Here is a 144,179-nt window from a genome sequence, read left to right on the forward strand (position 1 = left end):
TGATTCATGTTTTTTATTATCCTTTTTTAAAAAATGACCCATAATTAAATGCATTGTCTCAGTTCAACAAGAAGAAAAATATTCTGAATCAGATCAACAATGTCAAAGCAAATTACTACATTAACATTTTCCCTTTAGAAAAAAAAAAATAGTCTGGAAATGAGTAATTTCTTCTCTAGCAGAAAATTTCAAATGTGTAAAATTATGATTTTCAGTGGCAAAATCTCTTTTGGCAAAATCCATTTTTACTCTTGAATACAACAATCCTCTCAGTAGCTGTATATACTATTATCTCTTTTCCAATAATGATTATTTAGCCTCTCAGGAGTTTTCTGGCAGCATACTGAGATTCTTTAGATCATAGTGCTCCTTCATACTCATAGTCTAGAGATACCAAGTTTGTGATGAAAGTATGTGTGTGTGATAAAGGGAGAGAAAATGTCTTTGAATTGTAGACTTGCCTTTGGGTAACATATTTCTGTCTTATTGGCCTTTCCTGTTTCTTTGTGTACTAGTCTGGGAATTTTATGAAGTCAGTATTTTCCTGTACTTGCTGAAATAGCAAAGTTTCAGAGCTTCATAAAACACAAATTGCTCTGAAAAATGGTAAAAATGGATATAGGAGGGAAGGAATTTGAAGTCCAGATCAAGTACCTGAGTTTTACCAGCTCAAGGGTATGATGCTGTGAGAGATGGAGACAATAAGGGGAAAAGAGAGTTTACAACTCTAGGAAATATTTTGTTTCTTAATGATTCAACTGAGTTTCAGAAATACTACTACAGGCTCAAGAAGATTCAGAACAGAATTTTTGCAGGACTAGTTCCAGCTATCTTTATAAACATTGTCTTTCCCTCTAGAGCACAGTGCAATGTGTGCTAGAGGAAGAGCTAAAGGAAAATTGTGGCTCTTTTCTTATGGATGTTCTTTTTTAAAGGGGCTTTTGCTTGGTTGGGTTTTTTAACCATCACTTGTTTCTTCCTCACTTCAGAAAATAAAGATTATGTGGCCATCCATCTGTCAGTGTGGCAGTCCTCTGATAGTCACTCAAGCCAATATCAGCTAATAAGGGAGAAGAGGCCCTAAGAGATATGAAGAACTTGTAAGCTTTGCAAAACAAAAAAAAAAACAAAACAAAAAAAAAAAAAAACCAAAAAATCAGTGACTTGAGAAGAAAGAGAGAAAAATTTCCTTCCTTGTGGAAGGAAAGACTACCAAATACGAGACACATGGGATTATGAGCTCAAGATAGGTTTTCAAAGAATGCACACATGCAACCAGAGCTAAGCACAGCATGTCTGCCCAGGGGCTGCACAGCAGCTCTGTGGGCAACCAGAGATATTGCAGAAACTGGCGGTGCTGCAGAGCATTGCAAGACAGTGATAAGTGTCATGGAGAAACTATGAAAAAGAAAGTGCAAAAATCTGCAAAAGATCATGTTTCCTTAAGTCTGCTGCTCATGGAACAACTCATTAGCAGTTTTCTTCTTCCCAAGGAAGGTTCAATGGAGGATCCAGCTTCAAGTGTCATTCATACTGTTTTCTTAACTGCATGAGGTTTCTTTTTCCTATTTTCTTTTTAAATTAAATATGTATGAAACCATGTCTTCTGAAGCCTGCAACACAAAACTAGATTCAACAGACACTTTAATTTTCCTTTGTATGGAGCTGTGGATAGGTAGGATCAAATTTCCTTCCCCTAGTAGTGCCAATGAAGTCAAGGGCAGTAGAAAGTCCAAGAAGAACAGCTGCTCTGAAAATAAAAAGAACATAAAAAGAGAACTCTGGAGGTGGGAAGAAGTGGTTTAGGTTGTAACATGGGATATAGAGTGTGCTCTGTTTCCATGACTTTGAACAGGTCATAAGTCTTTGGAAACCTATTTGCTTAAGAATGGCTGCTAGTTACACCCCTGCAGTACCTTTGAGGAGCCATGATTAGGATACTCATCCCTACCATCAGAACAATAGCATTTCTCTCTATCACAGGAATTATGTGCAAAGAAAAAGGCGTGTTGATGATGATGAAGCAATCAGACACTGCTGTAATCAGTACCTTAAATTGTATTTGGATGGCTGATACAGCCGGTGTAGAGGCAAGCAACAAAGACCTGTGAAAGACAGTCTCTGCAGAAACTTACTTCTAAAGCTACTGTTGGTGTCCTCAGGCAGGAGGTTATCTGAGTCTCAGTCTCACACAACACATACTTGCAAAGAGAGCCACCATAGCCCAGTGTTCTGTTGGTGTCTGATTTTCTACGACCCCTTTTTGTTTCAGAAGTCCAAGCAGACTAACTCCAGCTCTGCTGAGCTGTACTGCCACACAAAGCTGTACTGCCACTCCACAAAGCTTCTTTTTGTGCCCCACTGCTGGCTATGCAGCCAGAGGCTGGCTCAGAGCTGAGCACACAAAGAGTGCCTAGCAAGCTCCTGGGGCTGGGGGTCACCTGGCAGGCTTAGGAAGATACAGACTTTCGTGCCTCCCATATGACCTGTTTCTCACTGAATATCATTGATACTCTCTTGCCATGTTTCTGGATTTCTAACTGTCAAGCTGAAATTCCAAAGGTAATAGGGGAAGGTCCCTATAGCTCAGCAGCCCCAAAAATATATCACTGCCACTGCCATTAGCAGGCTACAGGCTTGAGCTGTCTTTTCAAAATCTTGGGATTGAGGCTGGGTAGATTTGGTTTGAACTTGGCCTGCCTGGACTTTTCTACCAGCTTTTGTAGATATAACACCAATTATTCTATGTGGAAGAGTTGCTATGCTTAATTAGTTTTATCTTTACTTATCTTTCAATGGGAAACCATAGCTTTCCTACAGACAGTGAAAAATAATTCCTCGACGTAGAGGGAAATATTTCCCTTTTCAGCATGATACTGCAATGGTAGGGCAGCACAGGGACGGTATGGCAGTGCTGAGAGCACGGGGTGCAATAGAGAGAACAGGAATGCGGGTGGTAAGAAAGGTCACAGGGTAGCACTGGAGGTGTCAGGGCTGCAGGTAATTCTTCAGTAGTTAGTTAACAAATAGACACATGGAGCTGGACAAAATTGGGGTTTTTTACAAAAAAAAATAATATTTGTAAAGCAGTTTACAAACAAAATTTGGATGCAGTATGATGTTGCAGACATTAACTACGAACAAGGCATCAATCTGTGTCAGGAAACATAAAAACAGCTCAAAGTGAAGAAGAAACCATCAATGTGATTCTTGCCTGACAAAGGGGAAGAAACACCATCATCACCATCATTCCTCCCAGGACAGAATGAGGGGGCAATGAACCTTTATGCAACACCCTGCTCCCTGCATTCTTTGTGGGGAAAAAATGGACCCTCTCCTTTTCACTTTCCTCATTAATTAGACATAGCAATTCCTTTGATCATCCTGTTGAGATTGAAATTGTATCAACAATAAATTCTTGGCTTTATTCAAAAGGTGTGTTTCTTTTTTTGCATTATAAAATTTTGAATTTAGCAGACAGACAAACAAGTACAATGATGACATAAACTCTCTTTCTTTGGATGCCAGGCTTAGAATTGAGATCCAATTGCAACAACAGAATAGAATCCACTCTCTTCTCTCCTCCTTTTTTTTCTTTTTTTTTGGTCATGACACAACTCTGCTACAAAAGTCTTTTGTCAAAAACTACAAGAGCTAAGCCTTCCTTTCATAGCATCAGTGTGGATACTTTCACATCAATAATCTAAATAGCAGCACTAATTCAACACCAGACTAAGAGACTGCTGGGTTATTCTAATTTATTTAAAAATGAATTAAGGGAGATTTACTTCAGAACATAAGAGAAACCTTTATACAAAAAGAATAGTTGAGATTGGAACAGATTAGATGTGGAGGTTGTAGAAAAACTTTGTAATTTGAGCTTTTTAATTACCAATTAGCCAGGCTACTGTGAATGAATAGCTCAAATGTAGTCAGGCCTGATCTGGGGCAGCGGGATGGAACGGATGGCCTCTTCAATCCTCTTCCTGCTGTATTTCCTAAGACAGTTCTATACTTACTCCATTAATATTTCCTAGTTCACTCATTTTCCTTTGTTGTTGTGCCTTGGACTTAGGCCAGAAGTTTGTTTTTTTCATTTTGTGGCACAGAATCCAGAAGAACATGCAAAACCACAGTGATGCACAGAGAAACCATCTCACCCAGAGAAAAGCAGCAGCTAATGCTAATGCCTAAATCAGGCAACTACTCCTGGATGTATAATTTCTTCATTTCATTTCATAGGACCTGAAGGACTGTAGAATTTTTATTATTTCTTTGAGACTCTGAGCATCCTTAGAGGAAGGATTTAGAGGAAGAATTTAGTTAAGAAGTTTCTTCTGCAGTGCATGTATGGTTGACATTAACAGGACAAGGTTATCTGGGTTGTAAGGACAGCTTACAACCCAGAAATGTGTTTAGTTAATGACTGTTCAATGCAGGAGACACAGTGAAGGAACAGAAAAGGTTATCAGTTGAAAAGAGGGCACAAACTGTGGCCAGCAGCAGATAACTGAGACAATAGCAGGGGTCAGAATTCCCACTGCCCAATGTGCCATTCAGGACCCACCTGTTCAGCCTGTGAAAGGGTCAGCCAGCACTTAGCAATGCATGGGAGACCAAACACCATGATCAGGGTGTCACAGGAAAGACCAAGTACCTTACACAATATTAGAAGAGGCTTGTGGCACTTCATGAGACTTATTATGGGGTATTTTGAGGGAATTGTAGGGATGTGAAGGCCTTACTTGGGATACTTAGAGGAAAGGACAAAGGTAGTGGCAGGGATCAAGGTGGACTGGGGAAGAGCAGGCACGGAAAATTGAAGACGACAGACTGAAAGAGGGCAAGTCACAGGTAAGCAGGTGGCAGGTCAGGGTAGTTGTCCTGTACTTGGAATCTCCATTAAACTCTATTTCTACCTATTTTCTGTGCAAGCAGGCTCTCCTGCTCCCTGCTCTGTGTGTGTCCAAGTGCATGACTGTGTGTGCAGGGGCACATGCTCTGCTGCTGAACACCAGGGCCACCTCCCAAATATAAGACTAACCAGACAGACCAAGGACTGGGAGTTTGACAGCACGAATGGAAGAATTCTAGAGACAGATCAAGTACACTCAGGATTTAACTCTACTGGTGAAACTGCAAAAAACAGTCACAAGATGTCTGCACATCCAATAGGCTTCACATTAGTCTTTGTCACCACTGAATGTAAGCACCAATGTAGTCAAAATACAGTACACAAAGCAGCTTGTAGAGTATTACGAAAATTACACATAAATCAATAGAAAAATGTTATGTACTTCAGGTTTATGGTAATATCTTCAGTGTCTCCAAAGACTCCATAGTGATCTGATTAAAAAAGATTTGATTCATATAAGAAAATACTTAAAATAAGTTCAATAAAGGCAGCAGATTGTTACCTAGACAACTTGACTCATCTGCAGTGCTAAAACCAAACATTGAGTCTATCACAGCTGGGAGAGGTGTGACCAGCATAAATTCTTAGGTCTTTCTTTTAAAATTGACAGTTAAAATGTAGGTTCTGGGTTTCAAACATGAAAACATGCAAGATAAGACAGGTCTAACCAGCGGATAAATAAGGAAATACTTTTAAAATTTTATTTATAGACTGTTTAATTCATATTTAAGATTTTTTTAATTATATGAATTATATTTCCATACTTCCCTCCCTTATTTCCTATTATTTACAATTTTTTTCCTAGGATAAGGAGAAACCCTAAGCACCTTTTTTACAAGTTACATGCTATTTTGAAATCTAATGTGTTAAAGTTTAGTTTTCACATAGATTAAAAAAGCCAAAAATTTGTGTGAGAACAAAATACTCATGCAGGAACAAAAGACTCTTGCAAGCACAACTTGTGCGTTATTAGGTATGAGGGGTCCCTCTGCTGGGTTTTTATGTTATTCCAGTCCTGAGACACAATGCACACAAAAGCTCACACTGTATAGTTCAAATTAGCTTTGAAGGAAGTGGTAAAGAAATTAACACTCTTGATAGTTCAGTTGTAATAATTCTTAAACTGTGCACTGATAGGCAAGACAATAAACAGTGCCACAGACATTTCTGAGGAAAATGCATCAACCAGAGTAATGTACATCTCCACTGCTGCAGAGGAAAAGTTGTACAAGTTGTAATACTCCTAAGCTACCCTTTTCAAGAAATCCTGGCTAGTTGAGCACTGAGGATACACCAGTCAGAGATTCAGCATTCAGTTCTTCAGAATGTTATAAAAACCTACACAGAAAAACAGGCAGGTTGCAAAGTCTCCTTTCAAACCACTCAATGTCTTAATTCCAGGTGGAATTTTCAGCATTACAATGTAAAAGAATATGGAATTTTGAGAATAAAAGAAATATAAGATAAGCAAAGTAAGATAACATGCATGTAGCAGGCTGCTCTGCCAACATGGATGTAAAATAGCTTCAAAAATACCCTGTTTGCAAAGGTTTCTGGTGATAGGTGGAGAATGGGGGTCACACTGCTGTTGGTGTTAAGAATGCTGAGCCCAGCCTAGCTCATTAATCCCAAAGTTAGATATTCTTAGAAGGAAAAGGTTTCTTGATAGAAGCTGGCACTGAGAAGAATGTGGCAGACAAAGTTCCTGATAAAGGAACAAAGTTGTGATAGCATTGATAACTTTTTTAAAGCCCCTGAGGCAACACATCTGGCCCAGCGATGTATGACAGATAAATAAAACACTTTATCCTATAAAAGCCTAGTCTCACTTTTTCATGGCAGGGTCTTCTAACATACCCTTTCTTGGAGTGTGTGTGGAATTCACTTCCTTGAGTGAGGATGTCCCTCAAGGCTTGTCCTTGAGCCTGAGTGACAGAGATTTGCTCACATTCATTGGTATGGGTTACATGGCTATGAGTGACATCAATCCTTACTTAATAATTTTTTTTTGTAGATTTAACATCACTGCTTCAATACTGCTTCAATACATAGTATATTATAGCTAGTTTTAGCTACCTATATTGTGTAGTAAATTATGCTGATTAAGATCTTTCAGTCTAATCATTATCACCATCCATTTAAATAAATAATTTATGTTATTGATACAAATATATTTGGTTTGTCATTCTTAATTCTGCAGGATTAAACAGTATAAAGGCTCGGTTGCACCTATATAATACTGTAGACCTAAACCTTTGATTAAGAATGTGGCTAAGATTGAATTCAGCAGCACCTAGACTCCTGTTTGTGAAGGAATTCAGAAAGCAAGGAGGTCCTTTCTGCACTCTAAAAAGCAATGGGAGAATTTCTCTAACAAACTATTTCTGAAGATCCTGTTCTGGCCATGCCAATGGGTAAAGGCAATCTTCACCAAAATTATTGTCTAAGTAGATTTGTAAAGGATTCTCCTGGCATGGTGCTACTAACAGGCTTGAAAATAGAAACAGAGATAATAGTCCATAATGATCAAATAGCCCATAATGGTGTCAAACAGAGCCATTCTGCTGGGAATTGCATCATAATGGGAGGCAAAGAAACATAACAGACATCATAAACAAAAGGAGTCAAGTACATAGGATTATTCATAAACAATAATTCAAGGAATTAACCAAACCAAGGACTCCAGAGGTCTGAGGGTGCAGGTGTCTCATTTCAGTTAGTGGTGATGCAGTGTGGTGTGTAAGAGACACAAGTGTAGCACAGAACCATCTGCCTCCCTGCACTGCTGGCACTGGCAGCACCCAAAATCACACTTTGATCAGGAAAATGAAAACCAAAGAACCGCGAAGAATTATCTTCTGTGTATATCTGAGCTCTTCCAGAGAGTGACGCTTGCTGAAGTGCCCCTCCACAAAACCCGCCTGGCCTAGGGCAGGTTGTGTATTCCCAGTGACCTTTCCCTGCAGTAGGAACACCAGACTTCATCTGCACTTTTCAACATACTAGGCTGACGTTTTCCCTTTTTACATCAGCTTGAGTTTAATTTTCCTCATTTTATTGTGTCATTTCAGGGTTAACATGTTCTCTTTTAGAAATAATTGCTGGCTTTCTTTGTGCTGCAACAAACATGGTGAAATATCTTACAAGGTGTCATTTCCTGAGATGGATGTTGAATGCTTTATTCATTTCAGCTTGCAAAATTTTTTGCAAGAGGGAAAAAGTGAAAAGAAGAGATGAACAGAAAACCCAGTGGATGCAAATGAAAAGTCCTCACTTAAGATCTGGACAGCAGACTTTAATGCCTTTTTGTAGGGTTAATATACCATGGTTCATGTGGGGAATAGGGTGATGAAGTCCTTGAAAAAGTGTTATTTAAGCATAGTCTGTTGTTTAAAATGAACATTTTGCCTGGTTCATACTGAGCAAGAAAATGTCTTCTATTCTGTTTTTCCTTTTCAGTCTAGGGCGGCTAGAGAAAAAATTTGTATTTAATTTAGATTCTTTGTACCAAATAGTTTGGAGAATTCTTCAGGCCACTACATGTTACACTTCAGGTGTGCAGTACAGGACTAGTTTAGAGAGCATGACACCCTATTTTCTGAAGCATTTCCCAAAAATGCTAAAGGGAACATCCTGCAGAAACTGTCTTGGTTGTTTGCTGGGCAGTTTCCCCTATTATCAGTGTATCTGCTGAGGTTTACTGTGAGTTACTTCTTTTCCCACATATGTATCATCTGAGTTTTTGCAATATTCAGAAAGACTATTTCATATCTGCTCAAATTGATAAGTCAGAATATATTCTTTATTATACACATTCATAAATATTTCTTTATTTTTTTAAAAATATTTCTTTCTTTATTTAAACAATTAAACAATAGAAAACACCCAAATCAACCCCTATGAGAGAGAAAAATAAGTTTTAAATACTGCTCTAGGAAAAATATATTTGATCATTCTTATAGGTTATTAAATGCATTTGGAATTTACAGCTATGTAGGACAGGGTGTTGGTATATCTTCCTAGACAGAGAAAGAAAATGTTCAAATCTTGCCCTTTTAGGGTTAAAAATGTCAAGTAAGAGCAGGAGACTCTCTCTGCCATAATAAACCATCCCCTGACATGGGGCTTGATTGTTGTTTACTGCACCAACATGGCAAACAAATGCAGCTTTTAGGCAGGCTGGGTCCTCAGCTGGCCTGTAACACCTTTCTGGATCCTCTGAATACATTTTCTTCAAATGGGAACAAGAGCTCAGAAACAAGAAGGGAAATGGTGTTGCCTCATCCCAACACAGTTCCACTTCTTGTCCTGACATGGTCAGGGCATGCACTAAGAGATAATAACAAATAATTACTGTGAGGTGTCTGAACACAGCCTAAGAGAAACAAGAGCACAAGTTCCATGGAAAATGTATTCACTTGAAGAATAAAATAGGCTTTGTAAATATTAAAGTATTAATTCATTTGTGTAAATTCAGTCCTGTAGTCCTAGTTAATCTGAGGATATTTATTGAAATACATGGGACATTATAATCTTTTAAATTAAATATAGGAATACTCCGGCATGGTGAGATTCAAGCCCTAATTCACTAGATCCAAATATAAAAGAAAGTTATTTCCTGACTGAAATTATTGTGCACTCACCTGGAATGCACATTCCACATTTACCATATTCAGAGAAGGGAAAACAGCTGTTACACAAAAGGACATAACACTCAGAGTAAATATTGGGAGCTGCAAGATGAAACAAGTATGAAGATGAATCATCAGGAATGTTTTGCTGAGCCTTTGAAGTTGTATTCCCGTTTATCTAGAGCACTCAAATGGCAAAAAGCACAATGACCATGTGATAGTTTCAGACTGGCAAGTTGCATTCAAAGTCAAAATGTTTGATCTTATATTTTGTAGCGGTCTCTGGTTACACTGTTGGGCTTGTAGATTTCCTTTTTTTTTTTTTTTAACTAAAAATCTCTTTCTCATTGTAACTCATTAATCTATCTTAGAAAGGCTTTTGGCATGCTCTTCCAATGTAGCCTTTAATCAAACTGGTGAAATACAGTTTCAATTAATGAGCTGTGAGTGGAAAATTGGGCAGGGAACAGGCTGCAATCAACAGCATAGAAGGCAGTGAATTCCCAACACTCATCCTCAGGAGTCATGGGATCAAGGGATTGTGGAATCATTTAGTTTGGAAAAGACACACATAGCCAGTCACTGATCCAGAACATTACCTGCTTCCTCAGCCCCAGTCTGGTGGCTGTGGGGCAGCAGCCTTTGCTGGGGTCAGTGCTTCCAGGGTCATTTTTAATGACCCAAACAACGCAAGTGAATATACTCACAGCAGGTTTGTAGAGAATATCAAAGTGGAGGGAAGGGGCCAGTACACTGGAAGATGACAGAATTCCATTCAGAGGAATTTCAAAGGTATAGACTGATATCAAGCTCAGCAAAGGGAAATGGAAAGTCCTCGCACTTGGGATGGAATAACCACACTCAACTGCCCATGCTGAGTGCTAACAGCTAGAAAGAAGCTCTGCAAAACACACCCGTGGTCCTGGGGGGCATGAAAATTAGTCAAAACTGGCCTCTTCCAGTGGAAAACATCCTGGCCTCTGTTAGCAGGGGTTGGCAAGCAGGGCCAATGAAGTAATTATTCCCTTCCATTCGGCACTTGTGAGAACTCACCCGGAGTTCTGTGTCCAGCACAATAAAGGATATTGTCATACCAGAGCAAGTTCAGCACAAGGGTCACCCAGAGGATTAGGGGGCTGGAGCACAAGATGAGTAGAGGCTGAGAGAGCTGGCTTGTAAACCTGAAAAAAGGAAAATCTAAAGGGAAGTCTACAGCAGCCTAAAGAAAGGGTACAGAGAAAAGAGACTCAGACTCCTGCTGGAGGTGCGAGAGATGAAACTGCCAATGAACAGATACAGCAATAAAGGAAACTCTGCCTAGTGTGGGAAAAAACATTCATAATGAGGATAATCAAAATAATGTCCAGAGAGACTCTATCACTTCATACTTGACATATTAAAATCTCAGCTGGACACACCCCTGTGAAACCTGCCCTAAGTCTGGCCCCCCTTTGAGGAGGGAGTTGGGTCAGAAAACCTGCAGAGGTCTTTTCTCATCTATTTTATTAAGAAGACAGATTCCTCAATATGCAAATTTATTTCATCCATTCTAGAATGAAGTGACTTATCCTAAGTCCCTCTTTCTTTGTGGCCTACCATTATAGAAAATATGTAATTATACAACTGCTATCTTGTGGATGGCCAGTATTACATGAAATAAATTCAACCTTTACTATTTTTTATCCAGGAAATTTCTCATTAGAAAAAATACCCTACACAATCAGTCTTTGGTTAATTAACACCCAGAACAATCATTTATTTAAACCAGAAATTTTCGAGAAAAACAAACTAAACCTTATATGAGAAGATTGAGGATTAAGAAAATGAAGTAGAAATAATTCTATAGAAATCTATTTTCTTGTATACAAATTCCATTTCAGATATTCAAATATATAGGCCAATAAAAATCACAAAGCTACACTCCTTAGTTTATATATCAGAAATTACAAATATACTACAGAACCACTCAATGATTTCTTTAAACACCTAAATTTTTTAATAGATCTATTATGAGTTGGCTTTGGCTAAAAACCTCAAAGATTTGTCAGCTGAGATAGATCAAAGAAAATGATGCTGATCTATTTGAGAATAATAGATTTATTTCAAGTGTTCAGGTAATTATTTTTTAGCAACTACATAAGATACTTTAAGTAGACTGATATAATTTATGCATTAGTGAGATTGGATCCTAGCCCAAAGCCACAATTTTAGTTGTTAGGCATCTAAGCCTGAGCTATTCATTGCAGATTCCTTTTATATTGATAAACAACTAGAAATTTCTAGACAATTATTCTGAGACAGCGTCTAAGTGCCATTAAATCACATTCTGGAGTTGCCTATTTACCTTCATTGATTGTTAAAAACCCCAGATGACTAACTCAGGGTAAGGGCATATTGATGCTTTGGGTCAGGAGTGTGTTTTGTTTCCAAGGCAAATCTCAGATTGTGAGGGGGGGCACTGCTTTCATCTGCAACCAGAAGATGCATTCCAGGATCACAACTGAATACTTCTACTGAGACTAGAGTTAATCACAAATAACCATTACAAAACTCGGATAGTTTATCAGAACTCCACTCCTCAGAATCAACTGATTGGGGTCTGCAGATTCATTCTTATTGCTTGCATCATTTTCTAATGATGACATAGTCCATAACCAAAATTTAGACCTGTATGTTTAACAAAGACTAATTTCCTTTTAGATACCCAGTCACTAACAACTGATTCATGTTAAAGACTACTCATTTATGCCACCATGAGGTTACAGCTTATGAGGTTACTTACCATGAGGTTACAGTTTTCAGAATGAGGTGTCCCTGAAGCTATCAATTGATTTTGTGATTTAGAAGTTATCTTCACTTATTGACTTCTTTTATTTATTTAAAAGAAGAATGATGACATTAAAAGTTTGATCTGTAAATATTTAAATCTTCACAGTGGCCTTCTATTGACATTTGGAAGGTCCCCATGAATGCCATGTTAATATGAGGTTTAAGAGACAGTTGCTTCTCTGAGGGCTCTTGGGATAGGAGCATGTTTTGGTCTTTTTGCTCTAAACAATTCTTAGTTGTCCCATCACATGCTCCACAATGAATTTGAAAAGTAACCCTCCTAGACAGTGCAGAAGTCTATGATCTTCTCTAGCTCCCCATGTTCTTCTGTGAGATCATATCTTGTAGGCACGATAATAAATTGAATGAACTATCTGACTGAGGATTAAGCTTCACTTCAGGAAGAACCAGTCAGGTCTACCAGACTTGAAACAGTTTCAAAAGTCACAGATTACTGCTATAAAAGATGAAATTGAATGGTGAATAAAATGATCAAATAAAAAAAATATATATCTACTGGAAATCTCACCGACAGATCACTAGGAACAGATGGGGCATAACTCACTGGTAATGGACTTAATAATTTGTTTCCATATTATTTTTTTGTATGTTTGTATTTAATTAATTCCTATATTTTTGTTGTTTGCTTTATTTTTTCCAAGGTTTGTTTAGTTTGTGGTGTTCCTTTTACCTTTACTGTATCAAATTTGTACAATAAAACAAAATAACTCCACTTAACAAAGACGTATCAAGTTTTGCCAGGCAACATTATCATTTTAACATGGCATGACATAATTTTAAAATGTAATTTTTACTACTTTAAGTATCTAGTGGCAAGTAGAGGCAGCAATGGTACTAGGCATTACCAGAGCTTTTCTATCAAACTACACAGACCAGTGAGATGGCTGTGCAAAATTCTATGCCTTACACTGAAGTAAACCCCAAATGACTTACATTTTCAACTCAGTTATATACCAGAAATATGAACAGTAGCCATCAATTCCAACTTGCCAGATCTCCCAAGATCCACAAGTGACAAACACTTCAGTCCTACATGAAAGACGGCATTTTGGAAGGCAGGCTTGAAATCAGGTTTGAGATGATCAGTAGAAGTTATGAGAACTTTGTAAAGTCACTCCTTGACACTATTCAAAAAAGATTCTCAGGGGTCTTGAATCCCCCACAGACAAATTTAGGCAGCTGGCCTAAGGCTTACATGGCTTTTTCCCAGGATACGAAGCCCAGTGCTACATACTGAACTTAGCATATTGCAAGGAAATTGAAAATTACTAGGAATTTTAGGCATTAGGAGGAATTTCTTCATAGAAAAGGTAACTAGACATTGGAATGAGCTGTCCAGGGAGGTGGTGGATTCGCCATCACTGGAAGTATTTAAAGAAAGACTGGACATGGCAATCAGAGCCATGCTCTGGTTGATGTGGTGGTGTTGGGTCCTAGGTTGGACTCGATGAGCTCAGAGGTCTTCTCCAGCCTAGCTGATTCTGTGAAACAGGCAGGGACACACTAGAAGGAAAGCAAAGTGAATGCGTCAGACTTTTCCCAAATGTAGAGTCATGAAGTGTGGAGAAGCATGAAATTCCCCAAGTCTCACTGTTGCGTCATCATCAGAGATGCTCCATTTATTGCCAGGAAACCCATTAATGAAATTCTGTGAGTTCAAAGAAAAAAACAAGCAAACAAACTCAACCTGGAGCTGGCAGGAAGGAATGTACTCTACAAACAATTGCCCATTTCATCAAATGGAACTATAAAACAAAACAAAAACTGAGCTGTCCATTAAAAAGATTCTGCAGATTATTGTAAAGTGAGGTGTTTAACTTATGGGAAGAAGGAAGGGTGGAGACTATTTTCCAGCTGCTGGTCAGAGGAAAGTGAAACAATTCAATGCTACTCTGACCAGGAAAAGTAAAAGCTAGGAATTGAACATTCTGATTTAGCACAGTAAAAAATTAGGTCTGTTAGGCAACTGGAACAATCTAACCCATAAGAAATTAGATCTTTTTCTGTATAAAATTTCTCAGTTATGTACATATAGAAAGATATATAAGTATCCATGTCACACTACTGGCATTGCTTTCAGAGCCCATGGTAAAGAGAACCAAGTATTTATTACAGACATCCGTTTTTCTAGTCAGAAATAAGTGTTTAAAACATGATAACTTTTCAAGTTCATTTACTGGTTTTCTTTTATCAACAATCAAATTAACAATCTGTAAGGCCTCATTTACCTCTGCAGTTAAAAAAAACCTAGTCATTATAAAAGTTAGGTTTAAAAAATTTCAACAACTGCTGTTTTTAGATCTTGTGGTAAATTACTTACTATTTTCTATATAGTATGGTAAATCAACATTGAAAATAATATTTTTATGTATGGAAAAATATCCAAATATACACACATCAGTTTAGAATATCTGGCAATTATATGTTCACCATTTAAAATATCTTCCTGAGTTCTGATAACAGCAAGAATGAAAATAAACATATCGCATTTTATTTTGGATTATGAGATGGGTAAATCTGTAACTTTATGCCGTGAAATTGTGGTCTTCAGGGCAGCCAGGACAAGGGGTGAGAGGCGGAGAAAACTTGACTCCATTTTTCAGAAGGCTGGTATATATGATATATATTATATTAAAAAAAACCCCACACTAAAACTATACTAAAAGAACAGAGAGAAAGATGCATCAGAAAGCGAGACAGGAATACAAAGGAATGAATAACAAAGGCTTGTGACTGACCAGAGAGTCTGACCCAGCTGCCTCCTTGATTGGTCATTAAGTAGAAACATCCAACATTGACCAATCAAGGAAACACCTGTTGCATTCCACAGTAGCAGATAGTAATTTTTTTACATTTGCTCCTGAGGCCCTCTCAGCTTCTCAGGAGAAGAAAGTCCTGACAAAAGGATTTTCATAAAATATCATAACTACATGAAATACTCTAGGACTTTGGGAAAATTGTATCTTTTGGTAACTATGAGTCACAAAAATTTAAAAATACTTAATAATTAAATGTTATTTCAAATAACTCTTATAAAAAGCATGAAAAAAATGCTAGAATTTTAAATTAATTGAAAGCACTATTCAGAAATACATGTTTCATACTTTCCAGTTTTTAGGTTGTATGAAAAGCCAGATATAGCTTTCTAAGATGAGACTTTATAAAATGCCTATACCATGATGATGATGATGCATTTTCCTATAATTTAATATATAAAATATAAAATATAAAAAAATAAATATAAAATAAATATATAAATATAATTTCCCAGTTTAAAAAAAAAAAAGACAAAATAAGATTGTAATTGTTACTGCAAGTCAGGACTGAGCTTCTTATGACTGACAAATCTAAAAGACTGAGTGGCTTGTACAAATCTTCTAAATGTCCATTTCTCGGAGTTGAAAATAAACTGGCTTCATTCTCTTCACATATATTACTTCCTCTTCCCATTCATTTTAAGTTAAGCTTTCCTAAGCAAATTGCAGAGCGCTTACCGTATGTAGCAATTAAAAATTGTCTTCTATAATTTTGCCACCTAAAAATGACTTAAAACATTAATGTTGAAGAAAATTCTCATTAATTTAATTCAGTCTTTTTATGCTATCAGTGGATGTAGTGCAAAACCCTGTTATCAACAATTCCAAAACTACTGTGATCCTCTTAGCACAGTGTGAAAAATCTGTTTTTCAAATACCTACACAAGTGCCATAAGCCTAAAATATTTTATTAAAAATGAGGCTGGCAGCACCTGGTTTATGAGGTTGCCCTTTATTAAGCAGAGGAGAGATTTGACACTAGGTCTCCTACATCAGGTTGCAGGTTTATTTGCCAGGCTTCACATAATTATGGATGACTTGCTATGATTTTTTAAATAAATGAGTAACCCTACGTTTTTCCAAAAAATAAAATGAAGGTGCTTAGTCTCTGGAGACTTCCAATTACACTGTACAGCAGCATCTGTTTTTTACCACCCACTCAGCTACTTTATCAAAGCTACAGATACAAATGGAAAATTGAAGCCAAAGTCACCGTAGGAGAAACCACCTCAGATTTTTCCACAGTCATCTGTTATGTTTTTATAGATTTAAAAATCCTCATTTCTGGAGTAGTACTTTATAAACAAGGACATTAAATTGTCACTGGAAAAAATATTTTCATTTTGGATTGTATTATACATTCTTCATTGTTTTCCCCCTTTCTTTTTTAATCCTGAAGCTTTTCCATGCAGCAATTAATAATAAAAAAAACAGCTGTTAAAAGGCTGAAAGTGCCCTGTATACATTTCTAATTTAATTGATTTTTTAAATGTCAGAAGTTTTTTTACTGACATTTTCTTGCAGGTAGTTGGTGGAATCTGGTGAATAACAGAGTTTATTCAACATATAGGGTAATGCATACTGGCCAGCTATTATAGTGCACATTACATATATATTTGGAAGGGAAAAGAGAAGTAGCTATAACATTAGGCAGTAATGTCTGCTTTATAAAAAGGATTACTTTGGAACAATTCCAAAAAGGACTGAATTAATATTGGAGTCCTACATAATACACTTTAGTTCAAGACTTCAGTTCTGGAAGCCTTAGAGATGCTTGAATTTATCAGAACTTCAGCTCTTTGAATTCATTTATTCAAGCCATGTAACATTCTTCCCCAGTACACTATTGAGCCTAACCAACATCTATCTCACATTTAAGCACAGCACAGATCCTGTGTCTGAAACTCTCAAGGGAGACCATCTAGTAGTTTAACACAAAATGACACAGCTCTACTTTAGTGGGAAGACAAAATGGATCAGCTCGAGACAGAAGTCAATGAAGTTTAGTTTTAAGGCATATCTGGGGAAGAACAGCCGTGCCTCTTCCTCTTTGTGTAACAAATGAAACACATCTTGCACTGGAAGGCTGTGCAGCTCTCACATTGCCTGTACTGCCTCAGCAGGAAGTCTGGGCAGGCACAAGATTTAACTAAAATGTTAATGCCAATAGGATGGCTATTATGTTCATCCTTAGTCGGTACAGCCTTCCTTAAATCTCCAGGTTATAATTTATCCTCAACTGAAAGATGCCACTTGTGTTTTTGGCTGGCTTTATCCTACATTGTAAAGCAAAATAATTGTGTTTTTCCCAAAAATATTGCCCTTGTATTCGATCACAGACTGATAGAACAGTTGAGATTGGAAGGGAATCTCTGGACATCACCTGGTCCACTACCCATGGCAGGGAACACCACACATGGCAGCAGACACTACCCATGGCAAGGACAACGAGCAAATTCCCTTTTTAGCTCAGTCTCTCACTGTATCTGGTGCTCCAGATCTGTTTCATAGCAGATGACTTTTCCAAGTACATTTTCCAGAATCTTTGTGCCTAGCTCAGGAGCCCAGAGTCCACATTAGGAAATATGTAAAGATAAAGAATATGATGAGGCTTAAGAAGATTCTAGAGAGTTGGAAATTGGTAGAGTTTTGCTATAGTTAGGTTTCCTTTTTGTTGTGCTCATTTCTGTTATTGGTCTTTCTACTTCTCCATTAGTTCTTTCCCAAAAACAGGAATTCCATCTGCCAATCAAAAAGCATATGTTTTTCTGACAAGAATTTAATGAGTTTCTACCATTTTTAGACTCTATTACATCACTACAGGTTTTTGCGCATCTTTTCGTAGATATAATTCTGTGTTAAAAGCTGCTTTTAATTTAATAAATGACTGTTTTTAATTTATGCTTTTAACACAGAAGTACATTTTTTTAAACATTGCATTGATCTTTAAACAAGTGAGAAATCCTATGGAATTTAGCTGTAATGAAACAGTGAATTTTGAGGTTTTTAATTTTAAATTTTGCATGATAAACTGTTACACTTCAGGGAACAGCTGGACTATATATCTAATTAGCAGACTTTCCATAATATTTTTGTATTATTTTCTGACAGAATTGAGTTAATTAATAAAATTAAATGCTAGCAAGGCCTATATTCATGCACACAGAAACAGGGTAAATTTAGAGAAAGTTTTAACAAAAGCTCCCCTTTAAAAGGTTAATGCAAAGTTAAAAGATGCACGGCAATGACTTTGAAAACAATTGATGATTTTTTATGTCATAATTTTTTTGAAGTATTAATTTCAGGGACTGGATGATCAGTGCTTCCAAGAAGCCAGGCCTTTTGACAGTGCCTTGGTCTGGATGCCAAAAAAAATGACATCTATAATGCTTCATATTACAATACAAGTAAAAGAGATTACAATACAAGTAAAAGAGAGATAAACCACAAAGTACTTCCAAACATGAGCTCAGGAATACCTGACACAGAGCTCAGTCGTGGCATGAAAAAATTATACACAGAAAGAAATGAATGAGAATTTTAAAATAGATGCATAAACCTCAGGAATAGAAAGCAGGGATTATTAAATCCTATGGAAGGAAATGATACCAAAAGCAGTAAGGATTAATTGTTTTCAAATGAGTTCAGGCCTTACCACAATGTATAAACAATCTGATCATTTGTACAATTATTTTAATTAGGCAGTGAAGTGGTTGTGAGAACTTCTGAAAAAGAGGCAACTCCTTTTTACTGTAATTTTCTGGCTTTCAAATCAGAATTCATTCAGGGTGAGTTAAAAGTTTCTGAAGAATGTTTACACAAGCTCACAAAAGTGTGGGAAAAAATATGCAGGAACTTCTGAAATCACCAAATCCAGCCTCCAGCTCTGGCATACACTGGATTTCATTATATTTTCATCAATTTATAAAGGTCATATGTTAATGCAAAATATAATTTATCATTACTCCAATTAGAAAACTGTTCCAGAATCCAAGAGGTTGTAAAATTCCAATTAAATATTGGTATGTTTAAAATGGTCCCTGTATAGTAGAGTGTCTCTCAAAACAGCTGTGCTAAGTACTCTGGAAGGCCTGGCCCTAGTGAAATCAGGAAGACACCAAATACAAAGGCACGAGATCTCTGGAGTGATGTGTTGTCATGGCTGTCATTCTCTACAACCTACTCCTGCCACTCAGTTATGCCACATACTCAGAGCTTCAGTATTCAAATATCTTCCTTTTGAAGCAAATTAAACATTGGTATGCAATTACAATTTAATCACATTTGCCTTTTGTTCTAAAATGTAGTGAAATATGCTGAAACAAGATAATACTGACAGTCAAGTAAAATATTCCTAAAACATCATAATCATAAATTCAGGTTATTAAATCACCACTGGTCTTCTACATTCACCCTTTGGATTCTTGTATGCCTCATGTCCTAATAGTCGTAATTGATAACTTCATAATATTTAATCATATAATCAATAGTCATAATTGATAACTTCACTTTCACTGAAGTTAAAAAGTGAAAAAAAAATAATAAAGTTGTTTTGTTTGGTTTTTTTTTAAAGCAACTTGAATTTCTTATCCATGAAGCTCAGGTACCTGTAGCAGTGACAAAATACTAGTATTCTCTCCCCTTCTTGGTAATTATTTTAGTTTTAGGGTTTGTCATTCTAAGTTATGATGGATTTGCAAGACAACTTCCTTGTGAAGACTAAAAATGGAAATGAATGTTGTGAAAACATGGTTTAGATCATGCTGCAGCCTTCTCCACTAGGAATGGTGGGAATGATTACAGGCTGATAAGACAGGAAATATGATTATGGTAGGAAAGATATGATTATCATAGGAAAGAGTCTGTCCATGCTCACATTGCTGAGTCTCCAGAGACTTTGCTGTTCCTGGCTCTGCTACTGACACAAGCTCTCACTTAAGCTTTTCTGTTTTACTCTCTAAAAATATTTAGGTTGCTTTCTGCAGGCAGAAAGACTTCTGTTAGATTTCCCAATAGACACTCTGCTAGAGGTAAGAATTAAAATAATAAAGAAAAAGTGACGGCACAAAGGTCACCAAAATACAAAGTCTGAATGTCCAGGTCTTCCAAGTTCCATTTTGGTGCCTTAAAGACAATTTATAACCTATATCTTTATGAAACTTAACGGAAGTTAATAATTTCCTCACTATCAATCTTCTTGAACTAGTGAAAGCAAATTTTTTTCTTGAGAGCTATGATGCTATCATTTCAGTTACAGGTCTTTACTTTGACATTCCAAGCGGCAAAGTCAGATGCTTAATTCCCAAGCTTGGGTTCCTTTTTCTGAAGTACAGGAAATTGCCTTCTTTCAGACATCACTTTCACTTTCTGCAGTCACGTTTTACACAGCAAGGCGTGCCTTTTCAAAAAAGAGCTAAAAAAAAATAGGTGGGGCAGAGTAGGTACACACCTCCCACACACATTAATCCCAAACAGAATGGGATCTCCTAGCATAAGGAATGTCTGTAGTTCCGTAGTGAAACTGACACTATTCCATTACCTCGTTTTTAGAAAATGTGCCATTGTTTCCTCTGTCAAACTAGCAGAAAAAGGCCAAAACACAATAAAGACTTTGGTTCTTATGATAAATGAATTTACTGTGAAATATTTTTAAAGTTTGTGGGTTTTTTTTTTTGTTTTGTTTTGTTTTTTTTTGTTTGCAAATGCTTTAAAGAGAAACACAGCAGAGCAAAAGTTTTACCACATCAGTGCTGAGAACCTTGTAAAAGGAAAACCACAATACAGGAACAAAATATTAAAGTAAAAAAGCTAAAAGTATTTCAGGTGCCAGCCCTAGCCACTAATGGTGTTCCAGTGCACAAAAGGAAATTATATTATACTGAAATGTGAAACCTAATGTTGAAAGCCAAGCTGGGTCAAAAAGATTAAGTGGCAAATTTTCAAACACAGACATTTGTCAGTCGTCTTTCAGGCCAAAAAAGTCTATCATTCTAATGACACACAAGTACCATTTATGCTGTTAAGATAGTCTAATTTTAAAGGTAAATACATTTCTTTAAACATCTGTTACTGAGAGATTTTTAGGTTCAAATAAGGTTATTTACATCACTACAAAAATTTTATTGTTTCCTCTCTTCATTTTTTCTGATTTTTTCTTCAAGAGAACAGATTTGGATCCTGACATTAACAGATGATTACAGACTCTCTCAGAGGTGAACTGGAGGCTCACAATATGGTTATTTCATCACTCATCTGAGAAAAGATCTCTACTAACACACACAACAAAAAGATAAACCTTTTGAAAACTGATATGTTTTAGCTGCAGCCCCACCACAATCCTTCCCTGAATACACTCTCCAAAGCAGTCAAACCCAATTTTATTGGAGGTACAATAAAATTCTAGAAAGAGCTGTTATGATTTTGTCACAAGATACTACACAATAATCCTGGCTATGAATGAATCCCTAAGATTTAGGTCCACATCTGCAGCATCAAGTTAGGTAGTCAGGGGGCTCATATTGAAAGGTGTGATTACATCAAAAGGGCAACCAAGTCTGAAAATGTTCCAAGCCCAGCACTGATGCCCACTTTGCCGTGTTATTATTGCTCTCTATTCAATCCTAACATGGCACTATGCTGAGACAGCAGAATCCTTAATTTTTCCTTGGTGGCTGCAGGTATCTTATGGTAAATATTCAAGTCCTGTATCCAGAATCTACTGCTGAAAAGATGTTCATGAGTTATCTCCAAGACAAGATAAAATGAGGCCTGTCTTACCACACACATACAGTTATTTTCAGACAAGTGGCAGAAGTTGCCTTAATTCCAGCTGTTAGGTTCATTACAGTTCCTGATGATTTATGAATTTCACATAGAGAATTGACATCCACTAGAATTATTAAAGTAAAGTAAAGTATTGAAGATGGGCAGATATTCTGTAAAGGGGCAAACTGACAAAATACTACAGATGAAAGTTACAAATATAATCCTTATGTATTTCCAGAAGCTGGATGTTCGGTACCTAAGGACTTCTAAAATTACAAGCAAATCCATCCAGAAAGAGCTTCAAAAACCTGGTGCAATCCCCTTTCTGTCAGCAAGTGATGCAGTGCTTAACATTTGGCCAAACTATCACAGGGAAACCTCAGGCAGCAAGATGAAGGAGCTCAGATAGGTGTGAAATAACAAGAACAGTACCATTGGATGTACAGCAGGCCTGCTTTGAGTTTTAATAGGATTTAAAACTCCCAGGGAGAAAATATAATGAAATTTCATTGTTCTTACTATTAATCTTATTACTACTACTACAATTGCCACTACATTTTCTGATTTGTTGGGATTAGTTCTCTCGGAAGTTAATTCTCTTCAGTACCTCAAACCTTCAGTAAAATAAAAATTTCTGCAGATTACTTCACAGTACTTGGTGCAACTTCTGGAATTAACATGTCTATATATACATTCATGTGACATGTAATATGTGTGTGTGTATGAGCTTGTGTTTTATATTCTGAAGCAAATATAATAGTTATAGAACTATAAACTAAGTTCAAACAGAAAGAGTACAGTTAAGCTTTTTTAATGTTCAATTACTACAAGTACACACAAATCACATGGAGCAAGTTATATGAAATTCTACATTCAAACTCTAAATACAGAAGTCAATAATATTCATAGAAAAGAACAGTGTGCCCTGTATTTTAAAACCTGCACGTGAATATTTACAAACTGTTAGCAATAAAGTTATTTTAAAATCAAGCAAGATAAAAATGAACATTTCATTCTATGGACTTTAGGGTTTTTTTTCTGTTTAAATAAAACCTTCAAAACATGACACCCACATACAGCCTCTCTGTTGCCTGGAAATCAACACAGCTGAAAGGATGGAATACTGAAAGAAGATAGTTTCACTCTGCATCATCTAGTGAGAGTAGGTGGTCAGAAATTAACAGAGGTGGAAGACTATTTAAAAGGGACTCAGCTGACAGAATGGTACCCCAGGAGCCCTACAGAAGTGCACAACCAGGAAGTGAGTATTATCCACAAGGTAGGATTCTTTGATTCTGTTACTGCTTTTTCTAGATGAAGTTTATTTACTAATTTCATTTTTTCCTTTTTCCTTTACTACTGTAATGCAAAATGAGTTTATGAAAAAAGTCCAATTAAAATACAACCTAATATTTAGAAGAAACTGCTTTAAATCATGTTATGAATTAGAGGTAGCAAAATTACAGGTTAATATGAATTACAGCAAACCGCTGGAAAACTGGAAAAACTCATTTTTAATTCATTAATGAGTGCAAAATAGTTTATATTGAGTAAAATTTACTACAGTAAATAATGCCAGTTAGTGCCAGTTTTCCAGACACAGTATGTATTTATGAAAATAAGTATTTCAGAAAAACAGAAATGGATTAAAAAAAGCCATATATGCAACCCTTAACATATTATATAAATATACTTATATAGATAATATATATAATTAAAATAAATATATATAATTATATATTTTTTAATATATATAGTCTTAAAAAAAAAGGGTTTCCCCATACAATTTTTTCTATTTATTCATTGGATAAATGTATTTACCTTTCAAATGTCCCACCATAAGATCTGAACTTGTTAGGTCTATCACAGAACATCTGTCAATACAGAGCACAGTGAACTAGCAGGAGCTAACAATCACCTACGCTTGTGTTACTCAAAACTGTAAAACCTTCCTGATTTTATTAAGCCTCCTGTCTTCTTCCCCTAGTTCCAGAACTTGACAATGTATTGCCCTGGGAGCTGCTTCTTCCTCTTAACTGCCTGTCTTATTGCTACATCCCTTGGTAATCCCCAACGCAACAGCCACCAGTGCTTCCAAAGTGTGCCGTGGAGTGAGGTTCTACAGAAGATTGAGCAACTGGTAAGTCAAAGAGTAAAACACTGCCACAATCTATAGATGTCATTTTCCATCTTTCTTCAGTTTAGATGTAAGGAATTCTCAGATGTGTAACTGCCAGATTATGATTTTTTTTCCCCACATAATTAAAAAGTTATGAGTCATGTTCCTTCTCTCCAAAACCAAAAATTTTAAATTTAGATTTTTTAGTTCACACCCATCCTGTTGAATATGTGACATTTGTCTGCCTTCCCAAGAAGTGTGCAGAGTCATCTGGGGGAGTCCTTCTAATTGGCATCAGCTGAAACTCTAACACCATAATGTACTTTACCACTACATAATCTCACTGAAAGAAAAAGACATCCACAGTCACAAAGTTTTTGGTACAATTACTCTATGCAGCTGGTTTTGAAATCAGCTATATGGAAAGTTTCCTTTCCCACTTTGGTTTCTTTTGTGGCCTGCCTTTTCCTCAACTCTGTACATATTGACATTCCTGGAAAATTTGAAAAAAGTTGAAACAAGCAGCTATTCTTCCTGTTTCAGACAGGCTAAGGAAGCAAATGGATCTTCTTCAAACTCATAAGATATAATGTCAGTGTTGTCAGTTTTACATTTCATGGTTAAGAAACCAACTGAGAAGTGACTTTATGAATTTTTTACATAATAAACGTGGTTTAGCACATGCATATAGTTTCTTCGTTATTTTTTCTTTAAGAACAAGAAAGGCTTTTCCTTGGAGTGTGAGGAAGTGAGCAATGAAGATTTGTGTATCCCTGAGCAGATGCTGAAAGCAGTAAGTAGAAAAACACACGTACTTGACATTATCTCACTGTAGGTCTACCTCACACAGCCAATGCATCCTGTCATGAGACTTCTTCACTAGAATTGTGCCACATTTTATTACAGTCTTAAATGATAACTCTGACTGTTGACTTTTCAGTCTAAATTATTTCCTGAAGAGGCCTATTTATGGAAGGCATTGTTTTCTGCCTTCTCCTACTATTTAAGTTACAATGCCACTTTTACAAGAAAAGGGTTAGATTTTTCTTGTTAGCCCTGCTGTTTAAAGGGGAAAAACTAGTTGGGATAAGTCTGGTAGCCTGGAAACCACCAGAACAGCATGCTGGCCTCAGTTTCAGTCAGAAGCAGATCCCATAAAGGCAGTGCAGAGGTAATTCCATGTACTACTCGGCACATACATCACTTCACGTGCACAGCTCACTTTGCATCCAGATCTGCAATGCTACAAGATAAGGTACTGGTTGAGAACGTAGTACTACACCCCAGCAACTCATTCTGCATGTTTCCAGCTCATCTCTTCAATGGACCTTCTAAAGTGCACCCAGGGAACAAAAGGACAAAGGATGGCAATATTGGCCTCTTCTGTATTTCATCTTCTCCGAGGTAGAGGGAGCTGCCCTTTATCAGATAAGGACTGTGCTTGGGAGGAAAGCCCTGCACAGTCTGATGTCTTGGGCCTGAATTCAAAAGATCTGCTTTTGCCTCTTGGCCTTTTATTGACTATAGCTTATGCATTGTAAATATCAAAGTATATAAATGCAGCCCAAAAATGCAAGACAGATTAATTTTACAAAATAGGGGTCCACCTTATGAAAGCAACTTGAATTGAAGCAACTCATGAATTGCAACTGCAAGTTGAACGTACAATTCCCAATTTTCAAATAAATGCCATCTTTGCAATGCATAGTACTAGCTAGAATTTTTGCACTAAAAAATTTAGAAAAGCACAGGAAAGTGGTGAAAATTGTTTAACAACTTACAACAATTGGACTAAGGTAGTTGAAAAATTAACTGATGTTTAAGTGCAGACTTCAGAAAGTGAATTTGTCTACACTTTTTTTTTGCCATCACAGGTTAAATATGATCATGCAGCCATTGTTCATATACTGCATGAAATTGCTGAGTTTTTCAAGAGAGAAGACACTCCTTTTCAAAATAAGGACACTTTTCTAAGAGAAATGTATGAGACTCATGCTCAGCTCAAGAGATGTGTAAGTACAATTTATTCATTTATATGGCATAATATTCAAGTCAGGTATTCACGATCAATAAAACTGACAATATGTATGTTGAAAATGAACACTTGTATGTTGAAAATAGAATGAACAGAATATATGTATGTTGAAAATAGAGTGAACACTTGTATGTTGAAAATAGAAAACTTAAAATACTACATTTTTAAATAAGGATACCTAAATTTTATGTCTGTAAGTAAAGACAGGCGTCTTTCAACTCTTTTACTGACCTGTATGGTACAGGCAATTTTAAATTCACACATTTTATTTATGGGCTCATTTAAAGATGTGATGCCTAAAACCAGTATTTCACTTTCTTCTCCTTAAAGACTGCACTAATTCTAAACAGAAGTACTCACTATTTTAACTAAATATCAGTTTCATGTGTTTTTCTTCAAGTACGCAGGATTTCTGACAAGACAGAACATAAAGAATTACATGCAAGTTGTATGCAAAAAATCTTAGATCTGCATTCAGCCTATTTCAGCTGAGTGAACTACTTAAACATATGTGCAAATAGTTAACTCAGTTGGGGTCAGCTTCAGAACTATTTACAGAGGACAAAACCTCAGATTTACTGTAGCTTCCCTTGCAACTAATGCCTGTGCACCAAATTTGCCAATAAACCAGATTTGCCAACAAACCTGCAGGAGAGCAAAACTGGGCATACAAAGGTACACCCTACCCCTCTGTGCTGCAGGGGAGGGAACCCACTGCTCAGCTCTAGGGGGCAGAGAGCTTTCCATGGCTGGACACTGGCCTGAGCAGGAGCACAGGAGCACTGCCCTCCAAACCCACTCTGCTGCTCCTGACCAGGCCAGGCCCCGGGACTAAGGGTGTACAGCTATGGACAATAACTACTGCCTAATACATGTATATACACACATACACATCAATACTTATTTTGTGCTACTGATCGAACATAATCACCTCTGTACATTTGTAACACTGAATGTCAGTGACCACCAGTTACTCTGAAATCTGCTTCCTTCAGACAGCACACACTGACAAGACCAGTATTGCCACAAAACAAAAAGATCCATAGACCCTTGCCTTGCTCTGAACACTGATATAGTAATTTCCTGATCTCTCTGCAGACACAGTGCATGCTGCACTACCTTTAGCATTAACCCGTTCAGCAGGCTTGCATATGGCAGCAGAATTGCAGTGCTCTCAGTTGGTAACCATGTCCATCAGAGGGCACTGTTTGAACTTTTATATACTAGCTATTGTTAAAAAATAACACTTCTCTTCTCTTCTCTTCTCTTCTCTTCTCTTCTCTTCTCTTCTCTTCTCTTCTCTTCTCTTCTCTTCTCTTCTCTTCTCTTCTCTTCTCTTCTCTTCTCTTCTCTTCTCTTCTCTTCTCTTCTCTCTTTTCCCTTCCCTTCCCTTCCCTTCCCTTCCCTTCCCTTCCCTTCCCTTCCCTTCCCTTCCCTTCCCTTCCCTTCCCTTCCCTTCCCTTCCCTTCCCTTCCCTTCCCTTCCCTTCCCTTCCCTTCCCTTCCCTTCCCTTCCCTTCCCTTCCCTTCCCTTCCCTACAGCTGAAGCCCAGATGTAACATTAGCCATGAATCTCTAGTGAAAGACTGCTTCAAAAAAATGGAGGAATTTGTGGCCAAGGTAAGTAGGCTGTTTCTTTCCAGCCGGTTTTAATTTAAGGAAGTCTAAAGATAAAAAGCAGCTTCTTATGCAAGAAGCCCCACTGCTGACCAAAGCTGCACATACCTGTGAAATCGTGCCCCACTTCCATGCACTATGGATTTTCACTCACTGAAAATCTTTTGGCACACACTCATGTCAAGGCCAATGTATCATCATGGGCTTTTAAAAAACATTTCATTTTAATTGAGCATCAAAACCCATGGCAGTCTGTGCCTATTTAGAAAAGCTTTACTTCACTTTGGTCAGGATTAGCCATGTGTCTGTTGGTGGAAAAGAAATGGTCACCATATATATCAAAGAATATTTATAATTTAGATGAACTTCCTAAAATTAATATTAATTTTTTTCTTACATTTCTTTTAAATAATTATAAGCTTCTTCTCAACTCATATTTTGCTTGCCATAATATTGGATGTAATTTTTACAAACCAGTTAATAGACACTTCTTAATAACCTTTTTTTTCACAGTCAAATGACCACTGCATTTGGCAAGAGATCCATGCACGTTCCAGAGAGATACTCCAAAGAATTGAAAACTACTCTTTCAAGAGAAGAGCAAAACATTAGCAAAGTCAGTTTCCATCACATACTTCAAGGATCTTCTATCAAGTCAAGATGTAAAACTTAAAGGACAAAGCAACCAGACTACTTGCATTTAAGACTATAAACAGATTAACTTATTTTTGTCAAGATATTTTTCTACTTCTATTTTTACTACTATAAAGACTTAAGCCTTAATAAAAAGGATGCAAAACCCCCTATGTGAATTTGTATTTATTTGTTTTATTTGTATTTATATTGTTTTGCAAATATTTGTATTTGTTTTACAAAAACAAAGGTGATATTTTTCATGAAATAGTTATCATAGATAAGGCGCTCCAAAACTGTTTTCAAGCTAAAAAGTCAGCATATCAATTACACTATTTTATTTCACATCCATCAAGCTGTGGAAATACAAACCTCTGACAGCCTAATGCTTTTCCAATGCACATCTCACATTTGCACTCTTGCACTTTGAGCACTGCAGTCACAAGGCTCCCTAACCATTCATGTGTGAAAAGATCAGCCTCTTTCCACAACACTGTGCTGCCAGGCTTCCACAGCCATTCAGGAATTCTGAGATGGCAGTTTGATCATCCAGATGCAAATTTTATATATGTACAGATTTTTAAAAAACAAACAAAACAAAATAAACAAACAAAAAATCTCCTCATTCTGTTGTAAAGACTACAGACTGTTTTGCCCCTCAACAGCAAAACACCTCTAAATGCTCACATGGTATCTAATAGGCACTGGCAGCACTGCATACTGGCACATTTTTCCAAACAGCTCACTGATTATTTCAGAGCCTGTAGAAGAAGATAACATCTATGAAACTGACAGTTTTGAAGGAGAGAAAGGAAGGGTACAGTGAATGAACAGTGTTTCATAACATCTTTTAGCAATGTGATACGCCTTATTCCTGTGGTTCCTGATTTCTAGGCACTGATTTTCAAGCTCTCTCTTCAGGCAAAGATGTTAAAACAAATCAGGAGACTGAAAAAGTTTCTAATATTTACAGTTAACTTAGATTGCACAAAGATGAAAAGAGTAAAAATATTTGTAATACCCTATGTGTGTCATTTTCTTACCATTTTTGGACATTAGTTGGTCGGTCGGTCGGTCGGTCGGTCGGTTGGTTGGTTTTAAATCTGGTTCAAGTCTTTACAGTCAACCTAGCACCTCACATCAGTGTGACTTTCCCAAAGTCTCAAGATCCCTTCATCTTTCCTTTCAACAAATGGCTTTAGAAAAAAACCCCAAACTTTTATCTTCTACAAAGAAATATGAGTAACCAGTTAATCACTATTAACCCTTTTGGATTATCACTTTATCACCAAGTTTAACACAAAACACTGTTGTATTCTTTCATGACATATTCATTATAGTGCCCTGTTCATGCATCATCTGAATTGGAAAGTGTACTCTCAGCTGAGACTTGATCAGTGTGCAGACACCGTCCAAGCTGAAAAAAATAAGCCCCTGAAGTCACACAGAAATCAGTACTAGAATTAAAATTCTTCAATGAATAAATTCCACTAAGCCAAATAATACATTAAAATAATGAACAGACTTTCCACATCTTTCAACTGAGGGAGTGTTTTGTATTCATTACTTTCTAAAGCAGATATTATTACATATTAGTGTTATTTTTATTTGAATCTGGCCTTTCCATCATAAATGGTAAAGTGCCAGTGTAAGCATATTATATATACACTGATAGCATTAAATACTTAAAAATATAGTAATAATAATAATAAAAAAAGTCTTACTGTCACTTTCTAATGTGTTCCCTTGATTATAGTTCAATTTAAAACATACACATATTTATTCTGTAACATGTTGACATTTGTAAATTGAGTTTGGGTACAACTATTATTCTAATGCATTTGTCTGAATACTTATTTTAATAGTGGTCATAACCTATTTTAGTCAGATTGGAAAGTACAAAAAGCATTTAAATTATTTAATGCAGAAAGTATAAGGAGACAAAAACAACTTTGGAAAAATAAAGGAGTGAAGAGATGCACTGGGCTTTCAAGTTTCAGATAATGAATCATTTGATGAATGCATAATTTTTACAATATGTATCCCAATCTTCTACCATAGAGGAAGATTGACCAGTATTAGGAAATTTTTAGGCATCTAGCAGCGACACTGTGCATTTCAAATAGGCAAGGACAGACACTTTAGTTTCTGATGGAAAAGCTGGTAATTTCTAACTTTCTTTGGTCTTCAATGAATAAACCAAGAGCACATAAGAGCACACATAAGAGCACACACATTTTTCTGTGTATTTGCAGATTTTCAGGCAAGTTAGAGCATATATGAAACTAAGATATCTGTTATCTTCTGTCTGGGGACATCAATCACAAGTCATGGCCACAATCCACTCTGTATGCCAGACAGTGACAGAAAGTTTGGACCAGCAGGTATAAATATATAAAAATATTTATATATAAATATAAATTTACATATCTATAATTTTTTTCCTCCATTCTCAGGAAAACTCTCTACAGCACAGAGTAGTCCAAAAATACCTGAGCTAAGTTTAAAACACTGAGCCATAGCATGGTCAAAACACAGGCTAGAGATCAGTACTTCACTTAGGCTCTGAAGAGCAGAATAACAGCAATCTTGGTCTTATACAACAAAAATTTAACATGACTCAAAAAATACCAATGCATAACTCACTATTCATGAGTAGTTTATTCAAATTTTTATTTTTTCCTGACAAACAGCATTAGAATTGCTAAAGGTTTTTATGCTTTAGGGAAAAAAAAAGACAGAAGATATTTAGCATCTTCTAAAACACTAATTTTGCAGTGAGAGAGAAAAGGCTGGAGGAAAAATATTTTTAAAAGGAAGAGAAATAAAAATATGAAAGAATTATCATGTTAAAAAGCCTATACTTTTTCTTGGAAAGCTGTAGATACAGGATTAAATATTTGTTATTTTACTTAGCATATGTTTATGAAGTATTTCAACATGAAAGTATTTCAGAATATAAATAAAGCAAGCAGACTGTACATGCTATTAAACAACAACATCTTTGGAATAGGCTAAATTTATTTTTTTTTTCTTCCATTTGAAGTCACTAGCATGCACAAATTTAAAACTACTCTTTTCTAGTACTCTTCTCAACTACTTATGTCCAGTAAATATGATTTTATCTGCCTACAGGAATTTGTAATATCAAAATTTTAAGCATAGTTTATTTTACAAGTTGAGTATTCACACTCAAAATTTCATCTTAAAAGCATCTTTGTAAAACTTTATTCCTCAGTAGCAGCCTTGATAACTACAAGAAGTGTGTATATCTTTAGATGTAGCAAGCACAATATTTTAAGTAAAGAACACATTTTAAGGTACAATACTGGAAATTGACCAGTAATACTGTATTATATTAAACACCATTTTTACTGAGATTAGATTAATAAGCCTCTAATTCCAACATGTGAAAGAGAAGAGAGTGGTCATTTTTCCAACACATGTGTAGATCCACGATGACTTTGAAGGTTTTCACATCTGCATTCTTATTTCCATAGGCTTTTCCCAATATCATTTGATATAATTTGATTTTAAACTCTTGCCTAATCTGTATTAGATAACCAGCATCATTAAAAGTCTAATGGTCTACCCTCCTTATAGCCTGAACTGATTAATTTAATGAAGCACATAGTACAGTTTGGTTTGTCACTCAGATTCAGCGTGAACATTTTAGTGTACCTGATATAGTAAGAGCTTGTAGCTGTCCTTGACCCAGCTATCACTCAGGAGAAAGGCACCTGGTGGCATACAGAAATGGCAAGAATAGCAGGAACAAGTTTAAATGGACCTATTTATGCTGTTAGCATATGACAACCTAAATATACACTAGTTATTTGGTGTTTGAAGTTTTAATCCACTCCATTTGCACAGAGGCATCTCAAGAGGGACAGGGAAGAGCAGCACGAGGCAAAGGCACAAATGGGAAAATTCTGCTTACTGCTGATTTTACTCAGCTATAGCAACTGAGCTGTTTAGGTGACAACAGTGGTGTCACTTGTTGTTCAGTTTTTAACATGAACTCACAGCTGAAAACAAGAAGAAATGAGTGCCATAAACCAGCTTCTAGACCTTAATGAGAATACATGGCTTTCAGTTTAATCTGAGCTAACCACAACATCGGAAGAAAACAGCCCCACATTGCCTTTTTATATGATCTTCACTCAGACATAGCAGAGGAAAAAACCTTGCTACAGCATGGCCTGTTACAGGCTGGGGGAGCTATCTGTAGCTAATAATAAAAAAAATAGCTGCTCTGAATTATACTCCAGAGAACTCTTCTTCATCCCTGATCATAACAGAGAGCTTCCATTTAGCTTAAGCTCGTATGAGTCAGTCCACACTGCATATCAAAACACTAATAGCTTATGGTGCTTTGATGAAGGGATAATTTTATATTGTTTTATTGGACTTTGTTAACAACACATTCTTAATGTGATAATCTTATTGTTGTAATCATCCTAAATCTAATTTGCTTTAGATAATTTTGAAATACTTAGAGAAAAATGGTAAGGATTTTATAACAACCATGTTGTTCTATCCAAGTTACTTTTAATACTTCATCCACTGTGATGCTACAACATTACTAAATTCCACAACTTGAAACCATTCAAGTCCAGTACAAGTTAATAGTCCCATTGTCTCTAGCTAGCTTGGAATACCAAAATGTTTTTTGTAATGGAAACTGTTCACAGATAATGCTCTTTCTGACAAACGGAACAGCATTTCAGCAATAAAGAAGTAATATTTTATAGCTAAGCTCTTTCCTTTTTATATTCTCACCCCATCCTTTTTCCTTCTTCACTTGCATTTTCCCTGAATATACCACAACTGCACATCAGAAAAACCTAGCAAAATCTAGCTGAGATACCAAGTTGTTTTCCAAGTAAGACTTTTCTTGCAGCATGAGTCCTGAAAATAATTCCGTCATCAATAATCTGAGTTCATAAGACAGTCTCTCCAAAAATACAGAATTTAACTGGAACCCCAGGTTCCCCTCTAGAAGGGCAGATCTAGCACAGAGGAACATGTCTAGCCTTTGTGCAGCTCAGCAGATTCACAATTCTTTCTAGACTCAGCCTTGAAACTTCAATGGACACATGGCTCCAATGTCTCAAGTGCTAAACCTTCATAGGGCTCACTTCAAAAACCATCTAGATGCAAAATCCCGTGCAACATTTTCTAGGATGACCCTGCTTGAGCAGAGAGGTTGGACCAGAAAACCTTCCAGCCTTAGCCATTCTGTGATCTGTGCCTTTCCTCTCTTTTGTCAGAGAACTGTTAATGTTGTTAGAGAGAGTGAACTATTGCTCCCATTGAAAAGAATGAACATTTTGCTCCTGCTATTTAAACACTGTCCATCTTTTTGTTTTGTGGATAACTTCTGCCCCTTAAGAAATATAGATAATTGCTAGCAAATATTAAACATTACAGATAAAATAATGAAAATTATTCTATTGCCATATGGTATTCTCTTACATCTGAATTCTTCATTTCTGGTCAAAGAAATTTTCTTATTAAACTCTCATGTCCTGAAAGACATAACTAGATGCAATGTTCATTTTTAAGAACAATATCTAGCTGGCAAAATTATTTAAAGCTAATTTGGAAACTACTTCAAATTGTTATCTCATGTTCTCTCATAAGGTTTAACTTTAAAGGCCTAACCCAGAGCAGAGGGGAAACTGTGCTGCAAACCTGATGATGTGAACTCATTACAAGGCTGTAAAGGTTGTAAAACTGAATTAGCTCCATGATAAAGGAACAGAGTACAAATCTCCCATTTGCCCTCCTCGTGTGATCCATGTGTTGGATCCATGCTCAGCAGCCTCTCCCTCCAACACCCACACTCCACCTTTCCTCTCAAGGATGGTTATTGCCCTTTTTCCAAGTGTTTGCTGACTGACATTGCTCGAAGCTGCCATGGAAGGGATTGCTACTCCAGACTTGGCTGCGTGCTGCCAGACCTACTCCACAAGTTATGTTCACTTTCATTTTCAGTACTGGCCTAACTCTGTAGCAAAATCCCCTCCTTTAATGACATCATCTACAGCAGCAGGCACTGTGGCCTCTCGTCAGGGTATATGGCTTTTGGGACATAGTGGCCCTAACACCTGCAAAGAAAATGCCTGTAATTTCAATAATTTTGGCCTCTTCATGCTTCTAACAATTCTTTCCCCTGGACAAGAAGCTACCCCTTGGGTCTGAAGCTGCCAGCTATGAAATGTTTCCTCTTTTCTCATTAATCACAATCCTGCACTGACTCATGCTGCTCACTCAGAAACCTGCACAGTAAGAACTTCCTCACAGGAGCCCAAGTTTCTAAAACTACACTGGTTCTTTCTTAAACAAAATTACTTTCAGGCCAGCTGCAACTCGCTTGGCAGTGGAACCATGTGTGTAAGCCCCACCTGATGATTTTAGCCTGAAACTGACATTCTTCCCTTCCATGGAAGATGCTATATCATACTCCAAAGTACATCCTACACTGGGACACAGCGGAGGAGATGAGTCACATGCACCTTCTGATTCCCTGGATGAAAAAAATTGAAGAGAACTACACCAAAACTTGTGAATGCAATGGGAGACCTATGCCAACCTTCTTCCAACACCAATACTCTAAAGGCAAGATGCTTTGTGAGGCATTTGGCCTCAGCAGCAGATGGAGACACTCAAGGTCAAAGAATCATTGCCTTCCTGGAAGGGAAATGAGCAGCCTAAGAAAATTGACTGTAAACATTAAACATTAAAAGTGCTCCATCTATGCTTGATCCAAACAATCACCATTCAATTTACTCACAATATGCCGTCTATTTTCACATAATGATCCTAATGGTATTACTCAAATGTATTTTAAAAGAACTTTTGTCACTTGCAAAAACAATCAAATAAATCAATTTTTCTTCATTAAAATTCTAAGGGGATTCAAGGAACTATTGTGTGAGTAAAGAAAAAAAATACCAAAAAGGCAAGAAACCAGATATTTAATATGTTTGTATATGGATATTTAATATATTTGAGCACTGGCTCAAACTCTTAAATTCTTCAAGGCTACACTAAACAGAAGTTTACAACGTTATTAATTCTGTAAATAAAAGCAAAACCAATCTGGTCTGGGCTTTTCACTCAGCTCTGTTCCATAGTTTAAATATGTCACTTAAATTCTCAGTTATGCCTGTCAAACTATTCCTAAACTGTAGGTTCTGGCATAAGCAATATGTTTGGGCTTTTTCTGTTTTTTCTTTTTGTGCTTGACTTTTTTTTCAGGGGGGAGGGTGGGGGTTGTGCTACAGAATCTGAGATTAGACTTTTTCTGGTGTTGTTCTGTGCAAGGGATGCATACAAATGCATTTTCCAAGGAATTCAATATTAAATACATCTTTGCTAACTTATTAAATTTCAGAGACAAGGAGAAATGAGATGTTATTAATTCTCCTCACAGGAAGAAAACAGATCACATTGCATGAGGCATCCAGGCTGGCTTCTTGCAAATGAAAATGGCTCTGCCAGTTATTACAGGCTATTTCTTTAATTCTGTAAGGGAAACATTACATATTTTTCATCCTCTGTAACGATACTGAATCAATGCCATTAAAATATTTTGAAGCAAGAGTATGAAAATTGTAACAGTTAACTGCTATACTAAAACTAACAATGGGAGTGAAAAAAAACTCCTTATTCTTATCTTCAATTTAAGAAGAAAGGAGGAAAGAGTTGGGAAGAAAGTGGAAAGTAGTGAAAGCAAGGAGAAAAAGAAAACAGATGATATGAAGATACATAAAAAGAAGGAAAGGAAGGCAAAGAATGCTCTTGAAATGCTAATTATTTGGATGGAATACCTTACTTCATTGTGATCTCTAGGTACTTATAATCTCTCTCAGAACCTACTGGCTGCTAACACATGTGTAATGATGATCCCACTCTCAGCTCTAGTACCAAAAGTGTTTTTCTAGTCTCCTCAGTCCTGCAAACACAACTCTGTGGCACTGTACTCCCCAGAGAGTTTTTGAAAGAGACAAAAATGTCCTGTACGCTCTGGAACACATTCCATTTAGAGCAGTTATGCTCTCCCTCCACCTCACTGCCCCACAAATCAATGTCTCCATTAGGCTTAGGCAATTTTTACTCCTCTTTCAATCCGAAGACACCACACTGAACCAGAGCCTTTGAAGGACTAGGGTCACAGCACGTACAATAAAATCTGCAGTCATGTGTCATTCTGTCCATCTGAGCAGTCTATCACTAATGGCTGCCTGAGGTCTCCACAACCACCTAAGTTATTTTAAGCATTTCTGGGGCTGCCATTTTCAGGCAAGGCACAAAACTGCAAAGAAAACATGCACAATCTCTATTGCAAAGAGTGAAATCTATCCTCACAGATAAAGTAAACCAACAAGAAATATATATCAAATCCGTCATTTAACAGTACAAATAAAAGCAATATAAATTCTTAAACTTCAGCAAAAGCATTTGGTAAGTAGGAAGTTGATTATTTACACTGCAATGGATAACAAGGTCATCCATTTAACTCTCATGTATTACAAAACAAAGATTGCAAACTACAAACCACAATCAGTTTAATTTTAAATAAAATTTTCCAGTATCATGAGAACTATTGACTATTTGGGGGAGCTGCTGCACAAATAAGTATTTGGGAGGACTGCATTCTTAATTCATCATATCAGTGACCACATAACTACATTTATATTACTTCAATTATACTGCCATATTAACTCTGTAAAATTCTATTCTTTCTGGAAGGGAACAACCATTGTGATGCTTGTAAGACATCAGAGCTTACATTTAGGAATGAAGTTACCCTAACCAATCAAATTAATGAGATCAGATCATTACTAATGTTAGCATCTTTTGAAATATAGTTATGAGTACATAATTTTAAGTAGAAAAACATTCCTGTGATTTTTGATTGTTTTTCTTTTACATGTAATATTTCATCCCAAATGTCATAAAAAAGGGGAAGAGACTATTGTCTCCTTGAGCAGCCCTAAGTTGCACAAATCATCTACATTCTTTATCTCTCCTAGTTATTTCAGACTTTTCCCCTTGCAGGTATTTCCATCAATCCTGCTAAGGGAAGGAACAGGGAAAGCTTCAAGCCAAATTATCCATTTGGCCCCAGTCCACATAAGCACTTAGTTGATGTGTTCTGGTTTTGTGTCTTTTCAGAAACAAGTGGCTAAACATTTTTGTAACCAAACTCTGTCAAGGAATACGGTATAACAAATCTTCAGAGAACTCCTTAATATAATTCACTCTTTAACAGTGGTGACCTTCATGTAAAATTCCTATGTAGCCTAACAATTCAGCACATGACTAGGAATTGATGCTCAATGAGATAAGTCTTGCCCAAGTACATTGAAGCCTTCCTCCACAATCTGCCCGCCAATCAGGAGGACATTTTCTGGATGGGGACACTCCAACACTCCCGGTGAAGCTGTTGCAAGGATTCACTAATTCAGAAGTACTGTACAAAAGGATAATACCACCTGTAATCAATTAGAACACTCATCTAAAAGAAAGTTCTGCATTTTAGACAATGTTCTAAGGTTACTGTTCACATTTTTACACTGAACATCAAAGTAAACAAACATAATTTGAGAATTATCCCATGAATAGTAAGAATTCTGCTTAGTATCTCAAATTCTTTAGCACTACTTAAGAGAAAGCTGCAGGAAGAGCTTCTGAGAACACATGAGTAGTTCTATATCCTTTTAATGCAGACTATGAACATGCATACATGGCCCTACCCATTTCCCAATGAGACATATACCTTTTGTGGCTCATACTACAGCAAGTTTGCAAATTATCCTGTGGCGCCAAATGACGGCTCACTGTGGAATTTTTCTAGGTGAGAAAGGCTTTCATATTTTCCCCCAAACCTGGAGAAAAAGCTTAGTCAATTGTATGATTGATTAATTGACTAATTAGCATGATGTTTCCTCTTATTGAAGGCAAGTTTTTTTCCTGTTTCTGAGGATTTTTTAAACCTCTGAGCAATTATGATACCCGTATGACTAGCATGGCTCAATATTTCCAAAAAGTGTGTATCTTACACCACGTATCTTTCACAGTAACACAGATCCACTTTGGTCTGCAATAATTTTGGGTGGTATTTTGCTCAGTTGTGAATTTTCCTACCCAATAAAACAAAGAAGAATGCATTTTTCAATAAAGAAGTGGACTCCAGGTCACATTAAACCACAGAAAGATGAGTTTTTAGGGGTTTAGAACTTGATTGGGTTTTTTTTCAGTAATCAAAGTTTGAAAGTTAGATAACCTAGACATATATAGCATGTTGTTTGATGGTAGCACTAAGCAGTAAATTTAGGAGCTGGCAGCAGGAGGAAAGAAAAACAGTGAGACATAATGAACATGTTGGGCACAAATTAAAAATGTGTATGTGTCATTTAAGAAATCATACATGAATTTACCAGAGAACAAATAATATCAAGGCTAAAGACCACATTGACTTAGTTTCCATATAACGACTTACAGAACTTTCCATAAAACCCTGGAGGCTTCAAAACTACTATAAGCTGAACAATAGCTTTTGGTTTTAAAGCTATGTAACAACATTCCCATTCAAAATGTTTTGGCTAGGAATTAATTTGCTACTGATTTATCATGTTTTACATTTAGATTCCAAGATAAAACAGAGTGGAAGAAATTACATCTACAAAATACGGTTCAATCATTGTCTTTTTAAGTTTAATTAAGAACAGTTATAATTAGGTAAACATAGAAATTAAATTTGTGCTTTTCATTTACAGAAGACCAGATTAAAGTATCATTAAAAACTATTGTGCTTTTTTTTTTAGTGGGAATTTACTCAATGCCTTCAATTTGTACCTAATCTTTCAACGGAAGAATCAGCTACAGCAAATTCAAAGCAACAGCATTTGACATTCAAGAAATGGTTGTAGCTCATTTTCAATACATGATTTTCCTTCATGATAAATATATGATGATGTTTTGTCATTCCTCACTGAAAACAATAAAAAGTCCTCTATAGCTGACATGTAGGACCAGAAAATATTGTCATATGGGAAGTAGAGGAGTATTATGAAAGAAAGAAGTCTCTTAAAGAAATCACTGTCACCATCTGCTCAGAAATGATATCTAAATGACTTATTAGTTCCTTCTTTTCATGCTTATCTGTGCATTCCATGACTAGCCTGCATAACTTTAAAATGCCAGAATTTCTCTAAATTCTTCCATCTCATTTTCTGTTCTCCTGGTTTTTAATAATACTAAAATGTTGAATGTGCAGAATTTGTCTTTATGATTCCTAAGTTTCATGAAAAAAAGACAGTCAAACAAAACAACTCCTCCAAGCACCTCAGACAAACTTGGAAGTGTGGGCTCATGTATCATAGATGCCAGAGAATCCACACCCAAGAAAGGTCTAGCTGTAGAAAACTCATTCAGCTGGCTGGAAATCCATTCATTCAGTTCTGGTATCCATGCTGTAATCGCCTTCTCTTTGGGCATAACTTGTCCTTCGCAGTTGAACCTGATTTCAATGGAAAATGCTGTGCTGAATGTGGTACTGGATACACCTGTGGTATCACACTCAGAAGATGAACTGCTGTACAGTTTAAAGCAGCACCTGTAATGATGCTGGTGTAACAAGGGGAGGTGGGTAGCAACCCAAACTATGTTAAAGGGTCAATCAGGATTTGTTAGGTCATGATAAGATTCAAAGATGGGAAGATATGCTTGACCTATATGGCAGAGGGAACAAACAAGCAATGTGAAAAGGATGCACCAGACCACCTGCAATGGTCAGTGTCAGAGAACAGTCAAACTCACCTGTCCTCTCCCTATGCCAGGTAAACTGGTTCCACTTAGGATTACAGTAACAGGACAATTATAGTACCTAATGTAGTGTGCAAATGACCTGCTGAGGTTTTATTCAGATACACAGTTTGCATATCTGAAAAGAGCCTATTCTCTTAGTGTCAGTATGATTTATCCATGTGTACCTAGGTGCATTAACAATATCCCACAAGGCTAACACTATTTTCCCCAACAATTTTCAACACTTAAGCCAGGCAGTCACTCACTCCTTTTAAGATTATAGGCAATTGTATTGCTGGAAGATATTTAAGTACATCAAGACAGCCTCAGGAACAAACAGTTTCAAATCCTTTCCTCTCCTCCCACCTCTAAAAAACCCGAGACAGCCAAAACACAATTCTTCCCTGACAGCTCTGCTGAAGAACAAGGAGTAGCTATAATAAATGATGAAAACATAGGCAGATTCCTTGTTACATGAGGGGGAAAAATTAATCACTTACAAATTTATGCGTACAATAGAGCAATTGAAGAAAAAAACACTTTCAGAAAATAGGAGCTCCTTAGCATCGAGGCTGTATTGGGAAGCAAGAGGGACATGTCTACTTCCAGACAAGAATGCTTTAGCTACAGTGAATTTTTAGAAATGGCAGCACCAAGGAAACACAAGCAGCAAGAAGTTGTTGTCTAAGTGCTCCTGCGATGACAATGGTCCTTGGTCCATGGTGCTAAAATAGTCATAATAATTTCTACCAGCAAAAGACCTTCTTGATTTTACAGGTTTTGGATCAAGCCCTGAATCACTCAAAGACCTTAATTCAGCTTTTGCAGAGCTATTCTCAAATAAAATAATGTGATTTCAAATCAAACCAAAATCAAAGATGGCGTGACTTTGTGGATATTTACATATTTCTATAACTGAAGTTCACCTTCATTATAATGTGTGACTCAAGACTTCAGATTCAGGAAATAATATAGTAAATTCCCTACAGAGATATTAATGTTCATGGTAGGCAATCTATTTGTCAATGGATCGTTTCTGTTGTCAAATCACACTCATTATAGTCTCAGCGTAGATTTGCAAATGTGAGCTGCCCACACGCTAGGTATAAATATCCATTTTCAGGTATGGCTTCAAACACTTATCTATGAGTAATTTTCACTGAACTACTCAAATGACTGTAGTTCCACATGTGTCTGTGTGAAAGCCGGATGAGCATGTGTATTTTTACGATGTGAGTTGTCTGTGATGTGATGAAGACATTGAATAAAACCAGTAATTAACACAGCAATTAAAATATAAAACTCAAGTCAGCATTTTGATGCTGTTCCTGACTCTCTCCCTGACTTGCTTTATTATTTCGAGCAAGTAAGTTGGCCCGATTTCGCAAATACTTTTACTTATGCAAAGTACCACAAACAACTGTACAGAGGGTAATACAGCTTTATTTGCTTAAATTACCAAAACTCGGCGCTTTTAATGTTTCTGTGACTACGCACGCTGCTATGATCAAGAGAATTATTCTACCAGAGTGGTGTTACAATACAGAGAGTTAAAGAGCGCACTTAAGTAGTAGTACTTAGTACTTACTACTACTTAGTACTTACCAACCACTCCCCAAGTAAAAGCATCAGTGCATAACAGGAGAACGAAAAGAAAGGCAGGAAGATTGCGATTCCCACCCAGAGCAATTCCTCCCAACTGCTTTGCCTCTGCTGCTCTCTTAGACTCGAATTCTGTCTCTCAGCCGCCAATACCCTCAGAACAACCTCCTTTTCCTACCGGCGCCCGAACGCCCACTGCGCTGCTGAGAAGCCTCAACGGGACGACACACCTGAGGGTGAGAGGCCAGAAGAGAAAGAGCAGAGCTCGGGGCCTCAGGGCGTCCCTGCCCGCCCCCGTGACACGGACCCTGCCCGACGCGGGCAGGAGCCGTCTGTCCGTCTGCACCGCATTCCCCGCTCCCCGCCGGAGCCTTCCGAGCAGCAGCCGGGCGGGCCAGCGAGCCCGAGCCGCGCCGGAGGCATCGGGCTGCGAGGAACCGGCTCGCAGGAGGCCGATTCCCGCCTCGAGCCCCCGGCAGAGCCGTGAGGGCGACGGGAAACCGCCGGAGAGCCTCCGCTGAAGGGGCTGCCCAGGGGAGCCGCAGGCGCGACGGAGACACGCGGCGTTCCTCAGCCGCTACTGCGGAGAGGATGAGCCGGCTCTAGCCAACACAACTCCCTCCCCCGCGCTGCCGCCGTGCCAAGGCGCCAGCCATGTTCCCGCATCGCCCCCACCTCGGGCGCCGGGAAGGAGAGGGGGAAGGGGAAAGAGGGCGGGGAGGCGGCGCCGGGACTCCCGCCCCGCTGGGGCCGCGCCGCCGCCCCCTCCCACCTGCCCGCGCCCTCCGAGCGCCCCCGCCCCGCCCACCGCGCCAGCTCGGCCGCTGATTGGCCGCGCCGCCCGCCCGTCAGCGCCGCTCCCGCAGGGCTGAGGGGGCGGGGCCGCGCCGCGCTGTCAGCGGCGCGCGGAGAGGCGGGGAGGGCGCGGCGGCGGGGCAGAGCGGGGGGCGGCGGGGCAGAGGAGCTTAAGAGCTGCCGCTCTGCGTGCTGTGGGTTTTTTTTTTTTTTTCCCGGGCTTTTGCACACAGTCTTGCCCCTTGCCTCAGGTCTTCTGCAGAGATTTACCTGTCGGGAACCACACACCCACACCGGGCTGCTCGGGCTCTTTTCCCGCAGAGGCCGAACGCTCGGTCCAGCGGAGCGGGGGCAGACTCCGGCGGCCAGGGGCTCCCTCAGCGACCGCGCTCCGCCTCGCCCGCCGGTGCCGCTCCCGCAGCGCCATGGATCACCAGCCCAAGTTCTTCGAGAACCTCTCGGGCGCCGGGAAGGCCATCGCGGTGCTGACCAGCGGCGGCGATGCCCAAGGTAGCGGCTCACGCCGTTTACTCCGGGAGCACGGGGAGGACGAGGGGAAGGAGCTGAGGGGGGAAGGAGAACGCGGGGGAGCTGCGGGCACGGTGGGGAGCGGGGCAGCAGCAGGAGAGGGCGAGGAGCCCCTCGAGGGCGGTGTGAGGGGCAGAAAGGAAGGGCCTCCCCGGCTGGCAGGGCGCCCATGCGGGAGGCCGGGGAAACAGCGTGGGCTGCTTCAGGGCTGGTGTCGGCAAGCCACGGTGCGGCACATGGAGGGAGTGGAGAGAGGGCTCTGGGAGCGGTTCACACAAGATTGCAGTGGTGCTCGGGTTCCTCTTTCCGTGCTGGCCTTCGACCCGGCTTTCCTACTAAGCGCATTTAAAAGACAATTTTTGCACGGCCTGGGCTCTTGAGATTCAAACATCCCTTCTTCTCTTCTCACCTCTTCTTCCCCTGTCCCTTCCTCTCCACGTTTCCTCTGCCGCAGGCTGGGCAAGGGAGAGGGTAGAAACGCTGCAGTAACTTTTACTACCGAGATGTCTCGTTCCCTCGAGAGATGGTGGGGTGAGGAGGGATGGCTGGTGCGAGCGGGGGAGGAGGAGGTCGTGCCGCCCTGCACGGCGGGTGGGAGGCTTGGCTGCGCTGCTGGGGCTCTGCCAGCCCTCGCCTCATCTGCTTTTCACTTCGTTTTGGCACCAGCAACACGTTTATGTTCCTAGCCGTGGTTTAGAACGCTCAGATGGTGGTTTACTTTCCTCCCGTAGGAGTATGTTAGAAACGTGTCTCGCCTTCTTAAATCTCTTCAGTGTAGAGGAAGTCGTAGCTACTACAGGACAGGGCGAACAAAAGACCTGCAGACATTAAGAGGGATGGGAAAGAAAAGAGGCTTGATCACAATACGCCTAGTCAAGAATCCATTTTTTCTACACTTTAGGCTCCTCTTTCCTACCAAAATGTCGTAACGGGTCCTTTCCAACTCGGCATATTCTGTGATTCCATGGTAATAGTTTGAAGTTTCAGTTAATTAAGATTTCAGACACGCAATGCTCCGTGCTGTTCGAGAGGACTCTTGCTCTGCTTATACGAGGAGAGTTGTTCAATCAATGATAATTGCTTTTAGCACCTTCTTTTAATTTACGGTTGTTTCATTTTTTTTTTTCTTCGCCGGGACTGTCTCGAGAGTACTTTCGCTTCAAGAAGAAGCGGCACTCTTTGGCGTTTGTGAAGAGAATGGGGGTGGGAGCCTCTCCTTTCGTTCTGCGTGAGCTCGGTGCTTTAGGGACCAGTCTCACGCAGATTTTACGGCCAGGACGAGCCCGTGGCCGGGGCAGCCTCCCCTCTCCCCTTACCCGGGTTTCCCGGCGCGTCCATGCGGTGGTAGCTTGCATGGACCAGTGTCTCCGCGCTCCCTCCCTCCCTCCCTCCGCCGGTGTGTACGTGATCCGCTGCGAGTCGCTGCAGATTCCGCCTCTTTGCGTCATCTGGGCTGGGAGAAGCATCCTCCCTCCCCCTGCCCGCAGGAATAACGGGGAGCCCCCGGGTTTACCTAGGATTATCTGAAACTCTAATCGGGATGAAAGGGATTTGTTGCCATCGAGGAGGAAAATGTTGCAGTTCTGGAGAAAAAAAACCAAATTGATGCGTTTAAATGGCTTCCCTTACCCCTCGGTGTGGCTACACTTGTTCAAGTTTTATGCAGTTTGCCCTCAGTGACATCCGTTCTACTGCTAAATGATTCTAGGAGGAACTGAGAATCAGAGCATCCCTGTCTTAATGGTCTAGTGGCCAAATCACCATTTTAATTTAAAAGTGTGGCAGGGCACTGCCTGAAGCAGCAGTAGCACGCTCAGCAAGAGACTGAGCCCTGCAACTTGCTTCCGCGTGGCTGGAGATTATATAATGCAGTAGCAGATGCATCTCCTTTTATAAAGTACTAATCTTCACTGGCCACTGTGTGAATTAAGGCATTTGAAGGACTTGCAGAACCCATGGGTAATATCTAGACTTTACATCTGGCAGATTGCCACAGAAGCATGGAGGGTTCCAAAGTAACAGCCTGTGAAAGTTACTGTCTAAGGAGTGGGGTTGTCACAAAGACCAAAAAAAGTAAACTGGATGCCTTCCAAGCTGTTTCATTTGCAGCATTGTTGTTCTAACTTTGAAGAACAAGGAAATAACCTTCCCAGCATTTTAGAACTTGATCATTTCACCTGATCACACAACACAGTGTGTGACCATAACCCCTTACTATCTTGGTAGCAGCAGAGATGTGTAAAATAAGCAGCCTCAAGTCAGTTTGAAGGTTAGGAGTTGAACAAGGGACAGAATGAGTCATGCCCTCTCAAGGTCATTTGCCCTTTGGAGGACAGAGTGTAAATGTGTGAGAGAAGTGAAGTCCTGAAGTACACAAAGAAGGAAGTATGCTGCTGTTGCTGCTATTTGAAAATAATCTATTCAAGCAAAGTGTAGGTGAGGCAAAGCTACTGACTCAGAAGTAGGCAAAAAAGTTCTAGTATTAGGAATAAAGTTCCAGTCTTCTGTTTTGTTTGTTTTGTTTTTGATTTGTCAGACACTAAAAGTCTTCAAAGTATCTGTAATCCAAACTAAACTCACAAACAATTGAGTAGAAAAAACACCTGTTAAATTCAAAATCTTAATAGGTGCCAGTATTTAGATTGGTCTGTAAGTCTGAGCATAAAATATACGTGAAATTATTTTAAGGTGAAATTAATCCCTTTGCTGTTATTTGTACTTCTAATAATTTAAAAGTAGAGTTATGTAAATTACACAAGGCTTTGTATTTATAGGGCATGTTAAGTTTTCAGTTACTTTCCTGCATTGGTGCTACTTCCTTGAAAGTTTCTTTTTTGTTTTTCTACCTGCAGAATTTTAAAGACTATAGAATGTATATGTGTCATACTGGACTTTTTTCTTTGTGGAGTTTAAGAATTTATCAGTGATCTGTTTCACAGGAAAAAAAGATCTCTATTTAGTACACTTGTAATATGCATAAGTACTAAACATGACAGTCTATCACTTCAGCTAACCAGCTGTTAAATTGTGAACTAAAAATGTGCTTTCCACTGTAATCACAAATACCTTGAGAGGCAAAAGAAGTTCTGACAATCAATTCTCAATATTTATGAGTTGATTCAGTTTCTGGAGTATTTCTAAATTGTACTTGTTGCAGCTCAGGAAGGTGGTTTAATAAATGGAGTTTAATAAGTCACGCTTCTCACTTTGTTGGATTCTCTGGCCATTCTGCTTCAGGTCATGAAGTACACTGGTTGAATTTTCTGTGAGTTGGATTTTCTGTGGGTTGCCTGTGGCTGCCACAGGCAGTTCTGACCACCGTAGGTCACTGATGGTCGCACAGCCGCCTAAGAGCCTATTCCGGGACAGTGGTAGGTTCGGCTCTGTGGCAGGAAGCGTCGTGGGGAAGCTGCTGACAGAAGGTGATTGTGCACTCCTGGGGAAGGATGTGCTTGTGGCTGTGGAGCTGCTGCCCAGCCAACTGACTCAAGGTCACTGTCTTTGAATAGGGCCATCTTGTTTTTTCAAAAAATCGCCAGGATTCCGTGTTGAGGAGGACAGCGTAAGTAAGGCATGTAATGGTCTGGAATATCATAGCCCATCCTGCTGAAATAAAGAGCTTCGTATCTCTACGTACAAGCATTCCAGGCTTCCTAAAAACCAAACTAAAGCCAAGCCAAAGTTCCAAGGCTTCTTTAGGATTGTAGATATACGACTCTTGTCCTGGTGACATAGATTGGAAGAAGAAATCTTGGCACTGAACAAATGAAAAAGCTCAGCTCCTTCAGCAAATACTGGGTTGAAAAGCAGCTTAAAAAGAGCCCTGAAGAAGCCTTTTGAATTCCAGAGCTTTGGAATACCACTGACCATGACTGTAGAAGCAAAGATTTACATATTTCTGCTCTTGAAGCATTACAGGCTGAGGACGTATTTAATATTGTAGTGTAAATGTATTGATCTTGTCCAGGTGGCAAAATTTCTTTTTCCACCATAAGCTTCTCAACTAATACAGTAAGATAAATATTTTATAAATGAAAACAACCTACACTCTTTTTATGTAATCAAAATTAGAATTTATTTGTTAACATGTAGTTTGAACATAGTCACAAGGAATTTTTGAATTCTAGCCTCCCAAAAGGCACCTTTTTCAGCTAAAAATAGTGCATGCAAATTGACATGCATATGAAATACATATGTGTGTCTATAGATACAATATTACAAGTACTGTTAATATGTAAAATTAAGGAATGTAGTTATTAATGGATGAGTGTAACTATTTCAATGCATTTAGTATTTTTGTGAAGCTGCTTCTGTAATTAGTGGATTCACTGCTTGATACTGATCTCTTAAGATCTTTATTTTAATTTTTGAGAGGTACGTTTGCCATGTAGATGTTCTGCAATTGTACATATTTATGCAGTAGAATGTTCTGATCTAATGCAGTTGGTGTTCAGGAAAATTGTGTAATGTTTTCTTCAGGTATCTAGAATAATTACTGTGATTATACACAATAAAATCGGTAATATAATTAAAAGTAAATGGAGCAAATTCAAGTTGTGTTTCTATTGATTTGTTCAGTTCTTGTATTTGACTGCTTCTCTTTTGATTATAGGCTCTTACTGACATGACCATTTACGTATTTGAATAAAGTCTCCCTGTTTGGTAATGTTTAGACATTTTCCTTAGTGATTTTTGCTACATAGTCTTTTAAGTTTGAATCTTTGTTCAGGGTAGCACTGAAACATATGTGCTAAGTCATTAAGCCTGTGTTAAAGCCAATGTTTATCTTTAAAATTGGTGATACTTAAGTATTTCTTGATGCTTGTCCAAGATGCATAGTTTTGATTTTGCTTTTGAATGGTTTATGTTACAGTTATTTATTTAAAGGCATGTCTAGCTGACTAAAGCAAGGCAAACTTGGCTTAAACACAAACTCATGTAGAACCTCCTCTGTTGTAGTGGTGCATAGAGAGGAGTACTCTTTAGGAGGCAGAAAGAGCCTCTGAAATAATTTAAAGATTTCTGCCGTACATTTTGTAACCCTGTTATGAAGACCAAGTGTTCCTTTTAAGGACAATTGAATAAACAAGATCAAGGACAATAAATTATCAACTTTTAAGTTAATTCAGATGTTATGTAAAGCCCTGAAAGTAGTTGCATTTCATTTAATCTTGCTGAGTCCAAAAGAGAAAAATAAATATTTCCCTTTTTCCAAGGCTTTAATGCAAAAGCCAGTAGTAATTCAGAAACATTTTAAATAATTCTTATATTAGTAAAAAAATATACTGGTTTTACTTGTGGCTTTCTTTTGGAGCTACTGTTCTAATCCTGTATCTTTATCAAACTGCATTTATTATTCAGGACTAAATCCACAGTTAACCTGCTTAAATCTGTTATAAAGTAATAAGCATGAGTAATAACATTTCATGGTTATTGCAGTAATTCACAAATACTTTTGTTAGACTCCACAAATAATGAAATTTTATTAGACAGTTCTACAGAGGCTTCATGATTTTTTTTTGGTTTTTTTTTTGTTTTGAATTACTGCAGTAAAGACAGCCAAATTGTACAAGTCTAAAGCTGCAATATGTTAACTGTATTTTGTAGGTATCAAATTCTACCCTTTAGTCTTCAGCCTTTCTGTAATGTAAGCCAGGATCTTGCCAGTAGATGACCAAGTCCATTTTCTCTATAAAAAGATAAAATATACAGCACAAAATAACAACAAAATGTAGGTTACCTAAACTTATAAAACTGCAGTGGTAGTACTGGGAAGATGCTGTCTGTCTGTAACCTGTGGGATTACAGATATTTTTTTTTCCCTGTGTTTTTTCCTTTTCACAGAGCAGGCAAATTGTGAATTTTACCTATTTTTCATGCAAGAAACATGGAAACTGAAAGGTATTCACTAAGAAAGTATATGCCTGTATTAAGAATTTATATAGAAACTTTCCACAAACAAACTAAACAACAACAATCTCCCTCCAAAAAAACCCCAAAAACCAAAACAGAACTGCCAAAAAACCTCAGTACCAAGCAGCAACAACAAAAAAGCCTCCCACACAAAATGTGCTTTAATAGAAGCAAGCTGTGGGCTTTGGTGAAAGGAATACCTTGTGCTGAGTGTTCCTGTTTGTGGAAAATGGCAGTGCTGTGATGAGCTGTCAGTTTGTTAAAATTAAAGGTCTTTGTCTCGGAGGGGTGTTAATTTTGTTATGAAAACTGTTTCACTGAGGAGATAACTTTGCTCTGTTTGATCTGAGATTTATCATGCTAACTTTCTTTTCATTACAAGCTGTCAGATGAGATTCTCTGTTTTTCTTTGGCATCATCCAGTTCTTTGTCTAAAGCTGTGCTTTTAGCTGTCTTGGCATTTGAAAGCTTTTTCCAGCTATGCCACAAGGCCAACTCTGGCTGAAAGAATTCTTGCTACAATTTCCTAAAAGAGAACTTATGTGAAAACACTGTTACTTCTGATTTTTGTCTTAAGTGTGACATCTGCACAAACAGCAAAATCAGCTTTTTGGTTTTGGCGAACTTAATTTTTTTGTTTCACGTTGAGCAACTTCAGGGACTGTCTGGTGTGTTCATAAGTAATGAATCTTTGAGAAAAACTCAGCCTGATTCTTTAGACAGGTTGACTTTTACAGCTCAATATTTTTTGCAGTAAATGTAGATACTGTAGGATTAGATCTTTGTGACTTGCTGTGTTGTTTATACATTTTAGTTACAAGCTCTTTATATCTGCAGAGAGGTGAACACTTAACACCTGTGTCGAGCAGCAGAGCTTACCTGCTACTTGGCTATTTTGATATTAAATGCAGCAGATTTGGAGAATTGGTGACTTGCACTGTGGGTTTTCATCCTTCTTACATCAGTTTTTTACTGATGTGCCAAGACTATCAGTGTAGCCTAACTATTTCTCTCTTCATGCTTTGTGTGATCTCTTATGTCTGTTTTAGTGGTATGGAAGCAATTAGTTGGTTAGTTCTGGAAAGTTCCTGAATAATGGGTAAGATAATGCAATATCTGAAGGAATCAATTATAGGAGAAATTCATTTGGCCTGTGTAGAGGGACCAGTGGAACTTCCACTGTTGCTCAGGAGTTTAAGTGTTTGACCGTGGGACTTAAATGGAAGATTTTCCAGGATAATTGTTTGTCAGATGTCTTGTGAGCAGGGAATTCCAATCAGAGCTTGCATTTTTGGGACCAAAGTGGTGTTCAGACACTTTTCTGTCAAATGAGTCAATGTAGCATTGTTTATGTAAATTTATGGCTACTTTTGTCTTTTTACATGAGCATCTGTCCAGGTCAATTTTGGCTTTGCTCCCTACAAAATGCTGTATATACACCTGTGTTGCTTTGGAAATCCCAGAAAAACTGTTCAAACATAATTTCTCATTCGAAGAAGCTAAATTTTAGCTTGCTGAATGTTTTGCATTTCAGACTGGAAACTAACCAATATTGCAAAATGAATTTACTTCATTGTTCAGTAGCTGTAACTTCTACAGTGCTATTTTGCAGTCAGCAGCAATTTAATCTCTGATTAACACACACACTGGCATTCACATAATTATTGTAACAAAGAATAGTTCTGAACCCTTCATACTCATGGGCTGCTTGCACTGTCATTAAGCAAATTTCTGTTTTAATGGATGCTGGTCATTGTATTTCTTTAGGAATGAATTAATGTTCCCTTTATTTTCAAGACACAATACTTGTGCTATACAGAAAGTGCTGGATGACTATAACAATGTGATTTTGCTTTTTCTTCCCAGGTATGAATGCTGCTGTGCGCGCAGTAGTACGCATGGGAATCTATGTAAATGCCAAAGTCTATTTTATTTATGAGGTTAGTTTTGTTTCATTCATTCTGTATTTTGTGTTCTGACTAAACTTGAGTTTGTGTAAAAATACCATGGAGACTAAATAGTATAAATTAAAAAATGTTGTAGGTGCCATGCCTTTTCACTGTGTGTTTTATTTAGTACTTTCTATTTTTATGGAAATTTACATCTCACAAGGTATATTCTTAAACTACTTTAAAAGTACCTTCTTAAATATATGGAATTCTTTGTGTGCCACCAAAGACTTCTAAGCAGTTGTCACCCTGCAGTGAGCTACATATCTGTGCACTTGTTGGATGTTTGGCCCCACTTATTGTACTTGGTAAATATTTTCCTAAACCTGTTTAAACTACTGATTCTTAATCCTTTGACTCCATTTTCCTAGAGTATAAGAATGTATCCTCACCCTCATTTCATAGATTGCACTGCTTGGTTTTGATCAAGATTACTGTGGCACTGGTGCCATCTTGCCTGGCTTATTGTAGGTTGCAACTGAAGAAACTCAACCAACAAACAAAAGCCACATCAAAAACTTGAGCCTCATTGGTCTGTCCTGACATCAGAATTTTGTGGTTAAAATTTGTAACTATATGTGCAGAAAGATTGTAAATTTCTGTAACAATTATGCAATAAGAAAAAAAGATGGGACAAGTTGAATGTCAGTGCCAAGGTGATGCTCCACGTATGTCTTCCTGGAAGACTTTTGCAGTTAGACTTCCTTGTAAAGGACTCTTCCAGTTTCTATACAATTTTTGTAGATTAAGCAATACAATAAATATATTGATTCTGTTCCCACTGGAATTCCTGTACAGCTCATTAGTAGTTTGAGGTTATTACAAATCATAATAAAACATTTCTATGAGAGAAGGCTTAGGTCCCCTATAGGTCCCCTGTAAAATCTAACTTTGATATAAAAATGTAGAATACTAGAATTCATAGAACTGCTTAGAAAATGCTTTTGGTTTTGTTTTGTTCATGGTAGATACAGAATTTATCTTTACAAAGTAGCTGTTTATCCTTTTTTTTCCCCTGTCTGCTTATTCCTATAGCTCATTTACTAATGAGATGCAAAGTATATTGAAATGCAAATAAGCAGGGGACTGTGCTCCAAAATTCTTTCCTACTACTGTGCTGGAGCAAGTTGCTCTGAATACTTAGTGTGTGCTAATTACATGGCCAATCTCTGGAATTCCTTCTGTGTTCAGCTGTTTTGCAGGCTCACCAAAATGGGTCAGATACTTCTCTGGAAGTAAGGAAGGTGTTTTGGGCATCTTTAAGGACAGAACTTGGATTTGAATTTATTTTTTAATTAAGCTTAAGTAAAGAATTGCCATATTTTTTCACCTTTTAAACATATTTGGTATCAAAGAGTGATAAATTTCAAGAGAACTTTGAATATTTGTTTTTTCTTAACTGGACTTGTCAAAATAGTGCTGTTAAAGTTAGGATGTTCCTGTGTTTGGTAGAGTTGGCCAGTGTGAAGTCACAGATAATTTTGAATGAAAAGTGATTGTAAAAAAATTACTCAATGTTGGGAATTTTCTGTTTCCCATATATATTGGCCTTCTGTCTTCAGTGTAACAGCAGGGTCTGTGAGGAAATGCACATTTCATTGGAAGTATGGGCTCTGAAAAAGATCTTGCTTCTAGATTGGTCCATTCAGTTCTGTGTTTTGTAAAATACCAAACACTAAACTTTGTTCTTCTCTGACTGGTGATAATTGAAATATGAAGTCAGTTTTCCTTTACAATGCCTACAAGTACAGAGAAACAGAGTTGCAAGCAGTGAAATGAAACAGCTGTTTAATTTTACCCCTTTGAAATGGGAAAGAGATGAAGGTGACAAGTGTAATAGAAGGTAAAAATCTTCTTCTGATACTTGTCACTAATGTTCCCTGTTCTAAGCTTTTGCGCGATGTATAAAGAGGAGACGTATTTTTGGGTATAGTTTGAGTTACTTAATGCTTTTAATAAGGTGTTCTCTCTGAGTTACAGCTTATTGAATGTGTCTTAAATGTGTTAAGCAAAAAGAATACTGTATCTTAAGGCTACATTTTGAGCATTTTAACATCACAGGTCTGGATAAAATGATATTTGTATTGAAGCTGCTCTGAATTAATGAAGGAAAAACCTGAAGTGACCATATCCAAAAGAAGAAAAAAAGTATTTTTATTTGGATCCAAAAATTGAGGATCTCAGCCTTTTCAGTCTTACTTTGCTGTAGTCATCATACGCTTTATTTCTCCTGCAGCTGTGTCTGTCAAATGAACTTTTTTTGCACTGCAAAATCATCTGTCTTCTGTGGCCAGCACTAGTTCCATATTCTAAGTAAAAAAGTAACTCAGTTTTCCTAACTCCATTTTTCTTCATCTTGTGATGAGAGATTACTAAGATAAATGAATTGAAATTGGTAATGAATAAGATCGAAGTAATTTTCTAGCCTTTTTAAATTTGGTTTTACGAAAACCCAAAGAAAGAAACAGTTACATACTGGACTTCGTGTCCTATTTGGACTTCAAGTCCCAAAAGGAAAAAAAGAGTAAACTCATGTGAAAATGAAAACTAGAAGATAATTTATATAAAAGCTATTATTTGTTATATATCTTTTTTATAGTTTATGTAAAACCTGGGCATTTTTAGCTATAAAATTTTAAAAATGCTTGTGTTTCTTAATTCACTGAAGTTAGCGCATTTCAAATTTTTGCTCTTAATTGCAAATCTAGACAGTTCTGCTAGCTTGACAGTTTTGTATTTTATACTATTTTATTTTAGCCTGGAGTTATCCTTCTTGACTATCATCTCATTATTCCTCAAATCTACTCCAGTCTGAATTAAAATTTGAATACCCATGGATTAATTTCACTCATGGTATGGAAATCTAGGAGCTGCAAGTATGTGTAGAGTATCAGGCTGTTCTAGGGAGCTAGTTTAATTTTTTTTTTCACTAATCAGAAACTATAAAAGTCAGGTTAATTTTTGTTTTGTCTTATTTTTCCTTTTTAATTGAGAATGGGAAGAAAAAGTGATGCCTCTCATTTATGGCTGCTCAATTTTGGAAACTTGAGGTCTTAAATATGTATATAAATAACCTGCCCTTTTTCCAGGATTGAAGCACATAGTTCCCACTGGATGCGTGCTCTTGCTACTAAGCTATGGAGCTTTTAGATTCTGCATCTTGATTAAGAGTCTTTTTCTCAAGAGGCTAGCATTGGGAGTGCAATGGTACGGCAGTCATGGATTTCTCTGAGGCAAACTTCATGTCTTTTCTGTGGGGTTTGTGCACTCAGTGGCAATATTATTTTATGTTGTTGAGCAATGGCTAAGAATTCTCAGTAAGTAAATTCACATAACTGTTAAAGCCCCAAATGTCTCACATATAACACATCAGAAGATGATTGTTCTTTTTCAAAAACTTTTGTCTTCAGCGTTCAGGCTGGAAGCCATGTTTGCTCCTGCCATGCTCTCCTGGAGTTGCAGTGTGTCTGAATGTACCCTGTGAGCACTGGACCCACAGAGATTGCTTCTTCTTCTTTGAATATTTAGATTTTGGGTACATGAAGGATTAAACTTAAAATGGAGCTGATCTTCACACACTGTGTGCAGTATTTTTGACAGTTCATTTTTTCCATTCTTGCCACACAGTTTTAGTATCTCAGTACCCAAGCTCCTGTATTTTTAGGATCTAAGTAAGAATTTACTTTTTTAATATAAATTGACAGATTCCCACCCTCATATTAAGGTCTGTAGTCACATCTGCCAGTGATTTTTGGTAACCATACAATTGGAGCAGCGATAAACTTTCAAAAATACATTGTCCAGTTCTCATCAGTGTTTATCTAATGAAAACAATAAACGGAAATCATCATCATTTATACTCAGTTGTAATTATTAATTCATTTTTTCCCCAATAGCTTTTTTAGAAAGCTGTTCTAATGCTATAGCTTGTATCTTTTAATGGTATGGAAAACAATGTGACAGTTCTATCTATCTTATTCAGAGGTAGCATGCACATACTTGGCAGACAACTGAATTACGAAAAGTTAATATAGCAGTTCAAACAGATTGTGATTGCAAGGGTTTCCTGCCCTTACCTTGTAGTGGGAGAAATTGTTAGTACATCCCCAGTTCTCACTTGTCTGCACAGATAAGAACTCCTGACCAAAATGCACAAATTCCTTCTATTTCAAAGAAACATGGTGCAGGAATGGGTCATAGCTCATCCTTAGCCTAGCTATGAGGTGTTTCATGTCTTAAGCTACTATTTTTTCTCTTTGCTTCTTTTCTGTGTTTTAGATTTGGCAATCTGAAAATTGGGAATTTTAGTCCATCAGTCTTATTTATGTATATATTTTTTATATGTAATACTTTGGATGCACTTTTGTTTTTCCTCTCAAAATGGAAGGTGAAGTACTTGAGCACACATGTACTGTACATATTTTTGTCAGCTCTCAGTGCAGCTTTCTGTAGTCAGTGTTACAAACTAAATTAAGAACTGAAACATTACACTATTTATTGCCAGTGGATCTCTTGAGTTATTGTAGTTGTCAATAGAAATACTTAGAGGAAAAGCTTTCACTCCATTACTGAATGATATAAGGAACATCGAATTCTGTGTTTAAAAAAAGAGCAAACAGGCAAAGCTGGTGATGAATGAACTTAGTAACTTACTAGCCATCATCAAGCTTAGTTGTATCTACTGTAATGTTTCTTTCTGAGGATCTTTGCACTTTATATGAGGGAGAATTTTTTTTAAGTTGATATGTAGATTAAACATTATTCCTTTTCCACTTTGCTCTAATTTTGAACAAATTGTGTAAATAATGGCTTAGCTCTTCAAATCATTGTGTGTGTACATTAACATACAAATAGTATGTCTTGTATATAGGGGCCCACAAGGGAACTGGGAAGATAGTTCACCAGGAACTGTAGTTCATGGGACAAGGAGTAATGGGGGCAAACTGAAAGAGTGGAAATGTAGGTTAGCTATATGGAGGGAATTTTTTACTGTGAGAGTGGTGGGTCACTGAACAGGTTTCCCAGAGAAGATGTGGATGCCCCAACCCTGGCAGTGCTCCAGGCCAGGTTGGATGGGGCATTGAGCAGCCTGGTCTAGTGGGAGATGTCCCAGCTGATGGCCAGGGAACTGGAAGCTGATGATCTTTTAAGGTCCTGTTCAGCCCACGCCGTTCTGTGTGCATACATTAGATACATGTCAAAGTTATCTGAAGAGTGTACAAGATATTGAAAAGGTCTGTTGGATGGCAGAAATTAGAGACATAAGTAGTTTTCCATGTGGATGTTTTTTGCTATTACTTGATCATTATTAATTACTTGATCATAAATTAATCAGTCAAGTCTCACTGAGCAGAACCTTTCATGCTTTCCCCTTGGAATCTGTACTGGAATCATAAAATGCCTGATTGAGTAACTGGTACTTTTGCTGTGTCCAGATTATCTTTACATTCTTATTTTCTTGTGCTGGTGAGGACTCAAAGTTTGGCATAAAAAATCATATCTATTATATGAATACTAAGCCTCTTGAGGCTTTGTATGTTTCCAAGTTACTGCTTATTGAGTAAATTCTGCATATACTCTGAATTGTGCCAAATTAAATTTTTCCAGTTTATGATGTCAGTTTTGCTGTTTTCTGAACTCCCTCTTTTTCTAGTTCCTGATTTATTGAAAAAAACTGCACAGAGAAAAAATGTTAACTAATCATTCCTTGGTGTGGGGAATATGTACGCATAATCTAAAAATGGAGACATAAACATTGCCATGGTTATTTTTCTTTAGTAGTTTTTTGTTTATTTTCTTTAAAATGTTATGATTTTCCCTGTGGATTTAAATAGAGGTCAAAAAGTTGATTGGTAATTCCAGTGTCTGTCACTTAGGGTTTTCCAAACTTGGACTTGACTGCTTTTTCTTTTCTTTTCTGTTTATTGTTTTATTTATTTTTGATTTTTTTTTTAATCAATGTTCACAATTGCCATCCTGCTAGTATTTTCTTGAGAGGTAGTAAAGCAAAGCCAGGCAAAACCCTTTAGCTGCTTTCTGGGTAGTTTTCCTTCTTTCCAATAAGTGTAGTTCTTCTCATATTACAGCATGCTGTGGTTTCAGAAGACCATTTAAGTTAAGGTATTAGAAATTTCTTAAATGCATCACTAAAATTATATTTTTTTCCTATTAAATGTCTTTTATTTATTGTGTGACTGCCTCAAAAAAAAAAAAAAAGAAAAAAGGTTGTGTCTTCTAATTTCTTGTTCTTTCACCAAAAAAAAAAAAAAAGGGTTATTGCTCTTTATCTTGTTTTGCTTATTACCAGCACTGGGAGGAAAAATGTACAATGTGTTACAAAGATTTCCTAAGTTCATGGCCCCAGGCTGAGGTTATGTTTTTAAGGAATATATTTTATAATGCATTTCAAAGTTCTTTGTAGATTTTTGAAAAAAAAAATTGAATATTTATTCTTAAAGAACAAGCACATTACCATTCTAGTTTTATAGCTGTGTAATCGCTGTAAAGTATTACCTGATCTTGATGTTGTTTTTGGAACAGATCCTTTAGGAACAGGGTTTGTTTTGCTTTTTCCCCCCATTAAGGAAGCACTGATACCTTTTGAATATTGTTTCATTCAAATTGAGTATTTTTTTCAGTGTTTTTAATTAAAGTTGTATTACAGTGCACAAAGTGAGTGTTACTGTAGTGGAAATTTGATGTAGTTTTTAAAATTAGACTTACAAAATACTTTCCCTTTTACAGGGTTACCAGGGAATGGTTGATGGAGGTGATAATATTGTAGAAGTTTCATGGGAAAGTGTTTCGAGTATCCTGCAAGTGGTAAGTGCTAAGGGGTGAGAGTGGGACCCAAAACCTCTTTATTCAAACAGAAGTGCCAAAATTCTAGGTCCAGGCACCCACTGGAGTTATGTATTTGGACTGTGTGATGACTGAGTGACCAGCATGTGCCACTGCCAGCAGAGCCTGATTTCTGCAGTGACACTTGCTAAAGATCTTGGTGTGGTCTTGAATTTGGAGCCCAGAAATAATCTTGGAAACCTTTGTTCTAGATTTGCAACATCACATGTCATTAGCCTCCTAAAGCCGTATTGGCAAGTCTATATTTAATAGAAAAGACATTATAGGGCCAAAACATGAAACAGCTGTGTTTTGTAAGGCAATTAATTTCTTACAAAACCCTGTTGTCTTTCTGAGTAAGTGGATTTGGAATTATAGTAACGGATGTAATTACAATGCAGTTCTGCAGAGCTCAGATACTGCCAGTGACTTGGTACATTTTTGTTACAACATTCTGCAGTGTGGCCATTTGGATCTCCTCAGCTTTTGCTCAGCATGGTAATGTTGTTGCCTCTTCCAGAGCAGGTGCTATGTTTGGCGAAGAGGCTTTACTGCTTGCCAAGCTTTCTGAAAACTACCTCCAGGTGAAGCATGGGTTTCTTTGGAGTTTTTTGTAAAGTTAACGAATATAAAACAATTAGCAGAGACCATTTTTTTTTTAAACCAATGCCCTGAGGTACTATGAGATATTTTGTCCCCTGTGATTGTTTTTCTTTTCTTCTTTTTTTTCCCCATGTCTATCTTGCAGAATCTGTAAGTAGAATCATGGAATATGATTGATGGGGACCCATAAGGATCATTGAATCCTAAAACTAAACAGTATGGCTAAGAGCATCATTCAGATGCATCTTACGGTGACAGGAAAATTGAGTTCTCTGGGCCAAGCCACACAAGAGCATAGGCAGGAGCAGGAAGTAGGCTCCTATAGGTGTATAGTGTAAAAGAAAACCATCTTTCTGAGATTTATTGCTGGTAATTCAACAGACCAACAATAAAACTCAGCATGTATCTTACAGAATGTGTTTAGTTGTTTTGATAAGAAAGGTTTTGCAGCCCACTGTATATTTCTATTTATTCAGAACAAGTATCACTTTATTTCAAGTACAGTTTCTTTTCCTCTTGCAGCTGTTTTCTTTTAAGTATGAAAATACCTAGTTTTAGAGACATTTTTTAGTTTTGATTATTTTTTTTTAGCATCTCTGTGTGTACACATCTACCTTTTCGTCTGGGGACAGCTGAATTCTGTTCCACTTTGTTTTTTGTTTTTTGTCCACTAGCAGCTGTGTAACACAGATGGCAAACTGGCCTGAGAGCTGAAACATCTATTGATAGGGTGAATTGTGTCAGTACAGCCACTGCAGATTTGAAGTTCAAATCTAGACGGATGTGACAGATTTACTACAAGTTAAAGTGAAGGGAATGTTTATGCAAAAGTGATGTAATCATCTCCAGATTTGCTTGCAGGAAAAAAAAATAGTTTTTTCAGTCTTAACTGATACTACTTTTTACTGTGACAATAAATAAGGCAAAAATTAAACTTCTTGAGTGACTGAATAACGTAAACACAGAAGACCTGTAAATGATGTGTGTCCAGCAAGAAACCCAGCAGTTTTCAGTGGCAGGGCAGTTGAGTTATTTTTAAAAACACCATTTCCAAAAGAAGCTTTTTAATTCATATTAATAAATGCAACAGATAATCAATAAAACAGAAAATGGAGCATTCATCTGATCTATAAGGAATTAAAGGCAGTTATTTCCATAATTCTGTGGAATGACAATGGATACTAATTTGGAATTTCAGGGATACATTTTTTCTCTTATTGTCTATGTATCTTGTGATATTAGAGCGAAGAATACCACACTGAGGCAAATTAATGTAAATACTTAACTAGTTAATATATCACTTTTAAATATAAGTAGCAACCTATTTATTTTAATACTGCTAAAATTAATCCAATGTAATTTGACATTTTCCTTCCAGAGTAGCTCTTTATCAGTCTTTTTTAGTGTTTTTTTGTTTTTCCCTTGTGTGTGTGTGTATCTGTTCTTGAACACAAATTCCCACAGGTTTGATAATTTGTTTATCATTACCTTACCTCACTGTAGAATTAAAAGATGGAGGTTATGCTACAAAACTCACCACTAATCCATCTTAGAAATATACAGCAATATACCAGATCATTGACTAAAAATGCTGTTCTTCCCTCTCCTAGGGAGGCACCGTGATCGGCAGCGCGCGCTGCAAATCTTTCCGCACGCGCGAGGGCCGCCTGCAGGCTGCCTTCAACCTGGTGCAGAGAGGGATCACCAACCTCTGCGTGATCGGCGGCGACGGCAGCTTGACCGGCGCCAACCTCTTCCGGGAGGAGTGGAGCGGGCTGCTGGAAGAGCTGGCTCAGAAAGGTGAGTGTGCCCTCAGGTCCCCCTAGACTTCCCCTCTGGTCTGCAGGGAAGCTATGAACCCTAACTGTAGGTGTGCAGACTGTATCCAGAGGGTGCATTTAAAGTTTAAAAATCAAATGTATTCATTCTAGGTGTGTGGTTCTTCATAAAATAATAGTTTCTGGTTTCTGTACATCTGCTTGTGTGTATCATAAAGGTCCAAAAAAGGCCAAATAAGTTAATGGGCAGCAGTCTGTGTGGCTTTTGTCCTTTATTATGAATAATTTTCAGGATCTAAACTTCTTACCTTTTGCTTGAAAAGCCCTATGCTCTCGTATCCAATCTGAGGTGGTAATTCCTTTCCTACAACAAGCTACACATTTGTATGTTACTAAATTATGGTGCTTTCCTTCCTGTGTGTCATTATTGGTTTAAGATGAGAACATTAAGTGGCTGTTGATAGAAGTACAGTCAGCCCAGTAGTTGCCTTTGATAGCATCCAGGAGAATGTATAAGAAAGAATAAAGACTAAAATAATGCTGTGTTCATGCTGTGTGTTACTCATAATACATAAAAACCGGTAGGTTCCATCCATTTCTGTCTTTGGAGCTTCCTGAACCAGATGCTGTTAGCAGTTCTTAATGAATTTCTCTTTCATGAATGTATACAGTCTCCTTGAAAGCATACAGAATTTTGCTGAAAACATTGTGTAGCAAGGAGTTCTGCACCTTCACTGAATAATGAAGATTGTGAAGAATCTTCTTCTGTTTATTTTGATCCTGCTGGCTTCTAGATCATTTGATATCCATAGTTTCTGTATTAGAATAAACCATGAATGATCACTCCTGCTTCCTCTCTGCATGCCACTTGAGATTTTACAGCTGTCTTATTTTCCCTTCATCATCTCTTTTTCTAGATGGAAGAATCCTAGTTTGCTTAGTTGTTCCTTATATGTAAGTTCTATATCTTTGATCATCTTTGTTGCCCTTCTCTGAACCTTTTCCAGTTCTACCCTGTTTTGAGGTGGGGAGGACCACAACTGCACCCAGTATTCAAGATGAGGGCAAACCATGGATCTACACAGTAGTATAATGATCTTTGTTTTGTTCTCTATTCTTTTCTTGGTATTTTCTAATATTTTGATTTTTTTTACTGCTATTGAGCATTGAAGCTGGTTTATTAATGAAAACAGCATTTTTATATTATGCTGGAAATAGTGTTACTTTGTTTGTGATGTTGGGGTACATTTTTTTCATGTGTCTTAGTTTACATTTATCTGCAATGAATTCCATCTGATATTTTACTGCTCACTGTCTTGCTAGTCTTCATTTCTTCTCAAACACTCCATATGTTTAGATCCCAAGTAATTCAGTTTGATCAGTAAACTTTGGCACTTTGCTGCTCGTTCCCTTTTCCAGGTTATTGCTGAGTGTTGAACAGCGCAGATCCCTGTAGAACTCCATTGGTTACCTTCCTAAGATACAAGAAGTTGTGTTTACCACTGCCCTCTGCCTCGTATTTTTTACCCTCTGTTTCACATTATTTACTCTATGAAAAGCCTTCTGTCTTATACAGTGACTGCTTAGTTTCCTCAAAATCCTTTGGCAAAAGACTTTGTCAATGGCTTTTTAGAAATCTAAGTAGAATATGTCAACCAGATACTGAGTCACATTTGGAACTCTAGAAGAGGTTTGTAATGCATGGTATACATTCATAGAAAACATTTTGATTCTTCTTCACAATGTTATATTTATCTTCATGGACATTAGTTATATTTTTTCATTATGGTTTCTGCTGTTTTTCTGTAACGTAGACATTAAACACACTGATACATAATTCTTGAATCTCATGTTAAAAATTTGGCATTATATTTACTACCATCCCATCCACAGATACTAAGGTAGTTTTAAGTGCTTAAGCAGCTAAGGTGTTTCATCCTTGAGATCCTTTAGAACTCTTGGATGATGCAGCATTTTCATTGCTGTCTTGGGAGACGCCGCTAGAATAGGAGCTTTTCTGTTCTGTTTGCTTATTAATCATGAAATCAGAGCCTTTCAGTGTTGCAAAAGAGAAGTCTTCAAAGTTGGATGCTGGTTTCTAACTGTTTACATATGCCCATAATCACATCCAGTTTGCATCCTTTTGCTTCTTCATTGCGCCTTCTACACTGAGACTTCAGTTTGAATGATACTGTTTTAATTTGAAACCATCAATTTTAAGGTTGGTTACAAAATTTGATAATTATTTGACACTTTGAGATGGACTGAAAAGCTCTTATTTCCTTCCTTACTGTAAGGAGTTCTGTGCAGGATTCTTTTGTTTGGATGTTTGATTGGCTTTTGTTTGTAGTTTTGACTAACCTTGTTACCTAAAATATCTAAACATAATTTAATGTTTGGATATGTTTAGTTTATAAAAGTAGAGCACCCAAGCAATACGTCTAATTTTTTTTTTTTTTTAGTGGTTTTACCATTCTTTCTCTGAATACTTCTTTACAGGAAAGATTGATGCAGAAGCTGTTAAGAAATATGCTTACCTTAACATTGTGGGAATGGTTGGATCCATAGACAATGACTTCTGTGGCACTGATATGACCATAGGTACTGACTCAGCTCTGCACAGAATAATTGAAGTTGTGGATGCTATCATGACCACTGCTCAGAGGTAAATTGAGCACATTATAGAGACTGATAACAAATACACACATTTGTGCTTTTGTTTAAGTTCATTTTAAATAGAGGTTAGGTAGGTGGGGAAATAAAATTTCTTTTTGGCTGCATGTTTCAGATGTCTTGTTTTCTTTTTTTCTTAGTAACTGCTTTTTCATCATTCCCGTCATGGCAGTGCTTCAAGTATGCAGTCATAGAGACTGCATCAGCCTTAGGGGCAGATTTGGTTTCAGTGTTTTTTGTCTTTTTCAGACATAGTCTGTTAGAGAAGATCCAGACACACCGTGAATAGTACAAAAACAGCATCTGTCTTATATAAGCTTTATTTCAGTAAGAATTAAGCAATTAAATTTTTTTTCTTAATACAGCTATACCATTACAGTTCTTAACTGTGGGTCTTCATCATTTACATTTCCAGTAAAGGTTCATATCTTCTCTCGTAGTATGTTTTGCAAGAAAGTAGTGAAAATGAATTATGCATTGGAAGATACTTAATTTTATATATGTTATTTAATATGACAATGATTTTATTTTTCTAATGTTTTTCTGTTTTGCTAAGGAATTCTGAGTTCAGTAACCATAGTGAACACGAGCTGTTTCATTTCATACTAGGTTCAGTTGATTTGTTTTCTTATTTTTACAGCCATCAGAGGACATTTGTTCTGGAGGTTATGGGGAGACACTGTGGGTATGTATTGTCTTCAGCATTTTATGAATTGTACAATTATGAAAGAAATCTGAACCATAAAAGTCTAATCATTTGTTCTATTTTTTAGCTATCTAGCTCTGGTTAGTGCCTTAGCCTGTGGTGCAGATTGGGTGTTTATTCCTGAATACCCACCAGAAGAAGGCTGGGAAGATACAATGTGTGTTAAGCTTTCAGAGGTAATTTGTTAATGTGTTTGAGATTCCCTGATGTCTTTGTGGATGTTTATTTGAAAGCAGTGATTAAAAAGTGATCAGGACTTTAAGCAAGTCTTTGGTTTTGGTGTCACATAAAGTTCTCTGTGATCTTGAACATTTATTTTTTTGCACTCTGTGATTGTTTTGAGGAATCATATGACCCACCCTGGGAATTGCATAAAATTATATCTATATAAGCAATATGTGTACATTTCCTAGCGATTTGATGTTAGACATTTTACTTCATCAGTGAAAAGATGTGTATGAAAATAAAAGGTATGAGAATACATCACGTATGAGTCATCAAATACAATAAATGTTTCCTCAAATCCTAGCAGCTTAATGTAGAGCAAATTACTATAAAATTATGTTGTGGATTACTCTTGGTTTTTTTTGAACTACACAAATGTGCTTTATTTTTATTACAGAACCGTGCACGAAAGAAAAGGCTGAATATTATTATTGTAGCTGAAGGAGCTATTGATTGCCACAACAAACCTATAACATCAGAGAAGGTTAAGGACGTAAGTGTCAACATCCTTATGATACAAGATTTCTGTTCATAAGATGGGGCTTATTGTAAACAATAACATTTCTGTAGAGTAAATCTGTTCCTATTAGGTAGCTTATCACACAATTGTATTTTATGCTTGTGCTTTATCATCTAAAATTCCATAGTCAAATTAGAGGGCAATGTTTTCAGTGGCAATTAATTGGAACCTTTTCTCCTTGTAATTCAACAGCAGTTCAAAAGCATCTGCTTCATGCGTGGCTTAATTGGTAGTTTGAAATCAGCTCAAACCTATATTTATAATCCTATTTTACTTTGTATGTCTTGTAAAATTTTTAATATTGGTCTGTCTCACAGTGAACTAATACTGTATTCTTTGGACAAAGTCTTGTCCAAATGGTTGCTTTGCTAAAAATTTCATTGGTGTTTAAGATTAGGAAAACTTTTAAGCTGAATTTTTCTGCTTTTTTTTTTTTTTTTTAAGGGCTCATTATGAAATACTTTGGGAAATAGTCATTGGTGGAAGGGAGCTATGATACTTTGGCTTTACCTGGGGTTTATCTGTCCTGTGACTGTGAAGTTCTGTTTTCCACAGCTGTCAGTTTTAGAGAAACCTTTGACTTCATTCAGAATTGCAGTTTTATGAAGTAACATTTAGCACTAAATGGTGTTAAGTGTACATGATGCTAACATGCATATAAATAATGATAATGATAAACTTACTGTATTTTGAAATTCTATGCAGCTTGTGGTTCAGCGGCTTGGTTTTGACACCCGAGTAACCATCCTGGGCCATGTGCAAAGAGGTGGAACCCCTTCAGCTTTTGACAGAATTCTTGTGAGTATTCCCCAAATAACTGCTCGTGGCACTACATGGGACAATTGCATTGTATAATTTATTTGGGGGTGGGATGGGTCTCTACCTGATGACCTTGACAAATCAAACTGTTAACCTCACAATAAGTCAAATTCAGAGTGGTGAAGCACTTTGTGAAGGAATCTATGCTTAGGATCAAAATGCAAAGCTTAATCGTCTGTACTTATGGGGGTAAACAGCCCACAACTTTTTCACCTTCCCAAGGAGTGATTTGTGTCAGCTTGACTTACGGAGAAATCAGGACCATTGCTATGATTGGAGGCCTTGTGCGTTTCAGTGCTTGCTTGAGCACATTCTCTACTTGCAGGCGAGTCGAATGGGTGTGGAAGCCGTGCTTGCCCTTTTAGAAGCTACTCCAGATACCCCTGCCTGTGTTGTGTCCCTGTCTGGAAACCAGGCTGTCCGTCTGCCTCTGATGGAGTGTGTGCAGATGGTGAGGCTCTGGCAAAAAGCCAGTTTATGTTATTTATTTACTACAGCAGGCTACTATGTTCAATAATTGCCTGTTCTCATTAGGACGTTGATGGAATGTGTACAGCACTTTCCCATTTTTGGGAATGAATAATGAAGTTCATGTATGTTCTCTATTTGTTACTATTCACTATTCATTTGCAAAATATCAAGGAATAAGAAATACATAGCTTCTTAATTTTTTTCTAAAATTTCATCTCAGATCTTCTGTTTTTATTGTTACAACAAATTCTTCGGATGCTTGCATCCATTTACATGTCATGCACAAGTCAGGTTTCTTCACTAAAACTGCACAATTTAAACTGAAAGAAGAAATTGCATAATAGATATGTTGATTTCTTTGTCCCATTAAGGCTTTAGGCGTTTGTTTCTACTTTCTTCTTCTCCACTCTGTAATTTATGCTATGAGAGGAGGTAGCTCATAAATTGAGGAATTGTCAGTATTTCTTTTTTCACTGTGGAAATATATTAACACGTGGAATATATTAAATAATCGAACTCCTGTGTTTTTTAAACACACTGAGTAATCAACTTGTTTTTTCAAGACTCAAGAAGTCCAGAAAGCCATGGATGAGGGAAGATTTCTTGAGGCTGTGAGGCTTCGTGGAAGGTATGGCTGATAGCTTGTATCAGTTTATTTGCTGTAGAAAAACATAGTTGCTTTGCTGTTATGCTGGCACATGCCATTTTATTTTAAATATTTTACTAACTGTATGGTTTTATGGGTTTGAGAATGAGAGGAGGCAGAAGAGTTGCCTAAATAGAATAGTTGAAATTCTTACCTGCACCAAAACATGCAAAATAAAGCAAACTGTAGTTCTCTGCTGTGTCAGACTGGGAGCTGTTCCTAGGCTAACTGGCCACAAAGCAAAAAGCTGCTGTGCTGTATTACTGGTAGCTGCCATAAGTTTGTTTGTTCATGAATTTGAGGCCAGTCCTGTGAGCTTGTTTGTAAGTAGTTGGTAGTTTTCCAGCAGTAATGTTGGAGGAGGTATTCTTCAGTCTTGTCAGGAGAGTGATTTCTGTTTCAAGTCATCTGATAATAAAATGCTTTCTCCCCAGTCTAGAAAACTAATTTGTTAGCTGTATAGTTGTTTTCTATTTTATGACTCTTACCTTAAAGAATTGAATATTTTTCATTGTTCTCTCATTTCCAGTTTTTGCCATATTTTGCATTTGCAATAACAATAGTGTTAATATTTTATACCAGTTATTTAATGTTTCTGAAAAATTCAAATGTTGCTTTAAAATAACTGTGAGTTTAAAATTTTACTATTTTATTTGCTTATCTTATTTGCTCATTTGTTCAGGAGCTTTGAAAACAACCTTAACACGTACAAATTACTGTCGCACAAAAGGCCAGATGCTGAGCTTCCAAAGGTAAGGGGGTTTGTTGAATGTGCAATGTATGTCTGCTTTTGGGATCTATTAATAACTCCCTTCAAATGTCTATTATAGCATAGGTTACAAATTAAATATTATAAAGATGCTTGAAGCACACTAGTTTATTCTAATAATAAGTAAGATTTTTAAAGTGAAATACAATTGTAACTAGAAAATTGCTGTAGACAGTTTCCTTCTGTCTTGGATGTACAGCTGGTCCCAATTGTTATAATGTCTGGTCCTAATAGTTACTGTTTTGCTCTCTGTTTCTTACCATGGAGAGAAGGAGGGGTTTAAGATCATGATTAAGACTCTGAAAATCTTTCAGTAAAGGAGGGTTCTAAATTAAAAGAATTCTAAGCCTTCCTTTTGAAGGGTAAAACCACTCAAGAGCAAGGGCAAATACAGGAATTCATGGGAAGCAATACTGGGGACAGATCCATCACCTTTATGTGAAATAAGTCACTCTGCATAATACAGTAACAGACATTTATTTTCTTTGTAGTTCCTAAGATTTGTATAAGAGGAAATTTGGATTTATTTAGGAAGCAGACACTAAATTTTGTGCGCAAACGTATCTTAAAACGTATTTTTGTTTTTAAGAAGTTTACTGAATAGTTCTGTTTGATCATAGTTGGTGACTGTGTCATCTCACTTGTTAATTCCTCTTATAATTGTGGCTTGTGACCATTTGTTACCTTATTTGCATAACAATGTTGCTGTTACACTTTCTATAAATATTTTTCCCAAATAAATATTTGAGTAATGATTACTGGAGGTAACATCTCAATATTATTAAGGAGCAAAATTTCATTGATAAAACAGTAAGGACCTAAAACTGACCTTCAAGAGATCAGGGAATTCAGGATTTTTAGATGGATATTTAACATTTTCTTTGGCAGGTCAGGTGTTCGGGTGGTGGTTTGTTTTCTGCTTTTTTTTTAAATACAGCAATGCAAATCCAGGGCTGTTAGCACTGGGCTTTTGTATTTTTTTTTTAATACTTTTGTCATACCTTCTGTGATAAATGGCATTAGAAGGAAATGTAGGCCATGTGTAATTACTAACTACTCAGATTTGACCATACTAACGAAATCTGTGAGCCTTCAGTAAAAGAGGTTGAATAGGAATTAAAAAGTAGATGAAATGTGCATGTCACAGGAATTGAGGAAAGAGCTAAGCTGATCGGATCAGAAGAGCCAGCTGAATGCTCTGCTTCAGCGGTGCTTCTGCACACATTATATTTTGCTGTTTGTGGCAACATTGCATTTTTCTACAATCCTTAAACTGTACCAGAACCCAATAAAAAGCCCAAAAAAACCTCTACATATACTCCAGTTTGTGTCTATTTTATTGGGTTTTTTTGGGGGGGAGTTGTTGTTGGTTTGGGGGTTTTTTGTTTGTTTTTGTTTGCTTGTTTTGGTTTTTAATCAGATGAGATTCCATGATAGTTACTCAACAACTGTTCTATTTTTTTTGTTTTGTGTTTTTTTAGTTCTCATCTTCCAGACTAAAGCTAAATAACTTCTTCCTCTTCTGCAGGACCAAATTGTTATAATTGTCATTCAGAAATCTTTTAAAAACTTCCTAAATCTGAAAATGTTTTGTGTTGGGATAGGTGCTGAGTTCTCATGTTCACTAATGTTTTGTCAGCTGCTTGAAAAACCTGGCCAATAGCTTAATTTGAAAACTTGTCTGTTTCTCTCTGCCGTGTACTGATGATACACACATAAATGCGGTGGTGCTAGAGTCAGTTCCTACTTTTTTTTTTTTTCCTTTTGCTATTGTTGGCGTGTTTGCAAAAAATAAAAAATTTCCTGCTTTAGTAACATGAAGCTGATTGAATAACAATGGCCAGGTTAGGTGGAGCTCTGAGCAGCCTGGTCTAGTGAGAGGTGTCCTTGGCCATGTCAGGGGGTTGGAATGAGATGATCTTTATGGTCCTTCCAACTCAAACTATTCTGTGATTCTGTTTTATGTTTCTTGAACCTGGGCTGGAATATAAACACCTGAATAATTTAACTGGTAAACCAAATGGAATTATCATAAAGTCTTATTTAAGAAAAAACATTCTTTTTTTTAAATTGTTTGTCTCTTTGATATTCTGCAAGTGGGGAAATGTGTCTGCACCTTGTAGTTAACTTTAAATGTCCAACATGTTTAGGGGCTTTGAAATTTTGTTTCCTGCATTCCAGTATTTAGCAACTGCATATGATGTACAAATTAACCATGGTGTAGAAATCAAAGTCCTTACTAAATATTATTTTTATCTTGCAGACTAATTTTAATGTGGCAGTTTTAAATGTTGGTGCCCCTGCAGCTGGAATGAATGCCGCCGTGAGGGCTGCAGTGAGAGTTGGCATGACTGAAGGTCACAAAATATTTGCTGTCATTGATGGTTTTGAAGGGTTCGCTAGAGGGAAGGTCAGTGTCACGTGTGTGCATTACCAAGTGCTAGGTACCCCATCCCACACCACCACCTTTGTTCATGTTCTTGGAAGGTATGTTCTGTCATAACTGCTGAGGGAACTGGCTCTCTGAGTGCTTTTATTCATAAAGACCTATAAAACCTAGATTGCAACTGTATTTCTCAACTATTCAAGTCTGTAAGTCATTTATTATATGTTACTAATCACATGCTGCAGAGCTACAAAATCAGTTCAGATGAATCCTGTCTTTGAATTGTGGTCAATGTTTAGCATATTGAAGTTTTTTCACAGAGTAGCAGAATAATCTCTGATTCTGAACAATGAGCTATTGCACATGTATTCCTTTGCTGTAAGAAACTTTGAAATGGTGCTTAATGAGGGAGGAAGCCTTTTTTCCTTAGGTGAGTTAGATTCTTGTATTCGCCTGTTTTTAAGTGTTATGCATTGGTTGGTGTACTAAAGGTAAACTGAATGCAAGACTAATGATTTTGGTGCCTGGCTGGAGCCACAGATCCCAAAACTTACATCAAAGACCTAACTTTAGATTTTTTTTATTTTTTTTTTTGCTTCACATTCAGTAGGAGAGGATGTGAAAATAGGATTGAGATATGAAACACAGAGACAGGGTTCATCTTGGTCTGGAAGAAGAATGGAAAGGACTTGCAGCCTAATGCAAGGCAACAAAGCAATTAGGGTATCCAGGGGTGTCACTGAGATGGACTGTAGTAATTCAAGAGAAATAGAGTTAAACTCTTGATGCTGTTTTCTTCAAATGACCTCATTTAGTTTTAGTGATGTCAGTGCCCAGTAACTTCTTCCAACAGCTTTTCATGAAGTAGTACCTGTTGTTTGCTACAACTCAAGAGAAGTAATTAGATAATCACTTTAAAAAATCTCCTTTTTTACTTTTATTCAAAGATAAAGGAAATTTCCTGGGGAGATGTTGGAGGCTGGACTGGTCAAGGAGGATCAATTCTTGGTACAAAACGGTAACATCAATATTTTTGTCAATTGATATGATGAACTGTAGTGCTTTATATAACCACTGTATGATTCCATGTTCTTTTGTTCCCATAGCGTGTTTTTAAGTCCTCAATTTTTGTACTTTGGGGTTTTTTGAGTTTGTTTTTTGTTCAAATCCTTGTGTTCCAACTTGGTTATATTTATAGTACTGAACCAGCTCTGAAGAGTGGGAGTTGGGACCTCAACTTAAAAATTTCCTGGGGTCTTTACACTTTAAAGGCTTTCAAACCTGCAGTTTCTTTACACTTGACATGAGTCCTTATTGTTTGTCTGGAGGAGCTACTTGTATGGATAAATATGTAAAACAAAAACCATTGTGTTTCCTGCTGACTTTATGGTTTCAGCTTAGTAATGACTTCTTAGTGCTTCAGAGTCTGTAAATTGTTTTTATTTTTCTTTTGGTTTAATGATTTTTAGTACTCTTCCTGCAAAATATTTGGAGAAGATTGCTGACCAGATGCGCACTAACAACATTAACGCCCTTATGGTTATTGGTGGATTTGAGGTACACTGAAATATCTAATTATGTCTAAGTAGACTAGAATTCCTAACAAAATTAATAGTTTGGTTTGATTTTTACCCAATCTTCATGTAAGGTGCATTTGATTCTATGTGTATTTGATACATGACATAGATAGTGTTTAGAACCGTAAGTGTTGTCCATCAGTGGTTCTCTGAAAAGCTGGCATTCAAGACAGTGACTAGAACTGCTAAACAGATGTGCTAAATGGATAAATGAGTTCCAGTTTTTTGTATTAAAATAAATTAAGAACTTCTGTTGTGCAAGTTTCAGTCTATACTGTATCAATACTTAGAACATCTTTAGAGAAGTTTTTGACTCTTAGTAGAAATTGCACTATGGTTCCTTATTTGAGCCACTCCTGTCACATAATAGTGCATGTCAAAATCTGTAATGGATCTAGAGAAGTATTTTTTCCCCTGTATTTCATGTTTCCTTTGTTCTAAAAAAAAACAATTAATTTTTGAAATTTTGATTCAGGAAAGTGGTTTGCCTAATCCTTGCAGAGAAAAATGTGCTCATTGCTTTTTGATAAAGAATGTATCTTCCTTTTTTGTCCTAGGTGTTAGCTATGACCCTAATTCAGGAATATAAAGATTTTTAAATCAGGAGTAACAGTACCTGAAGATTGGGGAACTAGTTTGTTTTGTTGAAAACCAACCTTCTGTGCCTAAATTATTCATTTTCAAGAGAACATATGCTCTATTTACTGTTTTCAAGTATATGCCTGTTTCTAATGCTTTCTTTTTTGTCTGTGTTAGATTTTAGTGGTTCCTTAGTGTTCTGACTTGCTGAAGTGTGCTGTGGTAGAAATGGCTCCCCCTGTGGCCCTTCTCATTTTGTCACTCCCAATTCTGCCCTTCCTTAATTCATCCTAATTTTTCACCTGATGCCTGTGCCCAACAGGCTTACCTTGGACTTCTGGAATTGTCAGCAGCCCGGGAGAAATATGATGAATTCTGTGTTCCAATGGTTATGGTTCCTGCAACTGTATCCAACAATGTACCGGGTTCAGATTTCAGCATTGGTGCAGATACTGCTCTGAACACTATAACTGATGTAAGTCTGCTCTGGTGTGTGCATATACTAACAAAGCAGTTGTTTAAACTTACTCAATTGGCTTCTACTGGATATTTTTGTAGACCAGAACTTCAGAAATGTGATCTGGGAAATTATAATTACTTGGTATAACCACAGTCACAGCACCAATTTAGAAAAGAGAAAGTCTAGGATCCCAAATGCTTCCATTTAGTTTCTGCTGAAACTACGATGACCTCTAAATTTTTTAAATGCAAGATAAGATGGCATCTCTTGTTGTATGAGAAAGAAAGAAACCTAAAGCTGAGACTTGGATGAACATTTACATTGTAGAGGGGAAAAAAATCCCTGTTCATAATATGTAGAGTTGTAGTATACCCAGCTGCAGCAAACACTGAAGGAAAGTTGCTCTGTTGAGAAGGAGGTTCTTAGTTATGTAACATCTTTACTCCTCTAAGAGAATATATAAAATCTGTATTTCTCAATAATAGGCATTACATTTATTCTCCTAATAGGAGATTTAATAAAAGAGTTGAGACATGTTAAGTAATTTTTTAAAAATCAAATCCAGTAATACAACATAAAGTAAAAATTGAATGTTTAATCTCTTATGAGGGAAAAGCTTCTCTACTTCGAGTGCAATAGATCACTGGAGAAAGCTGCCCAGGGAGGTTGTGCAGTCTCCTGTGGAGATAATCCAAACCCTCCTGGATTGTTCCTGTGTCATTTGCTCAGGTGGTCCTGCCTTGGCAGGGGGTTGGACCACATGATCTCCAGAGATCCCTTCCAGCCACAGCCATTCCTCAGTTCTCTAATACTAATTTCAGTTGAACAGAAAACTTAGTCAGTTGGACAAAAAGAGTTTCAAGTTGCTTTTGAAAATTAAATGACAGTTCTCTTATCACTTAAATGTATTTGAAAATTTTAATCACAATAGATTTTTAATTTCAAGATGCCATTTCTTCAGATGCCACCCACTTTGAATGCACTGCCATAATTTTTTTTTCCACCAGTCCAACATAAATAATTTTAACTTCATCAAAAGAAATCCTCCAGTTAGGAAATATCAGTTTCCTGGAGTATTGCCTTGAATAAGACTGTAAGCTAACTAAAATTCACTGAATTAATTCTTCATTGACTACTTGGGTTATAAGTGTTGATGTTGTTTCCAGTTCTGGTAAATAAAAATATCTGTCCAAAATGACTGATCATGAACTAAGGTGAGTAAAATGATTGTGCATAACATCTGCTTTCCCTCTTTTCTTATCTTTATAAACTTTGTTAACCAAACTGACTTCTTTTTATAGGTTATTTCATGCAGAGGGGATATATAGTAGTCAGTCAGTCTGTGTTGCTGGGGTTTGCTTTTCTGTTTAGGTTTCTAGGTGTCGTTTGCCTTCATTAGATAAAACATTTGTATTTTCAGTGAGATAGTTGAAAACTTTTCAAAGCTTTTATTTTTTTTGCAAATGGCTTTCTTCTGGTTGTTTTGCATTTAATTGTGCCTCGATTTTTCTCTGGATTAAATATGAAAAGTAATGGCTTTGCAAGATTTATGTTCAGTTGAGTGGAAAATTAAATTTATGTTGATTTTTTTGTTGTTTGTTTGTTTGGAGGGAGTAGACTTTTGCGTTCAGAAAACATCTTTTCAGTTTTTTGCTCTGATTGTTTGAACAGGGTTCACAAAAACTCCCAGTGAAAAATACATCCTTTCATTCTTGTGCCATGCTGAGATCAGGTGCAGTAGCAACTGTGCCCCTGTTAAATGTGACCAGATAAGCTCAGTACATGTCATACAATTGACTGTGGTAAACAAAAGCAGGAGGTGGACATGAATATCCATTTTATCAAGTTTATATGTAGGTTGTATTCCTATTACCACAGTTAGGTCAATAAATGTATCAGAGTTCACAGTGCTGTCAGAGCACCAAAAGTGCTCAGTTTCTCAGTGCTGTCAGAGCACCAAAGTGTCATCACACTTAGTTTTTCTGTGCTACGGTTCTTACTTGCGTGCTGTTGCCTACCTCTAGTAAGGTAAGTACAATTGTGCTGGTAATCAGGGATTGTTGCTCTTTGGCATCATTTGGCACTTGTCAGTTGTTTTAACTTGTCAAGTGTAAATAGTATGCTGAAACATTTGCTGATAAAATGTGTTAAAATTCTGCATTTAAAAAGAGAAACAAAAACAGACTTAACAGATACATAACTTCTGAATGAGAGATTAGTAAAGAGTGTGCTGCTCACAAAGGCAATAAACAGTGGATACATTTCTCAAAAACTAATTTAGATTCTATAACAGATCATGGGACCCTTTTAAAATGTTCCATTTTTTTCACTTCTGTTTTAAAATCTCGGCTTCAAATTTGATTTATCTTTTGAATAGTGTTTTAAATTTATGATAAACTGTATTTCACTTCACTTTTCAGAATATTAAAAAAACTGCTAATGACAACATAAAGTTCCTGCGAAAAGCTGGATGTTTCTACCTGAGAATATGCTTAAGGCTGATGTATATAGACATAAAAAGTTATCCTTGTAGGATTGCAGGATAGGAACATGAACTTCAAATTTTCTATTAAATAAAGCATCACTAAAATAACTATGATAATAAAAATATCTATATTTTCAAGTATGTTGCTAATTCAATAAAATGAATAGGATGTTATTTTGGATGTCAGACCTCCAACCATTAAATGAAAGGAAACGTATGAGCTAGATGAGAATAATGAAACCTGAAAAAGGGAGAGGCTGAAACTTTCTATTTTGTTTCTTTGACAATCTTACCTTTCTTTTCACCAAGGGAAAAGGAGGTACACACTGATGATTTGGTTTTGTGGGGGGGAAAAAAAATTAAACGTCCCTTGAGGAACAAAGAATGCTACAGTCAGATGCCTTAAGGCAGTCTCCACACATTTCCTGTGGAAAACAGACACCTGTACTCTCCCAGTAGCATGTGTGGCTCCACATTACTCTGAACCAGGAAGCTGAAAAATAGCCAGGCCACTAGCTAACCTGTTAATTTTTCATCTCCTTCAGTCCTGGTAAAAGCTGATGTGGAGTAAGGCCAGTAACTCCATTCCCTTCAGTGGCCATTTGTATTTAGATCATCTTAAAGTCAACAAACAGTAGTCTTTGCTTGACTGCAGCATTTTTATAAAGCATCCTTTGTTATGTTGGTTATGGCAACAACCTTTTTAGTAAGACAAATCCAATAAAAGAGTAGGAAATAATTAAACCATTTTATTAACATAGTGAAGTATCCCTCTATGGCCTTACTGTAGTAATTTTTTAAAAAAATGTCCTAGCGTAGCAGTTGCTAAAACCACTGATCACTTATTTACCCTTTATAATTAAGTGACCATATATTAAAAGCATTTTCATGTTTTGCCACAGTGATGCAAAGATGTTGCATATAATCATCTAATGCTCATGCTTGGTGAAGGTACAATCATTGGATATGTTGGCTGAAATCACTTGCATCAAATAAAATGGCAATATTTAATGCAAGTAAAACATATCATAACTGCATCTTAACATACCATAAATGCAGACTAACCAGTTACGTCAGTTATTGCTCTACATCTCCCTTTGACTTGTTTTTCCAGAAGTCTTAAAATAAAACCTTTTAGAGAAACTCATGTTCTGCAGATCTCCAGGAAGCTGTGTGGTTTTACCAAACCACTGTTACTTTGTATGTCTTTATTCTTTTAATAGAAATGAAAGTTCAGAGCAGCCTGACTGGGCTGAGTTGGGCCAGGCAATTACTGAAATTTCCTAAGTGAAGTCTCAGCCACTCAAAAAACCAAATCCCAAATAAACCCTTCCTATTTGTTGCTCTTGGCTGTGCTACTTCTGAGCTCTTTGGGGCTGAAAGTGCCATCTTTTAGGCTGTGTTTCAACCTCAAACTGAAAGTATAGCACTGAGCCATTTCATTTACAAAACAGTCAGAAGAGAGAGATTTTTTTAGAAAATTGGTTTGCACTTATGCACCTACAGCCATAAATATCCTGTCTTCTCACTGAACAGGATCTGCTCTGTCTAGGACAAAAGCTCAGAAGGAGAAGTCTCACAGGTAGGGGATTTACCCATAATTTTCTTCTAAGTTTTTCCTTAAACCAGTCACTGTGGAGATATGCCTGGAGATACCTCAATAGGTATCTAATTTTGATCTGCAGTAATTGGCTTCTCTGAACTGATTTGAGAAATCAAGAAAATGAGACTTCTGTGAACATCAGTTTCTGGGAGAAAGAGATGAAAATGTCGTGTACTATGTAATCAGGCTTTCTGGTGGAGAGCCATTACACAGGCAGTTTGAAAAATTGCCACACTTCATGAGAGATGCTGATGAGTTTAGATTAAAAATAATTGGAATAATGTAATGTATGTTTACTTAACACAGCTGCAAAATCTTAACATTTATTTTGACATCCACTAGGAGCACCTAGTCCTTTTGACATAATGTATTTTGTAGAGTTTGGAGTCTTTCCAAGGACCTAAAACTGCTTTTCAAAGAATCCTTGAACTATACTTGCAAACTTTATTAACTCATCCATGTGCATATGTTCCCTAGATTTTTCTAGGCTTACATCCAGTCTGTGTTCACAAAGGTAGATGTGTGATGTTGATAGAAACTTTGAAGGCATGGGTGAACTTTTTTTTCCTTTCTCTTGGTGGAAATAGATGCGTGTCTTTACTTTCTAGGATAACATAGTTTTTTTTTTTAAGTGTCTTTCTTTAAGCATTTTCTTCAAGTTGCAAGGGTTTTACTAGTTAACTTTCTAAGCTCCTTAGCATGCATCAAACTCTGTTCTTTAGCTTCTTTCTTGTGGAATGATTTCCAGTCTAGCTTTTTGCCATTCTTTCCTACTCAGCTGCTTCAGACCTCTCTGCTGTGCACACTTCACCTTCAGTCTGTACTAACTTGTACTAATCCTCTGCATTTCTTCAAAGAGCATTGTGCCAATGCAACCCCAGTGCACTGTTGTGGTATGTACAGGATATTTCCACCCCCCACAAATAATCTCACCAGTTGTATTTACTTGGGCCAATGGACAGCCACATTTACCATCACATGCCAGGAGTCATTAGCAGAGCAGTCGAAAGACAAGGAATGTTTCACTCACACTTGTACCACTGCTTCAGGCCTTTGAAAGTTGTCTGCAGCTCTACGAGGCGCGTGCCAGCTTTGAGGAGTTTAGCGTTCCTATGTGTGTTGTGCCTGCTACTATTAGCAACAATGTGCCAGGCACAGACTATTGCCTTGGTACTGACACTGCCTTGAATGCTATTGTGGAGGTAAGACTGCATATCTTTTAAAAGTTAAGATGATAAAATGCATAAGATGAGGATACTTAAAGACTTTGAAATGTCTGGTTTTCTTAAATAACTCAGTTACTTGTGTTTTTAATAGTTAATAGTTAAGTTTTCCCAGACTGATTAAAGATTAACTTTAGAAAAAGTATTATGTTTAATGCTTGATTTTTGGGTCCTCTCTTTTGCTCTTCAAGACTCCTCCTGCATTAGTGCTTAGGGTATTTGCTTTTACTGAGAATCAAATATTTTGCTTTCTTCAATTTCATTTTTATCTTAGGTATTGCTTAAGTAAAAGAAGAAAGCACATATTTTATAAATAAATGCCCCATTTGTTGGATGAACTATTGACTGAGCTCAGTGCAGTAGAGCACTTTAAGTACATGATTAACACTAAACACATGAATAATCCCGTAGACTCCCTTAGGCTTAACATACATTAAGTGCATATAAATGCATGGATAGTATAAGCAGTTTAGTCTGTCACTGATGTTCAACTGAACAGTGCAGGGTCAGAACAATCAGTGTTCTAGTTTTAGTCTACCATAGTTTTTCCCTTGGGTGCCACTGTTTTATGAGCTCTTTCAGTCCTAGTTACTCTGCTTAAGACACAGCAGAGGGAACTGAGCTGAGATGTAATGCAAACAAATGAGTAAATCTTACCAGCCCTGAGTTTTATCAAACCCATCATTAGCAAACTATATAACTAATCATGAAATAATTTGCCAAGGAAGTGAAATCAAGACTACAGATTCAGGGGGTTGGGAAACGCAGGTTTGTTTTCCTGCTTTACACAGTGTTCTTACGCAGTGAGTGAAAAAGCTCAGTAGATAACTGGAAGAGCTGTGGCAGGAGACAGGGTGGCCTGACCTTTGGGAGCTGCAGTGCAGCATCCCTGGGCTGAGATGTCCTAAGGTGTCATGTGGGCTCATCACGTAGCAACGTTCATAGGCAGGACGTGGGTACTTCACCACTCCTTCAGCTTTTTCCCCCCTTGGCCTGACATTTATGGAAGTAGCTAAGACTGCTAACTGTGAATGATGCCCCTTCAAAAGTAGTAACTTTAGAAACACAATGGGGCAACAAATGATTGCATATAGTGCTGCTTCCTCTTATGTAATTGGTTTTGGTACTAATTTAATTACAGTTTGTATAGATATCAGTAATACTATCTGTAAAAAAATAGGGTTGCATCATTTGAATTTTATTGTCATCAGGATGTTTAGTTATTGTTAATAGCAGAACACTTGATTTGATATTTCAAACATTAGGATTTTTCATTAAGCTGGGTCAGTTCTTATGAAAGCTCAACTAGCAATAGAATTCCAAAAAGAGCTCTCATGCCTTGTTTATGATGTCTGAAACCTACCCCAAGCATTTGAGGTTTGGCTTTTCCAGCCTGTAGTGTGGTGTATGAATTAATAATTCATTTAAGTTTATCTGTGCCAATTTCATATTTGGGTATTTCTGTCACAATCATTCTGAGAAAGCAAGAGTAGTAGAAAGTTTGCACTCCATCTCTTGTACGGTCAAGAACAGAAATCTTTCTAAGTAGATTTCAAGTGATTAGTCCCATAGGCCATGACTAATTTACCTCCTTGCTTAGTACTTGGAGATTCTCAAAAGGCAGAAAATTTCATTCTCCTGCCATCAGGTGGAAAATCTTTTTAGAAATCTTGGGGCTTACAAATATTTGAAGTCTCTCAAAATGGTGGAAATCTTCACATGTTATCTTTATTGTCTAAAGACAAGATGGTTTTACAATGTAAGTTAAACACGTAGTAGCTATCCAGTTTCAGGCAGCTCTTTAAGAAATGAGTTAAATTGCCCCAGTGCTACAGTATTCTGCAAAAATTTTCATGAAACAATGTCTGCAAGGAGAAAGTAAAATGCCTGGGGACGCTGTAAAACCCAAGACACATAAAAGTGTCATTTTGAAAAATTGATAGAAAGTCAACATAGACTTTCATGACGTAGTTTGTTATGGAGATACTTCTCTGCTTGGGATATGGATATTTATTCAGAATGTCCATATTCTGAATAAATTCATGTGAATGCTGCACTTTTGTGTGTAAGCACAAAATATGCATATATGCAAATACATAAATAAAATATGTATAAATTAAATTAGCTTTTGCTAGCTTGACCTAAATACATGCATACACTGGTCTTAGTCTTTAAATGCGTTAAACTGTATTATGTTAGAAGTTCTAGAGTTTTTACATTAAGTTTTCTCATGTATCAGGTAATGATTTGTTCTGTGATGTGTTAGGTATGGTTTTAAGGACCATATTGCTCACAATCTGAATTTCAGCCTGAAGTAGTATTTTCAGTTAGCTGAATGAAGTTCTGGTTTTAAAAAACTGTGAACTAGAAATACCTCAAATACTACAGCACCTACAATTACTCATTCTAAAAATCAGAAAGTCATAAGGATTTTTTAATGTTATCATAATTCAGGTTGCAAGATGACAAACTTTCCAGGTACTTTCATTTCCATTTTTATTAAACAGAACTGGTCTTGGGACACTACATCAGTTTCACAAAGTTCTTCCTGTCACGAAGTGTGGTATAACCTATTTATTTATTTGTTTCTAAGACAAAGAAGAAAATAGGGCCTCTTTATTTCTCTGACTTGCTTTCTGAAAGGAAAATACATTAATCAACAACTTTAAAATAACTTCAAATGGAAGAAAAATTCATTCCAGGAGGTGAGTTCATCAGATAGATTCTTGAGTAAAACCTAAAGGTGGATAGTAAACTAGTTCCTAGGTTTCTTCATTTTCCTGAATTACAATGTTTTCCTAAGATTCCTAGGTCTTGCCACACTGGAGATTGCCTCTGTCTTGTTACTTTCTGCTTCTCTTAGGCAGCGTTAATAAATATGGTGTTAACTTGTTTCACGTAAGTAATAGATCTCTGTGTAGAGAACATTCCTTATGCTGGTCAGAGCAAGGTGCAAGTGGAGATTTCAGTCTTCTTACAGTAACTATGTACACATTAGTAAAAAACCAAAAGCATTTTAAAACAGGCACCAGTAGTGCTTGAAAGAATTATATTTATGTGGAAATCATTACTGGAAAGTTATTGGGCAATACATGCTCAGGACTTAAGAAGTTCAGTATAGGTGGGACTGCAGGAAATTTTAATATCAATACTAAGAAGAAGTAACCTTAAAGTAATGAATAAAGAAGAGAAGTTAATTCATCCCACAATTCCTTGAAAAGCTTCAGTATATCTACCTGTATCTGTGTTAGAAAATGCAGATACACAATTGTTAATGCCACTGCAAACCAAAATGAATTCTTGTTTCAGTATTTGCAGGAAGCAAGTAGATGTTAAGAGTTGGTAGTTGAAAAACATTTTATTTCTACCCTGGTGTTCAGTATATGATTTCTAAGAAACCCTTTATTGGATAATTATTATCACTACCTGGGCTGTGCCATTTCGGACTTCTTTAAAGATTCATTCTTTATAAATGCTTTATTTTTAACTTTTTTGTTGCCAGTAGGTGACACAAAGTTGCATGACATACAAAAACTAAGCAGTGAGGGGTTGTAGTGCATACTCAGGCTGTGGTGTCTCTGAGCAGACGTGTGACCGCATCAAGCAGTCGGCCAGCGGCACCAAGCGCCGCGTGTTCATCATCGAGACCATGGGCGGCTACTGCGGCTACCTGGCCAACATGGGGGCCCTGGCAGCAGGAGCTGATGCTGCCTACATCTTCGAAGAGCAGTTTGATATCAGAGAGCTCCAGGTATTCAGCACCTTTTGTTCATTCTTAAGTAGATCTGAAGCTGTTGTACGTGCGTATCATAATGTGTATACTTGAAGTAGATGGCTCATGAAATTAAAAAACAGCTGAGCTTGGGCCTGAAATCTGCGCTTGTCTTGCCAATTCCTGTGCCATAACATTATATAAAGGAGTGTAGACACAATCACTGTTGACACCCAAGTTCAGTAAAATGACAAAAAAATAATAGCATTGGCCATTAGGCACTACTAGATTGATTATTTCATTTTTAGTCTTCTGATTGAAATTCAAATTAAATGAACAGACTTGGGTAGTTTTAAAATAAAGCCAAAAACAAGAGAACAATATTTTTTCATTATGGAAGAATTGTATTTAGAGGCTGTTCAGGACAAGAACTGACCAGTATGTCAGGTTTATTAGATACTGACTCTGTTACCACAGCTATTCAGAGCATGTCTGGAAGTGTTACTAAAATAAAGCCCTCAGGCATTAAGGATTACAGATTACGGTGTAGTACAAACACAGGCTGATATGGAATTTGTCTGCTCTGAGGACTTTACACTTCTGAGATGGTTAGTGCTAGCTGCAGTCGTGGACAAACACAAAGCTAAAAGGATAGAAATTTCCTGAGAAGCACAGAGATGTGAAATGAATCAGAACTTATCTCCACGCAGTTGTTAGCAGGACTGGAAGTAAGGGCAGGCTGTAAACTTCAGTGGCAATTTGTGTATTTTTATGTACATCAAGCTGGATGCTGTACCACTATAGCATATAAAAACCTCATTTGATTTAATAAAATCGGTTACTTCTGATATAGAGAAAGATGTTAGTTTTAACCCAAGATGAATTGCCATACACAGCATGTTATCCTGCATCTCCAAAAATCTTGATAATTTGAATTTGCACATAGTGCTTGCTTTATGTGAAATATTCGACAGAAGTTCTCAGGAAATGTAGGCTCAATAAAGTTGTTTCAGATAGAGTTCTGTATGGATCTTTAAAAATACTTCTGTTTCTAGGCTAATGTGGAACACTTGACTGAAAAAATGAAAACCAGTATCCAGCGTGGTCTAGTGCTGAGGTAAGTAGAAGTAGTTGTCTTGATGGTATCAGTGATACTGAGCATTCCCAGCCAGGTAGGCTGCTTGGCCACTTGGAATGACACTCCAAGTCTATATTCCTTGATTATTCCTTTAACTTGAGATTTTTAGAAAAGCTGTTGCTCCAAAAGGCAATTCTGGGACCTGTCTGGAAGTGCAAGTCTAAAACTTCTTTCTATGTAAATATATTTGCTCTGTAATCTAATACTTCATCCTCTTTTCAGTCTGTTTTCTCATTGGGTTTGTCTGTTATTCCAGATTCCTTCTTACTAAAGGTAGCGTGTCACTCAGTGGCCTTTACTATAAAAACCCTAAAAATCATGAGCCTGTTACATAAAAGTGAGTGGATGTGATCAGATGAAAATGTCCCAGCTAGGATTACTGTTATCAAAAAAAGGGAAGAGACTTGTCATTCAGTAGCTGCAAAGACATCCAGTGCTTTAGAGTAAATTTGCTAACTATCTGGCCTTAATTGTTACAGAAATGAGAATTGCAATGAGAACTACACAACTGATTTCATTTATCAGCTGTATTCTGAAGAAGGAAAAGGAGTGTTTGACTGTCGAAAAAATGTATTGGGCCATATGCAGCAGGTAAATACAACCCTACAGTTACAGACAGCACTAACTTTGTATGCACAAAGTATATACACTACACTATTCAAGCATTTGAAACAAGTCTGACTCAAGATTAAGGAAAAAAATGTGGATTTTTGTTTGTAAGTAACTCAGAAGGATTTCTTAGCATCAGGTTTTATTGCAAACCCTTTTTAAAAATCTAGGAAAAATGCATTAGATTATTTATGAATTTTATTTTTATTCCTCTTCTGTCTATATTAATAAATAATTCCACTTTTTGTCTTACATTTAATTGTAATACCTTCATAATACAATTATCTGCCCATCCATAATGTCTCTGCCTCTTGAACCCTCTTGAAGAGCAGAGATTTCATTAAGAAAGTCTATGCAGATGGGTGTTTTTGTGAAAGAGACAGAAATGAGCTACTCCTTTGGCCTGTGTTGTCTGCATTGCTTTATCTCACTGTGCAGCTGGTTGGTGGGCAAAGGGAGTTCCTGATTTGGCTACACTTATCACTGAGGCTGAGGTGGAGGAAAATGCACAGCCCCCTCCATTCTTCTAAGTGAGAATTAGTATTGATTCTGTGAGAATTCCACAGGTGCTGAACACAAATTTTAAACACCATAGACTGACTAATGGGGTGGGGCTTTTGGTTTGTTTTTCTAAGTAGGGGAAATGGAAATCAGAGGTAGGAGCAGGCCATTAGCAGAGATAACTAATAAAACAAACAAACACCAATCCTGCTTTGATAAGCTAACCCAGAATTCAATTTTCACACAGGGTGGAGCACCTTCACCATTTGATAGAAATTTTGGGACAAAAATTTCAGCAAAAGCTATGCAGTGGATCTCCAAAAAACTGAAGGAAACCTACCGGAAAGGTGCAGAAACTTGGTGCAGTCTCTTGTTACTGTCTTTGATTGTCTGTCAGTATGTAAGACTCCTCCACTTTGCAAACATATGAATATTTGTTAGTCAACATGCTTCTTCCCATCTTGGTGTTTTTATTAGTCAGTAGTGCCTTGCTGTGCTTCTTGCTGTATGAGCATTTCCACTTGAGTGAGGCCAGTAATTCTGATAGCTGTTTCATCATCTTAAACAAAATAGCCAGTGTGATGGAAGCTTTTCATGCATGCAGGAATTGATGTTTGTATAGTTACATTTGTTCTTTTTTGTTTCATGCTGCCTTCATGGGAGACAGAAGGAGGTAATATTTTGTCTTCAAGAATTATTGTAAAGCACTACTTCCTAAAATCTGATCTAAAACTGGATGCTAAAATTCAATCACTTTGTTGTTTAACTGCACTGTTATTTCATTGCTAATCACTGAAGTTAAGCTAAAAAGTGAAGATCTAATCCTATTAAAGCACTAATTTGATGTTATATCAGTCCATTAAATAATCGATAGCTGAAATTAGGCTACTGTAAGTTTTTGTTTAGTTTAATTACAGAAAAGTTGTATTTGCCCTTATACGTGTAAGAAAGATGCTGAATTACTTCATTCTTTTTAGGAAAAGTATTTGCCAATACCGACGACTCGGTTTGTTTGCTGGGAATGCGGAGACGCAACCTTGTTTTCCAGCCCGTGGCTGAGCTGAAGAGTGAAACAGACTTTGTGTACGTATGCACTGCCTGGTGGTAAACACCTCACCACAGCCTGCCTTGCACCACTTCAAACAAACACTTCCCAAGCCTTACTGCTTTTGCCTCAGGCCTGAATTCTGCCAGATCCACTTGGATTGTTTGCTTCTCTCTTGCCTTTGTGCTTTTACTTCATCCTCCTTACACCTGAAAGTCTCATGGTGAAGTCTGGGACTCTGCTGTCCTGTTAAGTTGTGTGATTGGCGTTACCTTAGTGCCTAGAATTACTTTACTTCTGTTTCAGTTCAGCGGGGCAGCATTTTTGTGCCAAATTTAGTATTATGCTTAACATCTTCCAGTAAGACCTGTTCATTTCTTTGGGATTCTCTCCTTGATTCTTCTCGTTTTGTGTCAGTGTTTTACATCCCTGCATGACGGTCATGCCCGATTCCATTCCTAAGGAAGTTGTTTGCCTATACCCCATGTATTTCACCTCCCTGTTTCCCCCCCCAGACACAGGATTCCCAAGGAGCAGTGGTGGCTGAAGCTGCGACCGCTGATGAAGATCCTGGCCAAGTACAAGACCAGCTACGACGTGTCAGACTCAGGCCAGCTGGAACACGTGGCCATGCTCCCAAAGGAAGCTGAGACCGGAGCCATCTAAACACACCACATTTAGATTGTTGTCATAGATGCACATTGTGAGTAACAATGCTTTAGAATCGTTAAAGCTTTGTTTTGTAACATTTAAATTATTGTTCCAGCACTTTATGTGAAACAAGACGTTCAGCTGTCACACAGATTTTGTCCTGTTTGTGTGTTATATTTGAAACCAACCCTTGCATCTAATGGAGAACACCAGTACTGATACTGCCCTTAAACAAGCAAGTGCAACACCGTTCTATGCACTCCGTAAGTTACTCATCTACTGCACTTTGTTTCAGAGTACTTACACCCAAAAATAAGTGTAGATGGCTAGTTCTTGTGTTGAGTTACAGGATGTGCTTAATGTTTCTGAAGTGAAATAAAATACTGTTGCAAACATCACATGTGTGTTCACTTGCTTTTAAACAGCTAGGGGAATAGCACTTTAAGGATTCTCTACAGACGCCAGCAAAGGTAAAAGAAACTCCCCTTTTCCTTCCTCAGTTCTGCAGGAAGTAGTCAGTCACACCAGGGCAAGTGTATTTTCATTGCTGCTTCAGGATCAGGCTAGGAGTTGGAAAAATTTCCCCTTGTACAGGAATGATAAAACTAGTTCTTGGGGTTGGGAGTGGGTAAACAGCTTTAGCAAGGTGAGATTCATAAGGGTGTAACCTGGCCCTTGCTTCGTATTTCCTTATTCTTAGAGCTTCTTTAAGATTAACACCCCCAATACTGGTCAGAAAGGGTAACGAGGCTGAAAAACAGCCAAAAATGTTTTCTCATGCTAGTTTATGTTAACTGGACCTTGAGAACAAGGTAAATGCTAAATCATGGCGTACCAAAATCTGACTGAACATTGCCCAAACTGTCAAGCTAAACTGAACTTTATACAAAATAGACTCCCCTGATTGATGAGGGATTTTCCCACTGCACTGCACACTCAGCTTGATGGAATGTTCTGTCACAGACTGCTCAGGCTGGAGGTGGCTTATGCAAAGGCAGCTGGAATTACCACACCAGAGAATGAAATCTGTCAGTATGAGAGACAGCTCTTTATATACCCAACAGCAGACATGATTTCAAACAAAATACCATTTAAAACTAGAGTTTTACATGTACAAAAATATTTCATTTATATAGTATTCATATGTGATTGGAGGAGTGAGGCTTTAGTAAAAGATTAAGATCTGTCTTTGCCATGCAGAGCATGTAATTCTTGTTCTCAAATACTGTATGGTTAGAAAACTTTTCACATCGTTATTCTGAGAAGGGGAGCTTCTAGCTGGTTTGGTAAAACTGTTAAAAACCAGCAATGAATATTTAGTTGGACCATAGCACTGCTAAAAGTTACTAAAAACCCCTACAGTTGCAGTCACACAGATTGCAGCTGAACACCCAGAGAAAAGCCAAAGTCATCGTTTGACCCATGAGGGATCTTTGGTGATATCTGCATTTTCTGGGCCAAGTACAGCTTGACCACGAGTGCTCTTCCCAGCTGCAAGGTACCTGGAAATAAAAAAACAAAACAAGATAAACAAGTGAGGAACTGCTACATTTAGTTAACCACAGCTCTGCTGTCAAAGTTAAAAATACTCCCCTCTCAGAAGAGTGTCCTTTGCTATGTACAACTTGTGTGGTGCCCACTCATCACAACAGTCTCTCCTTAACCCAGTACTTAGTTCTAGTGGAGTTCTTACATCCACAGTGGAATTCAGAAGCCACACACAAAAGGCTACAAATGGAGTAGAACCAGCTCATATAGTGCACTCATACCTTCTCATATAGTCTACCCAGACAGTTTCTGGGCCTTTCAACAGTAAATCAAATCTCCCACAAACTCAGAATGTAGGAGGGAATTGGATCTGCTAAACATGCAATAAACAGGATATAATTAACATAACCTTTTCTAGGTTACAGAAGAAAATAAGGAAAGTAGTATGAAAGACCAAGGGAAGAAATCCAGTAACTTAAATATGACAACTGAGCACAGGCTTACTTGTTTGATACATCAACCAAGTTATCACTGTTGACAGCAAAAAGTTGTTCTCTGTGCGACTGCTTCATTTCATCTGAAATCCCATATAAGAAATGACCCATTCCTAGGGAAAAGAAAAGAAAACCACACACTGCTCTGGTGCACTGGAATCTGTCACAGCCACGTGCAGGAATGGAACAAACTACAACAGAAATGTGTGCTCAAAAGGAACAGAGACTTCCTTCAAACCATCATGCTGAGAGAATATCCAACTGAATCAAGCACAGCATGTTAAAACCAGGGTGAGGTAGTAACAGTTTCCTATTTCGGCAAAAAGCAATTCTATTTTGGCAAATTATTTAGCTTGTCAAAAATGTGAACGTAACAGTGGTCCAGGAAACTTAGACATAATTCATTCTGAAGAGTGTTGGTTTTTAAACAAACTGCATTTCATGAAGCTCCTGGTTTTGGAACTATTTTATTTCCAATCAGTTGTCATGTATCTGCACCATGAAGGTTTGCTCACAGTTTTGTACTACATGCAGAAATCTGCATACAAATGCTTTAATGTTTTGTTGAAGTACTTGCCCACAGCATTTTAATCACTCCCTGAACAACCAGAGAACTCCAAAATAATCACAGAAAAGCTTTTTGTCAGGCAAATAACCATAGGGAAATAAAGATGGCTGGGAGGATTTGAGTCAACTAGTCCAACCTCCTGCCTAAGGCAGGGCTGACTTCCCAGCCAGGTAAGGTTTTCACATCCATCTGCAGTGCCCAGTGACTCAAAAGCATGAAGCGACAGGCATTCCTCGCACCAGTTCCCAGGCCTCTGAACAGAGCTCTGCTATTCAGTGCTCTGTTAAGATCTGTGTTCAAATGCCAAACAATGTTCATCATCCCTCGCTGGCACCAACACCCAGTGTGCAGGCACTGCACTCATGTGCACCTCGCACCAATTGCTTCTTAACTGCCCAGACCAAATCCAGATTCTGACAGGTAAGAGCTTAATTTGAAGTGTTTAAAAAGTTAGTGCTAATACAAGCACATTTTAAAATAATGCTAATCTTAACCTTGTAATTCCTTTGTGTATGGGAAGGAAATATGTTTTAACTGGACAAGTTTTGGATTGAAATTCAGCTAGAGAACAAGGGAGGGAAGTGAGGACAGCAAAGCTACATGTCAGTAAACTGAAAAGATGCTACCAATGCATCATGAATGTGCAGATCTGTAAAGAAGCTAAAAACACCCTCCCATCCCAGCAGCAAGTGCTTTAACTTCTTCAGAGAACATATGCACAAAGGGCTAGTGACATTCACAGTCAATATGCCTGCTTGAGTCAGGAAAGTAATCCCTCAGCTCTTTTTGAGTTGGAGGACCAGTATTTCTTTTCATTTGTCTGCATATAATGCTCTCCAAACCTAAAATAATTTCCTCAATCTACCTCCATGTGACGCAGAGGAGCAGTAACACAAAACTCAGCAGAACCTGAGTGGATGAGGTGTTTCTGCAAAGGAGCAACAGGAACCAGTAGATTCACCAAAACTGTCATTATTTCTCATCTTCCAAATACAAATTTTATCATCTAACACAGTTTAGCGAACTATTTTCTTCCCTTTAAACTGAATTTAAAAAGCAAATAAACACTGACAGCCCTGGGAGTATGATAAGAATGTACCTTTGTCTGAAGGAGCTATTGGTGCATCCACAGCAGCAAACACTGCTAGTTTAGCTTCATCAATATCTTGCTGTGTGAATTCTCCAGATTTGGCCCATTCAACTGCTTTTTCAAATGTTTTCAAGGTGGCTAATGAATTTGGGTCTCTTAAAAGAAAAAAAAAAACCATAAAAATTATTTAGTTCAGTCTTACAAAATTAAAAAATGAAATTCCTTTATTCTCACTTCATTTATAATTCACTATGCATCACACAGGGGGAAAAACAAATTATAAACTTTCTTTTTTTTACAGAAAGAGGTTCTGGGGTTTGGTTTTGCATTTCTTTTCCAGAAGAAAGTAGTGTTACAAACCAAGCAGATTCAGAATTTTATATACACAGGTACAGAAGTTCAGCTGCCTAAAAGTAGTTCCAAGATGGTGTAGAGAGAAGTGGTGTAATAAAAGCAGGTCAGGTAAGCCAGTGCTGTTCACAGTGGGCTCAAAAAGCACCATTGCCATTACTGCCCACACCAGGAATATTTATGATATGCCCTATCTTCTCTCAGTTGCTTTTCTTGCCACACCTGTTTTCACTCTCTGTAAAACAGGTGCCACAGGTTAACTACTACTGGCAAGTTGAGGACTACTGCCAGGACAAGTCCTACCATGTTGAAACTTCACAGAAAGGCCAGACTGCTCAAACCTCAGTCAGGAACTCTGACCAAGCACTCTGCCAGCCTGCCTTTGGGCTAGGAAAACAACGGAGGCCAGGACTCTATCCACACAACACTGCTAGTGGGGATTACAACTATAATACCTCCAGTTGAAATTTCATCAGAAAGTGCCTTGGTAAGCTAAATACAGGGTAACTGTTCTGGACTGGCAAAAGAGAAGAACAGAAGGAGCAAGCAGTTCCAGCTTATCACCAGCAAGGCTTTCTGCTGAACCTTTGATGATTTCAGACGGTTGCTTTAAGGAAGTTGCATATTTTCAAACTCAGGACCTTAGGGAACAGCACCATTCTACCTCATGGTCTCAAATTAAGAGTAGTCTTGAACTTCCTTTTTTAGGGCCTCCTTAACCCAGAAATAAACAAGTGAAAGCCAGTTATACACAAATCTGAGACTGAGACAGTAAACACCGAAGAGCAGAGGTGCAGCAGTGGTTGCTACCAGCAGAGATAAATTAAGCTTTCCCAAGGATACAAACAAGATAAAGCAAGGATGGTTTTATGAGGCAATCTAACTTCATCAGCACTGAATCACTCAATTTCATCCCTTTTATTTCACTTCTTGAAAGACTGCTACAAGGAAGTCAAAAATAAGACACAGTGAAATGCAGTCAGTGGTCCCCTCAGCCATCAAGAGGAAAGAAATGCACTGTTACCTGTAGGAGTAGAATGTGAATATGCCATTTTGACTAAGTTTAGCACCTCCACCATAAGCCCCTCCTTTCTCTCTGATTTCTGTATGTAGGAATTTAGCTGTCATCAACCGTGCAAGAATTCGAAGGCTGAAATGAGAGTAGAAGCAGTGAAGATGTGAACTGGGCAACAGTGATAATCTCAACTGCCTCTAAAGCTCTCCCAGATCCCCATTTGCAATGCACTGCTGCTTGTCATCTATGACAGTTTCAACAGCAATGCTCGCTGTTTAATAATAGCAGAATAATGTCTCAGCACTGTAAGAGAGGTACTGAGGAACAAAGAGAGGAACTTCGTTACATGCAACAGGAGTGTCAACTCAGGACACATCCAAGCAGGCAGGGCTGTTTATTCCAAGGTAGGGGACAGCAGCCCCTCATTACTTAATCTCAGCATTTACAGGGCTGCTCTGGGCCCAGCCATGCAACAACTGCTTTGTAAAGATTTTGTGACAAATGCACTGCAAACGATTTTCTATCAACACTCCATTTGCTGCAGTCAGCCCAACCCCTTCCATTTTGCTTTGTGCTGTGCAGTGCACAGAGAGCTCCCTGATGTTCTGCATCCCACCTGGCATAGTCTGCAGCCGTGTAGGGAACTGTTCGAATGCATTCCCCGATATAGTTCACTGGGAAGGGAAGTACAAAATGGGTCTTCATCTGGCATGGCTTGAAAGTAGGGTCCTAGGAGAAGAACACATTATTGCCACAGTTAGCAGTGGACACAATTTGCCCATCTGAGAACTTTCACTTTTTTGAGAACTAGGACATTCTGCCAAACATACAAACACACAAATGCTAAAGCTGCCACTTATCCTACCCTGCAACCGGTGACATTCCCCTTGTGCCTGTATCAGCAATCCAGTACAAAGAATTGCCTCGGAAAACTAAAAGAGAGGGACACCGTACTTAAGCTACCCATCCTTGCACCCCCTTCTCAGTTCTGCAGATTTTGAATCACTACCCAGGAGTTTGGATTTAGCCACTTTGATTGAAACCTGTGTTCGTAACTCTCCACTTGTGTCACACATGTACATGTCACCACATCATTTCCCAACCCATCCATTCTAGACATTGAAAACAGAGTCAGCAACTCTGTACTCACAAAAAAAGTAAGCTATTTATGACAGCAGCTGTAGTATAAATTCCTACTCAAACATCCCCTGCAACAGACTCAATTCTCCCTTACAGCCTCACTTCCAAACTTCCAGTCCCCTTCTTGTCTCTGGGCAGAGCTTGCTCCTTTGCCTCTTTCACACATACATCTGCTTGTGTGCTCACTTAAGCACAAGCAGATCCTTACAGACTTCCAGTGCCACTATTTCAGAACTCCTCATCCTTAAATTCAGAAACCCCATTCCCAGACCCTTGTATAACTCTGGCTGGGCCAAGCAGAGCAGTGTATTTGCAGCACTGCTCAGCACTGGGCTGAGCTCTCCCTGCCCCTCTCTTCTAAAAGGAGAGTTCAGGGAATGCTCTTCATTCCTGTAGCCAAAACCAGATCTTCATTTTCACCTAATTTTCACTAATGCTCTTCTGTCTGGTGTCACTCAAATTCAGAATCATTTAGGGAGGAGACCAAGGAAAGGAAGGGACTAAATGGAAGTGATTGAGTTTGATGGTTAGTTGTGGAACTGAAGGGCATGAATCATGTTTCAGTGCTTCTGTAACAGTTTAAGATGGACCATTATCACCAGTAACAGCCCCGTAATACCAATATCCCTCACCAGTAATGTACTTACATTAACTAATTTCCTTGTGATCTGCAAACCACCAACCATTTCACTTCCCACAGGTTTCACTTCTGAAGATTTCTACAGAGAAACAGAGCCAGTTCTCATATTAAAAGATGATTTATCAATTTAGACCAAAACTGCTACAAATGCAACCCCTCCCACTCAAACCTCTCTAAGGCAATCATCAAACCCTGCCTTCACAAACATAAGCAAGGTACTCAATTGCTTCTTTATATTTCCTAAACAAATGCCAAGTTATTTTCTTCAAAGAGTAATCTGGCACTGAGAGACACCAAGACTCAGATTAAATGAGGCCCATAAAGTTACAAACTATCATTTTACTCATGGTCAAGGAACTCGGAGCTTATTCCAGTTCCATCAGAAATTAAGATAGATCTGCATAGTGACAGAGCAGATCCTTTGTCAACTCCACTGAATCAAGCATATTTTGTGCCAAATGTCCTGAACACCCTGATAACAAAACAAACTCACATGCAACTGAGGAACTGCACATCATGCCCTATTTGCTTTTGGCCAACATTTCGAGTAAAGCTCAGCTGAAAAAGAACTACAGTTTTATGCAACAAGGAAAGGAAGAAACTCTTCAGTGTGTCCCACACTGAAGCAGTAACCCCAGGGTAAGGCTTAACAGCTGATCTCCTGCATTTCTATTGTCCACGGTGCTGCAGTGAAGACACCCCGTGGCAAATCACAGAGCAGCTGATCACAGAGATGTCTGGCAGATTTCTTCAGACATCCTTACATGGACACAATATCTGAGTTCAAACTTTTCTGATTGCACAATGGTATTGACATGATCAACTGTATTTGATGCCCTAATCACAAATGACAATTTCTCACTTCAATGACGTGTGGACGAACAGGTTTTCTCTCTTTTTTACTTCTGGCTATGCCCTTTAGAAATTTCTCTACTTCTTTAGATGCTGCTGGTATCTGCTGAGGTGCTGCATTCACAGAACATCTGTCAAAAATACATACAGGTTTTTAAGTATGGTTTTGTGTTTTCACAGAGTCTTTTATAATTTGTACCACTTTGTCTTTCTAAACATTTTCTATTAAATCACCAGAATGTTAGGTCAGTGATCTCAGGTAATCATTAACAGAGAAAAAGGCAAAATACTCAATCTAGCATCTGATGTGGAAAAAAAAATTACAGTCCAATTGCTGTTCTTTTGCTCATCCTAGAACACTTTCAGACCAAAAGCTGAGCAATAGCTGTCAAACCACTTCTGTGCACAAGACAGGAGTAGCTCAGTTTTGCAAACAAAAAGGTCTCTGAAGGAAAATAATGACTGCTGTAGCCTCTCTTTACAGGCAGGCCTAACATGGTTTTAAACACTACAGATATTTACATTTCATTTATCATTTCATGCTTTAAAAAACAAAACCTTGCAACTTATGTCACTTCAAACAGACCCATTTTTGGAACTAATGCATCTGACATTAAACTCCTTAATGTGCTCTCTTTACCTTTTCTAATATATGCACAAAGCAAGTTTTAGAATGTCACTGCTTCCCTTTTAGGAGCGAAACAAAAATCCAAACCAAACTATATTCAACTGTTAAAAAACAATATAAAAGTATTTGTCTAATGGCCACCTTGAAAGGAAAAACAAAAGGCAGATTTTTGGCTATTTCTGTAAAATCACACAGATCACTAACAAGATTTGGGTACAACTGTCACCTATAAAATTTGCTGTAAATTTCTCAAACCATTGAAAATCTGAACAAAATGAGTTACCATAGCACCATAGCTACTGCTCTGTAAGCAAGGAAAATTTAAATTAAACATTTCTGTGGTTTTTCTACAGACGTCCCATTTCATAAAACCCCAGTACACCACAAGGTGCACTGAGAAAAGCATATTCACAGGCCATGACCTTTCTTTAAACAAAATGCCCCTTTCTTTTTAGCTCACCTGATGTTGTCACTGTTTAATAAATACTTCTTAATGCGTGGTAGTTTGCGTAGTACTGGTTTAATATCAGGCATTTCTGCTATTCTCTTCATCAATTTCACCTGTGCAGGAAGGGAAGGCAGAAAGACCACAGATTAAATCAACAGGAAGAATTAACAAAAAACAGTCTGTAACTCCACAGTCAAGGATTTGGGACTTGCTGAAGGGCATTATTAACTTCTCACCTGATCCATCCCACTGAACATTTCCTGCAGCTCTCCAGAAGGTGTAAGGTTTTTGCTGGCTCTGATAGAGGCATATAAATGCCCACAATCTGGAATGCCATTTGACAGCTCCTGGGCAGTCTTCTTAACCAGCACTCTGAAATGTTCTTCCTCCTCAAATCTTGGGCTGAAAAGGAATACAAGCAGGTCTCATGCAAAAGGACACCAATGAAATTTATTTTACTGAATCATTCATCATCCCAAGTTCAACAAAGTGCTTTTAAACTGTTGGTTGTCCATTTAATCCACTATATAGTCATGCTTTTGATGCAATATGTATATTTTAAAAGACAGAGATAGAATTATGAAAATAAATCCCAAAGTAGGACCTCTAAGAAGAGAAGAATGGTTGGAGGAAGAGTGAAAAAGAGAACCCCATAACACATGCAAGCCCACAAACAAACAAAACCCAGTGTACTGTACTTGTTAAATATTTCACTCCATAAATTCATCATGTCTGGCAGATTTCTATCCAAGCACAGAGATGAAAAGAGCACACCCTGAAGGAAAAAAATAAACAAAACACAAAAAAACCCTTCACACAAGACAACCACAGCAATGGCCCAAGAAATGCACAGTAACTTTTCATGGATGTGATACAATGATGCCAACCTAATGCTACACATTACAAAATCACTCTAATGCAGGCTGGGCTACTGAAAAGAGAGAATACATGAAATATGATTGCTCTTCTCACAAAGCAAGCCTGGCAATTCCTCAATTTCTTCTTCTCAACACCAAACAGCAGTTCAGACACAAAATTTTGCATTTTTTTCCCATAAAGTGCAAGTTCTGTTCTGGGGTGCACCTTTCTCCAAGGGAATTCCCTTAATTTAACTCCAGGATCCATACAGAGCAGACCCCCAGCAAATTTGCAAAAATCTCAAGAAATATTGCCAGAACTGTTACGCCCAACACATAGACCTAATGATGCTGCCAAAAGTGACATAACTCATTAACAGCAAACTCTGTGTGTAACACCACACCGTTCTGCCCCCTACCCTCTGCTTCCAAAATATTTTGGAGCACTCAAAAATATGGTGACAGATGCTAGCGAAGCACTGCCTTAGACAGAACACACACGTCAAGCACTCCCCTTAACACAAAACACTAAGTTACTGTAATTATCTAACTTTTATCTTAAAAGGATTTTCAATGCACATTAGCTTGACCCTCTACCTGGAAGCCCTGACTGACCCTTAACTACAGAACTGTTACTGCAAGTATAACATCTGCAAGGTTATGATTAATTTACCTGTTCATAGACATCCAGGTGTGAATCATCTGGAATGATATGTGGGCTGACAGACATACCACCTGTTTTTAGTTCTATTTTCTGGGCTTGCTCCCTGTAATCAAGAGCTCCACATCCCATCCTGTGAAAAACAAGAGAGATTTGTTTCTCTTTTCAGTGTATGCCAAAACCAAAATCCATGTAGCATTAGTAAATTAGTCTGTTTAGGAAAATACTAATTTAGCAACTAAACAATCTGGGGCATTATCAAGCAAACATAATACTTCATGTCTTATAAAAGCTTCCCACCAAGCTTTTCAATTAAAGCATCCTGCTAATTTAAAATGTTGTATTAAAAAGCATGCTTTATGTGCAGGCTTGCTACCAACATCTTTAAGAACTACATTAATAACATAAGTTATTCCCATCTATAAAAACATATTCTTCCCAGCCCAGGTCACTTGTTCTGCTCTGTGCTCCTGTTTCCCCTGTGATAGGGTCACTCTTTCTGTCCTCACATGGCAAAATTGCACCAGAAGTCTATTCAAGCAAAAACTTTAATCTCTGCTAGGCTATTTCTCATTTATAGAAATTTTCCAACCTGCTGAGGGAACACTTGTGTTGACACCGGGCAAAAAGGCAACGCAGAGACTGGTGGAGAAGGGGAAACAATTTAGCAACACTGGGGAATAAAGAAGACTTTTTTCTGCAGGAAACCGACTCACCAGCCTTGCCCTTTATAGTAAGAACAGATGCTGGAATTATTGAAGGCAGCATTAGTATTTTGGCAAGCTGTATTACAGCCTGTTGCTTCAGCTTCTAAGAAAGCAAACCTCTCACCTGGTAATGACATTGCAGAAGAGTGGCACATATGGCTTGAGCTCCTCAGGAAGTGTGTTCAGGCTGGAAACAGCTCGGAAATAAACCACCCCATTGGTTGGCTGAGCACAGTACTGGACAGGAATGTCATCAGCTGGGCATAAAAAACACAAGCAAAGAATAACCAGCAGCTTCCTACTACAAACACACAAAAGTAAAATTATTTCTTACAAGAACATCCCATTAGGAATAATTTTCCGTTGGTGTTTCAGAGTCACTTCTTGTTTAAATTTTGCGGTTTATACTGAACGCTGGACCAAAGGGGTTTTTCTGTTTCTGTCCATAGTAAGGTAATGGACACCTGGACAATTTGAAAAGAGAATTCTTCTAACAGTGAAATAACAAATAAAGTAAGTAGTAACTTGTTCCTGAACAAGTGAAAAAGTTGTTCTTCCTTATTTTTTTGCATTCATCCATTCAAAACTTGAGGAAAGCAGCTTCTTGTACTGTACACTATCCTAAACCAGGCCATTAGAATACAGACATTAGAATTTTTCCAAAACCAGTTCATTTTTTGCAAAAAAATTTAACAGTCTTGGCACTTGCTGACAAATTTTGAAGAAAAATGTCTGTTAGAAATACACTAAAGAACAGTATTTACCTGCAAAATTTTGACAGAACTGTAACAAAATTCAGAACTACCATCTCCTATCAGTCCCTGGGGAAACCACTAGCAAAGCAGGGAAAAACATGCACTGAAGTTATGAGGAATTACAGTAACTTATTTTTTTCCTGTGGCTCCTGAATGTCATATTCTGTAAAAACAGGTAGGGAGGGACTGCAGTAAGGAAGGCTTACTGCCCTAGCTGCCAAGAGCTCTGCAACCTGGGTAAGCTTTGGAAAGTGAGGAGATTGCTCAAGAGCACTGAATGTGCCAGCCAGAGACTCCTCTGACTGCAGGGCTAGGTGAGAGCATGCCTGCAGCAGGGAGCTGCCATCAGCAGCTCCTGCCAGCCCTGGGAAGGCTGGGAGGCTGTTCCATGTCCATGCTGCCTCTCAGAGGCAACAGCTCTGTGGATCCACTGCCACGTCTGCCAGAGGTGCTGGGCTGGAGTGGAGGAAAAAGAGCACAACTATGGGCCACAAAGCCAGTCCATGTGCTGGGCAAGGAGCCACAGCTGGCCAGCAGCCAGGGAACAGCCCAACAGTGCTGCTCTTTGGGACACGAGACAGTGGCGACACCAACCTGTGAGTGCTGTCTCCAGCACAGTGAAGGGGATTTTGGGCTCGATGTCGGACACTTTTAAAGCTGGGAGACAAGAGGTATCCTGAGGTTTGCTTTGAAGAGCAATTAATTCCAAACCTAGTAAGAAGAGAATACCAAATTGTCATTTTCAGCTTGTAGTGAAAGTGCTGTCAAGATCTAAAACCTACTGAGATAATGCAGACCAGAAAAACTCAAGAGTCAAGTTTGGAGGCTTCTATCAGCAATTTTGCAAATATTTTCCTAAAGCAAATTCTGCAGATTATCATGCAACAACAGCGAAGAGAACACTCTTGTTAGATTCTCTTTCCAATCCCCTCTTCACAACCTGTTAACAGTAAAATATAATTTAATCTTTAAGTGACACCTGCCAGTCTGTCCTGTCACTCAGCTCTGCAAGCATCGCCCCAGACCTGGCAGATAAGAAGCTTCTTTCTAAGCCAATCCGTTCCAGTTCTTACTCAAGTGCTCTGTCAGAACACTGATGCAGCTAAATTGTTGTGATTACTTTCACATTTCAGACTTTCAGATCCTAGCTGGTCACCTCTGAGTACTCTCCAATTTATCTCTGTAAGTAGAAAGCCTCCTCTGATTTCGTGCTCCCCTATCTTCTGTCACACACCAAAGCTTCAGAAGATTAACGCCATGTTTTTGGAGGATTTCTGTGACTAGATACTGCTTTAACAAAATTAGATGACTGCCCACAGTTTTCAAGCTTAAGCTATTCTCCAGAATAAATTAAACCCAGCATTACTTTTATAGTTGGCTTTTTAACCACAAATATATGAAATATAATTAAAAAATAAAAGTTTTACAGGAGCATGGAGTAGACCTTATACTCGTAAATAAACGGCTTCAAGGTACATGGTATGTAAATATCTGAACAGAGGGTGCCAAGAGGATGGAGCCAGGCTCTGCTTGGTGGTGCTGAGCAAGAGGACAGGAAGCAACAGGCACAAACTGATGCACAAAGAAGTTCCAACTGAACATGAGGAAGAACTTCTTTGTGCAGTGACCAAGCACGGAACAGATTGCCCACAGAGGGTGTGGGGTCTCCCTTACTGGAGATATTCCAGAACCCCCTGGATGCAATCCTGTGCCATGCACTCTAGGAGACCCTGCCTGAGCAGGGAGGTTGGACCAGATGATCTAGTGTGGTCCCTTCCAAGCTGACCCATTCTGGGACTCTGTGAATTCATCTTCCACTCAGAGCAAGTTAACATGGGAAAGAATAAACAGATTGGTATTTTAAAACAACTTCCTTTCTTCTGCCCTAATGAAGACACTGATCATTCTATTTTTGACTGTTAAAACTAATGAAATATACCAACCATACACTGTAGTGTAAGCACTGCCCTGCATAGCCCTGTAACAGATACACACAAATTTGCAACAAAAAAAAAAAACCCCAAACATTCCATTCAGAGCAAATGCTGGAGAGTGCTTGAGAATTTAAGATATTCTACAGAACAACAGCAAAAAAAGTTATACAAATAAAAATGTGAAAAAGTTAACCTTTTTCAAAGATTTGCGCTTTTTCTTCTTCAGAAAGTGCATTGACCTTTTTTTCCAGCTTTTCTGCTTCCATTTTAGCTTGTTTATCATGGTAGTCTTCCTCTGGACTCATTGACAGAGTCAATTTGTGCGGATTATCCTGCAGAAATATATCCCAAAACAAAGCATTAATTCTGAGGGCAACTTCCTTGCCTCAGCTTATTGCTCCATCAGCAGCAGATAAACAGCCTGCACAACAAATGCGCATCATCTGGCTTGCACGTTATCAAAAGTATCACGACCACACAAACTGAACCCTTGGTTTCATACAGAACAAGCTGCTGTGGGGAAGAGGCTGCTCACCACAAGAACAAGCACCAACAGCCTTCTGTTAAGTTTCACTCTAGAGTCAGAATCCCTCAACAGCACACAGTACTCATTAGTTTAATTAAATCCAGGTTAAACAACTGTACATAACACTACATGCTGTAGGTTTTATCTGGAGGGTGTTCTAAGATGGGGAAATTCTGTTATAATGCAGGAGGGTTTGATTAAACATCTCTTTCAACCTGCCCAAGCTTGAGTACACAGAGATCCCAAATGATGTAGAAAGTGCATGCTTCATCCTGCTCAGAAATGCTTCACACATCAGCCTCGCTGCCACAGAACTCCAGGCATTACAAAAGTGTCATAACTGCTGTTGAATTCTTCTTTGTTTACACCAGACTGGGGAATTTTAATATCAAAATTACTCAAGCAGCTTCCATTTTCCATAACAGGAAAGGGAGGCCAGCCAAAAGACAGTGACCTCAAAAAATGCCCATTTCAATGTAGGAGTCAAACAGCAACATCTGGCACTGACAGACACCAATAATTTGGGACAATGTAATCAGATTCTGTTTTATGAGTTTATCTCCCCCATGCCTGTGTGAAGACTACAGAAACCTGACTACAGAGTTAAAGAGAGAAATGCAAAATGAACCAGCCATAGTAAAATGAACAGGATGAATAGCATTCTCCTCCTTTCTCTCTGCCTGCCTGCTTTAATAATTTCCCAGCACAAGGTACAAGAGTGCATAACCTTATGATGTAAGGACATCCAACTGCGCTCATCATTTCCTACCAAGATGTGCTTTTGCCTCAGCCCCTCAACAGAACTGTACAGTAAAGGACATTCACAAAAATACTGCATCTGTATTTCTTTCCTACAAAAGCCAAAACTTCAACAGCTCCCTACTACCTCCAGACATTAGTAAATGTTCTTAGGAAAACTGATGCCACTGTCTCTTGTTGGTTTTGAGTATATTAGAATCCAGATTTACTCCAGTCAGGGTGACAGTTACTTACAATAAATCTGCCTTTCAAAACAAACAAGCTGACTAAGGAAAAAAAAAAGAAGGCCCAAACAAAAACCTACCAAGAAAAGCAAACAAACAAAACAAAGCCAACAAAACAAACCCAACAAAAAACCCACACAATTTTTGCACTGCTATAATTCGATTTTTCTTTTCTGAAATTAACTAATTCAGGGTTTCAGAACTATTCAGCATTATAATGCCTTTACTGGACATTTTTTATTTCTGCAAAAACTCCAGAAGAACACATGGAGAGAAAAAGAAGAGAAAGAGCAGAAAGTAATTGGCAGTGACAGTAAGATTCACACAGCAGTTCAATGAACATGAGGAACACCAAGACAATCTTACTTGAAATCAAATTCTTAGCAAGGAAAAGGAGATACACCTTGCTATGTCAATACTGAGGAACACATAACTAGATCCAAAATTCTCTGTTCACATCTGAACTTCTCATCAGGAAAAAGATGTGCCCTTCTACAGGAATCACAGTTTGGCAAAACATTAGCATTTTATCAGTGTTCTATTAAATGTGGTTCCAAATGACTAGCCAGATAATTTTTTTCCACTTTGAAAAGTGGAAACTTAAACCCTTAAAACTAACATGTTTCATTTGAATATCTTGTTGTCCAAGCGACACCTAGAAACAAGCAATATGATAATAAAAAAATTTAGCCTTCAGTTTAACTTCAAATAAAAAAATTGTGATTTAAAAATTAATACAAAATAACTTTCTATAGGTCTGCCTACCTTGAAGTATGTTTTAACTTTTTCCTGAAGAAATCTGGGATTTTCTTTAAGACACTGCTTGAACCGAGAGACTTTATCTGCAATCTTCAGAAGCTCCACTGGATCCCCATCTTGATTCCAGCAGGAGGCTATGTACTGAATGGGAAAGAATAATTAGGTAAGCAGGACAATCCATCTGCATTTCTCTAACTGACAGCATCAGTGTTCCAAAACCACCTTAACACTTATACTTGAATAGCAGACACAGAGTGAGCAATCCTAATGTAGCTGTAGGGGGAAAAATACTGTTCAGGTAAAGGTTCTATTCCATCATCACCTATCCCCTCTTCTCTCCATTCTTGCCTCTAATTTCACCATACCAAACCACCATTTTTTAAATTATTACCTTTTTTTTTGCATAGCTGTGCATGTCTAGAAATATACTGTAATATTATTTAGTACCTCATATTAAAATTAATTTTTCAGCTCAAGAAAAAAGGAAAACAGAAACAGGTGGCAGAGACAAAGCAGTACATACATACTACAGTTTTGTATCAGCTAGATGAAATGATTTATAGGAAGGTGACTCAAACATGTTAAGTATACACATTAGATGAGACTTTGGAGAAAGAAAATACTAAATAACCAGAAATATCCCCAAGATATTTCTATTATTTTCTAATTTGAGTTTGCTCAAGTTGCTACTGAAAGTTCTCCAAAACAACACAAGTGCAAGATACTGGAAGTTTCTCCATTTCTACTCTTCAATATATGAAGGGGGCTTATAAAAATACTTTTTACACATCGTGTACAGACAGGACAAGCAGCAAAGGTTTTAAACTGAAAAATGGCAGATTTAGATTGGACATGAAGAAATTCTTTACTATGAGGGTGGTGAGAAAGTGGAACAGGTTGCTGACAGAAGCTGTGGGTGCTCCATTCCCTGGAAGCCTTTGAAGACATGTCAAAAATGCTCTTAGTAACTGGATTTATTGAATGATGGCCCTGGTTATGGCAGGGAGGTTGGACTTGGATGATCTTCAAAGGTCCCTTCCAAAACAAACCATTCTGTGATATCTGTGATCACTTTAGTTATAACTAGGTCCCTGTAACCAGGCCCTCTTCAAAGCCAATTTCTAAAACATGACTTCAGGGAAACAAACAGAAACTTAACTCTCCTCTATGGGAGTATTAACACTAAATGCTGCAAGACTTGTTTTTAAAAGCAAGAAATATTCAAGAGCTTTCTTTTCTACAATGAAGGCGTAGCAGTTGAATCAATTTCAAGACTTAAAAATGTTGAGGGATGAAGTTATCTGCATAAATATTTCATCATATAGAATTACTCACAACATCTGAAGACCTGCCAGAAAGTACTGACTATTAAAGTCAGGCATATTTGGCCAGATTTACCATGAAACATGACAGGCACTTAAATATCCACAATTTGCCTATTTGGCTGTATGGCAATCTGATTTGAAACAGCTTTTGTTTGTGCTCACCCATTTACAAATCTCTTGTTAATCCAGGGCTCTGCTTCTTTGCTTAACTATATATATCTAGGAATGAAACACTGCTCAAAAAAGAATATACAACACCTGAAAGACAGAAAGCAAAAGAGCCACGGAGGAGCTGAAGTTGCAGCAGAGCAGAAAGGAACAGAGGAGAATAAAGAATGAGTGGCTGGAAGAGACCCTGATTTCCACAGTGACTGCAAATACTGCACCTCACTCATTCCAAACATAAGATGACTTGCAGACTCCTTCAAGACACAACATTCTGCTGTGGAATGCATTTTCTGTAACAGTCTGGTATTAAAATTTCAGGCCAAGAATTGCAGTACTGTACATTTTCCCTTGTGAATCTAGAAATTAACTTACAGCAGTACAATCCTGAAGTCCACAGAAAAATACAGTCCTTCTAGCTGGTTTTTAGAAAATACACAGGCATCTAGCCAAAACACACAGTTCCCAGAGCTAGTATATGTCCCTCACAGAATAACCAGTGCTACTGTAATCAAAGCTGCTATTCAGGCAAAGACAACAGGCTCACTGCCTGATTAACTCATACAGTGGGAAGTCCACAGACAGTCTGACAGCTACTGAAAAGAAAGATGTACACAATACGACAAAGGAAGAGCCCTTAAGTGGAAAGTTTTGCATATCAGGAGCTGAAAAAATGACCCTGTATATATATATATATATATATATATATATATATGTGTGTGTGTGTGTGTGTGTGTATGTATTTATATATGTATATAAAAAGATATAGGTGATAGATTTTCTTTTTAAACTATTCTTAAAAGAAACACACACACAGACTTACAGATGTCAGGGCAAGTCCAAAACTTGTAGACTGATGCTTCAACTGTATTTCAATTTTGTGAAGTAGAGCTTCAATCCTATCTTCCTCAAATCCTTTCCTTTGGGGAGGGGTGATGAGAGAAGGAAATCATATCCATTAACACTGACCACTTGAAGTGAAGTTATGAAAATGAATTATTAAATCGCTAAAGGAAGAATTACAATGTAATGTTTTTCACACTGAATTAAAATTGGTATGAAATAATGCAATCATGTTGTATCATTTAGAGAAACTGAACTAACATCATTAAATTCCTGAAGGTTACACTGATGAGAACAAACTACAATAAAGGAAGTAGCAGACACAAGTTGTAAGAGTACTGAACAATATTACTTCTGCTTTGGTGCCTTTATTGCACTATAACTAGATTTTTAAGGCATGTTACTATATACAAGTCTATATTATTACATGCCTACATATTATTATATTAACTAAGAGTATTCTTAAAAATTTAGCATTACTTACGCAATAACTTCATCAACTGTTCTGTCAATTATCTGTTTCACAGTATCAATGTCTCTTTCAGCAATACCCTGTAGACCCACACTGAAATAAGCTTCTCTTGTTGAGCCGTTAAACCTAGAGTAAAACATAACCAACTCAGTGATAAGTACTAGAACTTAAGCATTAAAGCTGCCAACAAAGGCAAGAGAAGGAACAAAACGCCCCTTGTTTCCACATATACAAACACGTAACATTTAAAAGCTAGATAGAAAGTAAAATAATTACCAAAGAGGCAAGAAATGGAACTTAAAAGCACATTTTGTTCAATTTCAGTACTAGCAGTCACTTAAGAAAACCCACAGCATATGGTTTTGGAGAAAGAAAAACAGCTACAGAAGTAAAGCTGGTATTTTCTGCTCATCTTCCCATTCATACGCAATTTCCTTCACGTACAGAAGTCTTTTTAAGGTGGAAATTTTAGCTGTGTGTAACACCAAACACATACATTTTACTTGAGCAGGCGAATGGAACAGTACTTCTAAAGCAGTATTTGTAAAGTAAGTGGTTTAGGTGAAGTTTTCCATATTTACTGCAATTGTTATCAACTATATTAAAATATTTATAACAGTGAAGACAATTCTGTCCAAGCTGTCAGGCAGGGTTAACCACAGAGCTCATCTTTATAAAATGGCACTTGCAGAAATACAGAACACCTAGCAGTTCGAAGTCAACAAACAAAAAGCAATAGGTGCTCATGCACCAGTAAAAACCACTAGTACATGTCTAAAAACCACAGAAGGAATTCAATGGCAGGCTCAGGCATTAGATTCTGCAATACTCATCTCTGGACTCAAACTTATTCTTGTAAATTCACCACCACAGTCACGAAGACAAATTAAAGCCAGCTCACTCAACAGTTCAACTCCACATCAATCCAGCCAACCTGGAAAACGACCAGCTGACAAAAAATACAACATAATCCCCTCTTCAGTGTCTAAAGAAGGATTTCTACTGCCATGCTCTCGAATATTAAGATGTCTACATGGCACTGGCATGCATGACACAGGATTTGCACAAAGCCAACTACTTTATGTAGAAACAGATCTAGCCAGGCAGAGTAAGACACTAAAATTATGGGTGAGCAAAATAAGGTTTTCCACTCAAACACCTGAGAGAGTCACTGGAGAAAAAGACATGATTTTTGTCATCCTCAAGTCCAAAAATCAGGCAGATAAATCATGTCTGGAAAGCACTTCCTTCTTTGTGCTGACAAAAAAGGCAAAATGTGATGAGCAGCTGAGCTCAAGTTCAGTGCAGATAATGCACCCACCCTCAGCCTGCAGCACACTCAGAAGATGGGCTGGGAGCTGCAGCTGCAAGCAAAGACTGGGAGCTCCAGTTGGAGCAAGTGTCAGCTGAAATATCCCTTTGTAATGACCCTGAGATTAGCTCAGTTGGTACCTTCTACTAAACCATACAATTAAAGCAATTAAAGCAACATGGTTACAGAGGTTACAGAGAAGAGCTCACAAACACTTCAGAGTATACTTAAAATGTCCAGGATGAAAAACCCAGGTAAATTTAAGCACTGAAGGTATTCCATATTTTATCCTATCTATCCATTTTTATGGTTCATAAGCTGTAAACAATAGAACTTTGATTAAACCAACTTAGCTTCTATCCTTGATGAGACAAAAGTTACATCTGAGAATGCTTTACAGTCCACCAGGAGAAACCCTTATGATGTTTTAATATTAAAATAAGATTACTCTGCTGTAAATTGCCAGTATAAGAGATGAGTTCTTCCAACTTAGAAGTGCTTTTTGTTTTTCTAACACTGCTTACAGTGATGAAATGTGAATCGCGACACTTACCCAACATCAGGAGAAAAATCTGTACCAACACCAGACTCAATTAAGGCTTTGTAAAAAGGAGAATTCGGCCCATCAACCAACAGTGAAGACAAGAGGCTTAGGGTGAACGTTTCAAAAGTGTCTGTAATACTGAAGAAAAACAATTACTTCTTAAAAACCGTATGTGACACCCAGTATCACTGAGTCCATTTCAAAAGAACTAGAAAACAAAGGGAGAAATAATTGTCAGCTGTGAAGCCCAGATCAGCCCTTAGGGAAACAGGAGGGCTCTGCATCTTTCCCTTGTTATAACTACCCAGAAAGCAATTTAAATTGGGCTGCAAGGAGAGATAAGTTAGTAGCAGGGTCACACAGAAGAGCTTGCACATGGCAGGGAACTGAAATGAAGACAATGTTTTCAAATGTCTCATCCACTGAACAGTTCTGTAAAGTAACACCTGATTTTTCTTGTCTATCCAATGAACCAAATTATTCAGCAATTCAACTTCTATTTTCTGAAGCAGGACTGATCTGTTTTCCCATGGCATTATTTTCTTTAGAGATAACATTTATCAAGAGGGACTGGGGACATGAAACATGCCTGCACCTTGCTTAAGGATCTAAAATGAACCTTTGATTCAGAATTTCATTTTGATATACTTACTCTGTCAACAAGTAGCTGACACTGACAGTGGTCTGCTTGGAAGGATCAGCAGCAAAGGAGTCTAAGCCACATGTAACCCTGTGTTCTCTCTATAAAGTACAATAAATGATACACAATAAACTCGCAGCAGAAGTTACAAACAAAAAATAACTCGCATCTTCATAGCATCATCTTTCCAATCATTTAAAATAATTTTACAGATGTTCATGAATAAATTCAAGATCCATGAACAAATACACAAACACACATTATCTTGAAAAACAAGTGGCATCTCAATGTTTAAAAGTGGACAATATAGCAGAGGTTGAAGAAAGTCTGGCCATAAATAACATTCTGAGCTATTTTTGAAAGAAATGTTTACACTTCTGGACAAACCAGGGAGGAAAAGGAGGAGGAGGGAGGAAGAGAACATGAAAATTATTTTTGACACCAACATTTGGAAGATTAGATACCATTAGAAAGCATATTTTCTGACACTAGGAATCAGTATTTCTTTCATTAGCCCTAAATGTTTTCCATTAATAAGTGCTTCAGTGTTTCAAATGACAAGGGACTTGAAAATTGGAAATAAGAAAAACAAACAACTGCAGGCAATCATTACATTACTGAAACTCAAAAGTAACCATAGTTTGTCCCCCGTGTAACCAAAAATAAAAATACTTCAACTCATTTACACAATTCTAAACAAATGAGTAACTCCAGCAGGTTAGGTTAAAATATTAACCTGGGGGGTTTTTGGGTTTAGTGGTTTTTGTTTGTTTGTTGGTTTTACTTACAGGCTTATCCCAGAGTTTCTGTTTTGGGATGTCAGTGTTTGATTCAATTCTTTCAAATTTTGCCAATGCTTCCTCATGTATTTGCTTCAGATGTTGCTCCAGTGGAAAATTACCGTAAGTGAAAAATCTGCATTTCAAATAAAATACTGGGATTTAAGCACTTGATTTAATATGAAACTTACAGTAGCTACCTGTATTACACACTGAATTTCATGTGCTTTCCAGTAATTCTGTTACATCTGGAGTGGAAAATAGTTTGGTGGGTCTTCAATCTATGCAACATATATAAAACTCACAATCTCTTGATAAAAATCCACATTTCTCAGCTTGTGGGCCACAAAACACCTTACTATTTTCATTACATTCAGGTTTATTATGTGATTACTATTATCCAAATTTGTTCAGCTGCAGGAATATACAATATTCCAGAAAAAAAAAATAGTAATTGAAGCCAGAAACCCAGTGCTCCTAAGTTTCAGAAGACAAAATTCTTACGGTCCTCACACTTCAAGTATAAAATAAAATGATCCATCTCCTAGGTTTTGTCTGTCTATAAAACATGGCTGGGTTCCATGGGTCACTCCACCAAACACACTCCCACACCTAAAAGACTTCCACTGGACCAAATATGAGCACAAGTTTTGGCTCAGGTAAATCTCATCCTCTGACTAAAATCTCAACACCAGTACAGCAGAAAACTTGGGATGATGAGAAAAATCAACAGATTGTAAATTCACTGTCATGACACAAGCCGATGTTCCACAAATGAATTAATCAGAATAACAGATTAGTTACAAAATTAATACAGGAGAAAGAATTATTTCCCTGCATGTAACTTTCAAATTGGCTTCCAGTTAAAACACCTTATTAATACCAACCAAATCAGTACCTGAATCAAATGACTATCCACTGTTTAGAACTCACTACCGTAATATGTGATGCAAGAGGAAATGAAAACATTCAACTGTAACTTCTAACTCAATCTGTGTTACTTCAAAGAGGACAGGAACCCTTAGATTACTCTCTGCTACTTGCATCTTAACCCCCTAACATTATTGCTAAGTACTTATTAGTATGTTCCTTTTCCCCCCAGCTCACATGAGCTCAGGTGAATCAATCCCCAAAACACATCTGCACAATTACGCAAACAGACACACACGAGAAAATTAGCCACCCTTCTTTCCTGCATTCAATTCAATCTTCTCAGCTCTTTCTAGAAAAAAATTCCTTGTTTCCATGCCGCTCTAACTGCTGTAGGGCCCAGGTTATCTTTATTGCTGGCCACGTGGATAAGAACACTGTGCTTCTGGTTTTCTCCTCACAAAAATACAAAGAAAGCACCAACCCAGTAACCTAGGAAGTTGGTCACCAATCTCACATACCTGGAATTGCTTGGATGATAATGTGTGGCATGGAACTGCTTAAGCTGCTCCCATGTAAGGTCGGGAATACACAATGGATCTCCACCAGAAATTACACCATAAGTGTGATCAGGAAGGATTTTGTTCTGCAGGTGCTGTGCAAATATCCTCTCATTATCTGTCTTAATAGGAAAACACCACATTTCAGTGAAAGCCATCAAAACACATTTAAAAGACAAAAGGTGCTCAATAATAAGACCTCAGAGCTCTAACTTACATAACCTCCTCACAGGCAGTCCCATGTACTTTAATAAAATGAGCTATGGTTCCATACTAATGTAAGAGAGTATTTTACAATAAAATCCATCAACAAAGTGTCTTTCTATATGTAAACAAGCTTTTGACAGGCTAACTTCAAAAAATAAAATCTATGCAAGTGTTGACTTCACTGAGGACCTAAATTTTCAAAGGGAGGAATGGAAATCTCTGGTGCAATAATGCCATTGATAACCTACAGCTGAAACTACTTCACCATCTATAAGAACTCAAACCAAACATCCACAAAACTTACAAATGCCCCTTTCATTTCATTAAAAACAACTCCTTTGAAGACTAGAGGTGTCTGAGGGTCAGCTGGGTTCTCATGTTCTAACCTCCAACCTTCTTGCCTGAAAAATTAATAACAGGAAGTGTTGATAGTTAGAAGGTTCCGTTGATGGGGGGGAGGCTTTTATTAATTTTTTTTGGTTTAAGGTTTGCATACATCTCAAACTGTCTTACCAGAAATCTAGCTGACGTAAACATGGAAAGAAAGCTGCATCCAGGTACACTGACAGGAGGTTCTGAAAGTCCTTGGGATTTTGTGTTGAAAATGGATAGAGTGTGTAATCACTAGCTGCATATAAATAGACATAAGAATAATCAGAATTTTAGAAAGACTAAGACATGTTTTGCCCTTGTTGATTTTTAATTTCTCATCCATATAAACAACTGGAAGAGAAGAAATGTACTAAATGAAATGTATTTTTGCTGAGGAATACACATATGTAACACTGCAGCTATTTTACCATGAAAACTTCGCTTTAGACATATAAATAATTAAATGTATTTTTGTATACTATAAAGCTCCAGCTCTACTGGGACTTTGTTACTGACAAATGAACAAGACTTATTTTGTTGTCTTGCCTTGTTAGCTTTTTAATATATCACAACATTCACACCAAATAATAATGGCTCTCCAAAGCCAAATCAAGGAGAGCCAACAGAGCTCTACTGCAATAAAACCTCATGCATTTAAAGTGGCATTATTTCCTTTGGACCTACCTGTGAATGCATTCATAAAAGTGGACAGTGACCTGTTTAACATTTTAAAGAAGGGATCTCTGCAGGGATACTTTTGGGAACCACAGAGCACCGTGTGCTCCAGAATATGTGGGACCCCAGTGCTGTCCATCGGAGTGGTTCGGAACTGGATACTGCAAGAGAGAGCACGGAGAGGAATGCAGTCATTGTGAGGAGAAGTGCACCCACTCCTGCATCTGCGATTTATGGGAGCATCATCACTGCCTAATAGCTAACATGGCACACACCAGATGCAGAGTTTGACTGCTTCAGACTCCTGAGTGCTCAGCCAACCTTTTCAGAGGGAGTACAGCCTCTGTACTTCTATTTCTGGAGTTAGTACAGAAGTTTTCAGCACACGAGTAAACACATTTATTTTTATCCAAAAGGCTCAAATAAAACAACTTCATGGAAGGTTATGGTTGCATAATCTCTCTCTCAGAAAGTTTTCAAGGCAGGAACTGGACCTGAACTAAACACTGATCGTGTTTTGATCAGCAGATAGAACGAAAGACTTCATTATATCTCTTCTAACCTGAAAAATTCTAAGAAGCCCTACAAGGAAATTACTGTCCTTCCTGTTATCACAGAATAATCCAGCCATGATGCCAGATTACAACTGAAAAAAACACAAGGTGATGTGGAGATTGAATGTAATACCTATATTAACGTCTTACCTGAACAGATTATTGGAGTCCTCCCGAGCCACATGTAAATACCTGGCTCCTGTACCATCGTGACTAAGCTTCACTGCAGTCAGGAACAGCTCAGGAACAGCTGTCACCTGCATTGGAAGAAAACATCTGTATTGCAGTGTGACTTCAACTACGCCAAATAAATTGTGCATGACAGGAATTACAGTTTGTTGGTCCTATACATAATACTGGCTTACACAGTATGAAAAAAAATTTTTGCTCCTGTGGTTTGAGGGGAAAAAATAATTACACAAATGGAAAATAAAATTTTTAACCCAATGAAAGTATACTTCCACCGAGGAACCATACTCTTATGGTACAGGTAAAAATTCAAATTGAAATACAAAAAGAAAAGGCATACATTCAAATCTCAGTGGCTAGGACAGATACAGAAAAAGCAAGGACCCTGTTGTACCACTAGATCTGTCACTAGCAATCACTTCTCACAAATAACCTTTATTCTTCACTCTTGCTTTTTTCCTTTGAAAAAGTAGAAAGAAATTCAATCTATTTCCATGGTAGCTTTCCAACACAGGTATTAAAAGCATCTTAGGAAATAACGTATTACTTGAATATGTTTATCAAAACACATTCACACAGTGAAGTCCTGTTATCTGTCAGGACTTTTAGAAGGTCACACCGACTGGTCACATCTGCAACAGACACACCGGCAGCTCGTGGGGTGTGTCATCAACTCTAGAATTAGCTTTCCGTAAGAATATGTATTAATGGCACCTAAAGTATTTGTCTGCAGAGAAGTAAGTACAAGGAACTCCTGAATCATTTTTATGACTGACCACCCAAAGCAAGTATTTAATGCGCAGACGCCTGGCCTCGCCCAGTGCCTTCTAAGCACGGGCAGGTTTATGTATACAAGCAGACCAAACGCCAGCGGCGGCGGCGCTCACCTGCTGCACGGTGAAGCCGTGGATCTGCTCGCCCACCCGGTACTGCAGCGCTCTCTCGTTCGCGGCAATGCTCTTCCACCTCCACGCCCTGCGGCTCAGGGACCTGAAACGACACAATTCGCTCGGAACAAACGCGCTCCTGCCGGCGGCGCCGCAGCCGCGACCCACACCGGCCCCGGCGCTCCAGCGAGGGCTCCCCCGGCCAGCAGGGCCCCATGCCCGGGCAGGGCACCGAGCTCCGCGCCCCTCGGCCGAGCGCCAGGGGCCGGGGCCGCGCAGGGCGAGGGTCCCCGCCCGCTGCCCGCTCGCTCACCGGCCGCGGCCCAGCAGCCCCCGGTAGCGGCTCCACATGGCTGCGCGGGGCCAGGCGGGCCGGGCCGCACGGCGGAGCGCAGCGCAGCGCAGCGCAGCGGGACCGGCGCAGGCGCCGCCGCCCCGCCCGCATTGGCGGCGGCCCCGCAGCTCCGCCCGCCCCCAGCCCGAGCGGCGGGGCCGCGGCGGGGCCTGCCCGGCTGGCCTTGGAGCTGCGTTTGTCCGTGCTCCGTTTGCCACTCTGGCGAGGGGTGGCCTGGGGTGGCAGGGGAATCTCTGGGAAATGCCTTTCCGTTGTTCACGAAGTTCTCAGGAAAATCGAAAGCTCCGTTGGTTGTGAAAGGAACGACCTTTGAGCAGAGCTTATTGCTTGCTTTTCCAAATTAAACAACAAAACACCCGAGATCGGTGTGTTCCGAGGGCTGCCTCGCTTCTCGCCCGTGCCTTGCCGGTGTATCGATGTGTTAATGCAAAGACTTGGTGAGGAAAACGGGCAAGGTCAGCAGCAGCAGGGGGGCCTAAAGCCGCTGCAATGACCTGCGGCTGTGCCTGGGTGTGCCGAGCCCCTGCAGCCGCACGGAGCCTCCGCACGGTCCAGATTCGCTTGGAAACATCCGTGTCGCTGTCGTGGTGGGACCTCACGGGGGCTGCACGGGATGTCGTACCCACCCGGAAAGTGCTTGTACGTGCCTGGGCTTTTATTCCTGCCCTTTTGGAAATGAATAAGATTTTGAGATAGTCACTTGAAATTTGATTTCATTCTGCACGTTCATGAGGTTCCCAGAAGTTGGTTGAGGTTGCCTGTGAAGTATGGCCACAAAATTGTCCATCCCTTGTTCCGCCATATACGAGCCTCGTTACCTGATTTAGACGTAAAATGCCTGCCTGGTGCCAAATGATAGCCCATGGGATCTTATATATGTAGTAAAGGGCAGGTGGCCTCTTGCCCTCAGTTCTTTGGCTGTGATGTTAACAAAAAAAAAAAAAAAAAAAAAAGAAAAAAAAAGGAATTTAAAGTATGTTGGGAATTTTCGTGTCCACCGTCTCTGATCCTCTGATCTCTTCTCTGGCCAGAGTTGCCTGCCTCCAGCTACTGCTGCGGTCAGTCACTGTAGGGATTTTATCACCCTCTCTAGACTGTGAATGCACATTAGCCCTCCTGCCCGCAGGCTGTCCTCCCCAGTGGCCACATGGCTCCTGATTGCTCCAAGACCCTTCATTTTCTCTGGTTGCCTTGTTTATGTTTTCCATGTAATTTTCCCATTTCATCAAATTTTAAATTAAACTGAAAAGCCAATAGCTTGCCGTAGTTAAAGTCTGGGTGTTGTTCATTAACCCATATAACCTATCATCTATCTTAATTCTTACCTTCCTCATTCTTTTTTAAGGTTAGTGAAAAGATCTAGTAGCTCATGTAAAGTTTAGATCCTGGATGCTAGCAAATGCAATTTGTTACCTGTTTTTATTATACCTGATTTCTTCATTACCTTCTACCAATTCACCTCCTCTCTTTGTCCTATTTTTATGTATTTGTTTCTGATTAGGTTCAAATCACACCCTTTTCATAGGACCTGCTTCCAGTATATGTTTCTTTTTCAGTATATGCTTATGTTTCCAGAAGTTCTATCTAACACTGTGAAGAACCAGTCATGGTAAGAACTTCAACATTTTTTCAAATTAAAACCAGACAATGATGTAAACATATAATGAACAATGTTCTGAAAAGACTGAACATATTAAAAAAAGTATTTTTGAGCTTGCATAGAACCATGAGATTATACTTCATTGTTCAGTTTTCAAATATTTCTAAATGTTTTCATATGCTTATGGTTTGTTGTTGGTCTCAACAAAGTTAATTTGTAGTACTTTTTATATTCAAGGATATACTGTTATTTCTGTTGACTGTTCAGTTCCTTCATTTTACTAACAGTTTGCTAATCTGACCATAAGCTACTGTCTCTCTTTACAGATTTCTTGTCATCAATATTTAGTTTTCTTCATGGCTTATAGCATTCATCTTAATGGAACATCAGGCTGGCATTCTGCTGCAGACATTTATTTACTTTTAGTTGATGTGTATGTTGGAAGGATGATTTTCTGGCTGTCTGTTTTCATATCACTGACATAGCGTTTGACAGGCAACCTTTCACAAACTTCACCAGTCTGAGCAAGCAGAGTTTCAAAATACATCAAACATCATTCCTAAACTTAATCACAAGATGGTAGTCTTTTATCCTTTAGACAACTTTAAAATATTTTTTTTTCTTCTGCTATTGTCTCTGATGTTTTGTACATCAAAGCTTTTCTTCTGTGAAACAAAAGAGAAACTGGTGTTACAGTACTATTTTTTTCATTTTCTTACTGTGTAAGATCTCTGGTGATAATGTAAGAGTAGTACTTTATATTCTTTGTAAAATGTAGTCACATATATATGTAACATGATTTTGCATCTCAAGAGTAATTCAGAAAAACCACTGGTATGTGAAAATATAACATATTTAACATTAGTTTTGTTGACTTGTCTTGATAAAACCATTTTGTTTACCATGACCAGATTTTGCTTTCAGTTATTTAGCAACAAATTCTGTGTAACTGTAATTGCGTCAAATGAGCTTTTCCAATGGTGAGAATGAGATGATAATTTAATTCTCAGTGTTTGAGTAGAGAGCTACTTTTGCTTAGTATTATTTTCCTTCAAGAGATTTTGTTTGCAATCTCTTGTTTATCTAAGTTAGATATTTGGCCTAAAAAGTCCCATGCCTACACAAGCTGTTTCTTTCAAAAATTCAACATAATCTGTTCAGAAATGGAAATGCTATTTTGTGTTTAACCAAGAAGTTCCATTCTTTATCCTCTGCAGCAGAGGTTGGTCCCTCCCACTAGACAAATGCATCTTATATTCATAGACAATGAGGCCCAAAGTTTTCCAAGTTAAAATATCTGAAAAAGAGACTCTCTGCCTACCAACCCTTTCCTGAAGGCCATGAGTAAAGGCTCTCTTTATGGGTGAAGGGGGTTCATGACAATTTTGTTAGCTAGTGGGTTGAGAATGACCTTTAACATGCCAGATGCCAGCCCTTCTCTACCCCAGTTCCCTGCAATCACCACCCATCACCTTCCCGAGAGAGGTTCTGCTAATAATAAGTCTTTGAGAGGATAAGAGCATGGTCCAAGCTTCAGCTGTACCATAAGCATCACAGAACCTTACTAGTACCCTTTGCTTTTGTACCAATTTTATTTCTGGAATTTATCACAGAATCATACAACAGTTTGTGTTGGAAGGAACTTTAATGATCATTTAATTCCAAGACCCCCTGCCAAGGGCAGGGACACCTTCCACTATGCCCAAAGCCCCATCCATCCTAGCCTTGAACACTTGCAGGGATGGGGCTTCCACAGCTGCACTGGGCAATCCACATCAGTGCTTCACCACCCTCACCGCAAGGAACTTTTTCCTAAGATCCAATCTCAACTTCCCCTTTTCAGTTTATGGCCATTACCCTTGTCCTACCTCTACATGGCTTTACAAAAAGCCTAGAGTTCTTTACAAAAAGCCTTTACAAAAAGTCTAGATTTCTTGTAGACTCCCTTTAGGAACATTCATTTCTATCTTTAAGGGTATTTTCTTCAATAAGAAAACCTCAGCAAGCCAAGGATTTTGTATCGCAATTGTCAGACAACATTCAGTGGAGCACTGAAATCAGTATTTTACAAAGCCACGCAGAGAGGAACCCCGTGCCTCCGCACACTTTCTCATTTACCCTGTCTGTATTTTTTTCCATATAGGTTTGCAAGAGGCAGAGACAGAAGCTGATGGTTGCACTACTGATGCTTTTCTTCTTCCTTCCTAATTTCACAAGTGTCTCTTTAGCCTGAAACTTTTGATTTGGGGCTTTCCCAGGGATTGTCTGCCCACTAGCAGCCTCCTGTCTGTACCATTTGGAAGATTACGAAACAAACGTGTTAAAGAGAGGGGGACGTTCCCCACAAAGATTTTGCAGTAGAAATTAGAATTAAAACAAAGCCCAATTTTAGGGCAATGATTTTTGTACAATTTATTTCAAGAGATCCCATAAGGTGGAAATAGGCTTTGCGCTGGGCTCGGTGACCACGTGCAGGACTGCAGCTGGCACGTGCAGACTCTGCTTTGCACTGTCCTGTCAGATAACAGGGCACTGCTATTGCTACAGTGCCAGAAGTAGGTTTGTTCCCAAACAATCATTTGAAGGAAGGAAAAAAGGAAACTCATGTGCCTTGCTAAAAGCCTGGATACGATAGTATATCAGAAGTGCATTTGTGTTTTAGGGTTATTGTAAGCAGATCAGAATATCTGGTTAGGGTCAAAACAAAAACCTTACTTAATAGTTTACATTTCAAATAATTTTACTACCCTCTTTAAAAATCTCAAAATATTAACATTTTGATTGTTTCTTCTACTAACACACAGAGTGGCAGTGAGGAATTCAGGGACAGGAAGGTAAAGGGGAAATAAGAGTTTGGGTCAAAGTTGACAAAACGTACATGATCCTGTAATTTTATGCATACGTATAAGTGAGGTCACATATCAATGTTATTTGCACAACATTGCACAATATTCCAGGATATTATGAAGGAATAAATGAAAAACATTGGTACAGAATATCGCAAATGTAGAAGTGGAAAGTTTCTCAACAGCTCAGTTTCTCAGGAGTTAAGCAAAACTTTGTGCACAGCTTGAATGCTGCCTCTAAATTTCAATTTAGTGTTGTATTCAAACTCTGTATGAGTCGCGTGTTAACAATGGCAGCTGAAGGAGTATTGTTCCGTTTGGAAGGACCTTCCTTGGCTGGTTGCTTGCAATACCCAGAAATATTCGGCTGTGTGGCTTACCTATTCTTACAAGACTTTTCATTTATCTTTTTAGAAATGTTTTGGGAATATCTCCACTTAATATTAGTAATGTTACTTGCTGTATGGAAGTAGCCCTAACATAGATTATCATGAGTTACATCAAAGTCCATTTTTCTCAATAGGGAAAAAAAAAAAAAGCCAAAAGCCTTGCCGATGAGAAATTTCACTGTTGTTGTCACAGACCTGTTCATAAACTATAGTCCACAACACCAAGAAAAGGATAAACATATTCTCAATACTGCAGAGTGATCTAGATTTTATGAATTTTCTTTTAACCTTGTTGGCTAACCTTAGTCAGATTATATTTAATTTTAACTTCTTTGTTGAGCCACAGTAAGACAAGCCAGGGTAGAGATTAATGCTGTGCAGATGTGGTCTCTCGCATAACTCTAACAAGGTTCATCAGTCTTGCTTCTGTCACCCTGCTGACAGTGAGCCTTTATTAAGTCCTTAGCAGTGCAGATACACAAATAGCACAGCTACAGGCCAAAGCAAACTCTTTGTGTGTAGTAATAACAATGTGTGCATAAAGGAGTTGTGGAGTTCATGCTAGAATTTTCATTTTCAAAGGGAGCTCACTGCCTATATCTGCAAAATCACATTCTAGATCCTGCAGAGATGTAATAATGGAAAAAAGGTGAAATACTTGCCTGCACTATAAGTGAAACATATATTGAGGACAGGTGAGATCTAGTCCATATCTGATGCTGTCCAGAATAGATGAAAAATTGCTTTGCATCTATTTATGTTTCAGCTACCACACTCTGGAAATATTTTTTTTTCATATTATCTCTTACCTTTCATTTTGGGAGGAAGACTGAAAGGAGAAAAAAAGTACTTAACCCTCCCATTTGTTGCAATTTTTGCATACTTAGCTGTCATAGCATAAGTTGCAGTCAAAATGGCCACAGGACACAGAGTGTCACCATACAATTTCAGAAAGCTTCAGCCCATACACAGTAGCACCTTACCACTTCAGAGGGCTTCAGGTGTCTGCTCATACAGAGTAACACCATACTGCAAGTACAGGCTCTTCTTGTTCTTTATCCCAATCTTTTCTACCCCTCATGTTCATGCATTGCACCTGTGTGCCCTCTGTTCTTTGGTGGTTGGTCAGTGCCCCTGGGCACTCTATGGCTCATTGCTGTCCATGCTGCTCACCTGCTTCTCACAGCTGTACCCATTGGGCATGAGGCTCGGCCACAGCCCTGCTCCCAGTCACCACAAACTGTGTACCTACACTTAGCTATCAAAGTTACAGGGTGTCCCCATTATGGAAAGCATCTTCAACTGCAAAGCCAGAGAGAGAAGATTGTATAAATTAAGATATTGGGCCCATGGTCTCCTCAGGTCACTATGTGGCCCTACAATATAACTGAGGAGAGGGAATTTTAGTTTAAATTACCTGAAGTAGTGAGAGCTGTAATACAGCTTAATGGGGCAGTGTTTTTATAATATGAAACTGTGCTTCATCCCTCTGTGTGTGTAAAAAGGGCCTTGAAGGAATCTAAAGTGCAAAGCCCTGGCATTAAGTGAATAGTTGTATAAGGTGATGGCAGCCTAACCCTGTGAAGTCCTGTTCCAGTTGCCTTTTAGAAAAGGTTTTTGAGCAAATTATCTCCATAATTTTACCAGGTTTCATTTAAAGACTAGGTTATTCACTTCAAAAGCCTGAGAGTGAATTAATGTTTATATGATCTGAACCACCAGGGGATGGTATTGCCAGCGTCTGTACTCCAATAGCCAGAGCAACAATTCCTTACTGATCTTCAGCTTTCCTTATTATGTTTGAACACATAGTGTACTCAGCTGGGTGACTTCAGACCTGCTGACGTAGCAGTGACAGTAAAAATGCCGTATTTTTAACTGTGACTACCTAAGGTATCAGAAGTTTGTTATGTGAAGAGACAGGTGCTTACATAAGTTGTGTACATTACATTGAAGTAATGGCATTTCCCTTTATATGTCCCCATATTGCAGTGTTGTCAAAGCCTCTCATCCCTACTCTGATTTTTCATTTCCTGTCCCAGCAGTGTAAAATCATAGAATCATTTAGTTTGGAAAAGACTTTTAAGATTATCAAGTCCAACCATTACCATCACACTGCCAAGTTCACCACTAAACCATGTCCCAAAGCAGCACATCTACATGCCTTTTAAATTCCTCCAGGACTGGTGACTCAACTGTTTCTCTGTTCCAGTGATTGACAGCCGTTTCCATTAAAATATTTTTCCTAATATCGAATCTAAACTTCTCCTGATGCAGTTTAAGGTGATTTTCTCTCATCTCTTGTCACTAGGAGAAGAGGCTGATCCCCACCTGGCTGCACCCTCTTTTCATGGGGCTGTTGAGAGCAATGAGGTCTCCCCTGAGCCTCCTTTTCTCCAGGCTGAGCCCCCCAGGTTCCTCAGCTGCTCCTCACTGAACTTGTACTGCAGATCCTTCCCCAGCTCCCTTCCCTTCCCTGGACACAACTCAGCACCTCAGTCTCTGCCTTGTCAGGAGACGCCCAAACTGAACACAGGGTTCGAGGTGTGGCCTCGCCCGTGTGCAGTGCAGGGGAACAAAAACTTCCTCAGTCTTGCTGGCTACACAAGTTGTGCTGGGTTTGACTGAGGAAGAAATAATTGTCTTCACAGGGGCGGGTATGGGGTTGTATTTTAGATTTTGCTGAACACAGGGTTGATAATTTAGTGACTTTGAGCAGGGCTTACACTGAGCCAAGGCCTTTTCTGCTTTTCACACGGCCACAGTGGGCAGGAGGCTGGGGATGCCTGGGAGGGTGGGAGGAGACAGAGCCAGGACAGGTGACCCCCAACTGACCAAAGGGACATTCCAGACCATGTGACATCATGCTCAGTGTGTAAAGTGGGGGGAAGAAGGAGAAAAGGGGGATATTTGGAGTGATGGGGTCTTCACAAGTCACTGTCATGTGTGATGGGGCCCTGCTCTCCTCGAGATGGCTGAACACCTGCCTGCCATGGGAACCAGCAAATTTATTCCTTGTTTTTCTTTCTTTTGTGTTTGCTTTCACTGGGTCTTTATCTCAACCCACAAGTTTTACCCTTTTGATTTGCTTCTGCATCCCTCTGGTGGGACAGTGAGGGAGCGGCTGTGTGGGGCTTGGTTGTTGGCTGGGGTAAAACCACAACACAAACCGTGATGCCATTGGCCATCTTGGCTACCTGAGCACCATGTGGGCCACCTGGGGAATCACATGCTGTAGCTGATTTGGGGTGATGCATGGGCTGATTGCTCAGCAAACTGAGCATGTCAGGGATAGGCTCTTCCTGCTTTTCCCTCATCTGAGCACTCGGCTTTTGTGTTGCTCATCTTGTCTCTTTAAACAAAACATAGAATCTAATATCCCTGGGACTTCTGTTCTCATCAGGTTCCATTGCAATTAGTTGGCAGAGGAGAGGGGAACTCGGTGATAGGCAGGAAAAGCATGAGCTGCAAGTCTAATTTTCTTAGCAAACCAAGATGTACAAAGGATATCCAGTTAAAGTAATCAAAACATTCTCCAGTTCACTGACTCTTTCTGAAAAACAAGGCATGTTATACTCTATGTAGTACTTGGTTTTAGATTTTGTACTGGGTCTTAAACAGCTGTTTAAAATGCAGCACAAAATGCAACTTGACTTACACTTTATTATTGTAAACAAATGCTAAGCAGAAACCATCTGTATCTTCTACTGTTAATGTCTACATGGTGCTGCAGTTGGCCAGCTCTTATAAACACGTTGTAGACACGAGACACAATTTCATGTCTTGTTAAATGTCTTTGTCGTGTCATCATTTTGTACCATTGCAATTAAACTTTAAAATGTGGGTTATTTTTCTGAAGATTGGAGTCAAAACACTTCAGAAATGTTCAAGATTGTGCACTATTTTTTTTTAATTTTCTCAAAACCCTTGTTTTCAGTTAATCCTCAAATATCATGGGTCAAACAATTTCTGCTAACTTACATATGGCATGATAAGTCATATACTGAAATAAACAGCATTTCATGAAGTACAAACCAGTGCAATATTGTCCCATGGCTTTTGTTCTTTATGTTCTTTTTCTGCTTTCTCCATAGCTTCAGTTACAGTGGCAGCTGATTGGAAGGAGAGGTGCACAAGTACTGCTACCACAACAAAAGCATCCTTCTGACAGAGCTGCAGCTTCTGCAGTCCCTGAGTTTCATCAGCGTACAGGCAACGCTGTAAATCTCATGGGAGCTACACCTAGGTGAGGTTGCAGAACTGAGGCAGAGTCTTTATCATGCACATTTCACTTCTACTTACAGTTTTCAGGACATGTAAGTCTCTCTCCTTTGAATAATCCATAAAGTCTTCAAATAGGCAACATGACCTAATCTGCTGAATGATCTCATGCTTTGTCAGATGTAAAATGTTATCCAAAGTGAATGAAATGAGATTATTTGAAGTTTTGAAAAGATGTCTCTGAAATGTATGAACATATTTGTTTCATCTTCTGCATGTAACCCAAATAAAGAGCCCATTATGATGTACTCCACACAGTATACAGTTCATTATGTTCAGCAACATGTCTCTCCCTTCATGTATTAAAGCAAAGTATTCTCTTTCATCTTTGTTCCTGATAAAGACCTGCCACCTTTTACTGCTTAATAATTGAAGGCAACCTACTACAGAATTTTAGTGTTGGATGACTGCCTGCAACAATAATATGAAAACTGAGTTAGTATTTTTGATGGCTTTAGTAGTTATTAAAACTGAAGACTGTATGTCATGACTCCAGGAATCTTAGCTTTGCCACTGACTTACAAAAAGAAACTCTGACCTTGCTAAGGTTAATGGTCACTTCTGCATCACTATAATCTCTACTTCAGTCATCAAGTCTCTCTGTCTCACTGTTTTTCAAGGGAATCATGAGATTGCTATTCTTATCTGTTTTATATATAATAGGATTGCATTAATTGATCAGTAGAACTCAGGAGCAATATTAATTTCTTTGTCAGAAACCTATGTGTTGACATATATAGCTGAAACTTCTTCTGGAGTTCCAGGAAAGTTGGCACACTTTTTAGAGAAATGCAAATTTATTTGTATACATTTGAAATTCAAATATATGTGGCTCTTAATCCTTCATTATTACTTTCAAAATGAGGCAATTTTCTGAAATATTTATTTTGCATAAATGGATTTCCTACACAAATGGATCTAGTTTAAACACAGACTAAGTCACCTCTGTGGTGATTTTATACATTTTGAAAACTTTCGGGGTTTTTTTGTGTTAGCTTTCTTGGCAACAAGAAAAGTAATTCAGCAGTGAATCTTTCTTAAGAGCAGCAAATTCTCTAAAGCTTGCTTTTTTGCTCATTTTGATCAAAATCGTAGCAAAAGCAGTATTAAAAGAACTCATGATGTTAGCTTGTAGCTATAGCCTTCTGAATTGTTAAAACAAACAAATGAGGAGCATTTCAGTGTGGATTTCATCCATATGTATGGGGAATGTACATGTCACTCAGCTTTCTATCCCTTTACAATGTCACCTCCCATGTCTTTCACAAACAAATGAAGAATGAAGAGGATGTGAAAAAAATGCTGATCAAATCAAGGACCACTCTGCAAATAGGGTCAGCACAGCAAGGTTTCAGTTACGGGTTTGTCCTTTCATTTTATCAGGAGAAACTGGACTGAACTATGACTAATGGGGTATGAAGTCACAAACAGAAAAATTCCAGCCTGAAGTTGTGAGGCTATGACAAAAGGGAACTAAAAAGAGACTGGAAGACTCTCATTAAAAAATGTGCAGCTGGAAATGTGGAATCCTTGGAGCCTCCAAATCTTACTGAAAATAAAATATATATCATATTTTTCACTTTACCCATTCTAAATACTTCACATTTCTGTACTTAGCAAGTCAGAAAAAGGCGCTCTGTTTCTGGAGCATCAAATATTGTTTTTTAATTTTCCCTATAAGATGAATACCCAGTAAAAACACCAAGGCCAGGCAGCATGTGTCAGTACGCTATGTCTCTAGAGTGACAGCTGAGCACAAAAGTGAACATGATAATAACTTTGACTTATTCAACTCTTAAACATAACTTAGGGTGCAATTGCATCCAGATGAGGCAATGTCTCATACAGGGCTGCTCTGGGCCAAAGCTTTTGCCCTCTTGCAATTTGTGTGCCATTATTATGATAAGCTCTTCTATTGTGGTTAACTCAAGCACATACCGTATGCCATTCAAAACAGAACCAACAGAGCTTTCAATAAATGCAATAATGTACATCCTGAATGTCAGATACAGCATCAAGCATTAGAAAAATCACCGTACGTGGAAAAATCATTGAATATATATGCCCCAGGCCTGTTTACAGATACAGTTCTTTCAGTAATTTATCTATTAAAAGTAGAGCTCACCAAACTCACATTTTGCCTTCAGATAACTGTGTTTGGCTAAAATAAACTATTTAACTGTGTGCTGTGTAATGTATCAAGTACCCGTGTATGTCGTACATGTGCAAACTATTTAAACTAGCAAGCATGCCAAGAATACATCCAGTTTGAGATTATAGATTATAGATTGTAGAATGTCAGTTATAGATTGGAGATTCTGCTCTCTTAATGTTGGCCCCAAACCTTCTTCTGGTACATCAACAGTTTCCAGGGAAAGGTTTGATACAATTAAATTATGAGAAGGACAGCATCTATTTGCAAAACTGAACAGTTATATTTTCTGCTTAACACATTGTTCAAAATTAGAAGATATAAAGTTGAGCAAGGAATTCAAATACATTTTCATTTTCAAAAATAACAATTTTGCACAAATAGGCTTTGAAATAATATCTCATGGGTAAGCTTGTTTTGAGAGAAGATTAATTGGAGAATTACATAATGTTGTTAGTAAGCAATTAAAATTCAACAGAGCCTTAAAATTTACACCTTAGGGAACGCTGGTCAAATTTACACATCTTTCAAAAATAAAAGTACAAACTGCTTCCGAAATGCTATTACATGCCATGCATATTTAAGAGTTTTCTGCTAAATGATCCGTTTAGCATTGCTTAAATTATCTTAGGAATACTCTTTCAGTTTGGTGACTTTGGAGCTGTCAAAAAATTATTTGTCCTCCACAACCAAACATGTTTTGTTACATGCAATCCATTCCTTGGATGACAATTTTGCTTTCTTCACACATATTAATGGTTCATTTTTTTAAGGAACCAGTACTGACAGTGGAGAATTTTAAATTGGTATGATAGTAGGTGTTGAATTAGTGAAAAGTTATAAAACTCCTCCATCTTCCATACCTTTGGAGACTGTGGAGAAGGTAGAAGGAAAACGAATAGAATGCAAAACAAAGCTGATGGGTATTTGTACCACACATAGTGTAATTAAAGCTGGCCAGAGAACAGGGAAAGAGAGGAAAGCTAAACTGAGGCTATGCCATGGGAAGGGGTGATATCAGTTTTAGGTGAGATCGAGGATCATGGCAGACTTAATGCTCAAGAAATAGTATTGGAAAGTAACACCTGATTTGTTCCAGGAGAGTCACAATTTGCAAGTTTGTAGCTCCAGAAGCTCCTGAATCATCTTACAGAGAGCTTTAGAGTTCAAACTGATAGCTTTAGTGTTTAGTTTTTGCAATGTGTTTCATGGTTTGACCTCAGACAGCAACTAAGCCCCACACAGCTGCTCACACACCCTCCCCCAGTGGGATAGAAGAGAGAATTGGGAGAGTAAAAGTGAGGAAACTCATGGGTTAAGATAAAGACAGTTTCATAGGTGGGAGGAAAAGCTGCATGTGCAAGCAGAGGAAAACAGGGAGTTTGTTCCCTGCTTCCCATGTGCAGGCAGGTGTTCAGCCATGCCCAGGAAAGCAGGGTTCCATCATGTGTCATGGTGACTTGGCATGACAAACTCCACCACTGTGAATGTCCCCACCACCACCTTCCTCATACAGATTTGTACACTGAGCATGGTGTCACATGGTGTGGGACATCCCTTGGGTCAGCTGGGATCAGCTGTCCCCTTTGTCTTGACCCCCAGCCTCCTTGCTGGTGGGGCAGGGTGAGAAGCAGAAAAGGCTTTGCCTATCAGCACTGCTGAGCAACAGCTAGAACATCTGTGTGTTATCAACCGTTTCCAGCTCAAATGCAGAGCACAGCCCCATACTAGCTATTGGGAAGAAAATTAACTCTGTCCTAGCCAAAACCAGCATGGACAGCTCCCAGCTTGCACACAGCCCTGTCCTGCTAGCATCCCTGCAGCCCAGGAATTTCCATGACCTGAGCCATTTCACACATGAGCTGCAGTGAAGGATTTGTGAGCCCAAGAGAGCCAGTTGTTGGTCCCCAAGCCTCTGGAGAATGATGGCTCATCCTCATATCTTAAAACCTCCTGGATATAGGATTGAGTCCTGTTTTGCAGCATTACTTCTACTCCAGTCTTATTTAAAGCTGATGCCATCACCCTTTTTTATGGCAAAGCCTTGGCTTAACCTCCACTTTCTTGTCGGTCACCCTGCTGGTTTTAGCTTCCCTCCTTTTGCTGCTTCAATTGCATTATCGATTGGGCTGCCTCCAGGAGCAGCTTTTGTTTGACACAGTTGGCAGTGAGACAAGCCGAGCACTTAGAGCTCATTAGGTGGGTGGGATTAGATTCTAAAGCTAAAATCTGACGCCGCAGCAAAGTGATAAAACTCCTCCAATGCTATTCACAACCTTCTCTGAAAATTGAAGGCAGTTACTGCATTTGCAATTTATGATTTGCTGTCTTAAAAGATCTCTGTAGAGATGTGGTTTTCCACTGAAATTATACAAAATTTTCATTATGTGGTCTAGGCTGAATTTTTGTTGTTTATCTTTCTAGAAAACTGTCCGTGCCATGACAGAACTTTGCAATGTGATTATTTTAATTTGAAACTGAAAGCAAAATCTAGGTTTGCAAATGGAGCAAAAAAGGGTATTTTAAGTGCCATAAAACTGCCGTCATCACTGAAAAACCAAGCTGAAGGAATTCTGTAATAGGAACAGAAACAGGTAGTATTCTTGCTAAACAAAGAGGAACAATATCTCCTTGTTCACAGCATAGTGAAGATAAGTCTATGTTTGTGTGATACAAGACAACACCGTGTTCCAGATCCCTCTGCCAGCTTCAAGTTTTTTGGTGTGGCTGAAGGGCAGAGCACAGTCCTGTGCAGAGATACTCATCTGAGTTACAGAAACAGTGTGATTCTCATTCCATGGCAAAAACATCTCCTTAAGACAAGGTGCAATGTGACACTGGTACATTTGTAATGCCTTTAGTTTTGTGGCTGGCCTGTCCATCCCTCCACTGCTTGGTGCACACATACCTGGAATTAATGAATACTTGTGAAGAGTAGAGCTATGATATAGCATGAAAAGGCCATGAAGAGATGGAACAGCCTATGTACACATTTGGCTTTAAGCAGCACATGGAAAATAAGAGCCCAATGTTGAGTGTCCTGAGAGGTACCAGGAATATCAGTTTATGGTGTACTAGCTATTTTCAGCACTAAATAACACTGTGGAAAAAAACAGTGCGTGATCAAAGTATTGATTAATTAGCAATTAGTTAATTATCTTCAGTCATATTTTCTGTGCTGGGTTTTTATACCAGTTAAAGTTTCTAAACGTAGTTTTGTGAAATAAAATGCAATGATTGATATCTAATGAGTATTTCTCTAATGGAGACAGGACATATGAGATATGTCCCACTCAGCAGACTGGGCAGGAGTAATCTAGAAGGAAGATAACTGAATTGTGAAGAAACAACCTGAAGAGTCAAAGCCAAGACTGCAGAGTCTCTGTAAAACTTCCTGGCTGTTACAGCTCCAAAGGGAACCACAAACAAGAAAAGAGTGGAGGCCTCTCAGCTTCAGATGTAAGAAAACAAAGTTCGAGCACTCACTGATCGGTAAATACTGCCCTGTGCAAAACATCATTCTTTAATTAAAACTCTTCCTGTCTGTCAAGGGAGAGGACACCATGCGGTTTTGCTGGCAGCTACCTTTAACCAATAGATTGTAGCATTCTCTATATGCAATATTTTCTTAAAGAACCGGAAGGTTGTGGTTGAAAGGAATGAATGTTTCTGCCCTTTGCACCCTTGAACAGAGGGAAACACTAATTGTCCATGAGGAAACAGCCAGCTCGGTTTTCCCATGGCCACTCAAGCTGTTGCACATCTGCACAGAATTAAAAGTTATACTTCCCAACCAAATATGCATACATATGTAAACTGTGCATTTATTAGTTGTGGTTGTGTTTAAAGGCCATGATTAAAGATCGCAATCTTCTTGCCTAAAGGACTTCACATGAAAATAAAAGGACTGTTTTTGTCCCCAGACTGGCTGAGGAAAATCCAGTTGGAATACTTCCCCATTATGAACTATGATTAAGCAATGCCTTGAAAAGAATGTAATGAAAACATTCTCTATCATTTTCAATTGCAGTTTTCCAATTAAATCAGAGCATAACCTATTTGACAATTAGCACACAATGATGTCTGTCCCTAATGGTAAAAAAATACCAGTTTGACTTTGCTATGATGAAAGCTTTTACTTTGCAAGGGTTGATGCACTCACGTGTTTGGAACTAGGCTGATATCAGATATGTCCAGCTGGAATATACATCCCACTCACTGATGGAATCTAGTGAGGGGTGTTTTCTGTGGGCGAAGTTCACCAGAAAGGAAATGGAAAAGGGGCCAATATCGTAAGGCATTTCGAGCTGCACAAAGAATACTCCATATGTTAGGTTCTGAAATCAGCAGGCAGAGTGCTGAATGACACAGGGTGGCAGCACAGATCAACAATACTGCCTTCTGCCCATAGAAAGCATAATAAATCCCCGTGTCCTTGCAGAAATTTGTGATTTTTATTGGGGCTATTTTGTTCATGGTTTATTGTCACTGTGTGATAGTTTTCCGTAAAAGATTGTTCACCTCAAGTTGGATTGAAGTCAAGGTAATTACTCTGGCTCATTCTAGTGCTAAATTAAGTCATTACTGGGTAAAGAAACAAGTTCCTCGGGTGGACAATGTTAGACATTCCAGGTGAAATCCTGGAACATTGTTGAAATCAAATGAGTGGGTTTTTATGGACTTCAATGGGACCTGGATTTCAATGCTAGTCTAGGAGTTTTCAGCAGATCAAAGGAAAGGGCAGTAAGATTCAGGCATTTAAGTCATTTAAGTCACTTAGGTTTAAGGACAGTGTTGCAGAGGAGGGATCTAACTGGTTTGAAAATTCTAATCCCAAATCCACATTCAGCCACTTGCCTCACTGATCTGATTCCTAGGAGTTTTGCATATTTGTACCCCCTGTTGTCTGAATGCAAATATGTTGAGAAAGTGTGTGATGTTACCTTTAGGCAGCGCTGTTCCTGGAATTTCTGTCCTTTAAAGGGTTCAGTTTGAAAATTACTATATTTTTTTAACCTCCTCATAGTCCTGTCATGTAATGACATCCAAAAGGCAGAATTAACTTGTAAATTTCAGCAGAACTAAACTTAAGAATTATTTCTTCATGTCTAGGATGCAGAAATTAGGGTTAATTTTTGTACTCATAATGGCTGCCTTGTCCATCTGGGTTTCCAGCCCACAAAGACGTATGCAGTTTAACTTCAAACATACTAGTTTTGCCATTGCAATCACATGAAATAACTCCCATGTTTTAAGTGCATGGTAGCAGAATCAAGGACCTTAAGTACACTGTGAGGTAGTTCTCATTCTCTAAATTCTGTGATTCAGTGGGAAGTAATAAATGTGTAATGCCCTTGCATTTTCCAGCCACAATGTCAGCATTGCTTTAATTTAATCCATTGTATTTATTGTCTCAGGAACAAAAGTCTCATTTATTAGTAATTTTGAAAAAGGGAAAAAAAAGGATTTTCTTCCATTTGCTTAGTCATTTGTTAGTCTTTAATGTGCTTTCAGCTCTTGTCCATTGTGAAAAATGCTATAGTAACTGGAGATACAATGAAATTATGACATCTCAGGAGAAAAGAGACTGAAATCTGTGCAAATGAGAGAAGAAAGGATTTTTAGCCGCTGTTCATAACTCTTTTCATTCATTTTGAGTGATATCTACTGAGAAGCTCTGTCTACTAAGCATTATATGAGAAAATAGGTTTTACTTTTTTGTATAGCTAACACTGAAAATAGGTGCTTTTTTCAGATTTGATTTCTTGTCTTTTGAATTAAAAACCAAAACACTTCACCCATCCTTTAAATGCTGCAGTGAAGATAAAGGTCAAGTGCTTTATCTTCATATAAAGATGATTACAATAATCTCCTTACGCATTCCCTTCAAAAAGCTGACTTTTCAGTGCCCTCTGTATCTTTCGTGCAGTCCTTCTTTGCTTCTGGACCTCCTTGTTTCATTCCCATTTCCTGGGTATGAATACAAGAACACTGCTTTGGTCCAAATGACTGCACAGTGCACCCACTATCATTAGATACAAGGAAGATAATAAATGGAAAATAAGTTAGCTGTAAGAGGGAAGAATTCTGCCACAAGTTGAGGCAATCTGTGTCAATGTCAAAAGGAGGAAGGACATTTTCATGGCATATTTTATGCAGCTCTAAACACTTCCTAGAATGTACATTCTGAGCACATATTCTCTATGATAGAGGTTGTAAGGGGGTTTTTAACTTTTATTCCTCAGGGCTTCATCCTGCAATGTGGTGTTGAAAGGCTGCAACTCCTTCTGAAATCATGAAAGTGGTGGCAAAACGTTAGCTGATTTAAATACTTGTAGATCCATTGAAGTCTTTCTCCTTCTTTCAGTAACAGTTTACCCCAGCAAAAGTCCTAGTCCTTAGAAAAACGAATTTAACAGTTCCAGAAGCTGTTCATTTGTTACAGGATCAGATCAGCAAGCATCAACAGCACCATGAAGCATATTCCCAAGAGACAGCTGGGATTTCATAAATCTTGGGTATCTGTCAGAATTCTGGTGCTAAGAAAGTAAGCACAATTCAGAGAGGCAGAAAAACCTGAGCAGTAACTACTTTGTTGCTAATATTAAGGTGGCATCTCATATTTGAAGGTCTAATCCTGTTATATTATGATACACTCAGATTAGACAGCAAATGAATTTTTAAAATAGCCAAAATGGCTAGGCATAATTGCAACCAAATTGTCCTCAGTACTATTTAAAGGCTCATTAAGATAATAAAGATCATTAAAAAATTGCCCAAAATAGCCCCAGCCCTCACCTCCAAGTAAAAGTACCCAAGATGATTCCATCAGCACATCAGAGCACTGAGAATTTCTATGGAGATGTGAGGTGTAATGGATAATCTGACAAATGTAACTATTATGGTTTGAGCACATCACCAAAATAGCTCCCCGCCTTCTGGAAAGTAACAGTACGTTTTAGAATAGCTCAGACTCAATTCACATTGATCCACATAAAGAATAATGACCAACCACACTGTTTCAGTAGAATTAATCCAATCTCTTTCCCTACTTCTCTTGTTGAAGCCTCAAGAGAGAATTATTGATTTCTTATACTGTTATGTTCATTCACTTACTGTGTGGCAATGACCTACTTTCTGTTTAACACAGTAAACGCAGAACTCTGACTGCACGAACATACAGCATTAGGCTTATGCATATAGAGCTGTGATTGTCAGAGATAAAATCTGACATCCAATAAGTCTTTGATCTTGAAAGGAAATGGTGCTTATTTGCATCTAAGTGCTTGCAAGCAATTGCAGGTAATCCAAATGGAGAATCAAAGCCAGAGGAGCTTTTTGTGAGTAATTCACATTTTAAAATTCTAGGCAAAAAGCAGCTTGGTTCTGATTTGCTCAGAGAAGCATGGGCACTAAATTTGTTGAAGTTTATAAAAGCAGCTCCTTTCCAAGTCCCTGTGACCTTGCCTTTGGCCATTGCAAAATAAATGCTAATTAATGGAGCAGAAAGTGATATTTATTTGTTCCTTGGAAGTCTCTTATTTGAGAAGGATGCAACCTGGAGGGGATGTTGATATTGATTATTATAAAAAGAAGATAGTATGTTTCCTCCCATGTTACAATCTTGCATGTGTACTGGGGAGAATGGCAAGCCAGGTAATGAATAACAGAAAGGTTTGGCTCAAGGGCTTGTGGAGTGCTCATCAGCATACCTCAGGATTGTGGGCAACAGGCAGTGTGAGTGACATGAGGCTTTATGGCAGGACTGCTTGGTACTGTGCAAAGCTGTCATAAGCCTGCATGCTTTGTGCCAAGAAAATTGATTTACTTGAAATGTGGAAAATTGGATGATCCCACTGTCAATTAGTGATGTCCTTCAGGTGAAGGTAGGAAAAAGTCTCCAAAAAATAAAAAAAAAAAAAAAAAAAAAAAAAAAAAAAAGAAAAGGAAGATTTGAAAATTTGGGTTGAGAAGAACCAAACCTCCACTGCAAAAATCCTCTGTAAATGGAATTTTCATTGGTGATTTTTGTTTTGTCGGGTTTTAGGTTGAGATGATTTTTTGGGGTTTTGTTTTGTTTTGTTTTGGGGTTTTTTTTGGCTTTTTTTTTTTTTGTTTTGTTGGTTTTTTTTTTTTTTGGTTTTTTTTGGTTTTTTTACACAAAGTCCATTTAAAATAAGATGCAGCATTTTGCTCAGAGGTACTGGGCAATATTTTGTGACACGAGTGAGACTTTCAGTTTTCGTCATTCCTCAAAATGAATGCAGGCTGTGGTACATACAAGTTTTTATTGAATTAATATTGCAAGGCAAATTTTCATATTTTTCTTCTCAGTCAGCATTCCTCCAATGTCTTCATAAAATTCTTGGTGAAGCTGGGCGTTGCTCAGTCTAGATAAAGTTATCAAGCAAGCTCTAAGTGAGAATGTAGGACTTAGCTACATGAGAGCCTTTAGCCAAAACCAGAGTTTAGCTCCTTGTCCTGATGTGCATGCCCTAGTTTTCTACTGTTACAAGCTTGTGAATTATGGCTACATGGGTAATATATAAATGTATGTGTCAAAAGTTTCTTTATTTTTCTACTGCTTTTTTTTTTTTAGAAAATTAACATTTTTATCTACTCAAAAATAAAGGAACTATGAAAAATTTTTAAAAATTGGGGTTTTATATAGTCTAGTGAAAAAATATCAACAAAAATTATATTTATTCAATTTCTAGACTCTCTAAAATTAATTTTATTTCCTTTAAATTGCTCTCTTTCTTATGTTTAACAAAAATGAAGCCATCTCCTGAAAATGAAAAAAACTTCCATAAAAAATGAAAAGCAGTATTGCTACAAGATATTTCCAGTGACAGGTCCTTAGGTTTACTTTTAATGTGCATATATGATGACATTATTTAGAAGTTCAGAGCTGTGCCTCTGTAGCTGCTAGTTGCTCTATGTTACTTGACAACCAAGTCTTTTACAGTGCATCAAAGAACAGGATCACTAGCCATTTTTCACATGCCAAGTTTCAAATACAAGTTTATCTGGTTTTTGAGTGATCTTTCTGGGGGCAAAAGTGCTCATATCACTTTTTTTTTTTTTTTAACAGTTCAGAAGCAGCAAGGCTTTTCACCTTCTCTTAATTCAAAATACTTTATCAACTTTACTCATGCTGTAAAAGTTAATTAGCAGCTATTATAACATTCCTTTCACTTTCTGACAAGACATATAGGTGTGTGTATATATACATATATAATTATAGTTTTACATCCTTTCATTCAGTGCATTGCATCATCTGAACCTGCATGGTGAATGACAATTCTTGTCTCTGTGTTTTCTAGTGGTATTAATGTTCAAAGTCACAGCAAACTGTCCTTCATATAAAGAAGTTTAATCCTAGAGTAATTAGGTTCTTCTTTCATCTTCTCTCACAAGACAGAAAAGGGGAAAAAAGATCCAAACCACTAAAAACATGCAGGCGTTGAGTCAGTCTTTCTGTGATGACTCTGAGTGAACAAATAGACCGCAAACTTTCTGAAACAGTCAGGAGAAATCCTTTCATGTGGTGTGGATCTCAGAAACCCTGTTTGCAAATGTCATGCATGAAATGGATCACGTTGGAAGCCAGGCTGCTCCACTGCAGCAGCTTCATTCACTGGCGCTTTCCAGGTTGATTGAAAACAATCAGCTGGAAAGACCTGCCTTACATTGTGAGAAATGGCACAAGTGGCCCTTGCTAAGATGTGTAATTTCCCTCTTATTATGTTAATTAAAGAAAATTGCCCTCAATAGTACAAAATTGTATATCTATATTGGTTCAATTTAACTATTGTTCCATAGCTGCAAAGGCAGTCCACAAAAGCAAATAAAAAGATATTCAGGTAGAATTTGTGGAGAGTGTTCAAGCAACTCTCCAAAGGAAGGGCTGAGGTTTACTGCTTCCACACTACAGATCCTGCTTTATGCTGTTCAAGGGATTTTCTACACTGTTTTTCTGATTTTGTAATATAACACTTGCTGAGTCTCCTGATAAATCTGATTCCATGAAAACAGTATTACAAAGTGAAAAATGCTATCTTCTTTGACAAAGAGAAAGCACATATTTTTTGTCAGAATTATGTAATTTCACTTCCCAAGAACAAATAAAGTAAAAATATTTTTAGGTTTGTCCCAGGCTACTGAAGATTCAGTGGGCCTCTTTTAAGTTAGCATTAATAAAACTTCAATCTAAACTGCCTTAACTCTGATTTAAAGGGAGCAAAACAAGTTATGCAGCAACTACATTATACAATGTGGAAAATATGATGGCTCTTGGCAGAACCATAGTTTTGTATTCCCTGATTAATTTCCAAACTATCCTTGTATCTTTGGGATACACTTTCATGTAATTTCTATTTGTTTTAGGAGACTAGAATGCAGAGAAAAATTTATGGTTATAGAAGTGTTCTTATTTATTTTGAGAAAAAAAATCATTGTAGAAATAAAATGTAACTTGATTGACTGCAATTTCACAGTTTATATTCCGGCAGCAGCCATGAGAAATCAGCCTGTTCTGGATGCTGCTGTAAAACACTATCCTTTTTTCTCTAAATGTGAGAGATCATGAACTTACATAAAAAGGGGTGCAGCACTTTATTGTAGCTCTATATTGACTTGGTAACTATTGAGGTGCAGTTTTTCCATGGATGTGTTAAGTATAGGTGTTAAGTTTAGCAACCATAAAGTCTATGGCATTTGTGGGAGGATCCATTTCTTCACATTGTGTTAGTGTTTTCCTAGTACTGTGGGCAGGAGCCTAAAAACACACCCACCACCAGCAAATGAGCTAGAGTGATAAAATAATGACACTGTCATTGTTGACAGTCCTAGAGAAAGTGCCAAGAAAAGTTAAAGTTGGGCTTTAACCTGTGAACTTAAGCCCATGTGGAAAGTGGAAGGAATCCCAGCAATTCCAGCTTGGGAGCACACCCTGTCACCTACAGCAGCAGAAGGACCTTGCACACTCTTCAATTCTTGGAAAAAGAATCAGTTTTAAAATCTCTTAAATCTCAAAACTTGTTCTGCTTGGATGGCCAAAAAGTCACCCCGTAAGTGCCAGTTACAAAGTGGTTTCCTGTTCAAAGAATGAGGTGCAAGGTGTTCATGAATTCATAACCAGGCCCTGAGAGGTTACACTTTGATTAGGTTTTAATTGGTAATCAAAGTAGAAAGATTCTGTCCAGTTGCTGGTTTCTGAAATCATTAAAACTCCCACCTCTGGTCAAAACTTTTCATCTTCAGCTCATATTTTAAGTTAAATGAATATTTGGAAACCTCATTTAAAGCAAAGTGACAGCAGGATGAATGAATTAATTTATTTTTTAGCATTGGCAGGAGAAAAAGAAATGGGCAAAGTAAAATATTTCAGCTTTGCTGGCAAGACATGCATAAAGGAAGACCAGTAGTTTGGCTTTTAAATAATGCCTGTAAACTCTACACTGAGTTCCAGACAGATCACCTGGTTTTTCAAGTTACAGGGTTTTTTTTTAAGGTCTCCTCTTTCTCAGAAGTAGCTGGAGTTCACACTTTGTTTTCTGTCTGTGCTTTCATTAAAGTTTTATCTGTCTACCACCTTTTGTGGATTTGTTTTTTAGTTTGTGTTTTGTTGTTTTTTTGATTTTATATTGTTTCATTTGGCTTTTTTGTGGCTGTACTACCTAAGTACCTGACAAGATTTGTTTTTTACGCTTAGAGCACTCCTGTTAGGATTTTTTTGAGTAATTTTGCCAATAAATTATCACAATACAAAATTGAAATTCTCCAAGGTCCCCCTTCAAGAGCTATAAATTCCGAAAAGATTATATCACCTGCCCCTTCCTGCCTGCATCATTCCTACACCAAATCATTTATATATTGTGGTTATTTTTTTCTGCACAAATGGCAGCCACTGAGCTGATGTGAAGCTCTCTTGGGGAGCAAGCTAAGCCCTGGGGACAGCTGGAACAGGCACAGTTCTGCAAAGGCTGCAAAGGGAGTGATTTTGAATGTGTATTTGTCTGGGGCAGGTCTTGGTCTCTGCACACGGTCACCACCGCAAGGCACAAACAGACCTGGGGATCCAAACCACACTGTGAATGTGCAGCATTCCCTGCTACAAACTGGAGAGAATCTGTTAGGAAAAAAAGAGATATATCACAGCAATACCATTTATTCATTAGCTGTCCAGTTGATTCTTCTCCTCATATTGTAAATTTTGGCAAAAATCAAACTGCTCTGATGAGAGAAAAAAAAATGAAGTGTATGGGAACTAAAAGCAAGGCATCACAGATTTGCAAGTGGTTGTTTTGTGCTGACAGTAAATGATCTTACAGTGACTTCTAGGTAAAATTGTGCAAACTTACAGATGTTTCCCTTGCAAGAGACCTTATCTCTTACAAAATATATTTTTAAGATTTCCTATGTTACCTTTCTTTATTTGGTGTAAAAACTAGCTCTAATAATACCATGAAGACAAAGGGATATCAAGAGAGACAAACCTGAGCTCTTTAGTGAGATGATAGAAATTTATTATTCACAGCTGCATACACACGATTTTGAGTTCTAACAGCCAGCAATTAGTTTAAACAGTAATACCACCAAGGGAAGCATAACTTAGTTAAAATTTACATTTAAATGAGATCATTTGGAGAAATCAAATGCAGAACAATCTGTTATTTTTATATAACATTTCATAGTAGATTTTCTTAGCAAGGTACTCCTCACAATATAGTTTTATTGCTTGCTAGTTGGAAATTACTGTGATTCATTTGTACGTGTAGCCAAAAAAAAAGTCCCACTTACCATTTGTTCATTAACAACCTGATACAGAAAATTATCTCTGTTCAGGAAAGCATATTAACCACGTTTAACTTAACTTTATTTAGCTTGGCCCTGCTGAAAGCTAAGCACATATTTAAGTGTTTTTCTGAACATGAATTGAAATTCCAAATGCATTTTGTTGCTCTCTTCAATCATCTTCTCAACTTACAAAGATAGAAACTGTTTCTGTTATGAAGTTTTTTGAATTTGTCAGCTAACCCGTTAAAAACAATGATACATCATCTTTCACTAAGACTTGGTGGGGACTTTTATGTCAGATAGGAATCTCTTGGGATTTAATTGTGAATTTTAGAATTAGAACAAAATGAAAATTGGATCTCCCATATTCTGGCAAGCCCATTAATTTCTGTCCTTTTTTAAAATCGGAATTTTTGACCATTATTAGAAATAAAATGATCCACAGAATAAAAATTTTCTAAATAAAGATTATTGATATTCCCAAGTGAAAATAAGTCCATTCAGTTTTGTCTTGATGTTAAGCATTAAACTGCATCTTCCAATGAAGGAAGAGTATTTATAGGGTTTCAGGAATCTTTTTTTCCAATTTCCTCGCATAGCTGGACTTTCTGTCTGGATTTGTAACATAGAATATGTAATTTTTAAGGACTATGCAGAGTAACTGTCTTTGTTAAAAAACCAAAATGTCCAGCTATTAGCTTAAGCAGGATCCAGGCAAGGAACAGGGGAAAGCTTTTGGGGCATAGCACTGTGGAAAAACACCCTGTAAAGAGATTGGCAGAGTAGGACCCTTAACCCTGAGCTCCCTGGGGAGCCAGGAGCCATCCATCCAGCCTGGGGAAACACAGAGGATTCTGTTCTGGGAGCTGATTCCTGGAGTGCCTTTGCCTGAGCTGGCAGGTAGCAGGCCTGCAGGCAGCATGCAAAGGCACTGACAGGAATGTGGCTTGTGGAGTTTATCAACAAAAATACTGTCAGCCAGGACTGTGTCTCCTACTGGAAGGACTGCAAGAGTGTGCCTGTATCCATGAAACACTTCTCTGCTGAATAAACTGAGTATGACAGAGTAGACCAGAGCCTGTAATGGATGACTTCATTATCCATTCTGCACCTAGAATGAGCAAATGTTTCCTAGAGGACAGAGTAAGATGGGTTTGTGACAGAAAGCATTTATATAAAGACTTGATGGAACAGCTAGTAATGAAAAACAGTTACATACACAGAATAAGAAGGTCCAAGACACAAAGGTAGCTGAATTGAATTTGTATTAATAGTGAAGAGCTCTATGATCTATTAATTATGAAAGAATCTGCTCTTTCATTTCTTATTTTACCACTATTATTTCTTATTTTTCTCCCTTTTTTCTTCTTCTGACTTACTGCAGTAGTTTTTAATACATCAGTGGCATGGCATTTTCTGACTAAAAGCTAAACTGGGCTCCTTGAGCCTTCCTCTCACCACTAGACAATGCTAATAAAACCTCTCTTGAAAAGCATGAGGTAAACCTATTTTGAGATGGGTAATTGGATGGGGATCAAAAAGGCCTGTGCCAGCAAAAAAGTTTAAAAACATAAAAGCGAATGGTCAAGGCCAAAAATGATGTAACTTAATGAAAACTTGGCCATCCTCAAACCCGAAACCCAGACTCATCAGTCATTCCTGATCACTGCTGCAAGCTCCAGTGTAATAAAACAGAGTTTTAAACACTCTCATTTTGACATGTTTATGCATTTGTGATGCACTCTTGTCTCTGTCTGAAAACGACCCTCTGGCAATGTCAGCAGACAGAGAGACCAGGATGGGACAGCCTTGGAGGCACTCATTTCTAATGGTCAGCTGTGTGCCTGGTCAAGAGGGAGCAGGGCACGAGGGGCAGCCAGCTCCCATATCCCCTGTGCTGGCCTCGTGCCTTGGTGTACCCAGCTACCACTTACAGAAACCCTAAAATTCATGGTTAAAAATGTCCCTCTGAGGAATTTTAATAGCTGGCAACAAAGCTCTAAGTGGTATCATTTGTTCAATTGAAAAGTTTCTTTTAATTATCAAGTCAGTTTTCATTGCAACCTCTTAAATGCGTAGTTTCAATGTTTGTTTTCTTTCAATTGGACAGATCCTTGCGTAAAACCACAGCTTTTCTCTCTTTGCTGTAGGCAGAGTGACAGCTTGTCAGGTTTTATTACAACAGTTGCCAGCAGTTTTCGTTCAGACTTAGCGGAAACCTGAATTGGAATAACTTCTCCGGCTTTAGCATTTCCTTTGTGCAGCACAGACACGTTATGCAGCCAGGTGGTCAGGCTGGCTGGAGTGGGGTGTGATAAATATTTGGCTACCCAACTTGATCAGCTGATACCAACTAGGCAAACCCATAAGTGTGAAAATGCTGCAGGATGGGTGATTCATTCTGGTTTGGGGCAGCAACCTCCTGGCTTTGTCGGGCTTTGGCTCAGACCCTGAGTTCCCAGCAGACTTCCAGATATCCCTTCTGCTGAGCATCTGGAGAAGGGAGTGGGTGACTTAAACTAGAATTAACTCCTTGCTATGAGGGAGTTTTACTGCAGAATGTTCACATGAAAGAAAAAATTATCTGCAATTGTTACACCAGTAATGGCTCTTTAGAGTCAAGATTTCTTCCTTATGTCATACACGCAAGGAAAGGCTTTCTGCTTGCTGCTGCTGCTGGCCTCCCTTGCCCGTGGATCGAAACAGGACTTGAATTTGCCTTTGCCATCCCCAAATCTGCAAGCAAGGGATACATCTGCCTGTCTTCCAACTTTTTCTGTCCTGAAGTACATTGATAGAATGTGGCTTTGAGAGGAAAATTATCTTAGTAGAAACATACACTGTTTGCTTGCACACAAACCTGCCTCCCTCGCACAAGCAGAAATAGTTGTTCTTATAAGAACTGTTGGTGAGGTAAATATACACTAGACCTGTAATTTCAAGAACTCATACCCATAAAAGTTGATGTCATACAAAGGTGTATTTGAAACATTAAACCTGATTTCAATAGCATGGCCATTGTTGTCTGTAAGGAATAAATCAGTCTGCATACCTCCAAAACTGGACTTGAATTTTTTGGTATTAAAAAAAAAAAATTAAAAACTGACTCATTCTTATGGTATATGTCATTTTGAAGAACTTTCAAAAATAAAAGCATCCTGCTGTGAATATTTAGAACCAAAATGAAAATTGTATTTTAACTAGAATGCAGAACTAAATAGAACTAAAATGTATTTTAACTAGAATTCTGTCATATTAATGCCTGTTCTATTAAAACAATCTGGCAAATAAATTTCAGTTGTTTCAGTGGAGAATGAAAATTGTGCAGCTGCTTGACTTTAAAAATTGCTAACATTTTGCTTTCTGTTCTGTAATAGAAAGAAAAATTTTCAGGTCTCATTTGAAAATTTTTAGAACTTATATAGTATTGACTTATTCTTTTCCTTTCAGCATTCTCACTTCTTAGCTGTTCTATAATCATGGAGTGAAACTCAGCATGCATTACATTTTACCAGCTGAAACCAGGAAAATGTGTGTCAAGGAGGTGCCTCTGCAGTACAGAAAGGGATCAGTTTTCCACTGTTCTTTGCTTGCACTTTTAAGGAAATTGGTCCTATCTACACTGCATGAAAAGATTGCGTTTGTCTTTTCCCAAAGATACAAAGATATTGTACTGCAGATGCTGGATAGACACTGCTGACTAATCCAACTGTGCTGACTATGGTGCAGGTGAACAGAGCAGGAGAGAAAAGATTTTTCCTTCTCTGGGAAATCATGCCTTGACTTCAGCAGCTTCCACAAGTATTGATGCCCAGGCAAAGGTGCGGATGCCCAACGACTCATGAGTGAGCAGGGACAGTGGAAGCCATTGATCTGTCCTTTGGTTTGGACAGGATGGTGAATAAATGCAAATATGGTCTTCACTTGTCTTCTTTAAGGGAGCTTTCCTCGTCCTGAACTCTCCCAGGGGTGTGTGGAAGAACCAGAATCGATGCCAGGCTGTGTACTCACGGTGGTTCCCGAGCTCATTTCTGCTTCAACAAACAAGATCCTGGTGCACAGACTGACATGGGGCACATTGCTGAACGGTGATGGGAACAGAGATTAAATCACATGAGATTATGTTCCTCACTCCTGGCTTTGCTTCTATCTATTTGAAGTGCAAAATAAACTGGACATGTTCATAAAAAGTTTCAGCAAATGCTTGTTGTATCTTGGCTCTTATTTTCTCTGTGTGTTGATCAAATAGAGACAGATGGAATCTGGTGGTGATTTAAGACATTAATGTGGCCACAGATTGTGCTGTAAACCATATTATAATCTATGTTTCACATGGAAGCTGAAATTCTAGACTGAATAACGGTTTTACTGTTCAAATACAGTGCATTCACTGTCATTTATAACATAAAAGGACAACTGCAGAGTAAGAAAATAAATAAATATATGGGGTTACTTGTAGGAAAGCAGAATATTTATCTATTTGAGCTTGAAAAGATGTCTCAGGCTGTGATTTAAGAGGGTAATGATGCAATAAATCAAATGAAGCAGGGGCCTAGATTAAAGATGAGAAAGCTAACATGGCCAAGATAAATGCATTTAAGTAAAGTTACTTATTTGTGATGATTGCAAGATTGGGTTCTGCAGATGGTGTAAGACCCATCCTTAATTTTCCTGCTAACAAAACAGGTTTATAGGCACCATGTTACTTGCTCTATAACTCCATGAATCTTGTATTTTAACTAGAATTCTGTCATATTAATGTCTGTTCTATTAAAACAGTCTGGCAAATAAATTTCAGTGTCTGGAACATGCTGAGGTGTATCATGAACTGTCAAATCTTTGTACCCACAATTCTAATTCAACCACTTAATTACCTGTGGCTATAGGACTCACAATACCTGGAGGTAAATCAAACATATTGTATGGACTTGTGTACATTTATATATTTAAATGTCTGTATATGAATAAGTAGGTTTGTACATTTATCTGTATTTTTACACATAATAACAACAAGATTCATTTTCCTTATTGAGGCCATTGTCTGAAACAAAATACTTTATTGCTAATATTTTCCATCCTTAATATCAGTGGAGACTTTTTTTTAAAAAAAACACAAGAACACAAATGTTTGTAACTTTATTATTTTGTATGCTTCAGCCATTTTATCTGATGTAAGTGTTTTAAAATTATTTCATTTTTAATCATATTTCATACAATGAATAACACAGTGGAGAAACTCATAACAGAAATTGAAAGCACTGGGATAAAAGAGACAAATAAGGGAATGTGATAAAAAAATGCAAAATAATAAAAAGTATAGAAGAAATAGATCAGGAGCATCTGTTGTCCCTGTCTCATAACACAAGAATATGGGGGCTTTTATGAAATTAAAAGGTGGTAAATTCAAAGCAGATAAAAAGAAATATATTGTTACCAATATATTGGTAAATATTAAAAATTCTTAGAAAGAATGCTTTTAAGGCTGAAGACTTAGTAAGATTAAAAGGTAGCTGTATGTTTATGTAGTTCCCAGGAATGTCCCCATCAACAATAGTGAATGATAATATAAATTCTGAAGGATTTAATAAGCTTCTTGCCACAGGTTTGTTACAATCTTTATCTGTCATAGCTCTGGGTTCTGTCAGGCAGGCATTGTGTTTCTTGGGTATGTGATCACCTGCTTCTGGTGATTCCCTGGGAAAGGGCTGCAAGTGAGATTGATGTTCCTACAAGAAAATATGGTCTTTTTGGATAATACTGATATTTAAGCAGCTTCCTTGTATTCCTTAGAGGCTCTTTCTATAAAAAAGTATGATTTTATACGGAGTTATGTAAAGAGCTCATTGGCTGGGGCTACAGGCTGGTACAGAGTCTGAGGTACCTCTGTGCCCAGTGTTTGTTCCTCTTCACTGAGGAATTGGGAGGGGTAATGAGCCAGAGCTTCCAAGGGCTGAGCCTTCACTCACCCCTCTTCCCAGGGAGGTGATGATCGTTTATAACACCTGACTCATGGTCATGAGTCTTGTGGTACAGCTGAGATCATGGGGGCTTGTGGGCTGCAGAAGCATAGATTTACTTGGGCATCTTTGATGGAGAAAGACTGAAATGTAGAGTAAGTTGGGGTAAGACATAGAAATATTCTGAAATACACAGATTATAAATCATGCATTTTCAAGGAGATGAGAAAATTAAAAAAAAATTCAGCCTCTGTAGGTTCAAATTTAAAAAAAAAATATATTCAAGGAACACAGTTTATAGATTAATAAAATTGTGAACATTTGAAAGTGGAAGGAATTGGGGGGGGTTGGATTTACAAAGAAGTACAGAGCGATTAGCCAGGTCCTGTTCATTTTAATTCACAGGTGAATTATTACACTCTCTCAAGAGCACTAAAACTTAGATGACATTTTAAATGGACAGTCTATAGTTAAAATATTTTAGATGAAATTTTAATCCCAGTCTATATTATTCCAGCCCTGGCAGTGTTCCCTTTGTCTCTGGGCACTTGACTGACTGCTGTGCTTGGGCCTCACATGCTTGGCTCACGTGCAGCAAGTGCCTTGGATGGGATTCATCCGAGTGGATGTCAGCATCTACCTTGGACATGAACAGTCTGGATACTGACAAGCAGAGGACATGAGGCATAACTCCTCAGAGTCTGCTCCTGTACTCATTGGCCTTTTTGACAGACAGCTTTGGCAAGTGCTCATTGTCTTCTAATTCTCCACTAGGAAGAAGCACCATTCCCAAACCATTCATTCATAACTTTTGCTCAGAGCAAGGAAATACTTCAAATCATTTTCTTGCCTTATTAATCTGAATTTTCTTTAAGCTTTTTAACAATAGGTAGAGATCTTCAGGAGCTTGGGAATCACTTCAAAGTATGCCTCATCTTCAAAATTTTGTCTCTTCTTTGTCCTTTCCTCTTTACTAAAAACTGAACTGCAAACTTCCATTCCACAATGTTTCACTCGGTTTGCTCCAGTGACTTCCTAAGCAGCTCTTACTACAAGTTGTTCATCTTAGCCAAGTCTTCAGACTTGAAATATTGGCACATCCTGGTCTTTAAGCACTGCCTTGTCCCAAAGCGTTTATTATAAACAGATGATAATTAAGATTCATATGATAATTAAGGTTTAATGACCATTCATTATAATCCATGTGCCAGATGCAAATTTACTTCCAGTGGAGTGAAGTCAATATAGAGTGAAAGGAAGCAGTGATGGTAAACAAGCATAGCATTTATCATGGCATGATGAAAAATTCCCAGTATCAAGTTGAACATAGTGAGGTTCTTCAAACACACAATTGGTCTCAGTTCACTTATAGGTATGGATTAGTTGTCATTTATTACTCCTTTGTTTGACTACCCTGCAAGCAAATGAGTTCAGGTCTGACATTATACATAGAATAATTTTTATTTGAAACTTTTCATCAGTTCTCTGTGATCATGATTTTTCTCAACTTTTCTTGATTTTCAAAAGCTGTTGATGTCTACCAAAGAGATAAAATTCAAACATTCAATTTGAGAACCTAGCAAAAGCTTTCTTCACTTTTAGCATGACGGTCATCCTACAGAAGGCCATATATCTCACAAATAACAAAATTAGTCTTCAAACATTTCCTTTCTCCCACACTAATATGTGGAATGCTAAGCATATGCAAAATCCTTGCTGAGCCTCTCAGTTCAGTTTTTGGTATTTAAGTGGAGAATTTCCCTTAATTATTCAAACAAATTAACTCCTTGTTTAATCAATTCTTGGAGATCAAGTCTCCTGATAGAATTCCAAGTGTGGAATGCTGCAATAGATTATGTCCTTTAAGACTGTGGGGAATTCTCTACCAGAGACAATAAAATAAGCCTATTTCAGTGTACATTTTGCAAAATTTAAGTTCAAGAATGATACCCCAAGTGCCAAGAGCGTTTGTCCTACAAATCAAATGAAACTGCTGACTGCAATAAAAAGTGACTGCAGCCTTTGAGAAAATGGGGAAAATCATATGGGACTGAATAGCCTAGCACCAAGGAACATAAAAGAGATGGAAATGTTTGCAAAAAAATAGCATCACGCTTTGTAGAAGGATAAATGTTTACATGGGTGCTGGGTGCTTGCTTAAATCGCTGCTAGAATTCTTTTCCCACAGCATCCAGAATCAACAATCTGAATTAAGAGAAGAATTTAAAAGGGGTGTTTGGTTTCAGAAGATATGTCTGGGAAAATTTACCATGTCTGCAAATGCATTTCCAGTAAAATGTTAATAAGCATAATTCTGTTCTGGTGGATGTCCTCTTCATTTTTAACCCTGCATGTACTCCTAAATTTAGTTGCAGTCTACTTCCTTACAGCTATAGATGCCCTATATGTACTTAGAAGCAGATTAGTTAAATTATGGTTTTGATTTTTCTATCATGAAACAATATTCCTATCATAATGAGGTTAAGGGGCTTTGGAATGGAA

General features: G+C 38.1%; 2 protein-coding genes across 5 annotated transcripts; one reads left to right on the forward strand and one right to left on the reverse strand.

The window, feature by feature from the left end:
- Positions 1 to 42,726: 42,726 nt before the first annotated feature.
- On the forward strand, positions 42,727 to 85,404 carry LOC119696864 (phosphofructokinase, platelet). 4 transcript variants are annotated; one of them, XM_038126711.1, is made up of 23 exons: positions 42,727 to 43,107; positions 50,905 to 50,978; positions 57,732 to 57,809; positions 60,041 to 60,230; positions 62,708 to 62,873; positions 63,522 to 63,566; positions 63,655 to 63,763; positions 64,210 to 64,305; positions 65,038 to 65,130; positions 65,477 to 65,602; positions 66,186 to 66,250; positions 66,951 to 67,020; positions 69,301 to 69,447; positions 70,371 to 70,441; positions 70,893 to 70,980; positions 77,177 to 77,329; positions 80,937 to 81,101; positions 82,118 to 82,179; positions 82,680 to 82,791; positions 83,558 to 83,657; positions 83,978 to 83,983; positions 84,288 to 84,393; positions 84,871 to 85,404. In XM_038126711.1, exons 1-23 carry the CDS (start codon positions 43,023 to 43,025, stop codon positions 85,019 to 85,021), a joined length of 2,358 nt encoding a protein of 785 aa, XP_037982639.1. In that variant the 5' UTR covers positions 42,727 to 43,022; the 3' UTR covers positions 85,022 to 85,404. The 4 variants fall into 4 exon arrangements, with proteins under 4 accessions (XP_037982639.1, XP_037982640.1, XP_037982641.1 ...); XM_038126710.1 differs by lacking the exon at positions 77,177 to 77,329 and adding an exon at positions 71,902 to 72,054 and having other exon boundaries at positions 42,970 to 43,107; XM_038126712.1 differs by lacking the exons at positions 77,177 to 77,329; positions 83,978 to 83,983 and adding an exon at positions 71,902 to 72,054.
- A 627-nt stretch (positions 85,405 to 86,031) lies between these two features.
- PITRM1 (pitrilysin metallopeptidase 1) lies at positions 86,032 to 111,766 on the reverse strand. The gene is made up of 27 exons (XM_038126709.1): positions 111,610 to 111,766; positions 111,297 to 111,399; positions 110,371 to 110,477; positions 109,676 to 109,827; positions 109,133 to 109,247; positions 108,924 to 109,020; positions 108,374 to 108,534; positions 106,992 to 107,118; positions 106,216 to 106,304; positions 105,573 to 105,701; positions 103,720 to 103,833; positions 103,216 to 103,312; positions 100,909 to 101,043; positions 98,828 to 98,966; positions 97,295 to 97,411; positions 96,070 to 96,202; positions 95,251 to 95,371; positions 94,419 to 94,495; positions 93,957 to 94,122; positions 93,733 to 93,833; positions 92,655 to 92,775; positions 91,800 to 91,871; positions 90,629 to 90,741; positions 90,022 to 90,147; positions 88,656 to 88,801; positions 86,999 to 87,101; positions 86,032 to 86,508 (listed from the first exon to the last, which is right to left on the reverse strand). Exons 1-27 carry the CDS (start codon positions 111,645 to 111,647, stop codon positions 86,415 to 86,417), a joined length of 3,093 nt encoding a protein of 1,030 aa, XP_037982637.1. The 5' UTR covers positions 111,648 to 111,766; the 3' UTR covers positions 86,032 to 86,414.
- Positions 111,767 to 144,179: the final 32,413 nt, after the last annotated feature.

This window comes from Motacilla alba, chromosome 2 (genome assembly GCF_015832195.1).
Source record: "Motacilla alba alba isolate MOTALB_02 chromosome 2, Motacilla_alba_V1.0_pri, whole genome shotgun sequence".
NCBI classification, from domain to species: Eukaryota; Metazoa; Chordata; class Aves; order Passeriformes; family Motacillidae; genus Motacilla; species Motacilla alba.

Bases quoted from the DNA above. Each gene is read 5' to 3' on its own strand.
- LOC119696864 (XM_038126711.1), top strand. From the start codon at position 43,023: ATGGATCACCAGCCCAAGTTCTTCGAGAACCTCTCGGGCGCCGGGAAG. The intron at 81,102-82,117 runs GTATTCAGCACC...TTCTGTTTCTAG, and splicing joins TTGATATCAGAGAGCTCCAG to GCTAATGTGGAACACTTGAC. The intron at 84,394-84,870 runs GTACGTATGCAC...TTCCCCCCCCAG, and splicing joins AAGAGTGAAACAGACTTTGT to ACACAGGATTCCCAAGGAGC.
- PITRM1 (XM_038126709.1), bottom strand. From the start codon at position 111,647: ATGTGGAGCCGCTACCGGGGGCTGCTGGGCCGCGGCCG. The intron at 95,372-96,069 runs GTGAGAGGTTTG...TGTTTTTCACAG, and splicing joins TTCTGCAATGTCATTACCAG to GATGGGATGTGGAGCTCTTG. The intron at 88,802-90,021 runs GTAACAGTGCAT...TTTTCTTTTAAG, and splicing joins TTCACATTCTACTCCTACAG to AGACCCAAATTCATTAGCCA.